This window comes from Nannospalax galili, unplaced genomic scaffold, assembly GCF_000622305.1.
Source record: "Nannospalax galili isolate Female #2095 unplaced genomic scaffold, S.galili_v1.0 scaffold1055, whole genome shotgun sequence".
Classification (NCBI taxonomy): domain Eukaryota; kingdom Metazoa; phylum Chordata; class Mammalia; order Rodentia; family Spalacidae; genus Nannospalax; species Nannospalax galili.
The window spans coordinates 1,092,445-1,233,750 of NW_008337140.1; the positions used below are offsets into that span (position 1 = coordinate 1,092,445).

Below are 141,306 nucleotides of genomic sequence, written 5' to 3' on the forward strand. Positions count from 1 at the left end.
TCTTTAGGTCTTTGATGAGAACTTGAGGAAACCTTTTATGGAGTCCTTGCCAATTTATATGAGTGAGGTTATGTAACCCCTGAGCTTCCTCCAGGCCTGATAACATGACCTGGGTGGAAGCCATCTTGTCTGCCTCCACATTGCCTTGGGATAAGAGCCCAGGCAATCCCTGGTGTCCCCTAAGATGCTGTAAAAAGATAGGGGCTTCTCTCTCTTTAAGGAGTGTACGAGGAGTCTGGCTCAGTAAGGGAGTAATGGGGTTCCCGTCCAACCAGATATGGGAACCTAATAGCCCTGGCAGAAGGTTGACTACATACAGACTGTCAGAAAACAAATTCATGGGCTCACTTATCTTTGTTAATGCTAAAGCAATGGCCATGAGTTCCTTGAATTGAGCTGAGCCATCACAAGTGTGGACATATATTTTTGGTTTTTCACCTGCCCCTGGGTATACTATCACTGCAGCTCCAAATCTGCCCCAGTCAGTGAAAACATTGTAGGCTTTCACTAGGGGCTCCCTTGGCCCGGGGATGGGATTTGGCGAGTGCTGCTGCTGGCAAGGCTGTAACACTCGGGGACCAGTGGATCCCCGGCCCATAACGGAATGGATGGGACAGGCCCCCCCGACCAAGCCACCTTCCCCGGCCAGGCTTGCCCAGCCGTCCCAGAGCTGATCGTGGCGCACCGCCAATAGTGGTTTGTTTTTTTTTTTTTTTCTTTTTAAATGCGCCCGGCTTTCGCTGGGCCCCTGATTCCCACACGCGTTAGTTCAAGGAGGGTCAGGTGGGCGGCTTTCGCCACTGACCCCGTGCGCTCCGCTCTGCCCCACCTTTCTGAAAAAGGCACCCATAGGTCCTGTTTCCATGGGTCCCAGGAGGCCCTGAAGCTGGCCAGGGCACGCCTGAGGTGCTGCTTGTTACTTCGGCTGCTTTTAGTTTCGGTTCTGTTGCATTTCCACAATCTTCCTCAAACTCTTCCCATGACTCCCATGTATCCCCAGTAAAAACATCAGCCCCAAGAAGCCAGGGAGCCAAATGAACAGCCTCTGCCCAAACCTTTTGAGCTGCTGGATCTGACAGATCCAATCCCCTGCTTTTAAGCATATCTCTCAGAGCTTTAAGCGCCAGGTCCTCAGGCTTATTAATTGCACTACCCATCTCTTGGGGGGGGTCTCACCTACCTCGATACTCACCCAGTTAGACCCGGCGACTGGCTCACATGCCCTTTACGGGTTCGAGCCCTCCTTCAAGCCCCATGTTGGGCGCCAGATGTCAGGGGCTCTGTCAGGTCCCTACCCTCTCCCTGGCTGGGAGATGGGGGAAGGAGCCCACACACCCCAACACGGGAGCCAGGGATAGGTAGGAGCGCTGCCCGCCTGGTTCCTCAGCCCTTCATCCAAAAGACAGTCAGACGTTGCAGGGAGTTTAGTCAAGCAGGAACTCGTTTATTGCAGGTGTCACAGAGCTTATGAAGACAAAAACCACAAAGGGAAAGCCCCTTCACAAGAAAGCGTCCAATCGTGTTAAAGGTCAGCTTGTTAATGCAGCCCTTTCTTCATAGCATAGCATGATGTTCACGAAGTGGTCACGTACCACCCAGGTGCACAGAAGCGGCAAGAGCCAATCACAGATTTTTCAAAACAAGTTGGGCCTCTCCTCTCCCCCCTTGCTTCCTCCCAGCGCCATCTTTTTCAAGGCTCCCCACACTCTGGTAAGTGTTGTCTGGCTTCATTACAACACAGCAGACAGGTGTCACGGATGAAACAAACTTGAGAGGGAAAGAGCAGTCACAGGGTGAGACAGGAGCAAAGTGAATTCAGAGACCACACTTACTCTTTTTTCTTTTTTTTTTTTTGGTCTTTTTGAGACAGGGTCTCCCTGTAGCCACAGCTGTCCTGGATTCACCATGGAGATCAGGCTGGCCTTGAACTCACAGAGATCAGCCTGATTCTGCCTCCTGAGTATACCACCATGCCCAGCCCACACTTATTCTTTTTATAATAACTCTTTTATTTTGAGATGAGGTCTCTAATCCAGGATGGTCTCCAGCTTGATATGTAGCTAAGGATGGCCTTGAAATCCTGTTTCTCCAGCCTCCACATTCCAGTTTTGGGATTGCAGGTGTGTGCCACCATACATGGTTTATGCAGTGCTGGGGATGGAACCGAGCTACATCTCAGTCCCTATAACAACTACTCTTGCAGGAGCTAACTGGGGTCCCTCAAGAACTACATTAGGGCTGGGCATGGTGGCACATGCTTTTAATCCCAGCACTCAGGAGGCAGAGGCAGACCGATCTCTCAAGGTCAGTGTGGTCTATATAGCGAGTTCCAGGCCAGTCAAGGCTGCATAGTGAGACCATGTCACAAAACAGAACAGAACACAACAGAACAGAACAGAATTACATTAATCCTTTCTGAGCGTGGTACCCCCCATGACCTAGCCATCCCCTACAGACTCCTCTTCATAAAGATTCCTTGTTTCAACACTAGCTACCACACTCAAGCCACATCCAAACCACAGCGGGAGTAAATAAAATGTGCCAGTAAGGAGTTGGTCCCCTGTTCATCTCAAGGGAGATGACTGAGGTTCAGGCTCCAGATTTTGATGCAGAAGGCAGTGGGGGAAGGGACCTGCAGAGAGATGATCTGCTTTGCAGAGACCAGCACTATGGAGTTAGATTGGAGAGGAGTCAGTAATGTTTCCTTCACTGCTATCCCAAAGGGCAGCTTCCTTTGGGAACTTCCCTACAGCACAGGTGGAAAGAGTGGTGAGAAGGGGTTCGTGTCCCATCCTGTTTTTTTTTTAATATTTTATTTATTATTTTTATTTTCTGTGTATGAGTGTATTGCCTGCATGTAGGTAAGTGCACCCATGTCGTACAATACCCATGGAGGTCAGAAGAGGCTGTTGGATCCCCTGGAACTGGAGTTACAGACAGTTGTTAGCTGCCATGTGGGTTTGTGGAATCTGGGCACCCAAACTCATGTTCTCACATTTGTCAGTCAGTGCTCATAACCACTGAGCCATCTCTCCAGTCCAACACTGGGCAATTTTATAAAATTTTTTTTGGTCTTTTTTTTTTTTTTTGAGACAAGGTCTCCCTGTAGTACCAACTGGCCTGGAACTCACTATGTAGACCAGGCTGGCCTTGAACTCACAGAGATCCTCCTTCCTCTGGAGCCTGCTGAGTGCTGGGATTAAAAGTGTGCACCACCACACCAGGGCCACAACTTTATAATTTTTAAAAAAATTTAGCCGGGTGTGGTGGCACATGCCTTTAATCCCAGCACTCGGGAGGCAGAGGCAGGGGGGTCTCTGTGAGGTTAAAGCCAGCCTGGGCTACATAAGGAGGTCCAGGTCAGCTGGGGCTATAGAAAGACCCTGTCTCAAAAAGACAAAAAAAATTTTATTTATTATTTTTATGTGTATGCGTGTATTGCTTGCATGTAGGTAAGTGCACCCATGTCGTGCAATGCCCTCGGAGGACAGAAGAGGCTGTCAGATCCCCTGGAACTGTAGTTACAAACAGTTGTTAGCTGTCATGTGGTTGCTGGGATTCGAACCCTGGTCTTCTGCAAGAACAACCAGTGTTCTTAACTGTTGAGCCATCTCTCCAGCCTAACTTTATAATTTTTAAATAACAAAAATTGTATTTTGTATGTCTTTTTACATTTCACTTTTTATTTTGTTTTGTTGAGACAGGGTCTTACTATGAAGCACTGGCTGGCCTGGAACTTACTATGTAAACAAGGCTGACCACAAACTCACAAAGATCCTCTGACTGCCTCCTAAGTGCTGGGATTAAAGGTGTGCACCACCATGCTGGGTCCTCACGTTTTTTGTGTGTATGTGAGGCTGGTTCTCATGTAATCCAGGCTAGCCTCAAACTTGCTATGAGGCTGAGGATAACCTTGAACTCTGGCTTCCCTTTTCCAAGTGCTGCAACTACATATGTGTGCCACCATACTCAGATTTTTATTTGGTGCTAGAGATTGAATTCAGTGCCTTGTGCATGCATACAAGGGCAGGTACTCTACCAAGTGAGCTATATCTCCTGCCTAAATTTCACTTTCCTATGTGTTTATTACATTTTATAAAAGACAGTCTGTGATGAATTGGATTTTTTTTCCCTTTGGTGACAGGGTCTTATATAACCTAGGCTAACTTCAAATTAGATATCTAGCCAAGGATGGCTGAACTTCTTTTTTAAAAAATATTTTATTTATGCCAGGCATGGTGGCGCACGCCTTTAATCCCAGCACTTGAGAGGCAGGTGGATCTTTGTGAGTTCGAGGCCAGCTTGGTCTACATAGTGAGTTCCAAAACAGCTGCAGCTACAGGGAGACCCTGTCTCAAAAAGATAAAAAAAAATATTATTTTTATTTTGTGTGTGTGTGTGTGTGTGTGTGTGTGTGTATTGCCTGGATGTAGGTAAGTGCAACAGTGTCATGCAACGCAATGCACGAGGAGGACAGAAGAGGCTGTCAGATCCCCTGGAACTGGAGTCACGGATAGTCGTTAGCTGCCATGTGGGGGCTGGGATTCAAACCTGGGTCTTCTGCAAGAACAACCAGTGTTCTTAACCAGTGAGCCATCTCTCCAGCCCCTAAAATAAATATTTTAGGAAAGGAGAAAGAAAAGGAAAGAAAAGAAAGGAAAAGAAAGGAAAAGAAACAACAGTGGCTGCTCTTACAGAGGACCGAGGTTGTTTCCCAGAACCCACATGGTGGCTAACAATCATCTGTAACTCGAGTTCCAGGGGATCTGAAACCCTCTTCTGACCTCTGTGGGCATTGCATGACACATGTGCAGTTACGTGCATGTAGACAATACATTCATACATAAAATAAAAGTAATTAAAATAGCCGGGCGTGGTAGTGCACGCCTTTAGTCCCAGCACTCCAGAGGCAGAGGCAGGCGGATCTCTGTGAGTTTGAGGCCAGCCTGGTCTCCATAGTGAGTTTCAGGCCAGCTGGGGCTGTAGGCAGACCCTGTTTCAAAAAAAGTAATTACAATAATTTTTTAAAAGTAAAGAAGGAAAATTGGGGCTGGAGAGATGGCTCAGCAGTTAAGGGCATTTGCTTCTCAATCATGAGGATCAGAGTCTAGATCCCAGCACCCGTGTTGGGCTGATCACAAACTCCTGTTAACTCTAGCTCCAAGTGGTCTGGTGCCCTCTTCTGACACGCTTATATATCCACACAAGCAATGGAGAGATGGCTCAGCAGTTAAGAACACTGGTTGTTCTTACAGAAGACCTGGGTTCGAATCCCAGCACCCACGTGGCAGGTAACAACTGTCCATAACTCCAGTCTAAGGGGATCCAACAGCCTCTTCTGACCTTGCATGACATGGATGCGCTTACCTACACGCAGGCAATACACGCATACACATAAAATAAAAATAATAAAATTTTTTTAAAAGTTAAAAAAAATACAAAAACTTAACCTGAACCCTCAAATAAACTCATTTATTTTCATGGCACTGAAAATCCAGATTAATTTCAAGTATTTGAGACTTGGCCAAACCTAAGGGGCTCAACCGATATAGTAAATATCTTTCTCAACTCATGGTTCTGTTTTCCAACTGTTAGTTTCTCTCTCTGGAAGCCTCTTCCTCCTCCCTCCCTCCTCCTTCTTCCCTCCTCCCCCCCCCCCGCTGCCTCTTTTTCTAAGGCAAGGTCTCAAGAAGCCCAGGCTGGGCTTGAGTTCAATTTGTAGCTGATGATGACCTTGGATTTCTGATCTGTCTCCACGTCCACAGTGCTGGGATTACAGGCATGTGTCACCATACCTGATTTCTGTGGTGCTGGTTATGGAACTCTGGACTTTGTGTATGCTATGTAAACACTCTACCACCTAATCCAAAGATTCTCTTCAAATATTTTCGAAGATAACTACTGGTCCAGGTCAATGCTCTTCCAGTTTAGCAATTCTAGAAAACTGTTAGGGCCCTTCCCTTTCTCGTGGTTCTAGCCAAGGTCTCCTGTCTATGCTCATCCTTTCTGTTCTCCTGGTTGGAGCTACCTGTCAGTTATTATAGACAAGGGAATAAAAGTGCTGATTAGGCATGAGTCATGTGCTCATCAATGGGGAGGGGTAGCTTCTCAGAGGATTACTACCAGGAAAAGAGGAACAGAAGGATGCTAAATAGCAAAGCAGATGACAACTCTATTTACTCCCAGTTCAGGAGCGCTGTGTAGAAATCACAGTGTAAGGCAGAACCAGGTGATGCAGAGCCAAAATTGTGATAATCCTGAAGGAGGAAGACCCTGAACTGACAAGATAGGCCTTTGATAAGTGGGTCTGCTGAAGAGGAAGAACAATGGATATTGGCAATGGATAGCCTTTGAAGGTAAAGGTGGAGGTACTGACAGGCCTTGTAGGGCCCACAGAGACTACATTGATGGTTTATTTAACCCTGAGGGTACTGGTGCTAGGGGAGGACATGATCAGAATTGCACATAAGAAGCAAGGCTCTGCTGGGTGTGGTGGCGCACGCCTTTAATCCCAGCACTTGGGAGGCAGAAGCAGGCAGATCCTCTGTGAGTTCAAGGCCAGCCTGGTCTATAGAGCTGGAGCTACAGAGAGACCCTGTCTCAAAAAGACCAAAAAAAAAAAAAAAAAAAAGCAGCAGCAAGGCTCTACCTCCTGGAGGAGGGTCTGGGTGGCAGGAGGCGAGGGGGCTGTGGACAAGGTCTTATCTGAGCCAACACTTTGTGCTTCTTACTCTGGCCAAGGCATTATTCTAAGTAATTTGTATGTCTTATGACACGTGAAGGCCTGAAACAGGGACATAGGTGATTTAGCAGATGTTCTTGGGGAAGAATGCATTGTACTTTGATACAAGAAGGTAGAAGAGATGGCAAGAGTATTCCTTTGAGATGAACCTGGTGGAGCAAGACAGAAGAACTAACAGAAGCTGGGAAGGAACATCTAAGAAAAGTCCATACACATTTACTGTTGTCAGTCTCTGCTTAACCCATTGCTGAGATCTGGGATTCTTCCTTTCTAGAAGCTGGCTCTCTGTAGGAGACACAGGCATATGATAGGCAGTTTCAATACATATGATGAGTGAGAATCAGTGGAATCTGGCTTCTTATAGTCTCACCAGCTTCCCTGTGCTTTATTTCCCATTCTTCTCCAGAGCTGATGTGGGGCCTGGCAATATTCAGGATGTGCTAATGTATGTGTGTTCCTTCTGTTTGGAATGTTCTTCCCTATTTTTTTTTCTTTTTTGCTTGCTTAGAGACAAGGTCTTTCCATGTATCCCTGGATAGCCTGGAAATCACTATGTAGACCAGGCTTGTCTCAAACTTGTCTTGATCCTCCTACCTCAGCTTCTTGTATATATAGGAGTATATTATCATGCCCAGGGCTTTTGAGACAGGGTCTTGCTATGTAGCCCTCTTGCCTGGCCTGGTCTGGTACTATGTAGCTCAGGGTAGCCTTGAACTCATTCTCTGCCTCAGCCTCCTGAGCACTGAGAGTAAAAGTGTGCACCAGCACACTTTTCCTAATTCCTGGCCTGGTTAATCACATGTCCTATGAGTTCTGTAAACTTTCTGTAAGATCAAGACCAGCCTGGTCTACATAGCAAGTTCCAGGTCACTTTGGGCTACAGAGAAAAAAAAAACAGATTTATTTTTAATTATGGGTATGTGTCTATTTCGGTGTGTGCATGTGAATGTGAATACCTGTGGAAGCCAAAGAAGGCATCATATTACCTGGAAGTAGAGTTACAGGTGACTGTGAGCTGAAGTGGGTGCTGGGAACTGAACCCCAGTCCTCTGGAAGAGCAGCAAGTACTATTAACCACTCTGCCATCTCTCCAGTCCCAGACTTTGAATGTCATATTTTTCACACGCCATATTTAAAATACATGAATAGATTGCTTCTCTTTTTTTAAAGATTTGTTTGTTTTTGATCTTTTTAAGATAGGGTCTCCCTGTAGCCCCAGCTGGCCTGGAACTTACTGTGTAGACAGGTCTGGCCTTGAACTCAGAGATCTGCCTGCCTCTGCCTCCCGAGTGCCGGTATTAAAGGCATTCGCCACCACGCCAGCTTGTTTATTTATTATTTATGCACACGTGTCTGTGTATGTCCTGTGTGTGTGTGCCATCAGCAGCCAGAAACGGGTGCTGGAGTTGTAGTGGGCTATATGGGTGTTAGGAACAAAATTAAAGTCCTCTGGAAGAGCTGTTAAGGGTTCTTAACTGCTGAGTCATCTCTACAGTCCTGAAACTTTTTTAAAAAAAAATTTGAGCCAGGTGTGTGGCACTCACCTTTAATCCCAGCAGTCTAGTGGCAGAGTCAATGGATCTGTGTGAGTTTGAGATCAGCCTGGTTTATATAATGATTTCCAGACCAGCTAGGAATACATATCGAGGTTATGCTGAGGTCAGAGGACAACTAATGGGAGTTAGTTCTCTCCTGGGGATTGAGCTCAGGTTGCAGACTTGGCAGCAAGCTCCTTTATATACTAAGCCATCTTACCAGGCCCAAAATATTTTTTCTTTTTCACATTTATGGGTGGTGGCATAGGTGTATGGGTGTGTGCATGTATGTATGTATGTATGTAGGTATGTGAGTGTATGTGGGCACATGTGTTCCTGCAGGTGCACTCGTACATGTGTTCATGTATGAGGAAATCTGAGCATCTTCCTTAATCACTCTCTACCTTATTTTTAAAATTACACTTTATTGATTTATTGTGTGCCATAGTGTACATGTGGAGGTCAAGGACTACTGGCAGGAGTCAGTTCTCTTCCTCAATCATGTGGGTTCTGGTGATCAAGCTCAGCTCATCAGACTTGACAAATGCCTTTTCCTCATCTAAGCACACACTACCTTATTTATTGAGGCAGTGTCTCAACTGTACCCAGAGCTTGAAGTAAGGGTAGTCTGGCTAGCCACGTTGTTTCAGGGCTCCGTATTGGAATTACAGACATGCTGCCACATCCACCTGGCATTTAGGTGGTTTCTGGGGATTTAAACTCCAGTCCTCATGTTTGGGTGGCTAATGTTTTTTAACTAGCCTGCCTTGAAATTTTTCATTGAGTCTTCATCTACTTAAAATGTTCAGGTCCTAGTACCCACATCTGGTTGCTCATAACTACCTGCAGCTCCTGCTTCAGGGAGTACAAGGCATCTGGCCTCTGCGGGTACCTGTACTCATGTACACATACATATTGACCCACACATATATATACTTTAAAAAAAATTTAATAAGCCAGGCGTGGTGGCGCATGTGTTTAGTCCCAGCACTTGGGAATCAGAGGCAGGCGGATTTCTGTGAGTTCAAGGCCAGCCTGGTCTACATAGTGAGTTCTAGGCCAGCTGGGGCTACTGGGAGACCCTGTCTCAAAAAAAGACCAAAAAAAAAAAAAGAAAAAAAAATAAACCTCTCATCTGTGTTCCTGCCAGGTGTGGGGGAACACACCTTTCATTCCAGCACTTGGGAGGCAGAGGCAACGGATTTCTATGAGATCCAGGCCAGCCTAGTCTACATAGTGAGTTCCAGGCCAGCTGTGCTGCAGGCAGACCCTGTCTCAAAAAGACAAAACAAAAATAAAAATAAAATAAACAAAACAACCAGAAAAAAAATCTGTGTTCTTTTTTTTTTGGTATTTTTTTGGGGGACAGGGTCTCCCCATAGCTCTACCTGGCTTGAACTTGCTTTGTAGACCAGGCTGGCCTTGAACTCAGCGAGCCTCTGCAGTACTGGGATTAAAGGCCTGGGCCACCACACCCAATATAATCCGTGTTCTCAAAAGAGCTCACAGTCACAAGCCATGTCAATTATGGTCTAGGTACAATACCCGACAGAGATGGGGAGGAGTTAGAAAAGGTTAGGATGACATTTTAACTGCCTTCCATGTGAGGTGTTCACTAGGGCAGCAACTGCGGAGGAAGCCAGCCTGTTGTAAAACCCCTTTCAATTCTGAAGGTGTTTAAGAATCATCTGAGTTTGGTGGTTCGTACCTTGTAATCCCAGCACACAAGCAGCTGAGGCAGGAAGACTGCCTGGATTCAAGGTCAGGCTGGGCTACATAAGGAGTTCCAGGACAGTTTGGGATTAGGAGATTCTGTCCTAAAAACAAGGTGTTTTTTTTTTGTTTTTTTTTAAAGTAATCATCCAAGCACAGGGTTTCACTTCTCAGGAAACTTGTGATCCAACAGGCACGTAACACCCATTTTAACAAACTTCCTAGACCCACACTCATAAAACCTTTCTGGGCACATTGTCATGTGCTGGGTGGGAGGTGGTGGTTGGAGAGGGCACTGTCCATTCCGGCTGAAGGGTCCCTCGAGGTGATACTACCACTATAATTATACTTCCTCTCCATTTTGCGTTACTTTTGGTATACCGGACCCTCGTTAAGTGCCTTCCTATGTCGGAGCCACCTAACATCTCTGTGAGGCACAAATTATGAACCTCACTTTATAGAAGAAAGGGGGGGTACAGAAAAGAGAGACGACTGGCTCAAGGTCACAAACTGGAAAGGACAGAGTAGAGCGCGGACGCCGAGCTGCCCGATTCCCACGGGGAAGATTTTCCAACCACACAGGCAGCCGGGGAATAGGTGGGGCTCAGGCCCTCCCTCAGCCTCCGTAGAGGCCGGCTCCAAAATGGTAGGGGCAGTGTTGTCAGCAACACCTCCGCCCCTTCCGTCCGTCTCTCTCACCACACACGCGGCGCCGACTGGGGAGTGGAGGTGGGAGGGGGTGAGGAGGTGGTACGCGACGCAGCAACTCACGTGACCTCCGACCAGCCTGCGCGTGACGCAAACCGGCGAGCCCCACACTCGCCTTGCTTTGTGGGAAATAGAGTTCCAGAGATCTCTCGGTGGGCGAGAAGAGAAAGGACTAGGACTACATTTCCCAGGAGTCAGCGGGCTGACGCAAACGCCGCCGTCGTCTGAGAGCGGGGACACTGGGCGCGCTGTCGGGCGGGGGCGAGGTTCGGGCCGGTTGTGCCGTTGCGAGACTGCAGCTGTGGTCGCTTTGGCGGGCCCAGGTGAGTGAGCGCCGCTGATGGGAGTTAGGACAGCGCAACGGGCCCCTGTCGTCCGGGGTTTTCATCTTTTCTCTGTGGCGGCTGGGACTGGTGTGGGGAAGGCCTAGCGCGCCGCGACTCCCCCGCGCTCCTCCACAGCCTGCTTAGAGCAGGCCTTACCGCGGCTCCTCCCCCACCCCGCCCTTCAGGGCTTCCCTCCGCTAGGCCTAGCTCCAGAGGCCCTGGCCGCCTTCTCTCCCGAGCAATTCGCTCGCTTCTCTTTTCTCTTTGCACCCCGGCGGCGGGTAGACCCCGGTTAACTCCGCCTTCTCCCTCTTTCGGTCCGACGAATCTCATTATTTGCAATCTTTTTCGCGAACTCTTAAAACGCCCTTCCCCCACCTAGTCCCCAGTGGCTTGGTTCTGTCTTCTTGGACGCATGTGGCTGATGCTCAGTAAATGTTAAATGTTAGTTTGTCTTCCGTTTTTTAAAAAAAATTTCTTTTGCCTTGTGGCCAAAATAAGCAATCCAAATTTATCTTCCACCGGAAAAATAGTGTTTCCACTTTTTTCTGGAGTTGGAAGTGAGGCCGACTTGGCATTCTAAGAGTAATTGGCGTGTGTCCGACTTCTAAGAAGCAGTTGTGTCCCAGCACCTAAGCAACTTGTATCTGCTATTTTCTTTGCACTTATGAATCTTAGCGGGAGGAGCGTGGCTGCCGAAGTTGGCAGACCACACTGGTGGCCCAGAAGTTGGAAGCCATCAGTAGGAGGTGGTTAATTGGAAAGCTACTCAGAACATGGTAAGGTCCTAGTAGGGAGCCAGTAAACTCGGTTTTACTAGCTTGATGATAACTGAAGACCACCTAGCTTTTGCATTGAATTTTTGATTGTGGCTCCAGAGTGAAAGGCATATATCATGCTATTATTTTTCGGTTGACCTTCCCTTTTTGTGTTTCTGGAAATACTGTTCTTTTATTTATCTTGACCTGTTAATATAGACTTTTTATTTAGAGATGTGTTAGTGTTAGTGGCAACAAAGACAAGTTGTGTTGTAGTCCAACCATTTAGGCTTTATTGTGTCTTTGTTTGCTTTTGCCTGAGACTAGGTCTTAAGTAGTTCAGGCAGGCCTCAAAAACTTTGTATGTGACTGAGGCCAGCCTTGAATTCTAGATCCTCTGCTGCCTGAGTTAGGGCTTACAGGCTTGTGCCTAGCTTGATTGCATGTTGTAAAAGAACTGTTTGAAGAAACTTATATCCAGGCCTGGTGTTGGTTAACGCCTTTAATCCCATCAGTTGGGAGGCAGAGGTAAGCAGATCTCTCTGAGTTCAAGGCCAGGTTGGTCCTACATCAAGAGTTCCAGGCCAGCCAGGACTACTTTTCCCCCCGCAAAAAAAAATTCTTTAGAAAGAAAGGAACTTCTTTTAACTTCCATTTGTTTTTCAATCCTTTGGGTAGCACTGAAAGAGCTCCAGTTTTGGAGATAAGATAGACGGATAGGCTACTTGATTGATTTAGAGAACAGGTCTGGGATTAGTCTACGGAGGCCTTCAATGGGAGATCTGGCCTGTGTTCAGAGTTTTTTGTGATTTCTGGGGTGAAGTACCATTGGTAAGATTGGTGGTTTAGTCTGCACTCCTAGGTGCAGTTCAACTTTAGTCTGGTGGTTATAATAGTTCTTCATTGCATTTTGTTGATATGTCAAGTACAGGAACTTTTGAATTGGTTTTGCCAGTGAAATTAGGAATTATAGTGCTGGGTTGTAGTTCAGTGGTAGAATGCTTCCTTATGCTACTGGTAAAGTCCTGGTTCTCTCCTCAGCAACACAGAAGTAAAATTAGGACCTACAAAAGGAGGGATCTGGTTTGTATTGATCAATTGGAGGGTGGAAGCTTGGAGTATGTCCAGGAGTAGATTAGCACAGAGATGAGGGATTAGGCTGTTTGGGAGAGCACACAGACATACAATTTATTTAATTTTTTTTTTTTTTTTTTTGTCTTTTTGAGACAGGTCTCCCTGTACCCCCGGTTGGATGTGTAGACCAGGTTGGCTTTGAACTCACAGAGATCCGATTGCCTCTGCCTTTGGAGTGCTGGGATTAAAGGTGTGTGCTTACCATGCCAGGCTTTTTTTTTTTTTTTTTTTGGTTACAGGGTCTTTGTAGCCTTGGCTGGCCCTGATGTTATTTCAGAGATAAAGCCACCATGCCTAACAGTTATTTTAGAGTGAATAGACTCTTAGGGTAGTATCCTGTTTCTTTTGGGAATTGTGGCATCCTGAAATGAAGGAAATGTGGTTAATTTAGTTATTTTGTCAAATACTAGATTTTGGTGGATTGATTCACATCTGTATACATCAAAGCTCTGAACTACTTGACAATGAGTTGGGGGGAGGGGTCATTCCACAAATAGTGCCTGGCAGGGTACTGTTTATTTACCAGCCTGTGTGCTAGGCCCTGTGAGTACAGTTGGGGTACAGGAGGCTAAGGCAGTCAGATCACTAGTTGAAGACCTACCTAGACAACTGGGGGAATTTACAGGATAGTAGAAGATACAAAAAGTAAGTGGGTGAATTACAAATTGAGAAAGTTGCATAGGGGTATCAAGCAGAGGATTCCTATAGACATTAAAGACTTAACAGTGAGCGGAGTTCTCTTTAGGGAGAGTGAGGAACCAATTTTGTAGGAAGGAATAGCAGGTGCCCAAACAGGAATGGGCAGATTTTTTTTTTTTTTTTAATCTCCCAAGAAGACCAAGGATAGCTGATGCCCAATGAGGGGAGTGTTTAACATGAGTTAGAGTGGTATGATAGGTTGGGGAAGGTTTTTCTTTAATACCAACAGATGGAGAGAGGATTTTTGACGGGTTGGGGTAGTGATCCATATGTCGGGTCATACTTTTTTTTTTTTGCAGAGAGTGGAAATTATATTGTGGGTGATGTATTAAGACATTACTACACTGCCCTGCTATGGTGGCCGGTGCCTTAGTCCTAGCACTTGGGAGGCAGAGGCAAAGCAGATCTCTGTGAGTTCCAGGACAGTTAGGACTGTGTAGTGAGACTATCTCAAAACAAACAAAAAAGACTATTGTACTAGTCCTAGGCTCTGAAGATGGTACTTGCCTGATGTGGAGTGGAATAAAGGTACAGCTGTGGGAAGAAGCATAGAGTTTGGAGATTAGATTTAATGTTCTCCAGAGGAGAACAGTAGTAATGTATGGTCCATGAAATTTAACAGGGTTGTGATCGCTGTGTAATTCTTGTAAGAGGGTACATTTTTTTTTAAAAAGGGGGAGTCTTGGCTGGGCGTGGTGGCGCACGCCTTTAATCCCAGCAGAGGCAGGCAGAGATCTCTGTCAGTTCAAGGACAGCTGAGGCTACAGGGAGACCGTGTCTCAAAAACACCAAAAAAAATAAATTTAAAAAAGGGGGAGTCTTTGTCATATTCATATGAGTAGCAAAAAGTTTAGTTACATGGGAGGCTAAGGCAGTAGGACCAGTAGTTCAAGCTGTGTCTGGGCAACTTTGTGGAAGACCCTGTCTAAAAGGGGGGAAAAAAATAGATCTCGAGGCCAGGCATGGTGATAATACACCTTTGCTCCCAGGCCATAAGCAGGTGGATCCCCGTGAGCACCAGGTCAGCCTGTTCTACATAGTGAGACCCCCTCTGAAAAAAAAAAGTGGCAGGGTCTAGGACTATAGCTTAGTGCCAGAGTGCTGGCCCATCATATATAAGGCCCTGGGTTCAATCCCAGTACCACAAAAAGTAATTTAAGAACCACTGCTCTGGGTCTGAAGAGACGGTTCAATGGTCAGAGCACTGGCTGCTCTTACAGAGTACCCAGGTTCCTTTCCCAGCACCCACATGGGGACTAACAACCACCTATAACTCCAGTTCCAGGGGATCTGACACCCTCTTCTGAACTCTGCAGGCATTGCTTGACATAGGTGCAATTACATATATGCAGGCAATACATTCATACACATAAAATAAAAATAATAGGGGCTGGAGAGATGGCGCAGCGGTTAAGAGCTGACTGCTCGCTCTTGCAGAGGACTCGGGTTCGATTCCCAGCACCCACATGGTGGCTATGAACTATCCTTAACTCCAGTTCCAGGGGAATCCGACGCCCTGTTCTGACCTCTGCAACATTGCACGACAGGGGTGCACTTACATACATGCAGGCAATGTTAAAAAAAAAAAATAACTCGGGAGACAGAGGCAGGCAGATCTCTGAGTTCAAGGCCATCCTGGTCTATATAGTGAGTTCCAGGACAGCTGGGGCTACAGGGAGACGCTGTCTCAAAAAAAAAACAAAACAAAAACTTGTAGTTGCCCAAGGTCTGACAGGGTAGTAAGAAACATGGACACTGGACACCCCTTCTGAAAGATGAACTTTTTTGATTGATTTATTGATTGATTTTTTTTTTTTTTAAGCAGCATGGGGGAGTTATTCTTAGAAAAGTGGGCACACACACACACACACACCCATTTACAGCTGCACTGGAAAGTCCACACTCAAATATAGATCCTGTGACTTCCTGACAGCAATCAAGAGGTTTGCCTCTTGGCATTCTCAGCTTATATATCCTAAGGCTCTCCCCCAACCCGTCCCCAGCATGCAACTAAGGTTGGCTGATTAGGTGGGAAGGGTAATCTTTTTTTTTATTATTATTATTATTTTTATTTTATGTGTATGCAATGTATTGCCTGCATGTACGTAAGTGCACCCATGTTGTACAGAGGTCAGAAGAGGCTGTCGGACCCCCTGGGACTGGAGTTACGGACAGTTGTTAGCTGCCATGTGGGTGTGGGATTTGAACTTGAGTCTTCTGTAAGAACAACTAGTGTTCTTAACTGCTGAGCCATTTCTCCAGCCCCAGGTAATCTTTTTAATTTTTTTATGTATGTGAGTGTTATGCCTGCATGTGTGTAAGTGCACCCATGTTGTGCAATGCCTGCAGAACACAGAAGAGGGCATCATCAGATCCTCTGGAACTGGAGTTAATGGGTGGTACCGTGTAGGTGCTGAGATTCTAACCTGGGTCTTCTGCAAGAACAGCCAGTGTTCTTAACTGCTGCCATCTCTGTAGCCCCAAGATTAACTTTCTTAGTCTTCCAAAGAAACTCATTTATTTTTCTTTTATGGATGAGAAACAATTTTTTTAAAAGGAGAAATAACAAATTTAAATGATGTGCCATAGAAGTTGTCATTTAGTTTCCTTTTATCTAGAAGATATGAAAAAAATTTAGTTTCACAAAAATCTCTTTCCTTGTGTTTCCTCCATTGAGCCCTTAGAGACTACACTGTTACTGAACCTGCCCTGTAGCTGAGGGTGGCTTTGAATTTCTGGTACTTCTGCCTGTACCTTCCTGAGTGTTGGGGTCCCAGGCAAGTGCCACGGTGTGTGGCTCCATTGTATTCTGCTTACAGATCTTATTTTAGTGCAGAAATGATGGAACCTCTTCCTTCCTGTACAAAGAGGTTTCAGATTATACATTAACATCTTTTAGTGTGTTTTACTGGAAGCAGAGGATATAGTTTCTGCCTCAGAGTTACAGTTCTGCCACTGGAACAACTATTTTTGTATTTCTGTATTTTTCTTTTTATGGTGGAGGTTGAAAATTGAAGTCTGGACTAAATCCAATCTACAGATGTGCTTTGTTTGGCTCACACAGTTTTACAAATTTGAATTAGTTGTTAACATTTGAAAAAAAAAAAAAAAAAAACAGATTCCATATATAAATGTATACTTGGCCTGCTCTTGAAATTCAATTCCGGCAGCTGTGGGTCTGTTTTTGCTTTGCAGCATCCATCTTTGTGGTTAAGACATGTCCTCTCCAGTTTGACAGACCTTACCACAGCCTAATGGTTATCCCTGACAGGGAGCAGAGTGTCCATTGATGATTTTTATTTTATATCTTTGTACTATTTGTCTACTACTTGACTTTTAATTTGCTTTCACTTCTGTATATATGATACAGGTCTCTAATGCCCCTGGGTGTGGTAGGGCTGGCCTATAATCTGAGCACTTGGGAGTTGGAAGCACCAGCAGCATCTGGAATTCAGGGAGCCTGGGCTACTAGAGACTTTGTTTGTTGGTGGGGTTTTTTTGTTTTTTTTGGTCTTTTTGAGACAGGGTCTCCCTGTTGCCCCAGCTATCCTGGAACTTACTATGTAGACCAGGCTGTCCTCAACTCACAGAGATACACCTCCCTCTGCCTCCCAAGTGCTGGGCTAAAGGCATGATACCCTGCAGACCTTGTTTTAAAATAAAAACAGTGATTTTGCTGACTTGACCATTATCACTTTTTTTTTTTTTTTTTTTTTTTTTTTTACCTGTAGAGACAGGGTCTTACCTATGTAGCCCTGACACTCATAGAGATTTGTCTGCCTGTTCCTCAAGCATGCTGGTGTTAAAGGTGCATGTGTTACCAGGCAGGGCTAACAAACTTAAAAAAAATTTCTGGTTTCTTACTTCCTTGGCTGCTTCTTTTAAAAAGGAGATCTCTTGCCAGACATGGTGGTATATGCCATTAATTCTAGCACTGAGAAGCAGAGGCAGGCCAATCTGAAAGCTAGACCAGCCTGGTCCTCATAGTTCCAGGCTACAGGGGGACCCTTTATCAATTTTTTTTTTCTTTTTCTTTTTTTTTTTTTTTTTTAGGTCTTGACGGAAGGGGGGAGGGGGCACTAAAACAAATCTTTTGTTTCCATACTGAAGCCCAAGGATTGTTAGGAGGCAGTACCTTTATTGATTAAAGACTCTCACCTTTTTAGCTGGGATATGCATTGTTTTCTTTTTTGTTCTACCTGGTTTGCTTGGTAGCATCTAGAATGTTGTAATTGTATAGTGTGGTTTGCCTCATCCCAGAAGGCCAAGCAAAGGTAAGTTGCAGAATGTCTTAATTCAAGACTTTTGACTAGTTGTCTGAGATAGGAAATCTACCAGAGTTTTGCCAGGTATAGTAGGATATACCTGTAATTCCGGCAGTTGCTGAGGCTGAGGCTGAAGGATTGAATTTTGAAGGGCTACGTAGCAGGTTTGAAGTACTGAAAACACAGCAGGACAGTCTCAAAGATGAAGGGCAGGATGTGGCAGTGCGTTATCTATTAAAGTGCCTCCCTGTACTCTGGAGCAGAGGCAGGCATATCTTCTTAAGATCAAAACTAGCCTGGTTTACATAGAGAGTTTCAGGCTAGCTGGGGCTTCAGGGAAACCCTGTCTGAAAAAGACCAAAAGAAAAAAAAAAAACACCTCAGAAGATGAGGGAATTCTGGGGATGTAACTTAAATAGTAGTAGGCTGCTTGCACACTGAGGCACTAAGTTCAGTTCCCAATACTGCCCCCCCCCAAAGAAAAAAACAATGGAATTTATTTATTTAAACCCATACTTGGTTTTTTTTTTTTTTTTTTTTTTGCAGTATTTGTTATTAAACCCCTTAAGTATGCTAGACAGTTTACCATGGAACTGTATCATCAACCAGAATTTTTATATTTCTTATTTTAAAGCTTAGGAATAATTTTATTAGAATTTAAGGGGAAAACAACAGGGTAGGCAACCTGAAAAATCTTGGCAACTGCCCACAGGAAGAGGATGAAGAGAAAAAGAGAAAACCATGTCATTTGTAAGCAGTCGCATGGCCAAAGATAGAGGTTAGCTTCAGAGAAAGAGTGAGAAAGCCCAGTGTTGGCCAAAACTTGTGTAGGCTTTGGAAAAAAGCTAGAAAGAAAAAAAAATTACGCTTTTCTGAATAAAGCCAGCAGGCTTAGCAGAGTGACATGGCAGTGACTCTGTGACTGCTCAGAAGTTTTATTTTTAAAAATAACACAGTCTGGGGCAGGAGAGGTGGCTCAGCGGTTAAGAGCACTGATTGTTCTTGCAGAAGACCCAGGTTCTAATCCAAGTACCCACATGGCAGCTAACAGCCGTCCGTAACTCCAGTCCCAGAGGATCCGACAGCCTCTTCTGACCTCCGCGGGCTTTGCACGATACGGGTGCATTTACCTACATACAGGCAATACACACATACACATAAAATAAAACCTGTGAAATCCATTTCTTTGCTTTCAGAAATTTTTTTAGGTTAAAAACTTTTCATCTATTTTAGTAAAAATGGTGAGATTAATACAGAATTGATGGACTCATTCACTAAAGTGGGACTGTTTTCTAAAGTTACCCAGGAAGTTTTGTTGCTTGAGGGCCCCTTCATTATAACAGTGCCTTCCAGAAGATGGTCCCAGTTTATCGAAATTATGTGTCCTAGGTTAGACATGTAGCTCTAAGGCAGAGTGTTGTTACCATGCCTTGGGTTTGTTCCTCAGCACTAGGGATAATAAAACTGTAGTATCATGGAGTCTTACCATGCCTTGGGTTTGTTCCTCAGCACTAGGGATAATAAAACTGTAGTATCATGGAGTCTTGACTAATGCCTCTGACTTCCAAACTGTTGGGGAATCAGAAAAACAAAAACCTTGTAAGGATCTGGCAAGATGGTTTACTGGTATTTACTGCCAAACCTGAAGACTAAAGTGTGACCTCCATATCCCACATGCTAGAAGGAGAGAACAGACTCCTGCAAGCTGTCCTTTGACTTATATATACACACAATAAGTAAAAATTTTAAAACTTGCCATTGTTTGGCACATACCTTTAGTCCCAGCATTCGGGAGGCAGAGGCAGGCTAGATCTTTGTGAGTTCCAGTCTAACTAGGGATACTTAGACTCTGTCTCAAAACAAATTTAATTTGTTTTTTTTGAGACAGGGTCTCCCTGTAGCCCCAACTGGACTGGGACTCACTGTGTAGACCAGGCTGGCCTTGAACTCAAAGAGATCTGCCTGCCTCTGCCTCCCAAGTGCTGGTACTGCAGGTGTGCGCTACCCTGCCTGGCTTTAAGAGCTAATTTTTTTTTGTCTTTTTTTTTTTTGTCTTTTTGAGATGGTCTCCCTGTAGCCCCAGCTGGCCTGGAACACTCACTATGTAGACCACGCTGGCTTTGAATTCACAGAGCTCTACCTGCCTCTGCCTCCCAAGTGCTGGGACTAAAGGCGTGAAAAATGTTTTGTCATCAGTTTTCATTTCTTTGTTTTGGTGATAGGGTCTCTGTAGCCGAGGTTAGCCTGGAGTGACCGCCTCCCTCAACCTCCCAGAAGATTATAGATGTGTGTTACCATGTCTGACTTTTTTTTTTAAACTTTATCAGAGAGGGAAGCTTAATGAAAAAATTTTAACGTGGTTAACTCAGAATACAAGCTTTTTGGTAATAATACTGACCATTAATGTGTTGATAATCTGCCTTCATGAACCATGAATGCAAATGAAGTATAAATTAATTTTGAAGTTGCCATCTAAATTACTGCTCTGATTATAAGGAAACTAAGGTTTTATGTGAAAACATGTTTCACAGGCTGTAACTTTTTAAAATATTTTTATTTTTTTGGTCTTACTGAGACAGGGTCTCCTAGTACTGGAACTCACTATGTAGACCAGGCTGGCCTGGAACTCACAGAGATCCACCTGCCTCTGCCTGGGATTAATGGCATATGCCATGCCCAGGCTTTATTATTTTTATGTGTAGTGTGTATGAATGTATTGTTTGCATGTAGGTAGGTGCTCCCCTGTAGGTACAGTGCCTGAGGGGGTCAGAAGAGGGCATCATTAAGATGGTTGTTAGCCCACCATGTGGGTGCTGGGAATCGAACCGTGTTCTCTGCAAGAGCAGCCAATGCTCTTAACTGCTGAGCTGTCTCTTCAGTCCCTGGCTGTAAATTTTTGTACAGTATGTTACTTGGATTGATACTGTGACCTTGCCATTCTGACCTGACATGTTACTGAGCTGTGAATGGAAAATTGGAGGTGCTTTCCAAGGAGGAAAGCTCTTTGGTTTCCTTGTTAGGTATTAAATATCACTGTAAAGCTATAAGAATACAGGTTCCAAACTGTTCTTACCTTCACTTCTCTTAGCATTTAGGAAACTAATGTTTACATCTAGATTGTAAGGCCTAGGGTTACTTGCTTGTTACTTGACTCTGGAATTAAAGCATTGTGTGTAAATCTGGGCTTTCTCATAGAAACTTGACTAATCCGGGTACTGTTGAGAATACTCAATTTAAATTATTTTTGTGGCTATGTGTCTTATTAAAATTTATATAGAAATACCATAGTGTAAAAACTTGCCTGAGTACTCATCTGAACTGGATTTAATGTGGAGTTGGGTAAAATCCTGGAGATTTAAACTATTCTCTGCTTACATTTGAGCCACTGTGAGGGCATGCCTTTAGTCCTAGCACTGGGGAGGCAAAGGCAGGCAGATCTCTGTGAGTTCAAGGCCAGCCTGGTCTACATAGTGAGTTCAAGGCCAGCTGAGGCTACAGGTGACCCTTCCTCAAAAAGAACCCCTTCCCCCCAAAAAAATTTCTTTTTACAAAGACATGGCACAAGTCTAAATTCCTGGATTAAGTCCTTTGGAGGAAAGCTCTGTAATAATTTTGACAGTGACACAGTAAGTACTCTTAATAGTAACACTTGCAGTTTTATGATTTATTCTTATTTTATGTGTATGATTTTTGCCTACACACATAAAGTGTACCTGTGAATGCAGTGCCCGAAGAGGACTTTGGATCCCCTAGAACTGGAATTATTGCCATATGGGTGCTAGGAAGTGAGCCCAGGTCCTCTGCCAGTGTGTTGTTTTTTTTTTTTTTTTTTTTTTTTTTTAATATGTATATTTTTTATGTGTATGTGTGTATTGCCTGCATGTAGGTAAGTGTACCTGTGTTGTGCAGTGCCCGAGGAGGACAGAAGAGGTTGTTGGATCTCCTGGAACTGGAGTTAACAGACAGTTCTTAGCTGCCATGTAGGTGCTGGGATTTGAACCCTGGTCTTCTGCAAGACCAACCAGTGTTCTTAACCACTGAGCCATCTCTCCAGCCCCCTTATTTTTAATATTTTATCTTTCATTTTTCAAATATTTTTATTTAATATTTTTATTATTGTATGTGTATGAGTGTATTGCCTGCATGTATGTGAGTGCACCCATGTCGTGCAGTGCCGCCGAGGTCAGAAGAGGGCTTCAGATTCCCCTGGAACTGGATGAGGATGGTTCATAGCCACCATGTGGGTGCTGGGATGATCTTTACTTTTTTTTTTTTTTTTTTTAAGTCTTTTTGAGACAGGGTCTCCCTGTAGCCCCAGCTGTCCTGGAACTCACTATGTAGACCAGGCTGGCCTTGAACTCACAGAGATCCGCCTGCCTCTGCCTCCTGAGTGCTGGAATTAAAGGCGTGCGCTACCACACGCAGCGATCTTTACATTTTTATTTATTTGTCTTTTTGAAGCAGGGTCTTCCTGTAGCCCCAAGCTGTCCTGAAACTCACTGTGTAGACTAGGCTGGCCTTGAACTCACAGAGATCCACCTGCCTCTGCCTCCCAAGTGCTGGGACTACAGGCGTGCGCCACTACGCCCGGCTATCTTTACATTTTTAAAGACAGTTTTATTTGTAACCCAAGCTGCCCTGGAATTTGTAACTATTCTCCTGCTTCAATGCTGGGATTACAGGAGTGAGCCACTGTGCCTAGCTCTGTTTGCTCTTACTTGTCTGCATAACCTTGTTATGGGTAACACTGCGCTTTGATATCAAAAGATTGCCCTCTTCTTTGTGTCCTCAAGGAGTTTGCCTGCCTACTGGGCAGTTAGCATTTTATATTTCTTTGTATCTGATTTGTATTTAATTTTATGATTTATTTCTACTGTTTTAGTTAGCTTTTATATAATAATTGGTTTCACTGTGGCATTTTCATACGTGTATATAATTTAATATATTCACTTCCCCCATTTATCTTCCCTCATGTTTTTTTTTTTTTTTTTTTTTTTTTTTTTTTAAAGATAGGGTCTCCCTGTAGCTCCAGCTGACCTGGAACTCATTATGTAGACCAGGCTGGCCTCAAACTCACTAGTCTCTGCCTCTCAAGTGCTGGGATTAAAGGCGTGCACCACCACCCCTGGCCCTCTCTTAAAATATTTATTTTTAATTATGTGTATGTATGTTTGTCGGTTTGTGCATGTGAGTACAGGTGCCAGATGAAACCAGAGATGTCAGATCCCTCTGTAGATAGAGTTATAGGCAGTTGTGAACTGCTGGATTTGGGTACCAGAAACCAAACTGGGGTCCTCTGCAAGAGCAGTCCGTGCTTTTAACCACCGAGTTACCTCTCTAGCTCCCCATTGCTCTCACACCCACCTCTTGCCCTTTTTGAGACAGCTTCTCAAGTAACCTAGGCTGGGCTCAAACTTGCTGTGTAGCTGAGTGTGATCTTTAACTTTCTGTCTTCTGCCTCCACTTCCCAAGAGCTGGGATTACAGGCATGTGCCACCACATGTAATTTTATTTGGTGCTGGGATCCAACCAAGGGCTTTATGCATAGCAGGAAAGCACTCTGCCAATTGAGCTCCATCCCCAGCCCTAAAGAGTCCAGTATAATGTTCTCAGTGAGTTCTTATGTAGATTTTGCTACACATAATACTTGTTTCCTTATATGTGGGACTTCACTAGATTTATACTTTTCTCTAGTGCTGTACTTGCCCAGGTGTTTAATAGATTTATCATTCAGCAGGCCAGTTGAAATCTGCCAGGTACCAGGAATTATCACTACGGTATTGAAGTAGAAGATAAAGACATAAAAGTAATGCCAGCAGTTGAAGTATGTTTTAACTATCATTTTTGCATTGGCCTGATTAGTAGTATTTATCCAGGATTTATTTTGTAATAACTACTACTTCAAGAACATTGCACATATATTCTGTTTCAACAACCATGTGAAGTAGGAGCAGTTTTAGAGATGAGGAAGAGATAATGAGATTTAATTAACTTACCCAAAGTCTCCTAACTGAGTTGATTTGGGAATCAAACCTAGGCAGTCTGGCTTTGGAGCATATGCTTCTAATTGTAGGATGACTACTGTGGAAATTGTTTTATGGCTAATTGGTTGCTGTTTACTTTTCTTCCTCTTAAATTGTTTTAATTACTGGGCTGAAGAGATTGGGACTGGAGAGATGGCTCAGTGATTAAGAGCACTTGACTGTTCTAGCAGAGGACCTGGGATTGGGTCCCAGAACCTACAGGGTGGCTCAGTTCCCAGAACCCACATAGTGGTTCAGTTGCCCTCTTCTGACTTCCTTGGGCACTGCACACACGCTGATAACACAAACATAGAGGCAAAACACACATGAAACAAAAATAAGTCTTTAAAAAATTTTTAAAGAATGACTGCTCATTTACTTATTTTTGAGACAGGGTCTTACTGTAGACCAGGCTGGCCTGGATCTCACAGAAATCTGCCTGCCTCTGCCTTTGCCTCCCAAATGCTGGGATTAAAGACATGTGCCACCTTGCTCAACTGTTAGTCATTTTGAGAGGAGGTTTTTGTTTTGAGACAAAGTCTCACTGTGTAGTTCAGGCAGGCAGGTGGGCCAAGAGTAGGTTTGTGTAGCAAGATGGGGGCTCCTGTATCCTAGGCAGATCTAGAATTCTGTGTAGCTGAGGATGACTTTGAACTCCTTATCACTTGTGCCTCTACCTCTCAAGTGCTGTGTTTATAAGCATGGACCACCACACATGGTTTCTGTGGTGTTAGGAATTGAACCTAGGGCCTGGTATATGTTAGGTAAACATTTTGCCAGTTGAACTATATCGCCAGTCCTGGATGTTTATAATGTTTATTATCTGGTTATCATTGGTATAGACTTGAGTTCATTACTAGAATATTCGTTTACTCAAACACTGTTAAATGTATAGAGTTTACAGCCTGAGGGAATTGACATGTTAACAGATAATGAGATATGAGTGTAACTCAGACGGGAGTAAGGCCTAGGAGAGCCACGAGTAGGTTTACTAGAGGAAGAGATGCTCGGGAGTACATTTGGTAAAGGGGAGTAGTGGGCATTCTGCCTGAGGATTCTACATGTTCAAGTAGTTGAGAACCATAACTTAAGGAAATATTTGTCCTTCTTGGCTAAATAGGCCAGGATTCAGCTATGGGTAAACCAGAGTTTAGAGAAAATTAAGGTTGGCAGCCTCCCAATCTTGAGTGAATGCCAAGCAAGAACAAAACTACATCTTCAGATTATTTAAATCTCATGTGTTTTCTAACTTCATAGCGCTATGAATGAACAATAATAACATCAATAAACTAGGAGTGGTAATACTACTTAGCTTGTTGGTCTTAGAGGTTTTCACCACAATTTTTAGATAACAGACACTAGCTTTACTATGATACTTAACAGATATGGAAATATTTAGAAAGCTGAGGCAGGAGTGTTCTCATGTCTTGAGAGATAGAGTTTTTTTTTTAATGTGTTTATGAAATGTAGTTAAACATTTTTTTCTTTTTCAAATGTAATTGTTGTCAAGTTCTTCAGGTTGAATTATGGATCTTGTGACCTAGTCTTGCATAAAGCAGCCCCTTAGCACCTGAAGTGGAAGGCTTTAGCTTTTCATGCTGTGAGAAGTTGGATGAATGAAAATATGTCAGACCTACAGACAATCAGAACAGCAGACTTTGGAAGAGATGCATCTGTTTATTTATAATGAAGTTGAGTGCAAATTAATCTGTCCATCCCCCGTTTTATACATTGTACAGTGTGTGTGTGCTTGTGAAGGCCATGCCATCTAGACTGGGTGGCCAGTGAGCTCCTGGGATCTGCCAGTCTCTGTCTTCCCAACACTGGGGTTAAGGGCACAACACAGCCTTGCCCAGATTTTATGTGGGTGTGCTGGAGATTTGAACTCAGGTCCTCATGCTTACACAGCATGTACTCTTACCAAAAGAGCCATCTTTTTAGGTCCTAAAGTAGAGTTTTTGCTGTGGATTTCAAGCAACAATAGAATCTTCAAGGTGTGTGAATAGCCATTTTATCATTTACTTCTTCTCATTCCAGAATTACATGCTGACTTTGTAAACTGGAGAAGCCAGTGGTGCTGTTGCTGTTCTTAGGAGGCAGTGTCTAGGTCCAGTGCAAGTTGAATCATTATTCCACTAAGGTAAATGTGCGGTGGTAAAAGGAACTAACTTCACTGATTTTTGTTGTTATTGGTTTTGTTTTGTTTTGTTTTTGTTTTTTGGTCTTTTTGAGACAGGGTCTTCCTGTAGCCCCAGCTGGTGTGGAACTTATTATGTAGACCAGGCTGGCCTTGAACTCACAGAAATCTGCCTGCCTCTGCCTCCCAAATGCTGAGACTAAATAAAGGTGTGTGCTACCATGCCCGGCCTATCCAGAGGCTTTCTAAATGGAGTCTGTGTTGGTGTTTGTAAGTGTGTGCATGAGTGTGTGGTTTGTACTAGCCTGTGTACATGCAGAAGCCATAAGAAGGCATTGGATATCCTCTGTCACTCTGCCTCTTCCCTTGAGCTTATGACAAGGTCTGTGAACCTGGGGCTTGTGTTTTTCCAGCTAGTCTGGAACCAACAAACTCCAGTGCCTTTTTCCCCCCCCCCCCCTTGCCCTATGCCACCCCTCTCCCCAGTTGGGAAGCTCAACTTGTTATCTGGGTGCTGGCATCTGAATTCTGGGCCTCCTGATTAAACAACAAGCTCTCAACTGATCCCTGCAGCCCCCGTCTTTTTCTTTTGTTTTTGAGACAGGATCCTACTGTATGAAGTTCTGGCTTTCCTGGAACCCACTATGTAGACCTGGCTGGCCTCAAACTCACAGAGATCCTTCTGCCTCTTGTGTCAGGATTAAAGGCATGCACAACCATACCCAGCCCAGGTTTTACATTCTTGAGAAGCTGTATTTGTTTGAAAAAAGTATTATTTGTTCATATTCTTGGTGTAATCTTTTATACATGTTACTTGTATATGTTATATACTTAATTAAACTTGAATTTGTTGGGCTAGCTAAATAGCTTAGAGGATAAAGGTGCTTACTGCCAAACCCTTGACCTGTTTCATCCAAGGACCCACATGGTGGAAGGTGGGAACTTATTCCCGAAAGTTGTACTCTACCTCTGTGTTGGCATTCTCACACACACTGCATTTTTTAAAGTTGGGTTTAATTGGGTATGGTGGCACAAGCCTTTAATCCCAGCACCCAGGAAGCAGAGGCAGGTGGATCTCTATGTATTCAAGGCTAGCCTGGTTTCAGGCCAGACGGGGATGCACTGTGAGACCATGATTTTTTTTTTTTAAATTGGGGTTTGTGTGGTGCTGCATACCTGCAATAATCCTAGCCTTTGGGAGACGGAGGCAAGAGGCTTAGGAGTTAAGTGTCATCTTCAGTTACATAGTGAGTTCCAGAGCAGCCTGAGCTAGAAACTCTGCTTAAAAGTGTATATTAAAGCTAGGAGTGGTGTCTTATATTAAAGTACTCAGGAGTCTGAGGGTGATGGCAAATTCTTCAGTTTGGACTATACGGGGTATCATTTTGTATGTGCACACATAGCTTTTTTAAAAGGCAGGGGCTGGGTGAGGTGGTACACACCTTTAATCCCAGCACTTGTGAGGGAGAGGCAGATGGATCTCTGAATTTGAGGCCAGCCTGGTCTACCTAGTGTGTTCCACAGCAGGGACTACAGGGAGACCCTGTCTCAAAATAGACCCCAGCCCCCCCAAAAAGGCAGGGGCAGGAGAGATGATTCAGTGGCTAGAGCATGACATGAACCCAGGTATGGTTCCCAGACGACTTTGTCCCAGTGTTCTGAATTTTCATAATGATATTCTTGGTGTAGCTGTTTTCTCGGTGTATGCTACCTACCTGGGCCTAACACTTGCAACCTTTAATTATGGAATCTTCTGGCATTACATCTTTCTTTCCTTTTTTTTTTTTTTTTTTTTTTTTTTTTTTTTTTTTGGTCTTTTTGGGTTTTCCTGTGGCCACAGCTGGCCTGGGATTCATGTGTAGACCAGGCTGGCCTTGAACTCACAGAAATCCACCTGTCTCTGCCTCCTGAGTGAACTGATAACTTGCTTTCTCTTAAATTTGAGAGGAAAATCAATTTTAGGCTGGGAGTTAGAACTCATTGGTTGAGTGCAGGAAGCCCTGGCTTTGATCCACTGAGTTGAGGTTTGAAAAAACAAAGGAAAAGCCAGGCTGACCTGAGTTTGATCCTCAGGACCCATGTGGTAGAAGGAGAGACTCAACTCCAGCAAGTTGTCCTCTGACTTCTACTCACCCTTGTGTGGGCCTGGCATAATTTTCCTTTTTAGAAACCAAATAAAAGATGTTCTGGGCTTGGAGAGATGGTTCAACGGTTAAGAGCACAGGCTCTTCTTGAAGAAGTCCCAGGTTTGAAACCTGGCACCCACATGGCAGCTAACAACTGTCCATAGTTCCAGGGGATGTGATACCCTCTGTCTTCGTGGGGATTGCACAACTTGGGTGCACTTAACACACATGCAGGCAATACACATATACACATAAATACACATAAAAATAAATAAATTTGCCGGGCATGGTGGTGCACGCCTTTAATTCCAGCACTCAGGAGGCAGAGGCAGTGGATCTCTGTGAGTTCAAGGCCAGCCTGGTCCACATAGTTCCAGGAGAGCTGGGGCTACAGGGAGACCCTGTCTCAAAAAGACCAAAATAAATAAAATAAATAAATAAATTTATTTTAAACAAAGATGTTCTGAAAAGACACATTTCAGTAGGGTGTTCATATATTTACCTAAAGGAGATTTCAGGGACCTTTATTGATCATATGTATCTGAACTAAGTTCTAGTTGAGAAATCTAAGTAGGTAGAACACTGATGTGGTCTCCAAATTTAAATAATTTTAATTAATGCCTTACTTAATTTTAAATGGAAGCAGTGGGTTTGATTTTCTTTGATTTCTTTGTAGACTTGGGTGTTTGAGAAGATCTATAATGGTAGCTGATCTTGAAAGGCTTTTTTGCCCTGAAGTAGAATTGTATTTGTGTTTAACCTTCCACCCCCAACCCTGCCCCAACTTTGTTGAAGTGCTGATGGAAGGAAAGGCACCAGGTTGTTATCACAATAGGAAAGTCTTAGTGGAAGCTAGAAACTGCAGAAATGACTTAAAAGTGATGAGTAATGCTGGATTGGATTCAAAACTTGAATATTTGAAAAAGACATAACCGTTGTCCTGTAGAGCAGTCCTAATCAATAGAAATTAAATGTAAGTTACACGTAGTTTAAGTTTTATTTTAAAAACATATTTAATTTTTTTTAATTTATTATTTTTATTTTATGTGTATGTGTGTATTGCCTGCATGTATGTAAGTGCACCCATGTTGTGCAGTGGCCACAGAGGTCAGAAGAGGCTGTCAGATCCCCTGGAATTGGAGTTACAGACAGTTGTTAGCTGCCGTGTGGGTGCTGGGATTCGAACCTGGGACTTCTGTAAGAACAACCAGTTCTTACAGTTCTTAACCCCTGAGCCATCTCTCTGGCCCTTAAAAATATATTTTATTCGTATGAATATTACCTGCATGTATGTAAATGCACCCTGGGTCATTTAATGCTGGAGAAGGTTAGAAGAAGGCTTCGGATCCTGGAACTGTAGTTAGGGATGGGTATTAGCCACCATGTGGGTGCTGGGAACCAAACCCCGGCCCTCTGCAAGAGCAGCCTGTGTTCTAAACTGCTGAGCCATCACTAGCCCTAATAGTTCAAAATTTATTTTTATTTTACTTTTTTGAGGGAGGGCCTCATTAACTCTCTGTCTTTTATTTTGTTTTGTTTTGTTTTGTTTTGAGACAGGATCTTCTGTAGTCCCAACTGGACTGGAACTGGCTGTGTGGACCAGGTTGGCCTACTGCTGGGACCAAAGTCATGTGCCACCATTCCTGGCTTCTACCTTGTTTGAGACAGTCTTGTACTGACCCTGGAACTCAATGATTTGATTTGACTAGACTGGAAGTCCTAGGAATTCCCCTGTCTTGGCCTCCCCAAGTTCTGGGATTATAGGCATGACTTTTGGATTCCAACTCAGGTCCTCATGCTTGTGCAGCAAGCAGTTTACCAATTCTTTATATAAAGAGCCATCTTTCCAGTCCTCACTTTTTTTTTTTTTTGAATTGGTCTTTTTGAGACAGGGGCTCCTTACAGCCCTGTAGCCCCAGTTGTCCTACAGCCTAGAGCTCACTATGTAGACCAGGCTGCATTCTGTTCTTTTAAACGAGTCTTTATATCCTGTTTCTTTTATACTTAGAACTCGTCTTGGTTTCTGACATTTTGAAACATGAGTATTTTATATATATTGTGTATGTTTGTGCTGTGCACCATGGTGTGTGTGTGGAAGTCAGGGGAAACTTGTAGGAATGTGGGCCCTAGGTCTAAGACTCGGGTTATCAGATTTGGCAGCAAGTACCTCTACCCACTGATCTATCTTGCTGGCCCTTGTTTTGACATTTTGAAGGCTCAGTAGGTAAATGCTCACACTGCTGGAACTCAGCCTATAGCTCAGTGGTAGAGTGCCTACTATATACAAGTCCATCATCCCCAGGGCATTGCTAACAGTGCTTACTCCTGAAGGAACAGATAAACTAGTAGGATTAAACTTTTGCAAACAATATATAAAGTGGTGATAAATTATTATGACAAAATAAATTCAAGCCAAATATGGTAGCACATGCCTGTTAATCTCAGCATTTGGGAGATGGGATTAGGGTCAGATCAGGCTTTCAAGGCTAACTTCAGCTGCGTAGTTAGATCAAGGCCAGCCTGAGCTACATAAGACCTTATGTCAAAACAAAAAGAAAAATAAATAAGTGTATATATTTTTCTTCTTCTAAACTTCAGTAGACTTTTTGGGGAAGAGAAATTGGTCTTTTAAAAGGATCAGTGTTGCTGGGCATGGTGGTGCACGCCTTTATCCCAGCACTCGGGAGGCAGAGGCAGGTGGATCTCTGTGAGTTCAAGGACAGCCTGGTCTACATAGGGGTTCCAGGACAGCTGGGGCTACAGGGAGACCCTGTCTCAAAAAGACAAAAAAAAAAAAAAAGGATCAGTGTTGTAGCCAGGTGTGCTGGTACTAGCCTGTAATTCCAGCACCCTGGAGACGCCAGCCTGGGGTAAGATCTCATTCAGAAAACAAAACACCAATGCGTAGGGGAAAAAAAGTGAAAAAAAAAAAAACAACCCAACTTTTTCCTAATACAATTGTAAATACACCTTACATAATGGATGTCTGTGTATCAGTAGTCGGGGGGGGGGCGATTATGTGTTATAAATACAGTGAATATCCATGATCCATTGGTTCTGAGTCCATATCTATATCCATATATCTTAAAAATTGGGTCTCAGGGCTGGAGAGATGGCTCAGCAGTTAAGAACATTGACTGTTCTTGCAGAAGACCTGGGTTTGAATCCCAGCACCCACATAGCAGCTAACAACTGTCTGTAACTCCAGTTCCAGGGGATCTGACACCCTCTTCTGACTTCCTCAGGCATTGCATGACACAGGTGCACTTACATACATGCAGGCAATACATACACATAAAATAAAAAGGATAAATAAAATGATTTTTTACTTTCTTCTTTTTAAAACAGGGTCTCCCTGTAGCCTCGGCTGTCTGTCCTGGAACTCACTATGTAGACCAGGCTGGCCTCAAACTCAAAAAGATGATCTTCCTGCCTCTGCCTCCTAAGTGCTGGGATTAAAGGCATGCACCACCACGCCTGGCGATAAGTTTTTTGTTTTTTTTTTTTTTTTTTTAAACATTTTAAAAGGGCTCACTGTGTAGCCCTGGCTGGCTTGGAACTCACTGTTTGGATCAACTCAGATCTACGTGCCTCCTGAGAGCTGGGATTAAAGGCATGTGCCACCTTAACTATATAATTTTAAACTCATCAAACATTTTTTGATTACTATATCCTCAGTGTATATATACAGCTGTACTTTTAATGGACAGATTTTCAAAGCTTTGTGGTGATTATAGTATGTACTACTGCTCAGTGTAAGAAACTTCGATAATTCTTTTCTGTTCTCTTTTCTCCTTCCTTTTTACTTTCCTTTTCCCATCTTAACCTTGAACAGAAGTTAACTTTCCCACTTCAGCCTCCCCAGTAGCCAGGACTTTGGGTTTACATCACTGGCTCTAGTAATCATTTTATTTAATTAAATAGGTAAGGGGCTGGAGAGATGGCTCAGTGGTTAAGATCTCTTGTTGCTCTTGTAGAGGACCTGAGTTTGGTTCCCAGTACTCATTAGGTGGCTTATAGCTGTTTGTAAGTCCATCTCCAAGAGATCTAGCACTACCTTCTGGCATCTGGGCAACATAGACACATACAAAAGAAAGAAAATATGTAAATGTTGCAATTGGCTGCTTAGTTTAGTGTAAAGAGCTGCTGGTGGGAAGCCATAAGTCATTAGTTAACATAGCTTATAGAAGTTTTATTAAGTTAGAAAAGTTCAGTGTTTTCTAAGAAATGAGAAGAAAATATTCTCAGTGGTAATACATACTCATTTAAAATGAGAACTGAAATTGCTGTCATTGTCTCAGAGGGACATAGGAGACAAACCTCTGGGGTGAGTCAAAAGATTCTTTAAACTGCCAGCTATGTTGTTCATTCTGTTTCCCTTCTGATGAAACATTAATTGTATAGATGATCGTCATCTTAATAGACTCCACTGAATAAATTCTCAGGAGAAAATGTCCTAAGTTGTTTACACTGAGGATATAGTAGTAAAAAAAGTTGAAATCAATGGCCTTCAAAACTTGCTGTTAATTTTTTTTTGATGGGAATCAAATTAGGTAGTCTACAAGAGCAGTCAGTGCTCTTAACCTCTGAGCAAGAACAATCAGTGCCCTTAACCTTTTGTTTGTTTTCTAAGACAGGGTTTGGCTGGCCTTGAACTCAGAGATCTACTTGCCTCTGTCTTTGAAGTGTTAGAATTAAGGTATGCACCATCACAGTTTTTAAAGATTTATTTATTTATTTTAGATTTGTTTTATTTTATGTGTATTCCTGTATTGCCTGCATGTGTAGGTAAGAGCACCCCTGTGGTGCAATGCCCTTGGAGGTCAGAAGAAGCTGGAACTGGAGTATGGACAGTTGTTAGTTGCCATGTGGGTGCTGGGATTCGAACCCAGGTCTTCTGCAAGAACAACCAGTGTTAACTGCTGAGCCATCTCTCCAGCCCTAAAGATTTATTTTAAGCTGGTCATGGTGGCCTTTAATCCCAGCACTTGGGAGGCAGAGTCAGGCTGATCTTTGTGAGTTCAAGGCCAGCCTGGTCCACAAAGGGAGTTCCAGACAGCTGGGGTTACAGGGAGACCTTGTCTCAAAAAAAAGACAAAAAAAAAAAGATTTATTTTTAATTGTATGTCTCTCTGTATCTCTGTGGGTATGTGCACATGAGTGTGGGCCCTTAGGACTGGAGTTATAGGTTTTGTTTTGTTTTGGGGGGGTCTGTTTTGAAACAGGGTCTCCTAGTAGCCCCAGCTGGCCTGGAACTCACTGTAGACCAGGCTGGCCTTGAACTCACAGAGATACGCCTGCCTTTGCCTCCCGAGTGCTGGGATTAAAGGCATGTGCCACCATGTCCAGCTATAGGTGGTTTTAAGACACCTGACATGGGGACTGGGAACCAAACCTGAGTCCTATAAGAGCAGTATACTCTCTTAATGGCCACACCATCTCTGTAGCCTCTAGTTTAGTTTTTTGAGGTAGTCTTTCCATGTAGCCCAAGCTGACCTCTAACTTGTTAGCCTCTTGCCTTGGACTTCATGAGTACTGAGATTACAGGCATTTGCCCCCATGCCTGGCATTATTCTACACTATATTGTACTATACTTATTTTTGATAGTACTGGGTATTGAACCTAAGGCTTCCCTTGTGATAGGCAAGCACGCTGTGGCAAAGTTATATCCCCTGTCTTTATGTGTCTAAGTGCATCACGTGTGTGAGTGCCCTGGGAGGCCAAAAGAGGCTGTAGGATATTCTGGAACTGGAGTTACAGACAGTTGTTAGCTGTTATTTTAATTTCTAAGTAATTTTTATTGATTTGAAGGAATGAATAAAGGTAATTATTGTTAGCAAAGGTTTGTCATTGTATTAGTTACTTGTCTCATTGCCACAACAGAGTAACTGACAAAAGCAACTCAAGGAAGGAGAAGGATTTATTAGATTTATAGTTGCAAGTTACAGGCGATGTACTCTTACGGCATGGTAGGAGCAAGAGGCTCTAGACCCTCTGTAGCCATAATCCATATACAGAATAATGACTGCTTGTGTTCAGCTCACTTTTCACTTTTCATTCAGTCTGAGACCCCAGCCTGTGGAATGGTACTACCACGTTTAGGATGGGGCTTCCCACCTCATTTAATTTAATGTGGATAATCCCTTATAGACATGCCCAGGGATTTTTTTCCTATGGTGATTATAAGTTGAAAAGATTAACTATCACAGTCATTATGCTCTTAAATTGTTTAGTGTTTTCATTAGTGTAAAGAAAATTTAAAAAGCTTTACATGCTGGGTGTGGTGGCACATGACCTTGCCTCCTTCTCTCTCTGGCCCCAGAGAGGTGGAGAAGAGCGGGTGCTTGAGAAAGAAGAGGAAGAGGAGGATGATGAAGATGATGAGGACGATGTATCAGAGGGCTCAGAAGTGCCTGAGAGTGACCGCCCCGCAGGTGCTCAGCACCACCAGCTTAATGGCAAGCGGAGTTCTCAGAGTACGAAGGAAAGGGTCAAGGATCCCAGCACTCGGGAGGCAGAGGCAGGCAGATCTCTGTGGGTTCAAGGCCAGCCTGGTCTACATAGTGAGTTCCAGGACAGCTGGGGCTAACAGGGAGACCTTGTCTCAAAAAGACCAAAAAAAAAAAAAAAAAAAAAAAAGCTGCTTTACAAGCCCCAGATTCCTGTTTGGAAATCAGCCTGGAAAAATTTATTGCTTTTCTGCCCTACTGTATTGTGTGCTCCATGGAAATAACATATCACGAATTTTTTCCTGCCTTTGGAAGTTACTGGCAAGTAATGGGGCCCTCTTCTTTTAGAAGGTAAACAATGAAGAGTTGTTTGCCATGTGATAGGCCCAGAAACTTATTCATATACTCTAGAGCAGGAAGGAAATGTGACCTCTTGCTTGCTGGCTGTGCTGGAAAGAAGTCCCTTACCTGATGGGACTGTGTAGCTTTTGGCACTTCACTTTTCCCAAGTGAAGTTGGTGTGCTGCCTAAATTGTTTCAGGTAGATCACCTCACATGATTTTGGTACAGTCTGAAGGTGAGTGGCAAGGGTGGTTAGTATCAGTATTTTCGGGTAGCCTGGTTAGGTTTTAAAAGAGAGTGGGATATGATGTGAATCTGAAATTATTTCTTCCACTTTAAATTTCAGTATTGGTGGGATGGAGGCCAGATGGGGGATTCTCTTTAAAAAGCAAAAGGCTTAGCTGTTACCACTTAATTCTGGTTGTTCTGTACAGACTTGAAACTTTCTTGTTGGTAATAAAGAACTGATCATTTTATTTATTCTTTTTTGTTGTTGTTGTTAGAACTGATCATTTTATTTATCCAAAAGTAAAAACATATGTTCCACAAAGTAAACATTTTGGCTTACTTCAGAGTATAAGATTAGTTTCTATAAATTGCTCTCATTTACAGAACCTGGATGCCTGGATCTTTGTTTTTGGTGCTGGTTATGAATTTCAGCATAAGAGAAATCATTCTGCTGGGTGTGGTGGCACAGGCCTTTAATCCCAGCACTTAGGAGGCAGAGGCAGGCTGATCTTGTGAGTTCAAGGACAGCTGGTGCTACGGGGAGACCCTGTCTCAAAAAAAAAAACAAAGATCATTCTACCTTAGTCCTAGGGGTGTTGAAAAAAGAAGAGAAAAAAGGAAGGAAAGCATTTTTGCATTAGCCAAGCAGGAGGCCAAAGTAACATCTGTTATTAGTTGATGACTCTTGGCTTGGAAGGAGGTAAGGGATAGGATGGACTCTCCCTTCCTGCTCTTCTCTCATTCCCCACCCACTCAGAGTACAGGCCATCTGGTAGCTTTTGGAGATGGAGCTCTGTTAGTTTCAGAGTTGGGGCCCAGAATGACTAGCCATAGTGAGTCACAGTTCTATTGGAAAGGAATTAGCCCGTTCTGAAATCTGAGATGACAGATTTTTTGTTAGGGCGTTTAGTGTGAATTTTTTGAGATAGGGAACTTGGTGCAACAGTGTGTCACTAGAAAAGGAAGACTAGATTGACTTTGGAGGACTTGGAATTGAGCCACCATAGTAACTGGCTGAGTATTTTCCCCATTAACAAATACCGACCGACTTGTCATTCCTTAATTGCTGTGCTTTGTTCATTTTAATTATTCAATTGTTTTAGTGTTTGAGAGAAAAGGTCTAATTCTATAACCCACCCTAGCTTGGAACTTGCTGTGTACTGGCTTTAAACTTCAACTTCCAAGTGTGAGATTGTAGGCAGATACCACTATATCTGACAGTTTTCTTTGTGTGGAAATAACTTTTTCTTTTTTAAATATTTTATTTTATGCGTATGTGTGTATTGCCTGCATGTAGGTACGTGCACCCATGTCATGCAGTGCCCACGGAGGACAGAAAAGGCTGTCAGAGCCCCTGGAACTGGAGTCAGGGACAATTGTTAGTTTCCATGTGGGTGCTGGGAACCAAACTCAGGTCTTCTGCAAGTGCTCTTTACTACTGAGCCATCTCCATAGCCCCATAACTTTTTCTTTTGAGACAGGATCTTTGTCTGCATCCCAGGTTGGTCTGGAACTCCAGTCATCCTGCCTTAGCCTCCTGGGTGCTAGAAATTGCAAGTAGATTTTTCAAAAAAATATTTTTTGAGCCAGGTGTGGTGGCTCATGCCTGTAGCCCCAGCACTTGGGAGACAGAATTGGTGGATCTCTGTGTGTTCAAAGACAGCCTGGTCTGTGTAATGAGTTCCAGGCCAGCTGGGGCTACAGGGAGACCCCCATCTCAGAAAGACATAAAAATATTTTTTGATTTGTTTTTATTTTATATGTATGAGTATTTTGCTTGCATGCATCTAAGCGCACCATGTGCATGCAATGCCTACTAAGGCCAGAAGAGGGCATCGAATCCCCTAGAACTGGATTTGTAGTTAAGCTAGTTAAACTTGATGTATATGGGTGCTGGGAACCTAACCTGGGCCCTCTGCAAAAGCAGCCAGTGCTTTTAAACACTGAGCCATCTCTCCAGCTCCACAAATAGATTTTTTAAAAATGTCAGAACAAGGTAGATACTTGATATCATATTAAAATGAAAGAATTGTCAAGTATATCTGTAGTCTCAATTACTTAGTAAGCAGAAACAGGAAGATTGTTTGAGGTCAGAACTTCAGGGCCAGCCCAGACAACATAAAAATAAGTAAATAAAAGAATCAGTACTATTAATTTGTGATGTGCCATTTTTTTTTTTTTAATTAAAGTCAGTCAGGCATGGTGCCACATGCCTTTAATCCTAGCACTCAGAGACAGAGGCAGGCGGCAGGCAGATGTCTGAGTTCGAGGCCAGCGAGTACCAGGCCAGCTGGGGCTACAGGAAGACCCTGTCTCAAAAAGACCAAAAAAACCTTCAAATTAAAGGAAATTACTTATAAAATCATTGGCTACAAAAATTCTGTGAAGTGGGCCGGGCATGGTGGCTCACATCTTTTAATTCCATCACTTAGGAGACAGAGGCAGATGGATCTCTGCAATCAAGGTATACTTAGCTAGTTCCAGGTCACAGGGAGACAAAACCAAAACAAACAGTTCTGAAGTAAGAAATGCTCTCATCTGTCTGCCTTTGCCTATCCCTTTCCAGATCATCTGTCATCTGATTCTATAGAGGTAATGTTATCCCTGTTACCTGTTGGATATTTTCTTCTGTAGGTTTTTTTGTGGGTTTTTGTTTTGTTTTTGTTTTGTTTTTTAAATGTGTGTGTGTGTGTTTGAGATTAGGTCTTGCTGTATAACTCGGGTTCTCAGACTGGCCATAAACTCAGAATCCTCCTGCCTTAGCCTCCCAAGTGCTGAAATTACAGGCGTTCACCCACCATGCCCTGTACTAGATTATTTAAAATGTTTAGATATAGTTGATCTTTCTGAGATAGGGTCTCCATGTGGCCCCTGCTGGGCTGGAACTTATTATGTAGGCCAGGCTGGCCTCGAACTTGCAGAGATCCAAGTGCTGGGATTGCCACAACGCCTGGCCTAAATGTTTATATCTGTATCTGTAGGTTATTTTTAAAGCAAATTCTACTCACTTCTGTAGAATTAAATATTTAATAAAATTTAGGAATTTCAGTACTTAGCTCCTGAGCAAGTTTGATTTTATAGCATGTGAAGAATTTTTTTTTTTTTTAAGATCTTTAAGCATGAGTGCATGCATGGCTAGTCCGTCCGTCCTTCCTTCCTTCCTTCCTTCCTTCCTTCTTTCTTTTTTTCTTGTCTTTTTGAGACAGGGTCTCTCAGTAACTCCAGCTGGCCTGGAACTCATGGAGATCCGCCTGCCACTGCTTCCCAAGTGCTGAGAGTAAGACATGAGCCGGGCGTGGTGGCACATTGTCTGTAGTCCCAGCACTTGGGAGGCAGAGGCAGGTGGGTCTCATATTTCTGTGAGTTCAAGGCCAGCCTGCACACATGAGCTGTTTGATAGCAGAGTGTATGTCAGAGAGGCCTGTGATTATTTCTTCAGGAGTTACTGGTGGGATGCGAGTCTTGGAAAGTGTTACCCTAGAGATAGAGACCTCAGCTGCTTCTGCTGCTGTTTCTCTTTCCCTCTTCCTTTTACTGAGGAGGGGAAGGAGGTCCCAGGAGGAAAAGAATAAAATAGTAAACATGTTTAAAATTTCACCTGAGCTCTGCTTTTCTACCCAAACTATCCTGAGGCAAACAGAACAAAAAGGGAATGCTGTTTTAACTTTAGGACTGGTAGATTTTGTTTTACTTTTTAGATACTGGAACATATCATATAGTGGAGGATGACCTTAGACTTCTGATCTTGCCTTACCTCCTCAGTGCTAGGATTTATATATATGCATCACCATGACACATTTATTTTGGTTGGAAATTTGTCCTTTGAGGTTTAAATAAAGCCATAGAAAACTTGTATAAATACAAGATGGAGTCAAAAGACATTGCAACTAAAGGATTGTTTATGAAAAAAGGACTTTCAGGCTTAGTTGACTATGAGCTCACCCCACAGCAATGTGTGTTGTGGCTTCCAGGAAGAGAAACCATATAGATACATTAGTAGTGCGAGTTCGGTGCATACACACACATACAATCAGTTGGTGTTATTGTCCAGAGGACTTGGAATCCTCATTAATATAATGCTTTGGTGGGGTTTATTTCATTTTTTGTTACTGGCTTTTTTTTTTTTTTTTTTTTTTTTTTTTTTTGAGGCAGGGTCTCCTTATAGCTCCAGCTAGCCTAGAACTTACCATATAGGTCAGACTGGCCTCCATCTCACAGAGATCCACATGCTTCTGCCTTGTACTGGGATTAAGGGCACATGTCCCACCATGTCTGGCCTAATATGATACTTTGGAGTACAGCTACATTTTTGTTTGGAGGTTTAATACATGACTAGATATTTTATAATGCTTTGGACTTTAGGTTACCTGCAGTTTTTTGTGATTTCAAAATGATGTACCAGGACTAGAGAGATGGCTCAGTGGTAAAGAGTACTGACTGCTCTTGTAGCAGACCTGGGTTCAAATCCTAACACCCACAAGGCAGCTAACAACTGTCTGTAACTCCAGTTCCATGGGGATCTGACACCCTCTTCTGTCCTCAGGCACTGCAGGACACAGGACAGGTGCATTTACAGAAATGCAGGCAATACACTCATAATTTTTTTTTTTAAGGGTGTACCAGTGTGTATTTTGTAGACTCTAAAGAAGCACTGCTTTATTTAGGAAAAATTCTGAAGATGAAAATACATTGTAAAGGCAGTATTGATAATTTTAAATAACTCAAGGCGTGGTGGCGCATGCCTTTTATCTCAGCACTTGGGAGGCAGAGGCAGTCGGATCTCTGTGAGTTCAAGGCCACCCTGGTCTACATAGTGAGTTCTAGGACAGCTGGGGCTATCAAAAAACAAAAATTTTAATAACTCAAGACAAATGGGTTACCATCTGTCTGTATTCCCAACACTTGGCAGACTGAAGCAGGAGTGCCAGGAATGTGTTAAATAGCCAGGGCAATATAAAAAACCTTGTTTTAAAAAACAAAGCCAGGCATGGTGGCACATACCTTTAATCCCAGTACTCCAGAGACAGAGGCAGGCACTTCTCTGTGAGATTGAGCCTACCCCAGTCTACATATAGAATTCCAGGGCAGTATTTGCTACAGGGAGACCCTGTCTCAAAAAAATCAAAAAATAAAACAAAACAAAAAGAAAAACAAGGGCTGAAGGGATGGCTCAGCAGTTAAGAGCTCTAGTTGTTCTTGCAGTGGACCAGTGATCAGTTCCCAACATCCGTATGGTAGCTAACAGTGGTTTGTAACTCCCAGTACCAAGGGATCAGACACCTTTTTCTGACCTCAGTGGGTATTGCATACATGTAATAACATGTGATACACTTACATGCACACAAAACACTCATCCATAAAATTTTAAAAATTAAATGTTCTACATCTTTTTTTTTTTTTTTTTGGTCTTTTTGAGATAGGGTCTCCCTGTAGCTCCAGCTGTCCTGGAACTCACTATGTGGACCAGGCTGGCCTTGAACTCACAGAGATCCTCCTGCCTCTGCCTGCCGAGTGCTGGGATTAAAGGCATGCGCCACCACACCCGGGTTCGTTTTTTTTTTTAATATTTCATTTATTATTTTTATTTTATGTGTTTGCCTGTATTGCCTACATATAGGTAAGTGCACCTGTGTCGTGCAATACCTGAGGACGACAGAGGAGGCTGTTGGATCCCCAGAACTGGAGTTACAGACTGTTGTTAGCTGTCAATGTGGGTGCAGAGATTCGAATCCAGGTCTTCTGCAAGAACAGTCGGTGTTCTTAACCGTTGAGCCATCTCTCCAGTCCTCTAAATGTTCTACTTCTAAAAAGCAAGACTGGGTGCAGTGGCATGTGCCTGTAATCCCAGATATAAGAGAATTGCTGCACGTTCAGACCCAGGCTGGTCTGTGTAGTGAATTTCAGGCAAACTAGCACCCTATTCTCCTAAAACAAACAGTTGGACTTGGTTACATACATCTTTAATCCCAGTCCTGGGAAGCAGAGGCAGGCCTCCTCCTCTGAGTTTAAAGTCAGCCTGGTCTACATAGTGAGTTCCAGGCCAGCCAGAGCTGCAGATAATTATTTGGAAAAGATGGCTTATGTCATTAGTAAAGTATCTTTATGTTATGTTATATGGATGAAATGGGCACTTTATTAAATTAGAAAATTAGTGACCATTATTTACAGATAGACAAATACTTATTTTTCCAAGATGTGGAAGTAAGTAAGTAGAGAGTTTATTAGAACTTTGAGTATTAAAATTTGAACGTATACCCAAAATCTATAGAGGGACTATCTCCTTGCATGCAGCCCTGTGTTGTGTGGTCTTCATAGTGTCACAGTGTGTTAATAGCTTAATTAAAAAGCACTAGGAATCAAACCTTGGGCTTTACACATACTGGGCAAGTGCTTTGCTACTGAGTTTCATCCCTAGCCTAGGACAGTGACTTCTGTTAACACTGTTTCTGTTATATTCTGTTGTTTATGGATGATGTACACTGGTAAAAGTCAATTGACTAAAATATATAATGAAAAAAGTCACTGTATCTTTCCATTAAAAAATTTTTCTGGCCCAGTGTGGTGGTGCATGCCTTTAATCCCAGCACTTGGAAGGCAGAAGCAGGTGGATCTCCCTGAGTTCAAAGTCAACATGGTCTTTTTTGAGACAGAGTCTCCCTGTAGCCCCAGCTGGCCTGGAACTCTATGTAGACCAGGCTGGCCTTGAACTCACAGAGATCTGCCTGCCTCTGCCTCCCGAGTACTGGGATTAAAGGCAGGTGCCACCATGCCCGGCTAAATTTTTTTTTTTAATGCCCAGAGAAGTTCAGATTTGCTGAAGGATTCATACATTTGTTTGAATGTATTTTCTTTAGGTATAATTGAAAAGTGACCTTCTCTTCAGAAATGTCAAAAACAAACAAATCCAAGTCTGGATCTCGTTCTTCTCGCTCAAGATCTGCATCCAGATCTCGGTCTCGTTCATTTTCGAAGTCTCGATCCCGAAGCCGATCTGTCTCTCGTTCAAGGAAGCGAAGGCTGAGGTAAGGGGGTATGGTTTATATATTGAGATAATCATTGTGTTGGTGTGGGTTTTGAAGGACTTTGGTCAAACTTTCTGTGCCTGTCATGTTAGAATGGACTTGAGGTATAGTAAGATACTCCAGGCCTCTTCAACTCAAAGCTAACCCTGGTTGCCAGGTTGCTTAGTTCCTCTTCTTCAGCACATATTTCCCACTCACTTTAGAAGAAAGCATTATTTGATTAATCAACAAAAAAGTAACCAAGAGGATTAATAGTATTAAACAACATTGCATTGAGGAGAAACCATAATCCACTAAAATCATTAAATTTGAGATTTACCAGAGGTCATTTGTATATATCTGTTGTGCTAGTCTTCGACAAGGTGCATTTAACAGACACATCTTAATAAAACTTAACTATGTAAAAGTGCTGTAAACACCATCAGTTTTATTTTGCTAAATATGAAAATGATTTTTTTAGTTTATCATGAATACTCTTTTTTTCTTTTAATGTGTTTGAGTGTATTGCCTGCATGTATGTGAGTGCACCCGTGTTGTGCAATGCCGCGGAGGGCAGAAGAGGGCTTCAGATTCCCCTGAAACTGGAGTTAAGGACGATTTGTAGCTGCCAGGTGGGTGCTGGGAATCGAACTCGGGTCCTCTGCAAAAGCAGTCAGCCCTCTTAAACGCTAAGCCATCTCTCCAGCCCCCATGAATACTCTTAAAATTTCAGTTTTCATACCTTCAGTAGAAGTCCAATACACTGTCCATTGTGCCACAGAGCCACATTTTTGTACCTTTGGTAAACATCTCCATTTCAGTTATGTTTTAAACAGATGTCAATCCCAGTATCATCATCATTTTTTTGTTTTTTTGAGACAGGGTCTCCCTGTAGCCCTAGCCTGCCTGGAACTTTATGTGGTTCAGGCTGGCCTTGATCTCACAGAGATCTACCTGCCTCTGCCTCCTGAGTGTTGAACTTACTTGATTTGTTAAGTCAGGTTTCTCATTAATTGACAGCAGGTTGTGCCATCTCTCCTAACTCTCCAACATTGAATTTGAGATTCTTATGTCTCAAGCTCCTAAATGCTGGGATTTAAGTTAAAATATTTCGGTTTTCTTTTGTGGATTGATAAAAACCTTTTAATGCATAGAATTTCATATGTGAGTTTGGGAAATACTGGTATAATACTCAAGCGGGGGATCTTTGCAGTTTCTTTTCTTTTTCTCCCCCCCCAACGCCTTTTGTGTGTGTGTGTGTGTGTGTGTGCGCGCGCGCTGGTAAGGAAATAATTTTGTTTATCCTCTTGGAAACTGCTGTTTACTTCAGATAAGTAGAGTCATTTTCTTGGGAGAATTTATCATGAAGTTAAAAGTTAGATGAATCTGTTACTAAAGTTTTATTCTGGACGGCTTCTGTAGTTCTGCATTACTTCTAAACATTATTAAATGTGTGTTTGGTAATGTTTGTTTTCCCTTTCCAACAAAAGTACATTAATTCTTGAATGGAATCTGGGAGAAGCCAGCCTCAAAATTAATCTCAGACCAAAAGGTATGCATAAGTGCTGAAGAGGAAAGCTGAGAGCTACTGAATGTTTATGTAAGGCCATGGGGTGGAACAGAGATTTCTCATGAACCCTGCCTTGCATCCAGCCTTGATTTAGGTGGCTTAAATCTTATTTTCAGCTTATTTGGTTCTGAAAGGTACCACTTTAAAATTTAATCCAGTGAATGGAAGCTAAATAATTGATTCAAAGCCAAGCATGATTGTACAGCCAAAGCTAAACAACAAAATTGAACCGATCAAATTGAAAAGTGTTAACCAACTCTGAAGCAACTGGAATTCTGGGCAGATCTTTTCTCCTGATTCTACAGATTTGGTGTGGCCATTAACTTGAGAAATGAAGAAACAGTATCTTAAACAGGCAATTTTCTGGGTAGGTCTTAGAGCCAATTTATGTACTGTCTTGTACTAGAAGAGTGTTACTTCAGGAGAATTTTTTTTCCTCAAAAACATGCTTTTATATTTGACTCTATTCTGATCTCTGTTTTTAAGAAACAGATGAGTTTGCCATTGTATGCTCAATTTTTCTTTCTAGTTTTATCTGTTCCATGTTTTTCCTCCCTTTTTGTTTTCCCCTCTCCTACAAGGAAAGTATCTATCCTGAGAGTTTGAGAAACCATGCCTTTACATTAACTAACTTCTGAGTTCTACAGAATTGGAGAAGGTTGACTCTCCCCCTCCCCCCCTTCATTTCACAGACTGTATCCTTTCCAGTGACTCCTTAAATAACTTCATTTGCAATCTGCAGGGCCTCATGTTCATACATCCGCAGTGACTGCAGGGTGCCACAGGGCCCTCCCTCACTAGTAATTGGTAACAGAAGCAGCAGTAGCCCTAAGGATGGGAACATGAATTACACCCTCCTTAGTGCTGGTGGTGGATCAAGCATAGCCCTTCAATGGGGTCATCTTCACTTTCATAGCCTGCATCTGCCTCTCCTTTCTTTTCTTATATTGTTACTGTTTCCAAATGAAAAGTATAGAAGGTAAGTTTTGTTTCTGTTTTTTAAGTTGTACTTAAATAGCAACCATTAACAATCAGCAATTTGATGCATCTTTGCTGGTTGCTCATCTTCATAATATGGATAAATCTAAGAACAGTAGGTAATTAATGCTGGAAAACCGGACTATTTTATATTCGTATTAAATGGATTATGTTTCTCCTTAAAAGTACTGTTTTATTTAGTTATCAAATTATTAAAGTAACAGCAACAAAACTTGGCACATTTGCTAAATGGAGATAGAGCAGTGGCTCCTCCTTATCATAGGGGTTGTGGTCCTAAGATCCTGTATGTCTTAGACTACAGATAGTCCTGATCTCTGTACATAGTGCTGTGTTTCTTCCTGTACGGAGCTTATTATAAAATTATAAAGGTTAATAATAAAAAAGCCACAGAAAGAGATTGACAGTAATAATAAAGTAGAGCATTTATAGCAGTATATCATAATAAAAGTTTACTAAAAACTAAAGAATTGGGCTGGCAAGATGGCTCAGAAGATAAAGGAGCTTGCCGCCAAATCTGATGACACAAATTTGATCCCTGGGACCCACTGCACACCTCGTGGAAGGAGAGAACTCTTGGAAAGTTGCCCTCTGACCTTCTTATGGGCACTGTGGCATGCATGTATCCACACATACAAAACACACAAAGCCAGGCGTGGTGGCACATGCCTTTAATCTCACAGTGATTCCAGGCCTGCTGGAGCTATAGGATGACCCTGTCTCAAAAAGACCAAAAACAAAACAAAAAAACAAAAACATCAACCAACAACAACAAAACCCACCACAAATACAAACAAAACAAAAAACTTTTAAAAAGTTTGTGTATGAATATACCTTTGCTGCATTAGAGTTCTATATTTTTTTTAAATTTATTTTTTAATTAAAAGAAGCATTTCATTACAACAGCATTAACCTATTCAATAACATTTTTCTGAGCTAGGGTACATCTCTTTCAAAATTGGCTGTACATTTCTAGGTTTACAGATGAAGTATTACACTTATATAATCTTTTACTCATTATAAACTCTATAAGACATAAAAGATCAGTTAGTGGGGCTAGCAGGATGACTCAGCAGTAAAGATACCTGCTACCATGCCTGATGACCTGAGTTCTATCCCCAGGACCCATGTGGTAGAAGAAGAGAATCAGCTCTCACAAGTTGTCCTCTAACTCCACACGTGGGCCATGACACGGGCACATACACATACACACACAGAGCCTCCATACTCTGCTATCCCTGCCACTGTCCACTGTGCTATCAGCACCCCCATCCATTCCCCCTATCTGCCCTTCTGGTAAATCTAGTCAGCCAGAGGTCGAGAGTTCTATATTTTAAAATAAACACACCACTTGTCTTCAGGATGTGTATGCTATGGGTGATAACTTCTGTATTTGGATGCCCTCTTGTGGCTCTTCAGTGAGATCACACATGCATAAAAATCTTTTTAGGAACAGTGAATAGGATCAAAGTGTGCTATATAGTTATAAATGTATGAAAATGCCATAATGGAATCTGTTACTGTATACAATTAAAATATGCTAATAAAGAATATAGCCAGGTATAGTAGTACACACCTATAATTCTAGCATTTGTGAGGTAAAGGCAGAGGGATCACTTTCTACTACATAGCAAGTTCAAGGCTAGTCTGGTTCATGAGACACTATCTTAAAAAAAAAAAAAAGACCCCATCTCAAAATAAATTTAAAAGGGGCCTAGGGTTATAGCTCACTGGTAGAGTACTTGCCTATAAGACCCTCGGTTTAACACCAGTATGGGAAGGGAGAGCACTTGAGTTAAAAAGCATGTCCTTTTCATTTCATACATTTTCCTAAAGCTTTTTTAGTTTTTAAGTTGCTAATGATCAAATCCAGTACCTTAACACATGCTGAATGCTCTCCCAAGGGGCTACAGTGAGCTATGTGTCTTTTAAATTGATAGTTCCTGCGGTTGGCTAAATAGCTCAGCAGGTAAAGGTGCCTGTCGCCAGACCTACTCACTCAAGAGTTCAATCCCTGGGACCCCCCCATGACAGAGAACTGACTCCTGAAATTGTCCTCTGATCTCAAGACATGCACCCTGGCATAAACACCCCCCAACCTCACCCTAATCCCAAATCATCCCTAATCTAGGGTCTTGCTTTTCAGAGTTTCTTACAGCCAATCAAAACCAGGAATAATAAGTGGCAAATTCCAGAAAAACAATTCCTTTAGGGAAAACCCCCCCACATTTAATTCTTTGTATGCTTTATTCGTGTGTATGTTGGTTTGTTTGTTTGTTTGTTTTGTTTTTTGGTCTTTTTGAGACAGGGTATCTCTGTAGTCTCAGCTGGCATGGAGTTCCCTATATAGACCAGGCTGGCCTTGAACTCACCAAGAGAGCCGCCTCTGTCTGCCTCCTGAGTGCTGGGATTGAAGGTATGTGCCACCACACCTGGTTGGTTGTTTTGAGATTAGGCCTCACTGTGTACCCTTGGCTGGCCTGGAATTCACAGGCATCTGCCTGCCTCAGCCTCTTTTAAGTGCTAGGGTTAATGTACCACAGTGCCTGGCTATATTTTGTGAAAATTGTTTTGCAGTGTTTACTAGTAATATTAGCAATTTATGTTACAATTGACAGATTAATGGCATTCAAGGACTTAAGTGAATTTTTGCATCAGCAAATATAGTTTTAGGGGACCTCTTTTTTTGGTCTTTTTTGAGACAGAGTCTCCCAGTAGCCCCAGCTGGCTTGGAACTCAGTATGTAAACTAGGTTGGCCTCGAACTCAGAGATCTGCCTGCCTCTACCTCCGAAGTGGTGGGATTAAAGGTGTGTGCCACTACCCCTAACTCAGTCCCCCCTCCTCCCTTTAAAATCTTACTGAATCTAATTAGTGTTGCCTTCATGCACATGGATGTGGTTTTGGGACTTTAAAAATTATTTCTTAAAAATTATTACATTATAGCCGGGCGTGGTGGTGCATGCCTCTAATCCCAATACTCGGGAGGCAGAGGCAGGCAGATCTCTGTGAGTTCAAGGCCAGCCTGGTCTCCATGGTGAATCCAGGACAGCTGCAGCTACAGAGAGACCCTGTTTCAAAAAGACCAAAAAAAAAAAAACACCTTTATTACATTAATTGTATATATGTACATGCATGCCACAACACATGTACAGAGATCAGAGGATATCTTTGGAGAGTCAGTTCTCTCCTTCTACCATATGATCTTGGGGATCAAACTCAGTGATAGAACTCAAGTTGTCAGACTAGGCAGTGAGCCATCTGACCAGCTGTGAGTTCTGGCTTGCTGGTCCTGGCTTTGTTTTTTGATAGAAATAAGGCTTCAGCCACAGAAATAAGGCTCTCAGCCACAGAAATTTGACCTCAATAGATTATTTCCAGTCTCCAATACAAAATTAGTGTTTTTATGCTTTGCAGATTATAAACTTTTTAACAGCTGCATATTCTCTCTTGTTTGGTGTTGACTGTTACAATTGTGTTTTTACAATCTCAGGTCTTAGTGGAATCTAAGAAATTCATCCTGTACTAAGAAGGGGAATAGGATGGAAACCTTAAGAGGCAGAGATCCTGAATAGTAATCTGTATATCAGAGCTCTTACTTTTTGTTCCTTTCAGTGGCCTGTACCTATGAAACTAAAGCCACTGTAGTAAAATAGTCTTTATTTAGTTTCCACCTTTGCTTTGAAAACAACTGAAAAAAATTGCTGTGTAAAAAAAGTTCAAATATTTTCCCCATTCCCTTCCTCTGCAGTTCTAGGTCTCGTTCCAGATCGTACTCTCCAGCTCATAACAGAGAAAGGAATCACCCCAGAGTGTATCAGAATCGAGATTTCCGAGGTCACAACAGAGGCTACAGGAGACCCTATTATTTCCGTGGGCGAAATCGAGGCTTTTATCCATGGGGCCAGTATAACCGAGGTGGCTATGGAAACTACCGTTCTAATTGGCAGAACTACCGACAAGCATACAGTCCTCGTCGGGGCCGTTCCCGATCCCGGTCCCCAAAGAGAAGGTCCCCTTCACCAAGGTCCAGGAGCCATTCTAGGAACTCTGATAAGTCATCTTCTGATAGGTCAAGACGTTCCTCATCCTCTCGTTCATCCTCCAACCACAGCCGAGTTGAATCTTCTAAGCGCAAGTCTGCAAAAGAGAAAAAGTCCTCATCCAAGGATAGCCGGCCGTCTCAGGCGACTGGTGACAACCAGGGAGATGAGGCTAAGGAGCAGGCTTTTTCTGGAGGTACCTCTCAAGACACCAAAGGGTCTGAGAGCTCAAAGCCATGGCCAGATGCCACCACCTATAGCACTGGTTCTGCATCACGGGCTTCGGTTTCTGACCTGAGTCCCCGGGAACGAAGCCCAGCTCTCAAAAGCCCCCTTCAGTCTGTGGTGGTGAGGCGGCGGTCACCCCGTCCTAGCCCAGTGCCAAAACCTAGTCCACCACTTTCTAACACATCCCAGATGGGTTCATCTCTGCCAAGTGGTGCTGGATATCAGTCTGGGACACACCAAGGTCAGTTCGATCATGGCTCTGGGTCTTTAAGTCCATCCAAAAAGAGCCCCGTGGGTAAGAGTCCACCAGCCACTGGCTCCACATATGGCTCATCTCAGAAGGAGGAGAACGCTGCTGCTTCAGGAGGAGCAGCCTATACAAAGAGGCAAGTATCTCATTGTTCCTTCCCCTTATCACACTAGCTGTAATGTTAGTTACATTACAACTTAGTCGTAATGTTACCTAAGGTAGAGCTCTGATCAGTGGTAGTAAGGTAATCCCAATTTCCTCAGTTTTTCATTAGCTAATGTCATTAAAGGTACCACCCAAGGAAACCTTTAGGTTTCCACCCAAGAAAACTCTTTAACTTTCTTGCCTTCTTGAATTCGTATTGCAGCATAAAGTTTCTTTAGACTACTTTGTAATAATGTTTTCATATTTTTAAAAGTTGCCTTGGATTCTACCAGTATAAGCCAGAAAACGGTAGAGATTTGTGTGTCAGCTACCAAAAAAGAAAAAGCATTCTTTGCCAAAACGAATGGCCATTGGAATTGTTAGACCTCTAGGATCTACCATATGCTATGTTTGATGTGCATTAGTCCATCACAGAAAACTCTGTTTGAGGAGACTGGGCAAAATGGGAAAGTCAAGGCTTAGTCCAGAAAGGTCTTTTTTTAAAGCCACAAGGTGGATGGATGTGTGTCCTAACAGAAGTGTGCCAGGCTTGGAGTTAGGAGAGGATGTGGCGAAGCCTTTGGTCTTGCTACCTCTGGGTGGCACAGTGAGTTTGATAAGAATTTTTGGATGTGTTTGGATGGATTGGGGTGGCAGGGAGGGTTATAATGGAATCTGCCTGGGACCATGTTTTGATCAAGAGACACTTAACCTGCAAGAGATTCCTCTTTATTCTTTCTTATTTAGCACATTCTCTGATTCCTGCAGTCCCTTGGTTTGTTGCCATGTTAATGTAACTAATTTGATTTAGCTTTGTTCATTAACTGTATACATAAAGATTCAGAGCCCATACTTTGCTGGCTTTTAGAAAGTCTGCTGTACAGTGTAAGTTTTGTTCCTTGCCAGGACTGAATTTAGAAGACTTGAGTCTGATTTCTGCTTTTCCGTAAGGAGAATAATGATTGTTGCCACCTCCATACTTTTCCCCTATTAACGAATATTTTGTTTTTATGTGTTCACAGTATATTTCATACGTAGATCTTCTAGGTGACTTGAAGCAAATTTGAAGTCTCTTTTTGAGACTTGTTTTCCCAAATATGAGTTGTATAAAATCAAAACAGTACAAGGTTGAACATTCTATGTTAACTTTGCTGAAAGCAGATTTTAAATGAATGAGTGAAAGTTGGGGTGAGACCTTAGTTTTTTTCCCCGTAGAGCAACATTACAGGTAAGTTTGTTTTTTGTTTTTTTGCCAATATCCTAAGTAATTTTGCTATTCTTGTTTTTGGTCATTTTGGTGAGACACAGTTCCAACAACTCTTTTTTTTTTTTTTTTAAATCTGTGAATCAAACACCAGAGCAGGAACAGGTGCTGTCCTAGAATAGGTTGCTCAGGAGGCCTTTTGTATGTCTCCCTTGTGTCTTTATAACTAGGTATCTGGAAGAGCAGAAGACAGAGAATGGGAAAGATAAGGAGCAGAAACAGACAAATACTGAGAAAGAGAAAGTGAAAGATAAAGGGAGCTTCTCTGATGCAGATGCAAAAATGAAATCTGACCCATTTGCTCCCAAGACTGACACTGAGAAGCCATTTCGAGGTAGCCAGTCACCCAAAAGGTATAAGCTTCGTGATGAGTTTGAGAAGAAGATGGCTGACTTCCACAAGGAGGAGATGGATGATCAAGATAAGGACAAAAGTAAGGGAAGAAAGGAATCTGAATTTGATGATGAGCCCAAATTTATATCTAAAGTCATAGCTGGTGCAAGCAAAAACCAAGAAGAAGAGAAGTCAGGCAAGTGGGAGAGCCTCGTGTATACAGGAAAGGAAAAGCAGAGGAAAGCAGAGGAGCTGGAGGAGGAGACTTTCACAGAGAGATCCAAAAAGGAGGAGCGAAAGAGGAGTGAAAGTGGGCACAGGGGCTTTGTGCCAGAAAAGAATTTCCGAGTAACTGCATACAAGGCAGTTCAAGAGAAAAGTTCATCACCTCCCCTGAGGAAGACCTCCGAGAGCCGTGACAAGCTGGGAGCCAAAGGAGACTTTTCCTCAGGGAAGTCTTCCTTTTCTATTACTAGGGAGGCCCAGGTCAATGTCAGGATGGACTCTTTTGATGAAGATCTTGCACGGTGAGAAGTGCTTCTTGTTGATTATCAGGGTTCTTAATGGGCTAAAAGGTCTTTCCTTAACCCCTTCTCCCCCTTCTTCCTGAGGACAGGCTGTCTGTCTGTCAGTGCTGATAGCCTTGTGCTCACCTGTCACTGGAGTAGAGAGAGTATTTATCACTGAGTGATTATGGCTCGTAGCATTACTGGGATAGTCTCTTTAGCCTGTAGTGGCTGGTTTTTTTTGGTTTCTGAGGACCCTGAGCTGCTTTTTTGCTGTCTCATCTCCAAGCCATCTCCCATCCACATCTTGTTTCTTTTTTAACTGAAGCCATTTAAGAATCATGTCTACATTTTACTTTGGTCACCAGAGTCTATTATTGCTCCCACCATTTAAAATACAGTGGTTTTCCAATTGAAGGAGGCAACAGTCTTCCTGCTGTTTGAGTGGCATTCTAGCCACATTCCACTCTTGCTGCATCTGCTTTTAAAAAAACAACAAAAAGCTGGGTGTGGTAGCACTCACCTTTAATCCCAGCACTCAGGAGGCAGAGGCAGGCAGATCTCTGTGAGTTTGAGGCCAGCCTGGTCTCCATAGCGAATCCAGGCCAGCTGGGGCTACAGGGAGACCCTGTCTCAAAAAGACCAAAAAAAAAATTTGAACAGGTAGCTCTGGCTGGTCTCGAATTCACAGAGATCCATCTCCTTTCCAAGAGCTGGGTTTAAAGGCTGTCACCATGCCTGGCATTTAAAAAAAAAAATTAATGTGTATTTTGTGTGCGCATGTATGAGGAGAAGGGGGAGCACAAGTGCCATAGCATGCATATGGAGGTCAGAAGACAAATTGAAGGAATTCTGTCCTTCTACCACATGGGTCCTGGGGATTAAACTGGTTGACAGATGCCTTTACCTGCTGAGCTATCATACTAGCCCACTCTTTGCTTTCAGCTATGTCACTGAGTAGCCTTGCCTAACCAAACTGATTGATCTTTTAAAATATCTGTGTGTCCGTCTGTCTTTTTGAGACAGGGTCTCCCTGTAGCCCCAACTGGCTTGGCACTTACTATGTAAAATATCTGTTTATTGTGTATGTTAAAACAAGCAACAGTGCAAAATACAATCACTGGGGTTTAGCACTTCACCCCACTTGAAGATTCTTAGTGGTTAAAAAAAGGATTTTTAGACACATTTTTCCTCTAGTTATAATGTGTTAAGATTGCTTAGACCTTTGCTAGAAAACAAAAGGAACATTGAGGTTAGATTTAAAACTCCCTGGAGGAACTGGAAAGATGACTCAGTGGTTAAGAGCCTGCTGTTCTTCCAAAGGACCCAGGTTCAGTTCCCAGCACCCACATGACAGCTTACAACTGTCTAACTCCAATTCTAGGGCATTCAGAGCCTTTTTCTGTTTCCTTGAGCATCAAGAACACACATAGTACACATACAGGCATGCCGGCATAACACACATACACATAAAAGTAAATTTTTAAAAGGGAAGGAGGGCCTGGTGAGATGGCTTAGTAGGTAAAGATATCTTCTGCCAAACCTGATGATTTAAGTTTAGTCTCCAGGACCCACATGGTCGAAGAAGAAAATTGACTCTCATAAGTTCTCTTGAGTTCTACTTGCCAGTGGAACATTTATGTATACACAAAAATTAAATAAGAAAGCCATAGGCTCGATCTTAGAGGTGATGCCTACCTAGTAGGCACAAGGCCCTGGATTTGGTCTCCTACATTATTCTTTCTTGTGCCATCCATCCACCTCTACCCTAATAAAGTGTTAGCGCATGCCTATAGTCCCAGCACTCAGGAGGCTGAGGGAAGGAGTATCACAAGTTCAAGGCCAGCCTGAGTTACATAGCAAAAACCCTATCTTGGAAACCAAAAACCTTGGAAGCAAAAATATGTTTTTATAAAGAGTTCTGTCTATATTGTTACACTAAATCTCTTTATATTTGTTTTTTAGACCCAGTGGCTTATTGGCTCAGGAACGAAAGCTTTGTCGGGATCTAGTCCATAGCAACAAAAAGGAACAGGAATTTCGTTCCATTTTCCAACACATACAGTCAGCTCAGTCTCAGCGTAGCCCCTCAGAATTGTTTGCCCAGCACATAGTGACGATTGTTCATCATGTTAAAGGTGAGTCTAGACCATTGCCACACATTTAACTTTCTCCAGCATAAGCAGGATGAGTGGTGAATGAGGGAGCCTCTGGGGTCCTTAATCTCATCGAAAGGGCATTTGAAACTAGAGGCTAGCTTGAAGGAATGTTTAGGAGGAAATACCTAAGTTTTAATTACAAAGATGAATATTTTGACATGCTAACAATCTGTGATCATGAGACTAAGTGAAATCTTCCCCATGAAGTGTACAAGTCACTTTACCGGTACATCTCTTTTCTTGTGTAGCAGTCACTTACAGAAGTGAATTTCTTCCCCAAATTATTTTCTCATCCCCTGGGCAAATAGAGGTGGGCAGGGTGGGAAATGCTAAGAGAAGTGATTTCGAAGCTGAGCTGGGCTATAGGTTTCACCTGGAGTTTAAAGTCAAGCAGTAGTTGGTCCTGTGCCCCAAAGGGAGGTGAGAACTAGGTTCTTTGTCCTTGTGTCATGTCCTTAAGACAAAGGAACGATACTAGAAACCCAAGCCCAACATGGGGTCGTGTTCCTGAACCAGTTACTTTCCCTTCCTCTCTTCCTTTTTCACTATGGTGAATGAGTTTATGTACTTGAGTAATAGCTCTGTAGCTACAGGTTCGTGCAAGAGTTAAACATTTGTCTACCCTTGGTAACATAACATGTGTTTCTTTGGATCTTAACAGAGCATCACTTTGGATCTTCTGGAATGACGTTGCATGAGCGCTTTACTAAATACTTAAAGAGAGGAACTGAACAAGAAGCAGCTAAAAATAAGAAAAGCCCAGAGATACACAGGTGAGGTCCTCAGCCTTACGCTTACGGGGTGCCACAGAAGACTTCTCATCTGATACTAGCTCTACCTTGTTGAGTTCTACTGCTAATCTACCTTTTTTCCCATCTTTTTAAGACAGTCTCCTTGCAGCCCCAGCCGATCTGGAACTGCTAATGTACCTTTAACTCAAAATTTAGGGTAACATCCTCTAGGCTCTGGGGTAGTGGGGAGCATTTGTGCTTGAGAATGGAAAGGACACTTTTTGTTTTGTTTTTTTTTGTCTTTTTGAGCCAGGGTCTCCCTGTAGCTCCAGCTGTCCTGGAACTCACTATGTAGACCAGGCTAGCCTTGAACTCACAGAGATCTGCCTGACTCTGCCTCCCAAGTCAGGGAGAGCCTGGGATTACAGGCGTGCACCACCATGCCTGGCAGTAAACTTAATTTTTAAAACTGAATTTAAATTGAAAATTGGAGTATGGTGATACCTGACTAATTCCACCAGTCAAGAGGTAGAAGCAGGAAAACTAGAAATTAGTCTGCATTGGCCACATAGTGAACTTAAGGCTAGCCTGAGATATACAACATCCTTTCTTCAAAAAACACACAGAAGCTGGGTGTGGTGGTACACACCTTTAATCCCAGCACTTGGAAGGGAAAGGCAGGTGGATCTCTGTGAGTTCCAGGCCAGCTGGGGTGTTACAGGTAGACCCTGTCTCAAACAAAAGCACATTGGGTTGAGGCTAAGATTTGGTTCATTGGTAGAGCATATGCTAGGCTCTCTTAAATCCTAATACCCAAAACCAGGAGGGGGATATAACTATCAACAGATAAGCTCTGAAAAATAATAGAAGCAAATGTCCATAAACCTAATTGCGCACTTTAGAATCTAGACTACTAACCAGTATTATATTAACCATATGTATATGGAATAGTATACAACTTTTGTGTTTTTAATTTTAGGAGGATAGACATTTCTCCCAGTACATTCAGAAAACATGGTTTGGCTCATGAGGAAATGAAAAGTCCCCGGGAACCTGGCTATAAGGTGAACTGTTGCTTTGATCAGTAATTTCAACAAAATGAGTGCGTTGGGCATGAACTTGACAGAAATGTGTTTGTTTAAATTATTCTCTACTTAAGTTTGTGTTTTTCTTTTAAGGATGGGCATAATTCTAAAAATGAACTACAAAGGGTTAATTTTTATTAAATGTATCAACAACCTTTGTGAAGTGGTTAGAATATGGTAAATGACCCCAGAGTCTATTGAGGTGAGCTTGAGAAAAAAAAGAGAGGCGTTTTGGAACAAGTGCCCATGATGAGAGAAGAAACTTTTTGTGATATTTTTCTGCTTGTAAGTATTATCAAATCAACTGTCTACATGCACTATTTCCAACCATGATTTCAGAAAGACATGCATGTCAAAGGAGAGTGAAATATTCATATCTTAACTTAGTAGACTGTTTTCAACAGCTGGTGCGGTTTTTTTTTTGTTTTGTTTTTTTTCCTAACATTGTACCATATCATCTGTCGATTAATGTGACTTTAAATAAGTGAAATGGCCCAACTACATTTGCAATGATGTGCACATAATGCTGTTACTGAGAGGTTAAAACTTATATGCAATCTTTTACTGTGAAATAACTAGATGGAGTTTTTTAAATCTTAGTATTTATTGACCTTCATTCATATATACAGTTGAAATTTAATATGAGACATAGCTGAAACCTTTTTAAAAACACTTAAAATTTTCCAACAAATTTGTCTTTTTGATTGAATGTGTTGAGAGACACTCTTGTGCAATCTCTCTTCTCTCCATTCCTCTCTTCCTCCACGAACCAGTCAGCTAGGCACTAAGTGAAACATCTGAAGAGCTCTCCTGCTCCCGGTCTCAAACAGCTTAGAGATGCTGACCAGCTACCTGAGAAGCACTGGCTGTGCTTGTCTTTGTCTTCTTTTCTTTTTCTTTTTTGTCTTTGGAGAATGTAGAGGTCCCAGTCCCTCTTTCAGAAACAAAGCTATAAAATAATAAACCCCCCTATCATTCCAGCTGTTAATTTAAATAAAATATTATTGAGTCAGCAAGTTTATAGTTCATGTAAGTAAAGTGTTAATCCAGAGTGACCTGCTTCCCATTAAAAGGACTTGTTTCAGGGCCCTTGAAACCATCCTGTATGTCTGCCCTCACCATATCCCCCCAGAATTGTTGAGAGCCATTGCAGAGATGAACTGGGCTAGTGTTCCTTTTTTGTCTTTCTTTATTCTTTGTACTTTGAGATAATTCCACACAGCAGTGGGTGTTTGCTTTAGAATAAGCAGGGAGAAGTGAACTTTTCTCTAAGCCTAATAAGCCACCTTCCAGAGCTGATTTTGGCCATCACAGCATGTAGACCAGCCAGTCATTACTAGGACAAAGAGAAAACAAAGTGAGATTCACATACAACATTTTCAAAAGACAGTGCTCGATTGTTCTTTCAAACTGGCTTGGGTGAGGTTCCTTACATTCCCCATGCTTCCATTGATAGAAACGTGAGGGTGATTGAGTTATTCCTGAATCCTAAAAACCTTAATTTTGACATCTCTTTTTGCAGGCTGAGGGAAAATACAAAGATGATCCTGTTGATCTTCGCCTTGATATAGAGCGTCGTAAAAAACATAAGGAGAGAGATCTTAAACGAGGTAAATCCAGAGAATCAGTGGATTCCCGAGACTCTAGTCACTCAAGAGAAAGATCAACTGAGAAAACAGAGAAAGCTCATAAAGGATCAAAGAAGCAGAAGTACGTGAAGCCCCTGCCTGTTACCCTAGATTCCTGAGTAGTCTTTCCTTCTCCCACTTCAGGCTGTGTTTTTTGTTGAGTATTTTTACTATAGAATCTGATTCCTGAAACCCTGGCTGACCTGGATTTACTGTGTACTGCATCCAGGCTCTTCAGACTTTCTTGCCCCTGAGTTCTAGGATTCCAGGCTTATACTACACTTGCCTTTTAGGCTTGTGAAACACCAGGCCTTCTAATCCAGAGAACTTTGGACTTAGGAAGTAAAGCAGTATCTGTAATTTCTTCCTTGATGTTGTAATCAAAGAAGATCCCTAACTTTAAATAGAACTTCAATATCTATGGAATGTTAATTTTGTCCAAAGAAGGCTTTGTAGGCGGAATTGACTACAAGGGAGAGTCGTTGGGGAGTTTGACTGTTGTTCTAGACATGTTCTTTCTCACTGAACGTTTTCTTAGTGTGGTTATAGTTTAAAAGTGGTTTGAAGTCATTGTCAAAAATACAGGTTAGGGGCAGGAGAGATGGCTTGGTTGTTAAGAGCACTGCCTACTCTTGCAAACCTGAGTTTGGTTGCTACCACTCACACACATCTAACAACCATCTATAGTTCCAGGGGATCCATTTGGCCTCTGCAGCTGACCTGGAACTCACTATGTAGATTAGGCTGGCCTTGATCTCAACAGTTACCTTCTGCCTCCTGAGTACTGGGAGTAAAGGGGTGCACCATCATGCCCTGCAAAAATAAATAAATAAATAATAAATAAATAAATAAATAAATAACTTTAAAAAAAGAATTGGGGTGGAACTAGATAGGGCAGGATTGTTGATGTCTTTTAAGTTGGTTTCACAGACAGTTCTAGAGAGGTGTTCCAAATATTTCCTTAACAAAGTGGGCATTGTTGAGTTTGTGGGACAGCATACATGTCAAATGCCCTGACGTTTCTGTTTGCTTTTTTTGGTGGTACTAGAGGTTGAACCCTGGGCCTTGCACATGATAGGCAAGTGCATTCCATCTGAACTACACCCCTAGTCCTATTACATTCTTGAAAGTTCTGTGATTTCAGTTATGGTTCATTAAAAGGAGCGGAGTTGCAACATTTGTTTTCCACTGTCCTGAATTTGAACAGGCAAACTTTAATTACTGTTATTTATTTATTTATTTATTTATTTATTTATTTATTTATTTATGCTGGCCTGGAACTCGCTATGTAGACCAGGCTGGCCTTGAACTCACGGTGATCCACCTCTGCCTCCCAAGTGCTGGGACTAAGGGCATATGCCACCATGGCTTGCTATTTTGAGACAGGGTCTCATGTAGTTGTGTCTGACTTTGAACTTACTATGTAGCTAAGGATGACCTTGATCCTCTTGCCTCTGCCTTCCAAGTGTTGGGTTTAGAGGTATGCACCACATGCCACTGGTGGAAAGGGGGGTAGAGTATACAAGCATTTCAGAGTTGAGTCTAGAGAAGTAATTCTTAACTATTCTTGGTGAGATACATGGTTATCTTCTGCTTGCAGTGTGACTTTGAAGAAGTTTCCTACAGCCATAATATTTTGTGACTTGGGACAAGAGGAAAAAGTTTGTTTACATCACTGCTCACATTACTAATGCCTTACACAGCTAATAATAAAGTAGTAGGACTCAAATTGGGGCCTTTGAAAAGTTTCTTATGAAAATGTCTTAATATCACTGAGTTTTAGAGAACGGTCAAATTTTTACATCCAAGATATGATTTGTATGACAGTGGATTTCTCCTTTTTTGTGAGTAGACGCCAAAACGAGTGGGGGCCAGAGGAGAGCAGGAGGGCAAGGTGCCTTTTGTAATGGAGAAATGAGGGACTGGAGGACCAGGAGGTCCTGGGAGCTTGGTAGGGCTGGCACCGACCTCAAGTATATAGACAGTGACTCATTGTATTAATCTAATTTGTCCTGGTCTGTAATTTCCCACAGATGAAGGGAAAGGAAGAGAAATGACTCCAGGAAGAATTGCTACAGATCTAAGCTTAACAGCACAACCTGTTTGAGCTCAGTGGGAGGTGGTTATATGGAATTTGTGGGATAATTAGAGATGGGTTTGAATCCAGGCTTTGCTCAGCTCTTTCACTTTATAAAATGTGAGTAGCGTGGAATACTCATAATCCCTTTATTGAATGCTTGCTATATCAATAAGGTATTTAGGTACATAGTTTATTCCATCCTTAGAGCCATCGCTGTGAGAACTGGAAGTGGCAGAGCGCTAACAGATGGTAATATAAAAGGGCTTCAGTGTGGTACCAGAGCCACTGTGACTCACATAGGATTACTTTCCTTCTCTGACTTAATGTATCTCTTAAACTGAGATACTAGAAGCCATTGCTGTGTTTTATTCCTTCTGTGTTACATATTTATCAGAGGCTTGGACATAAATGTGTCACTGAATATGATTGACAGAACTGGGAGGAAGCCCCAGGTCTGCTGGATGGGTAGGGGCCAGCAGGTTGCAAGTGATCTGGTTCTTTCAAGCTACTGTCTTTTCTTTGCTACAGATTCCTTCTTGTTGCCTGGTACTTGCCATCGGTGAGGCTACCAGGACCAGAGTCTTGATTTCCTGCCTCTTCTCTGTGTAGGAAGCACCGGAGAGCAAGAGATCGGTCCAGGTCCTCGTCTTCCTCTTCCCAGTCTTCTCACTCCTACAAAGCAGAAGAGTACCCTGAGGAAGCAGAGGAAAGAGAAGAGAGCACCACGGGTTTTGACAAATCCAGACTGGGGACCAAAGACTTCGTGGGTCCAAATGAAAGAGGAGGTGGCAGAGCTCGGGGAACCTTTGTAAGCCCTTTCCCCATTCCCTGAACACCTGGCTCCCACTAGCTCTGAGGAAATCTCATTAGAATACCATTTGTTGGCTCTGGTGTAAGCAAACCAGTTGTAGGCTCAGATTCCTTGGTTCTCTAGGCTTTCCATTTTCCACTGTTTTTCTGTTCATCACTTCCAGAGGCTTTTAGAGCTTGGTATCGCAGAACTTCCTCCATTTTACCTTAAATCTTTGGCTTCTTGGGAGGCCCGCAGGCCACAGTTACCCTCTGGGGGTGACTACTTAGGATGAGCAGAAAAGGAATGGCCAGAAACCAGTTAAACCACTTGTGTCTGGAGGACAGCTTTCTATTCCCTGCCAGGAAAGTGCTTGAACATTTTTAATGCAGGGAATTTTTCTGCTGCTGATATGGACCTTTGTTCCTTTTCCATTTATTGCCACAGCAATTTCGAGCCAGAGGGAGAGGTTGGGGCAGAGGAAACTACTCTGGCAACAATAACAACAACAGCAACAATGATTTTCAAAAGAGAAACCGGGAAGAGGAATGGGATCCAGAATACACACCCAAAAGCAAGAAGTATTACTTGGTACGTGTCTGGGGCTAAACAAGAAGGGCCAGGGAGCCTTTGGTACACACAGTAGCTGATTTCAAGATATTAATTGGCCTCCCAAACCTTGTATATAAATTTGTGTACAAGCATAGTACACTGGTGATGTGTTTGTGTTAGTGTAGTGTTTAACTAGGTGGCTGTTCTTTGGAAAGATAAGTTAACCCTGGCTCCAATGTAGTTTATCTTCTAAGATGTTTATGAAATCCAGAATAAGCAAAAAAATGTTTTTTTGTCTGTGAACATTGCACACTCACACACACACACACCCATCAGCTTCAAGGAAAAACAGCCCCAGACTTCTTTGAGGAAAAGTATTCATTGCTGTAATGAAATGCCACTGAGGCTACTCATCTAAGTTGTGGGTCATTCCCATGCTTTTCTGGTCCTCTTCCAGGTTAGGGTCTTTCTAGGCTGAGTTACCTGGTCAGTGAGCTCTCTTGGCCTTGCTATGTCACAGCAGGCCTATTCCAAGCCTTTGTGACTTGGCTGTGCCCAGATTGCTGGGAGCCAACATGAAGCTTATCTAGAGGGCCCAGATAAGTGTTGGAGTGGGACTGCTGTATAAAGCAAGGCTCTATGAAGCCCCTCCTCTGCTTCTATTTTCCTCCTGAAGGAGCACTGCCAGCCCAAATTGTTCAGTATAGTGCTCAAAACTTTGGACAGAAGCACCTGAGCACTCAGCTAAGCAGAGACCTCCTTCAGGAGTCTTAAGGCCCTGGCTTCTATGAATGCATGGTTAAACTCTGAAGTGATGAGATAGACAGTATAAGGTAGAGGATTTTCTTCCTCTGCCACCCTGCCTCCACAACTAAAGAGGGGAGCTTACCTGAAAATGGGCTAGGGAGGGTTAGAAACTACTGAGCCCCAGCTGTGTCTTCTGTGTGCTGTTCCTTTAGCTGCCTAATGGCCTGCTTCAGACAGTTCGTATTTTCGTATGATTGGCTTTCTCAGATTCATCCTTTGAGAGATTGTAGTCTGAGAGTTAAGATTCTAACCTTGTTTCATTTACATAGTAGAGGGACCGATATTAACAAAGTAGATAGGGTTACACAAGATAATACTGTGAAGGTTTTTTATCATCGCTGTAATGCTCAAGCTATTTTGCCTTAGAATTAAGGTACCCTCCTGATACTCTTGTTAGATCTGAGCAAGTGGCAGTTTTGAAAGGGGGGACATGGAGAAAGGCAGAAAAGGGGGCAAACTAGGTTAGGGCATGGGTTCTTTGGCACATTGGAGAAGAGCTAGCTCTGATGGCGTGTTTTGTTTTGTTTTGTTTTTTCTCTCTCTCTCAGCATGATGACCGGGAAGGTGAAGGCAGTGACAAGTGGGTGAGCCGAGGCCGGGGCCGAGGAGCCTTCCCCCGGGGTCGGGGCCGGTTCATGTTTAGGAAATCCAGTACAAGTCCCAAATGGGCCCATGACAAGTTCAGTGGGGAAGAAGGAGAGATTGAAGATGATGAGAGCGGAGCAGAGAATCGGGAGGAGAAGGACAGTTTACAGCCTTCAACTGAGTAGGGGGTGGGGGGGCCACTCTTTCCCAGGGGACAAAGGAGATGCTGGTGAGGAGCTAAACAGAGGAGCCTCAAGAAGATCTGAAAATCTCATCCCACCCCCACCAGCCACACAGAATCCTACGACAGCAGAGTGTATCCCTGGTGCTGTCCCAGTGGACAGAGGATGCTGGCCACACAGAGCCTGTGGTCAGGCCCAGGTTTTGAGCAAAATATACAAACAAATTGGGCTCCAGCTGATTCTCTTTTTTCGGTGTGTGGGGTGGGGGCAGGGTAGGGAGAGTGCTGCTGATGCTTGGATTTTGGTTTGTTTCCCTATAGAAACCAAGTTTTCTTAATTTCATTTTATCTGGAGCTAAGAGGACTAATTGATTTTCAGTCTCTTCCCCTGTCCTGATTTTAAAAGCCCTTATATTTTTTCTTTTTCTTTTTTGGGATATGTAGTAATACTAGCAGAAAGATTTAATTTGGGCAACTTTGATTAAGAGAAAACAAAGCATGTGAATAAACATTGACATGTTCACCTCAGTTTGGGACCAAACTGCTTGGATCTTTGTAAAAACCGGTTTTGTATGCCAAGGAGGAGTTTAAGGCCTTTCTGACCACCTCGTGTTCCCCTTTCTACACAGCCATGTATTCATGGAGTTGCCCCCAAACCACCCCATACACCCTGCTCCTGTCTTTCTGATTTCTTCCAGGCTGGGCTTCCCGTTCTCCACCAGCAGCTCCAGTATCCCAAACTTTCTAGTTCTGCTGGTCCTCAGCAACAGGGGTGGAAACTGGAGGCAGTTTCTGGTCTGTTTTCTAAGAAACTTCTGAATTCTATTATCTTTACAAATATAAGATGAGAAAATAATTTTTTCAATATTTTTTATTAATCTTTTTATAAAATGAAAAGAAACTCCTACAATCGATAAAGGAAGGTGGTTATGGCTGGGTGGTTTGTGGGGTTGTGTGTTTTTGGTGGGGTTTTTTTTTTTTTTCCCTCCCCGTTTTTTTTTTTTCTTTTTAACCTTAAGTTTTAAGTTGAAACATTTTCACATGTATATGGGGGGGACATCTTACAGTGGGTTCTTGAGCTTGCCTTCTGGAGAGGTGGTCCTGAGCAGGTGAATCACAGCATTTGTGCATCTGTCTGTGCCCACTGCACCCTCTTCCCCCCAGTCTTCGCTCTTGGGTTGTTGTGCGACTTTCCCCTTACTTTGCTAATTTCCTATAATAGTTAAGTTGGTTTTACTTGAATGATTCATGTTTAGGGGAAAAAGAAAAAATACCCTTTAATTTTTGTTTCAACTCCTCCTGCAAATAAAAACAATAAATGAAGTGGCAGATGTAAATTGGCTGTGTTTATTATCCTTTGAAAGTCCTGGGGGGAGGCACCTCCCATCTCCCACAGAAGTTTCCGCAAACCTGCATGTGTCCATGCCCCATACTCTTCCTTTCCTGGAAAGTGCCCTTTGTTTCACTGGATTCGATGCATTCTGTGATTTGAATGACACCCCCCACCCTCACTCCAGCCCACCTAGAACCAAACCCTACTAAGGGTGCCATGAGTTAGGACTTTGGCATCCTTGGTGAGGCAGGGGTCAAGGGCTGAGGTTAACTGCCTTGTATAGTCACCCAGCTGGAAGATGACCTGAACGAGCCCAATAGGAGCTAGTTGGTGGATCTGCCCTAACCTTCAGACTCTGGCCAGCTCTGGGCTTGTCTTTGTATTTCCTACCTTTCTCAAAGAAAAATATGGAATAATTTTCAGAAACTTAACCAGGTCCGCAAATCAGACTTTTCAAAATTTTATGTAAAGGGTGGAGGTTTAAAATTTGAAATATCAGGCATAGCTTTTTCAGGCAGGAGCCACACTTTCTCATCTAGGGCCTAGTTTAGGTGCGGTCTCCCTCCTGCGGGTGGGGGGGCACCCGGGTATGTACCTCTCCCCACCTTCCCCTACAGCTAAAAGCTTGCCTGCCAGAAAAGTGGGTGGGTCAGGAAAGGACTGGTAGAAATCTCCTGCCCAAATTAGGAGGCTAAAGAAGAATCCAGGTGGGTGCGAAGGAGCGCGTGTGGGAGCTCTAACCCCAGCCAGCCCAGTGCGGAGACCCTGGAGTTCTTGTCTTTGAACTGGGATCCAACCTGTCCAACCAGGCCGCCCACTCCCAGCACCTAGAGCCTGACCTATGAATCGCGTCTCCGCCTCCTGGTGTGTGTGGGGGCGGGGGCTGCCGTCTGGCCCGCCCTCCCCACACCCAGTACTCTGGCCTCCAGTCCGAGGAGCAGACTGGAGGGCGCCCCGGAAGCCATGGGTATGTGTACACGGTGGCTCCTCAGCACCCCACTCTCTGTCCTCTGCTTGGACCCCGGGCTTCGTGGAGATGCTCCCCCTGCCTTTCTCAGCCCACCCTTCGCCCGCAGAGGTCCTGGTTCTAGCCAGATACCGTGCCCAGACAGAGGATGAGCTGAGTCTGGCGCCTGGGGACGTGGTCCGGCAGGTGCACGCAGGGCCGGCTCGGGGCTGGCTGCGCGGAGAGCTGGGGGACCGCAGCGGCCTCTTCCCCAAGCACCTGGTGCAGGTGAGGTCCGGTGCAGCAGAGGCCGGGTGCGGGCAGGCCTGGGGTCTAACCGCCAGCTGAGCGCCGCTCCCCCTCCGCGCTCTTCCCAGGAGATCCCGGAGGCCCTGCGGGGTGTCTCAACACCAAGACCACGATGCGCGCGCAGTAAGTTGGGTGCTTGGCCTGCGGTGAAGGCACACTGCCCACGTGGAGAGTGACGGCTCTGGGAGGGGCCGCGAGGACATTTTGCGACCCGTGATTGGTTTCGAGTACAATGCTGTGCTCAGGGGCGGGGCCTGAAGCTACTGAAGGACGTGCTGGGGATCTATCTTCCCTAGCTCTGCGACCACAGGGGGCACCACTCCAGCTGCTCCCTCCTCATCCGACCTAGGTCATCCCGCCAAGTCTCGGGGTCCCCAAAGGTGGTGCAAAGTGAACTTCGACTACAGTCCAAAGCAGACCGACGAGCTGACACTTCAAACTGGGGAGATTATGGAAGTGATAAAGGAGGTGAGGGGGTGCAATGATAGGACTTTTTTGGGAGGTAATGGAGCGCTTCACACGGGGAAGAATTGAGTGAAGTGAGGGTGGGGGCAATGAGAAGGGAGAGGGGCGCTGAGATGGGGAAATGAGGCTGCAAGGGAGGAGGGAGGCCGAGTGGGAATTTTTTCAATGACCCTTGGGCAGAACCAGAAACTCCTGCGTCCTTCCCCCTCCCCAGATTGAGGACGGCTGGTGGCTGGGGCAGAAGAACGGGCATTTGGGAGCCTTCCCGTCCAACTTTGTGGAATTGCTGGACAGTGGGCCCCCAAGTGAGACCGTGACCCTGTGATCCCCTGGGACCAGACTGCAATCTTGAGTGATCTTCCCAGTGACCTTTCTGACCCTGTGACACCTTTGAATCCCTTCTATGACCCATCTAAATTAGTATCTCCTGGGGGCTGGAGAGATGGCCCAGTGGTTAAGAGCACTTGGTGCTCTTCCAGAGGACCCGAGTTCTGTTCCCAGTACCCATGTCAGCTCACAACTAACCTGTAACTCCAGCTCTAAGTGTTCGGACCCTTGTTCTGGCCTCCACTGGCACCAGTACATATGTGGTATACTATACACTCACACATAAAATATTTTTTAAAATAAATAGTACCTTCCTAACCTCATGATCACCCTCCAGGCCTTGGAAACACCGACATGCCTTCAACTAGCCCTGATTCTCAGAGGCTTTCTAAGGTAAATAGGGTCAGAGAGGGGATTGAGTTCTTCAGGTGGTGTGAGGCCCTACTTCTTCCTTACTCTGCCCCTACTAGCTGAGCAACCTGACCTATGACAGCCCTCCAGACTACCTGCAGACTGGTGAGCAACTAGCCAGAGTCTACCCCACTGTTCCAGGTTACTCTGTCTGTCTTGCGGGGAGGGGAACCAGCTAGGTTGATGGAGGAGGGAGCCACGGGCTGATGGGGGAGGCTACAGTGGACTGACCTTCTCCCAGTCTCCTGCCCAGAGACCTGCAGGGTCCTGTTTGACTACCAGCCTGAGGCGCCGGATGAGTTGGCACTGCATAAGGGGGACCTTGTGAAAGTTCTAAGGAAGGTGTGAGAGGAAAGGGCTTGGGGGGTGGTAAGGAGTGGGACCCTAGGAAGAATTGTTTCAGGGATACTCACCTTCCCTCTGACTTGCTTCTCAACTAGACCACAGAGGATAAGGGCTGGTGGGAAGGAGAGTGCCAAGGCAGAAGAGGAGTTTTTCCAGACAACTTCGTGCTGCCACCGCCCCCAGTAAGTATGCAGCCAGACAGAACAGAGGAAAGACTATTTCAGACAAACTGGGGGTCATGGCATTTACTAGACATAGAGAAAGGGATAAAGGCTCCCTAAAAATAGCTAAGGGTGGGCTGGGGAAATGACTCTAAAGTCAAAGCACTTGTTCAGATCCCAGAACCCCGATAAATGGCTGGTGGGCGTGGCAGTGCCTCTATTATTTCAGCCTTAGAAGGTGGAGGCAGAGCAAGCTGGCTATCCTGACTAGCCATATGGCAAGCTCTGAGTTTGACTGAGACCCTATCTCAAAGAATAAGGTGACAGCACTCAGAAGGCAGAGACAGGCGAATCTCTAGGAGTTAGAGTCCAACCTGGTCTATGTTATAAGTTCCAGGTCAGCCAAGGTTATGCAAAGAGACCCTGACTCAAAAACCAAACAGGCTGGAGAGATGGCTCAGCAGTTAAGAACATTTGCTATTCTTCCAGAGGACCTGGGTTTAATTCCCAGCACCCACATGGCAGCCAACAACCATCCATAACTCCAGTTCCAGGGGATCTGACAGCCTCTTCTGCCTTCCTCAGGCATTGCACGACATGGGCACACTTACCTACATGCAGGCAATACACACATACATACACATAAAATAAAAATAGTAAAATATTTTAAAAATAGACAAAAAAAAAAAAAAAAGGTAGAGCAATCAAGAAAGACTCCAGATCAACCTCAGGGCTTTGCATACATGAGCATCACTTACACATACACATACACAAAGAAGAAAGAAAAAAACAGGTTTATGGAACTCCTTGGACCTAACTGGAGGGTCACCCCTAAATGAGGGTGGATCCAGACATGTCAGGACTCCTCCTTAGACTTTGGCACTTCTTTTTTGTCTAGGTCAGGAAGCTAGTCCCACGGAAAATTCTATCTCGGGAATCAGGTGGGTGCCTGGGGAGCCTGGGATTGGGGGTGGGGTCTCTGGGAGATCCACCAGTCTTTAGTTGCCCATAAACACTTGTGCTTCCCCACTGGTCCAGCACACCATAGCAGCTCCCTCCCCTGGAGGTCCTTGTAGGAATGCGTATGAAGCATGTGTGGTTCAGGTTGTAAGTGTTCATATGCTCATGTTTCACTACAGGTCTTGAGAATGTGATTATCACATTCTTTTTATGTAGATCTTTGTTGTTTGTGACATTAAGGATCAAGCCCAGAGCATTGTACATGCTAGGCAAGCCACTCTACCACTGAGCTACATTCCCAGCCATGGATCTATTTGTCTGAGTCCATAAGTTATGTATATATTCATGTGTTTTAAGTGTGTTAGGAAGTAGTTTAATGTATGTGTCTATGTGTCTTTGAATGTAACATTTAAAATATCCTACAATTTTTTTTTTTTTTTTTTTTTGCCTTTTTGTCTCCCTGTAGCCCTAGCTGGCCTGGAACTCACTATGTAGACCAGGCTGGCCTTGAACTCACAGAGATCTGCCTGCCTTTGCCTCCCAAGTGCTGGGACTAAAGGCGTGCGCCATCATACCCAGCTAAAACATCCTACAATTTTATATGTAACATTATAAAAATAGTGTACCCATGGTCCATCCAAACTTCAGAACTGAAACATTGCCAATAGTCTGTACATTAAGTTCTGGGCTGGATAGATGGCTTATGAGTAAAGTGCCATAGAAGTGTGAGGATCTGAGTTTGAATCCCAGACTCCAGTTAAAGCCAAGCATGGAAGCACATATCTATAATCCCAGCATTCCTACAGCAAGACGGGAGACTTCCCAGAAGCTCTCAGAGCAGCTAGCTTGTTGTACAGGTGGCAAACAACAAATAACAAACTGAAACAAGGTGAAATTCAAGGACTGACGTCTTAGGTTGTCCTCTGACCTCCGCACAAACTCTGTGGTGTGGCCCATATACACAGGACTGCTCCTGAATGCACTTGCACACAGATAGATAATTTTCATGTTACTTCATTTCCATTCTGCCACTCCTTTCACTCCAAAGGTACCACTATCTTGAATTTCATGATCAGAATTCTCTTGAATTTTCAAGTTATATGTGTATCTTAACAATGTATCAGAAAATTAATTTTTGTCTTTGAGCTCTATAAATAAAAGTAATAGCTTAGGGATTAGAGAGATGGCTTAGCAGTTAAGAGCACTTAACAGCTCTTGCAGAGGACCCAGGTTTGGTTCCCAGCACCCACATGGGTGGTTCATAACTGTCTGTCATGCCAGGGATCTGACATGCTCTTCTGGCCTCTGTGGGTACCAGACATACACGTGGTGCACATACATACATGCAGACAAAAGCATTCGTACACATTAAAAAAAAAAAAAAACTTTTAATCTGAAGGGGGAAAAAAGCAGCTGTTGGGTGTTGGTGGTGCATGCCTTTAATCCCAGCACTCTGGAGGCAGAGGTAGGTAGATTTCTACACATAGCGAGTTTCAGGCCAGCTGGGGCTACAGTTGTTAATTGGGTCTCCCTGTAGCCCCAGCTGGCCTGGAACTCACGATGTAGACCAGGCTGTCATCAAACTCACAAAGATCTGCCTACCTTTGCCTCCTAAGTGCTAGGATTAAAAGCATGCACCCACACCCAGTTCCTTTTATTTCATTTTTATGTGTATTCTGTACCTGCTTAATTGTATGTGCATCCACATGTGTGGTAGGTGTCCAAGGAGTCCAGAAAAGGGTGTCCCATCTCCTAGAACTGGAGTTACAAATTGTTGTGAGCTGCCCAATGTGGGTCCTGGGAATTGAACCTGGGTCCTCTGGAAGAGCAGTCAGTGCTCCTAACCTTTAATTAATTAATTAATTAATTTATTTATTTATTTATTGGTCTTTTTGAGACAGGGTCTCCCTGCAGCTCCAGCTGGCCTGGAACTCACTATGTAGACCAGGCTGGCCTTGAACTCACAGAGATCTGCCTGCCTCTGCCTCCCAAGTGCTGGGACTACAGGCGTGTACCACCACACCTGCCTTAATTTCATTCTTTTAATTTTTGTGTATTTCATATATAAAATCATATGAATGTAAGGATTTTTTTTAATTCTGTGAGGTATATCATGGGGATTTTGATTGGGATTGCATTGAATCTATATATTGCTTTTGATAGGATGGTCATTTTCATAATATTAATGCTTTCAATCCATAAGCATGGGAGGTCCTTCCATCCTTTCCCCTTTGGCACCTTCAAATAGCCCCCCAATCCCTCGCTGGAGTTCATACATTCTGTCATTTGTGTTAAGGCCTATCATGTTAGTTAGTGTCTCCAGATGTCCCTTGGTGCAAGTTCATCCACTGGGAGTTAGTCAGCCTATCTAGAGTCCTTCCCTTTAAGAAGATCTGCTCAGGGTCGGAGAGATGGCTCAGCAGTTAAGAACACTGATCTTGCAGAAGACCTAGGTTCGAATCCCAGCACCCACATGGCAGCTAACAACTGTCCATAACTCCAGTTCCAGGGGATCCAATAGCCTCTTCTGTCCTCCATGGGCATTGCACGGCATGGGTGCATTTGCTTACATGCAGGCATAACATTCATGCACATAAAATAAAAATAATAGCTGGGCATGCACGCCTTTAGTCCCAGCACTCGGGAGGCAGAGGCAGGCGAACCTCTGTGACTTCAAGGACAGCCTGGCCTACATAGTTCCAGGACAGCTGGGGCTACAGGGAGACCCTGTCACAAAAAGACCAAAATAAATAAATAAATAAATTAATTAATTAATTAAAAATAAAAAGTAAAAAAAAAAGATCTGCTCTTCTTCACCCAGCAGTAATCAGCTGCCAATAATTTTTCAACTACGATTGGGGTCTGCTGTGCATTTCCACAGTTCTGTGCTGGGTTTTTGACTGCTTGAGTTTGCATGGGTCTTGTGCATGCTGACACCATTGCTGTAGGTTTGTGTGAGAAGGGTCCCAGGCACCTGTAGATCTGTTTCTGTATGGTCCTACACTTCCTCCCTGGCTCTTACAATCTTTCCACCTCCTCTTCTGCAATGGTCCCTGAGCCCTGGGTAGGTGGATTTTAATACAGGAGTCCTGTCCAAGGACCCACACTCTGCAGACTCTTATTTTCTGCGTTTTGGCCATTTGTGACCTTTTGTGTTCCTGGCCCTCTGTTGCATGAAGGAGCTTCATTGATGAGAGTTGAAAGATGCATTAGTGTTCTCTTCATCGCTTGTTTTATGTTCCATGAGCCTTAGAGGTTGCATCCTAGATGTGCCACTTAAACTTGGGCAGGTCACTGACAATCTGTGTGTGTGGCCAGGTATGGAACTCTGTAATTATCGCTGTCCCTTGAAAACGAAGCTTCCTTGATTGGTGATGACTGGGATACTTTTTTATTTTTTTATTTTTTATGTGTCTGTGTGTATTGCCTGCATGTAGGTAAGTGCACCTGTGTCGTGCAATGTCTGTGGAGGTCAGAAGAGGCTGTTGGATCCCCTGGAACTGGCCTTAACAGACAGCTGTTAGCTGCCACATGGGTGCTGGGATTTGAACCCAGGTCTTCTGCAAGAACAGTCAGTGTTCTTAACCCTTGGACACCTAACCCAGCCCAGGGATACTTGTTTATAAGGATTTGGTGCTAGGATCCACAAATGAGGGAGAACATACATCTTTTATTTTTCTGAGTTTGTGTTACTTCAATTAGTATAAGTTTCTAGATCCATCCACTTATCTGCAAATCTCATTATTTCATCTTTCTTTACTGCTGAGTAGAACTCCATTGTGTAAATGTACCACAATTTTGTTAACCACTCATCCATTGAGGGGCACTTAGGTTGCTTCCATCTCTTAGCTATTGTGAAAAGAGCAGCAACAAACATGGTTGTACAAGTATCTCTGCAATAGAATTAATCCTTTGGGTATATGCCAAGGAGTGGTATATACCGGGTCATATAGTAGGTTCATTTTTAGTTTTTTAAGGGTTCTCCACACTACTTTCCATAGGGGTTGCACAAATTTGCAATCCCACCAGCAGTGGATGAGCATTCCTCTTTCTCCACATCCTCACCAGCATTTGGTTATCATTTGTTCTCTTGATCTTAGCTAGTCTGGGGTAAGATGAAATCTAAAGGCAGTTTTAATTTGCGTTTCCCTAATTACTAACAATGTTGAACACTTTTTAAGATGTTTCTTAGCCATCTTTATTTCTTCTTTTGAGAACTCTCTGTTTAGATCCTTAGCCCATCTTTTCATTGGGTCATTTGTTTTCTTGATTCTTTGTTTTTTGAGTTCTTTTTTTTCCTTTCTTTCTTTTTTTTTTTTTTTTTTTTTTCGGTCTTTTTGAGACAGGGTCTCCCTGTAGCCTCAGCTGTCCTGGAACTCACTATGTAGACCAGGCTGGCCTTGAACTCACCGATATCCGCCTGCCTCTGCCTCCCGAGTGCTGGGATCAAAGGCATGCGCCACCATGCCCGGCATGAGTTCTTTATATATTCTGGATGTTAAAGCTCTGTGAGCTTTGTCACTGGTGAAGCTTTTTTCCCACTCTGTGGGTTTTCTGTTCACTTTCTTGTTTCTTTTGCTGTACAGAACTTTTTAGTTTAATGAAGTCCCACTTGTTGATTGTTGACCTTAATTCCTGGTGTCTGATTTAGAAAGTCCTTTCCTACACCTGTATCTTGTAGGGTACTGCCAATACTTTCTTCTAACAGTTTGAGAGGTTCCAGTTTCACATTGAGGTCTTTGATCCATTTGGAGTTCATTTTGTGCACAGTGAAAGATAAGGATCTAGTTTCATTCTTCTACAGGTGTAGATCCAGTTTTGCCAGCACCATTTGTTGAAGATGCTGTCTATCCTCCATTGTGTGTTCTTGGCACCTTTGTCAAATATCAGTGGCTGAAACTGTGTGTACTCAGGTTTAGGTCTTCAATGATGTTCCATTGATCTCGGTGTCTGTTTTGACTATAGCTCTGTAGTATACTTTGAGATCTGGTACAGTAATCCCACCAGTGTTGCTTTGGCTCTCCAGGGTCTTTTGTGCTTCAATATGAATGTAAAGATGGTTTTTCTAATTCTGTGAAGTATGTCATGGGTATTTTGAATGGGACTGCATTGAATCTATATCTTTTGATAGCATGGTCATTTTCACAATATTAACTCTTCCAATCCATGAGCATGGGAGGTCCTTCCGTTTTCTGGTGTCTTCCTCAATTTCTTTCTTTAAAGATTTAAAATTTTCATTGTAGAGATCTTTGATGTCTTTGGTCAGGTTTATTACAAGATATTTTAATTTTTTGCAGCTATTATGAAGGGGGAGTGTTTCCATGTGCTCTTTCTCTAATTGCTTGTTATTGGCATATGGAAAGGCACTTTTGTAGCCTGCCACTTTACTGAAAGTGTTGATCAGTTCTAGGATCAGTTTTCTGGTGGGTTTTTTTTGGCTCTCTTAGGTATAGTATCATATCGTCTGCAAAAAAAAAAAAAAAAGAATAATTTGACCTCTTCTTTTCCAATTAGTACTCCTTTAATTTCCTTCTTTTGTCTTACTGCTCTAGGAAGAGTTTCAAGCACCATATTGAAAAGGAGTGGAGATAGTGGACATCCTTGCCTGGTTCCTGATTTTAATGGGAATGCTTTCACTAAAGTTTTTTTTTTTTTTTCCATTTAGAATAATGTTGGCTGTGGGTTTGTTACATATAGCTTTAATTAGGTTGAGGTATGTTCCCTCCAGTTCATTTCCCTTTAGGACTTTTAGGATGAATCCATGTTGAATTTTGTCAAAAGCCTTTTCCGCAGCTATTGAGATGACAATGTGATTTTTGTCTTTGAGTCCGTTTATATGATTTATAAGGTTTATGGACTTGCATATACTGAACCATGCCTGTATCTCTGGAGTAAAGCAGATTTGATCATGGTGAATGATCTTTTTGATGTGCGTCTGTATACAGTTTGTGAGTATTTTGTTGAGAATTTTTTGCATTGATGTTCATTAAGGATATGGGTCTACAGTTTTCTCTTTTTGGTTGTGTCTTTACTGGTTGTGGTATTAGAGTGATGCTGACTTCATAAAAGGAATTTGGGAGTTCTCCCTCTGTTTCTAGCTTTTTGAATAATTTAAGTAGTATTAGTTGTAGTATCTCTTTGAATATCTCATAGAATTCTGCGTTGGATCCATCTGGACCTGGGCTTCTTTTAGTCCTGACTCACTATGTAGACTAGGCTGGCCTTGAACTCACAGAGATCCGCCTGCCTCTGCCTCCCGAGTACTGGGATTAAAGGCGTGCACCACCATGCCTGGCTGGGTCTGGGCTTTTTTTAGTTGGGTGGTTTTGAATTAGTTTCAGTTTCCTTGTATGTTATGGGTCTGCTTAAACTGTTGATCTCTTCTTGGTTTAGCTTTTGTGGGTCCCATGATTTTAGATATCCATCCATTTCTTTTAAAAGTATTCCCTTATAATGTTCTGGATCTTTTGTGTGTCTGTTGTGATGTTTCCCCTTTCATCTCTGATTTTGTTTAGCTTTTCAAAGAACAGCTCTTAGATTCATTGATTCTTTGTATTGTTTTCTTTGTTTCTATTTCATTAATTTCTGCTCTAATTTTTCTTATTTCTTCTATTCTGCTGGGTTTGGGTTTCATTTGTTCTTACATTTCCAGAGTCTTGAGTTGCAATGCTAAGTCTTATATTTGTGCTGTTTCTGATTTTTTGATGTAGACACTTAGAGCTATAAACTTCCCTCTTAGGACTGCTTTTTTTTTTTTTGAGACAGGGTCTCTCTGTAGCTCCAGTTGCCTGGAACTTACTCTGTAGACCAGGCGGCCCTCGAACTCACAGAGGCTCCCCCTGCCTCTGCCTCCGAGTGCTGGGATTAAAGGGCGCCACTACGTCCAGCAGGACTGCTTTTAAAGTGTCCCAGAGGTTTTGTTGTGTTGTATTGTCCTTTTTGGTTTAATCTCAGGAATACTTTTATTTCTTTCTTAGTTTCTCCTTTGACCCACTCATCATTTAGGAGTGTGTTGTTTAATCTCCATGAGTTCCTGTAGTAACTAGGGCTTCTTCGGGTGTTGATTTTAAACTTTATTGCATTGTGGTCTGATAGAATGCATGGAATTATTTCAATTTTTTGGTATTTGTTGAGGTTTGTTTTCTGTTCCAGTATGTGGTCAATTTTTGACAAAGTTCCATGGGGTGCTAAATAGAAAGTGTATTCTTTTGGTGCTTGGGTGGAATATTCAGTAGTTGTCTGTTAAGTCCATTTGATGTATGGTATCATTTAATTCAGATGTCTCTGTTTATTCTTGGTCCAGTTGACCTGTCTAATGGAGAAAGTGGGGTATTGAAGTCCCCTACTTTTACTGAGTTGGGGTTAATCTGTGTCTTAAATTCCTTCTAATGTCTAGACCCCTACTAGTGGATACTCACGGCACAATTTGGGAAGTTTGCTAAGCAGAGGCCCTACTTTGGCACTCTTTGGCTGTCTCCTAAGGTCATTGCCCCTACCCTATTGCAGGGCAGAGAGGTCTAGGCCTGGCAAAGTGGGAGGGGCCTCAGTAATCCCAATGCAGAGGGTTGCACAGCACAATTTGGGGATGTTCACCTCCAGGCACCCTCAGGCAGTCTCCCATTAATTTCTTTATTAGAACCATCCTAGTGGCCATGAAGGTATCTGGTTTTGATTTGCTTTTCTCTGATGGCTTAATGGTGCTGAGCATCTTTTCATGTGTTTACTGGCTCTTTGGATACTATCTATAGAAATATTTGTTTCAATCCTTTGTTCATTTTCTAGTTGGATTGTCTCTGAAAAAAAAAAAAAAAAAGCCGGGCGTGGTGGTGCATCCCTTTAATCCTAGCACTTGGGAGGCGGAGGCAGGTGGATCTCTTAGAGATGAAGGCCAGCCTGGTCTATATAGTGAGTTCCAGGCCAGCTGGGGCTACAGGGAGACCTTGTCTCAAAAAGATGAAGAAAACAGAACTCAAGGTTAGCATATGCTGAGTTCTATCTGCCAAACAGCTCAGCACATGTATGTTAAGTCACTTGTCTCACCACAGTCGTACAAGGTGCAAACTGTTTTCCATGCCTCATAGATGAGGTCACAACAGGGCACAGAGGAGCTACCTGCCTATGTTCTTCCATGACTAGCAAAGAGTAGAGCTTGAACTCAAAGCCTGGGGTCTAGACTGTAAAATCCCTGCCTCTACTTACTACAGTATGCTGTCCGTAGACACGTGTGTGTGTCTGTGTGATGTTGTCTGTACATGTCGGCATGTATGTACATGCCACAGTGGCCATGTGGCTGCCTTCAGGGGTCTACTCCAGTGTCACCTTAAAGTGGCCTCTCTGACCATTTTGCTTGGGGATTTTTATATTTTATTTATTTGAGACAGGGTCTCACATTCTAGCTCTGACTAACCTGAAGCTCCCATGTGGCCCAGACTGGCCTTGAATTCAGCGTTCCCCCTGCTGCCGTCTTTGATTATTTTGTTGTTGTTGTCTTAGGGTTTTTGTTTTTTTTTTGAGACAGGGTTTCCCTGTAGCCCCAACTGGCCTACATCTCAATATGTAGACCAGGCTGGCCTCCATCTCAGAGATCTACCTGCCTCTACCACCAGAGTGCTGGGATTAAAGGCGTGCACCACCGTCCCCTGCCAGTAGATGCTGGAAGAGGCTATTAGATACTTAGAACTAGAGTTAACAAAAGGTTATAAACACCACATGGGTGCTGGGAACTGAAACTGTGTCCTCTGTGGGAGCAGCCAGTTGCTTCTTTTTTTATTTTTAAATATTATATTTATTTTTATTTTTATGTGTATGACTGTATTGCCTGCATATATGTAAGTGCCATGCCATGTCTGTGGAGGTCAGAAGAGGAACTGGAGTTATGGATGGTTGTTAGCCTCTATGTGGGTACTGAGAATTGAACCTGGGTCCTCTGCAAAAACAACCAGTGTTCTTAACCTCTGAGCCATCTCTCTAGCCCTAAGCCAGTTGCTTCTTAACACTTAACTGCTGAGCTGTGTCTCCAGGCCCAGGAATTTTTTTTTTTTTTTTGAGATAGCATTTCTGTGTGGCTCAATCAGCCTTTGAACTACTGGCCTTGCCTTCTGACTCAGCCTTCTGAGTGGTGAAATGTCAGACAGGCATTGCCATGCCTGGCTTTTGGGGGCAGAGAGTGGATATTGAGAGGGCAACTGAATATGAATGGGGGCTTTATAGAGGAAACTGGACAGATGAAAATTTGAGTCATCAGTTTATTGATAATTAAAACCCTAAGACTGTGTGGGATCTTTTAAAGATGTGAGAGAGAGAAAGGAAAGAAGTTGAAGGTAAGATTGGAAAGTTGTTTCTGTGGTCCACAGAAGAGATGATGTCTGAACCACGGAAGTCACTATGGGCACTAAGCAGGAGGCAGGTCTTCCAAGAGTGGATGAAACTCTGGCAAAATAGTGCTGTCTCCTGTTCACAGCCTTCCCTGATGGCTGTTTGCTAGGTGTCCTTTTAGAGTGTTGCACAGTTCCCTAAGGCCAGGGTGCTCTGCTTCCCAGAGTCAGATGGGATTCATCTTCTGTGCACAGCCAGTGATTTGGGCAGAGGGATGAGTGAATAAACAAATCCTTTACTTTGTCTCCTCCCAGTTCTTAGTAAGGAACCAAAAAAGCTGGTACCCAAAACATCCTTACCCACTGTCAAGAAGCTGGCAACAGCTGCCTCTATGCCTAGCAAAGCCAAGTAAGGAACACAGGGTATTGGCGTGAGGAGGGGGGTACAGAGGAGATGCCCCTCCCTGCCTCTACCCCATGTGCTGCTGATGGAGATATGTTTCAGGACATCTTCCAGCCCAAGTTGGGATGGTCAGACACGCCGAGAGTCAGGTAAGGGCTTCCTTCCTCCCGCAATAGGGATAGGGTGGTTGTGCCGAGAGACAGAGATAAGCAGTGGTGGGGTTTATACTGAGCTCGGGTCCCTGAGGCTATGCTTTCATAGGGTGCAATGGCCTCAATGGAGGTCTCAGGCAACCTGAGAGAAAACAATCCAGAATCCAGGCTTCCCGGCGCTCTATGTCCCGTCAGGTGAGAAGCTAGAGTAATGTGGGAGAAGGGCTACCCAGAGGAGGCTGGTTCCCACAGGTGTGGTATACAAGGGTGAAGGATCCCAGGTAAGGGAAACCAGGACCTTTTAAAGTGTCCAGCCTCCAACTGAGACCTCATCCCCCACCATCACCACAGAAGGAAGAACAGAGCAGCCTGGCAAAGGCCCCCTCCAGGAATAAGACCTCCACCCCAGAGAAGACCCTGCTTCCAGATAAGGGCCCAGAGAAGATGCCCAGTCCTGACAGAGTCTCCACCCCAGGGAAAATGCCAAATCTGGAGGAGGAGGGCCCCACCCCAGAGAAGGCCTTGGATTCTGTTAGAATTCCCACTGCAGAGAATAGTACTATGAATGAGGCCCCTGCCCTAGAAGCCCCACCTATGGATGAAGCTAAGGCTCTCACCCTGATCTCTACTCCAGAGCAGATGCTTTCTGAAGAGGTTCCTCCCAGAGACAACACTCAGTGCCAGCACTCGTCTCAAGCGGAAACCCTGCAGGGGTCCGAGTCCTCTGTAGATACCAGGGCTCAAACCCCAAAGGATATCCACATGCCAGGGGAGTCCCCCCAACTGCCTAACACCTCAGAGAGGTGCTGCTGTAAGGTAAAACAAAGGGACAGCTCCCTACCCCAGTCCAAGGCAGTGTGTGGGTCCCTCGGGAAGGAGCCTACAACCCTCCTGAAAGGGGAACCTGCAAAAGATGAGACTATTCTTCAAGAGGAGGCACCCTCCAAAGAGGAGACACTTCTGAAAGAGGTGCCCCCCAAAGAACTGCCTTCCAAAGGGGTGGCTCGCAAAAAGCAGGTGCCCCCTAAAGAGGCAGCCCCCACTCCCCAAGTCGCACATAGTACCCAGCAGATGGCAGACCCTCAAGAGACTCCCACAGTTCAGCCTTCTGTCCCCACAAACTCTTCTCAAAACGAGAATGATGGCATGGATGTAACATCCCTAAGGGAGGAGGTGGAGACACTAAAGAGCGCGATAGAGCATCTGGGGCTGCAGCTGGAGTAAGTGGGCTGTGGCCATGGGTCAGGTCGGGGGTGGCAGGGATGAAGAGGAGGGTCCAGCCCCCTCACCTGCGCCGGGTGTCTGCAGAAAGAAGATAAGCGACATCTGGGAGGAGCTGAAGACCGAGAGGGAGAAGCGCCAGTTGCTGGAGGTGGGTGGAGTGCGTACTCAGGAGGGAGGGCGGTACCTGGCAGCCCGGTCACTGACGCCCTCTCCCGACTAGGTTCAGATGATGCAAAGGACCCAGAAGTCCAAACAAACATAGACGCAATGAGGACGGGCCAGGAGGGCTCTCTGGCGGACCTGGAGGGACATCCGGCTTGGGCCACCTCAGTCCTTGAATAGGACTTTGAAAAACTCCAAGAAAGTAAACTCTGGACGCTCCAAAAGGCCTGGCTAGGGGCGGTGCCGACCAGTGCACCGCCCTCTGCATTCCTAGCGGTCTCTCCAGGGCACATCTGGCCAACATGTGGCTCCCATTACCATTCTCAAGGCCTGTGCAAGGCTATTTTTATCCACCGGATGGGGGGGGCGGAGGTTGTCTCTCTCCGATGCCAACCCCACCAGCCCCATGCTAGAGGCGGTGGAGGCAGGAGGGGCCCAGGCCCGGAACCCAGCTGTGCGCTGGAGAAGGGTGGAGCCAGCCTTCTCCCTGCCCAGCTCCTCCCAGTTAAGCCGCTGTCCACCCAAAGGGACTCCAGGCCACTAGTTTGCAATGACCCTCGGCCCAGATGCAACTCCACCACCCTGCTCAAGCACACACGGTTACAGTGTTTAATAGAACCTTAGCGTCAAGGTCGGAGCCCCAGGCCTCATTGAGTGATGGCAATGACGTCCTAGCCCGGCGCACAGTAAGAACTAGGAGCTGTTTCCCCAGGCTTCGGTACGGAAAGTATTTGTAAGGGACACACAAGATACCTGCCTTGTGTGGGGGGTGGGGGGCGGGGTGGTGGTATCTCAGTCTGTTCCTAATCTGTGACGTGAGAATGAGCATGTAGTGGGTGGGCACCCGGAGGTGGCGCAACCCGGAAAAGAAGTCATGAGGGTCTCAGTTGTGGGCCCCCTGCATGGCTGCTGGAGCCTGAGGGCCTGCTGAAAGCAATGGTAACTGAGGGAGAGAACTGAGTTACTCAAACTAGCTTTCATTGGTTATTCATCATTACCAGGGGAAGAAGGAGGGGGTCTGATATCCTCTTCCCACCCACGCTTGCCCTGGGAAGAGGGCTTCTCAGAAGATCCATGCCCAATAGCACCAGGGGAGCGCCAAGGCAGAGGCAAGTCCTGAGGCAGCTCTGGGTCCAGTTCCATGTTCAGCACTCAGCCCCTTGCAGAGGAGCTGGGCGTTAGTAATAGTGCATGCGGCCCAACGTGCCCGTGGCTGTGGGGCCGGGTCCCAGTGTGCCAGTGCCCAGCAGGTCTGGCTGCCCGGTGCGCCAGATCTCACGCAGAATGCGTTCACGCTCCTCCAGCCGCTGTGCCCTCTCCAGCTCCTCTGCCGATGTGAAGACGTTGACGCTGAGGGGCCCGTCGGGCTCTGTGGACAGCTCCTGGCCTGGCAACGTGTCGTCAGGGCCCAGCCTCGTCACTGTGTCCTCTTCTTCGTCCTCGTCCTCGTCCTCAGGCTCTAGGGTGCTGCTGCGAGGGTCCCGGCGTGGAGCAGGACCTCGGGGCCGCGAGCGGGGCGCACAGGAGATGCTGATGACCAGCAGGCACAGGGTCAGCAGCAGGCCGAAGCAGACACCCAGCACGAAGTACAGGCCGAAGCTCTCGGGGTTGGCTGGGGGGAGAGGGTCAGAAGTCATGGGGGGACCCTGGCAGGTCGGGAACTACTCCATCTAGGAGAGACCTCTGACTCTAGGTTTGGGGCAAAGAGCTGAAGGAACCCTCGGGAAGGGCAGCCGGGGAGAGGCATCGGCAGGGAGACAGGGCGGGGCACTGGGAGGGGTGACTGTCTAGGAAAGTGTTCTCAGGCTGGGGAGGGGTCTGTGCTCCCCTGGCCTGGCCCTCACCGCGGATGTGTGCGTAGGCCGCTAGGCTGTTACTGAGAAGCTCCATGTCCCTTCGCGGGGCATCCATGCTGCTGGGGCGCAGCTTTCCCCCCTGCGAGGTCAGCCAGGTCAGGTCCCGCCGGCCCTGGCGCGCTCGCTCCTCCCGCAGCTCCAGCTCCTGGAGGAGCGGCCTCGGCTTCCACCCTGGAGAGAGCGGTTCTCACTTGGCTGCAAATCTGGACCCTGTTAAGGGTAGTCCTTGCTCCCGTCGCCGACACCCCTGAATCCCCGCGAGCAGCCGAACGGGCCGCAGAGGCTCCGCCCCCTTGTGGGGTCCGGAGGTGAAGTCCAGGCTCGGAAGAGGGGCGAGGCGCCGTGTCTCCCCGCTTCCCCGCCTCCCTCCTGCATCCCACCCGCCCGCAGGCCCCCAGAGGCCCGGCTGACTCACCGTCAGCGCCCAGCTGCCCGGCCCCGGCGGGTCGGTCTCGGCGGCCGCATACACCCGGGACCCGACCGCTCCCGCCCCGTCCGATCCCGGCCAGCCTGTCCGCCCAGCTCGGTTTGCGGCGGAGGCGCGGCGGGACACGGGCCGATGGACCAGCGGGCGGAAAGTTTCCTCGGAGGAAAGAGGAGGGACGGGGCGGGGCGGGGAGGCGGGAGGAAGAGCGCCTGGAGGAAGGGGAGAGGGGGGCGGCCCCGGCTCCCCCACAGGAAGCCGCTGGGGAGGCCGCTCGCTGGGGCCGCCCCTGCCACTACTAACAACAACAACACCATTGGTTATTAACCATCCCTACCTCCTAACAGTGGGCTGCCTCCCGGACGTGTCTTTTCGTGTCATCTTAATAACCTTAGGACCGGGCTATTATTGAATGTCCATTTCGCAGATGAAGTAAACTGAGTCATGAAGATCTTGGGGGAATGTTAGGAGTTGAACCTGCAGCTTTCTGACTCTAGAGCGCAGTCTCCAAATCTCACTTCCGTGTGTCTGGCGCCTCCAGTCAGGGAGCTCTAAATTGCTACATCCAGAGAAGGCTGCCCCTTCACCCTCCAGCACTTCCTAGACTTAGAGGTGGCCAGCACCCCTACACATCCTCCTCTGTCCTCAGTCCTCCGAGAGAGAGAATGTCAGGGCCCAGGCTGAGTGTGTCCAACTGGCCAGCTCTGCTGTGGTCACCCAAGGTTAATGATTGTTGGACTCCTAAGCCAGGCCTTGGTAAGGCTGCAGACCCCGACAGGGGCCTCTGTCTCCGTGACTGCAAGGAATGTCCTGGCTGCTTTGCTTGCTGGACCTGCCCAGACTCACACGTGCACTTCCACCTGGGCTCAGGGCTTGTGCAGCAGTGTGATGAGGGATCTGCAGCTGGCCTCCCTGCCCCAGGCTTCCCCTCCCTTGTTCTGGAGCTGGGGTGAGGGGGAGGCCTTCTTGGCGGGAACCTTGGGGAGGAGGAGGGAAGGAAGAGGGAGAGGAAATTGCAGACATAGCTGTAGGCTCGGCCTGAGGGCCAGTGACCACCCCCCTTCCCTGCCCAGGCTGCAGAACCCCACTCCCCCAGGCCAGCCTGGGTTCAAGTAGGGGGCAAGAGATGATGGAAAAGGACTAGGCTGACTCCCACCTGGATGTGTTTGTAACTGTTTAGTCTGCTTTGTGAGCATATGGAGGCCTCTCTGCCCACATCTGTGTAGTCGATTTGCATAGAAACTCCTCTAGTATTTGTGTGGGGTGAGCACAGCCTCCAGGCAGCAGATGCCCTTCCTAAGAATGGAAATTCAGAACAAGGATACAAACCCTGACCCTCAGGAGGCTGTGGGGTCATAGAGTTCATGAATGTGATAGGGAATATCTGGGGGCCTGCTCTTCACAGGGACACTCCATGATCCAGGGGCTAGGAGGCAGAGCAAGAGCAAGGGGTACACCTGGCTTTTGGGGACAGAGAGCCAGCATGGGTGATGCATAGGAGTAGGAGAGAGCAATTGGTGGGTGATCATGCAGGGGCTTGTGCCTACTGCTAAGCAGCTTGGATCTGAGTGTTAATGTTGGTGAAGAACCTTTAAGGTCTTCTTTTTGGTTTTTTTTGAGACAGGGTCTCCCTATAGCCCCAGCCTGGAACTTGGAACTTGCTATGTAGACCAGGCTGGCCTTGAACTCACAGAGATCCATCTGCCTCTGCTTCCCAAGTGCTGGGATTAAAGGCATGTGCTACCAGACCAGGCTGGCCTCAATCTCACAGATAGCCACCTACTTCTGCCTCCCGTAGAGCCCTTTAAGTTTTTTTTTTTTTTTCATTTTTGTTTTATGTGTATGAGTGTTATACATGCGTGTAGGTAAGTGCACCCATGTTGTGCAATGCCTGTGAGGACAGAAGAGGCTGTCGGATCCCCTGGAAATGGAGCTACAGACAGTTGTTAGCTGCCATGTGGGTGCTGGGATTTGAACCCAGGTCTTGCAAGAACAGTCAGTGTTCTTAACCGCTGAGCCATCTCTCCAGCCCAGAAGGCAGCACTCTTAATACCATGCATTCCTCTGCAGGGACCACAATCCTCCCAACACTCACCTTGTATTCAGCATGGCCACCTGCTTCCCCAGGGCTGAGTTACATCTAACACAGACATAGACATACATTTGACAGATCTGCCAGGCACAGTGATGCAGACAGTTTGGCAGAAACATATCCCAAACTTCACCCCACTTGCACGAAGATCCTCACAAATTAAGGCACAAACCCCTCAACATAAACGGTTGTGCAAGCTCAGCATACATCAATAGTCATGTAGGTGGTGGGGCATCATACATCAACACATTCCCAGCAAGCCACACACATGCCTTGGAGAGAAAAGGACAGAGCCCATGGTCACTTGCTGACATCATTGACCAGTGTTGAATTGTTGCCCAAACCAGGGTCTGGATTGCAGCCTAGTCTTTACCTCTTAGCATGATATAACCCAAATGGTCATATCCTTGCTCCTGCTGAATTTCCTGCCACCTCACTGGTCTCTTGTTGACGACTCTTCCAGGATATCCCTTAATGTCAGTGTCTAGGACCCAAGCTTTAGACAGACCCCTTGTCTCCCTATTCTCTTGCCCTGGCTGACCATCTACTCTCAGGATGCCTAACTCATCTGTTTCCTGTCTAGAACTAGTATTTGGGGGCTGGGACTCTATTTGCCGCTCCAACACCTCCGCCCAGTATCTAGTGCACACCATGAATCTGACATCTAAAAAGCATCTCTTGGGTCCCCCAAAACCTGCCACCACAGAGACTTTCCCTGGGGGTACAGGCCCAAGATCAAGGCTAAATTCCCCTTTTCCTTGTGGCCACCTCCACACAGGAACTCCTTTCAGAACACTACCTGCCTTCTCCCCCCCCACACACTGCTTTCCTGGATCTCTCTGCTCTATTCTTGCCCTATCATGGCCCATCCTACTCTGAGTCACGTCAGGGGTCTTTCCAAAGCTTGGAGTGGGGCATGACATTCCCTTACTTGAAGCTTAAAGTTCAGGGGAGCCGACAGTCTCTTCTGTCCTTCCGGGCATTGCACAACATGGGTGCACTTACCCAACATACAGGCAATACACGCATACACATAAAATAAAAATAATAAAATATTAAAAAAAAATATGCTACCTTCTTCAGCCAGCTCATCATCCTAGGCCAAGCAGGAGAAGCAGCAGCATGACTCTGAGGACTCTAAGAAGCAGAGTTGTTCTTAGAGCTCTGGGGATGGTCCCTGAAGCCTTGGATTGAGATGGCAGTCCACAGGATCCCCCTGCCCTCATGGCTACCTGCTTGCCTCTTCCAGCCTGCCAGGCTGTTCATAGATCTGCCCAGCCACCTGTTTCTGTCCTGTGGCTAGGTTCTCTCTCTGTGTCTGTCACCTGCCCATCTGGCTTACATTCTGCCTATCCACCTGCATATCTCTCTGCCCGTCTGACCGGGACTCTGCTGCTGCCTGATCACCTGACCTCTGGCTGGCCTGTCTCTGTCCTCCCATCTGCCAGAGAGACCAGGGATTTGTCACCCAGAGTATGCCTAGAAGAGGAAACAGGAAAGGCAGGTCTTGGCAGGAGGTCAGGAGGCTGAGAAGTTGAGCCTGGGAGGGGCTTGTGGGGGGACTGGCTTATACAGCAGGAATCTACTCCCTCCCCTGCAGCCCATGGGAGTGGCCCTGGCTGCTCTGCTGTGGCCTCCCCTGTCACAGGAGCAAGGTCTTGGATGGATGGGCTTGTCAGGTTTCTAGGTGTCCCCACATGCTCATCACCCAGCCCAGTGGCTAAAAAGTGGTTCCTGAAAAAAGTTTGCTGAGTGAGAGGTAATAGTAATGGATATGAAGTGTCCTGTGTCCCTTCACCATTTGTAGCATGATTCCTATTTGACAGGAGAGGAAAATGAGGCTCAGCTGCTATGCTACATGTGGGGTCATATAGGTCCAACTTAAGAGCTTGTGTTGGGAGAGTCCCATTGAGGAGTTCCTGGTCATGGTGAGACCCAAAGCTGTCTTTCCCCAGGCTTCTGGAAATGAAATATGGCCCATGCACCAACTGTCAAATCTAATTAAAAATGTACCATTTCTGTCCTATGAAATAAATAAAAAGTAGTGCTGGGCAAGTGACTGTGGGTGGAACTGATGCTGGAAGAGTGTGGTGGGGGTGACGTCATGCATGCCATGATTGGTAAAGCTCTCAATAATGGGCTTATGAGCCCTCACCTCTAGCTGAGGAACTATTGACAATTGATGGGGAAGGAGGAATCAGTTTTTGAGGTATAGTCCCTGGAGAGTTGACCATACTCTAGTCTATGGCCCCTCAGTTGTGTGTGATCAGCACAATTGGACTCAGTGGGTTATTAAGAAACAAACAAATGGGGGTAGGGAGGCTGGAGAGATGACTCAGCAGTTAAGACCACTGCACTTGCAGAGAACATTAGTTCCCAGCACCCAATAGCTAGTGGCTAACGACTGTCAATAACTCCACTTGCAGGGGATTCAACGTCCTTTTCTGGCCTCTGCAGGCATTGCATGCACAGATGCACATACATACATACATGCAGGCAAAACACTCATATACATAAAATAAATAAATAAATTTTTTAGACATGAAGTTTGAACTGGGATTTGAATATGATCAAAATGCATGTATGAAATTCTTTTTTTTCTTTTTTTTTTTGGTATTTTTGAGACAGGGTCTCCCTGTAGCCCCAGCTGGCCTGGAACTCGCTCTGTAGACCAGGCTGGCCTCGAACTCACAGAGATCCGCCTGCTTCTGCCTCCCAAGTGCTAGGACTAAAGGCATGAGCCACCACACCCAGCACATGTATGAAATAAGGGGCTGGAGAGATGGCTCAGCGGTTAAGAGCACTGACTGCTCTTGTAGAGGACCCGGGTTTAATTCCTAGCACCCACATGACAGCTGTGAACCGTCCTTAACTCCGGTTCCAGGGGAATCCGAAGCCCTCTTCTGACCTCTGCGGCATTGCACAAACGGGAGCACTCACATACATGCAAGCAATACACTCATACACATAAAATAAAAATAATAAATAAGCCGGGCGTGGTGGCACACGCCTGGAGTCCCAGCACTTGGGAGGCAGAGGCAGGCGGATCTCTGTGAGTTCAAGGCCAGCCTGGTCTACATAATGAGTTCCAGGCGAGCTGGGGCTACAGGGAGACCCTGTTTCAAAAATACAAAAAGCAAAACAAAAAAACCCCACAAAAAACCCCCCCACACACAAAATTTTTTTAAAAAGAATTAATAAAAGTATTTTTAAAAGGTTATAATAAGCCGGGCATGGTAGCGCACACCTTTAATCCCGGCACTTGGGAGGCAGAGGCAGGTGGATCTCTGTGAGTTCGAGGCCAGCCTGGTCTACATAGTGAGTTCCAGGACAGCTGGGGCTACAGGGAGACCCTGTCTCAAAAAGACCAAAATAAATAAATAAATAAACAAACAAACAAACAAATAGGTTATAAATAGCTGGGCATGATAGCACATGCCTTTAAACTCAGAAGCAGGCAGAAACAGGCAGATCTCTGTGAGTCAAGACCAGCTTGATCTACACAGAGATTTCCAGGCCAACCAGAGCTATATGGTGAGACTCTGTCTCCAAAGGCAAATGAAAACTGAACAAACAAAACAACATAAAGTACAAATCCCTTTCACTTTACACAGCAGTTAGATTGCCAGAAAAGTCAACATATACTGCAGACCCAAACTCCTAGTGTTTCTGTATGAACTGGAGTCAGATTCTGGGCTATGATACATGCATTTCTCACTTATGTTGTGCAGGATGTAGAATCCGGCTTCCCCTGGCCCCTACTCTAAATAGTAATCACAACCCCCAGTTAAGGTGACCAGCACCTTCCACTCCCACAGTGGACATAACAGATTCTGATGCTCACTCATGGGCCTCAACATTTGAGTAAGGAAGACATGATAACTAACTAAACACGTGTGTCTATGAAGAGCAAAATGACAGGGAAAAGAGTTCCAGAAGAGCAGGTGACACGGGAGCCAAGACTCTGAGGAGGGGACACTCTGAGTAAAGGCCTCACTGACATCAGGGTGGGAACCAAATACCTCTTCCAGAAAGAGTAGCCAGTGGCCAGGCCAACGGGTCAAAGCGTGTTTGGCTTGCTGAGGATTCAGAGGCTGCACTGGTGCAGAGTAAGGGTGAAAGGGTGAGGTTAGGGAAGGTGTGGGAGGGGGCCTCATGCCATGCTGAGCCTCATGCCAGATGCTTCCATGGGTCACCTTGGATTAATGGAAGCTGTCTAGGGTTGTGAGCAGGGAAAGGACACCACACTTGAGTTTTGCTTTATTTATTTTTGTTGTACTGCAGATGGACCCTAGGGCCTTTCTTATGATAGAAAAGCATTCTACTACTGAATATAGCCATAGACCACTTTCTACTTTAATTTTTTTTTAAAATTTGGGGCTGGAGAGATGGCTCAGCAGTTAAGCACACTGACTGTTCTTGCAGAAGACCCAGTTCGAATCCCAGCACCTACATGGCGGCTAACAACTGTCCATAACTTCAGTCCCAGGGGATCTGACAGTCTCTTTTGTCCTCCGTGGGCATTGAATGACATGGGTGTACTTACCTACATGCAGGCATAACACTCATACACATAAAATAAAAATAATTTAAAAAAATTTTAAGAATCAGTGTATTCTTAAAAAAATTTTTTAAATTTATTTTTATATGAGTGTTTGCCTGCATGTAAGTGCGCCTGTGTCATGCAATGCCCACAGAGGCCAGAAGAGGGCATCGGATCCTCTGGAATTGGAGTTATGGACTGTTGTTAGCCGCCACGTGGGTGCTGGGATTCGAACCGGGTCTTCTGCAAGAGCAGCCAGTGGTCTTAACAGCTGAGCCATCTCTCCAGTACCCACTACTTAAAATTTTTTTAAATTTATTTTTATTTTATTAGTGTTTGCCTGTGTATATATAAGTGCACCCAGGTTGTGCAATGCCCACAGAGGCCAGAAGAGGGCATCAGATCCCCTGGAACTGGAATTGCTTATTTGAAGCTATTTGATGTAGGAAGGTCCATCCCACTGTGGGCAGTGCCATCCCTAGGCAAGTGGGTCTAGGGAGGGTAGTTGAGCGAGCCAGGGGAAGCAAGCCAGTAAGCAGCATGCCTCTATGGTCTCCGCTTCAATGCCTACCTCCAAGTTCCTGCCTTGGCTTCCCTTAATGACAGGCTACAACCTGTAACCCTTTCCTCCCCAACTTGCTTTTGGTCAGTGCTTAATCACAGTAATGCCCAGGCTGGCCTTGAACTTACTCTGCAGCCAGGGTCTAGCCTTCAATTTGAGATCCTTTGGCCTCAGCATCCTTGGTAGCTGGGATTTCAAGCCTATGCCACTAGGCCTGGAAGTTGTTCTATTTATTTATTTTATTTATGTATGTGTATATATGTGTAGAGGTCAGAGGACTTGAAGACATTGGTTCTCTCCTTCCACCATGTGGGTCTGGCAACCACCTATTACCCTTGAGCCACTTGTCTGGCCCTGTTTTATTTTTGAAAGTCTCATTAATATAGCCCAGGCTGTTATAGAGCCAGCTCTGTAGACAAGACTAGCCTTGAGCTTGTGACAATCCTCCTGCCTCATGCTCTCCATATTATGGGATTACAGTTGTGTGTCACTATGTGTGGCCCTATCCCTGAGGGTTTTTCTGGATCTTTTTATTTGTTTGATAGTCTTATTATGCAACTCTGGATGGCTATAACTTGCTAGATCAGCTTGCCTCTGCCTTCTGAATGCTAGGATTAAAGGCATGAGCCACTAGGCCCAGCTTTTTTTAGTGTGTATGAGAGTGTGTCTGGGTATATGTATGCTGTGTGTGTGTGTTGGGGGGGGTGCCCCTGGAGGCCAGAAAAGGGTGTTGGATCCCCTGGAGCTGGAATTATAGGCAGCTAACAACTATCCATAACTCTGGTTCCAGGGGATCCGACGCCCTCTTCTGACCTCCGTGGGCATTGTACAACACAGGTGCACTTACACACATGCAGGCAATACACTTATATACATAAAATAAAAATTTTTAATATTTTTAAGCTGGGCATGGTGGCTCATGCCTGTAATCCCAGCACTTGAGGGGGAGGCAGAGGCAGGCGGATCTCTGTGAATTCCAGGCCACTCTGGTGTACAAAGTGAGTTCCAGGCCAGCTGGGGCTACAGGGAGCCCCGTCTCAAAAAGACATATATATAATTTTTAAAAATATTTTTATTTTATGTGTATGAGTGTTTTGCCTCTATGTATGTATGTGTACCAAGTGTATACCTGGTGCCCACAGAGGCCAGAAGAGGGTGTCAGGTCCTCTGGAACTGGAATTACAGATCGTTGTGAACCATTATGTGGGTGCTGGGAATGAAACCCAGGTCCTCTGCAAGAGCAGCCAGCGATCTTAACTGCTGAGCCACAGCTCCAGCTCTCCCTCCTTTAAAATAAACAAGGGCCGGTGTGAATGAGGCCAGCCTGGTCTACATAGTGATTTTCAGGCCAGGTGGGGCTACAGGGAGACCCTGTCTCAAAAAGACAAAAGCAAACCAACAGATCAGTTCTCACTGTGTAACTATGGTTGGCTTGAACTCACGGAAATGGGAGTGCTGGGGGTACAGACAAATGCCACCACATCTGGCTATACTGAAATGCTCCCTCAGGTCCCCTGCACCTGGACTGTCCAGGGCAGGGAGTGGAAGGAAGGGGGTTGTGGGGAAGGGGGCAAGAGTGCTGACACTGGTGATTGCAGTGGGGTTGAGATGTGGTCAGATTCAAGGCAGAGCTGGAGGGTTACAGGGAAGAGCATGAGAGACAGAGACGAAGCAGCCTTGGCTTTGGGGCCTGGATAAGTCAGCCAGCAGGACTCTGTCTCCACTTCCTTTCCCACTTCAGAGCCATCTGGTTTCTCTCCCTGAGGACACTGGAGACCAGGGGTGGCTAAACTTATCAGCTCTTGATATCTTAGAAGCCTGTTTATCATAATGATTCACCCACTTTCTAGTACTTTGCTTCCTTCCTTTGCATCCTGTGCTTCCAATAAAAACTTGTGAGGGCCAGTGAGATGGCTCAGTGGGTAGAAGTGCTTGCCACCAAGCCCGATGAGCAGGGTTCAATCCCCAGGACCCACAAAACTAATTCCTGTCGGTTGCTATCTGATTTCCACATGTGTACTATGGTGCTCATGTACACATGAACACACACACACACACACACACACACACACACACACACACACACGGAAAAGGAAAGGGCAAGGACAAGGTATGAGATTGCACATGACTGCAATCTCAGCACTTGGTAGGCTGAGGCAGAAGACGAGTTCAAAGCTAGTCTGGACTATGTAGCAAGTGTCTCAAAGGGAAAAACTAAACTGGAAATCATAAAGGAGGCACAGTCCCAGTGCAGATCAGCAAACCAGGCAGTTGAGTGCCAGTTGGGCAGACACAAGGGTGGGCCAAACAGCTCTTGCTGCCTGTGCTATACTGAATGCCAGGCTGCCCTGTGTAGGTGTATTCAGAGCAGAGGATGATCCAGTGAAGGGAAGAAAGGCTGTAAATGGACACCAGGGGCAGCGGCTGGCAGTGGTATGCTCAATGCAAGGACACCTTTTTACAGAGCATCTGGGACAGAAGGGTAGGGGTGAACGTGTGTAGAATGTGTGGGCTGTGGGGTATGGGTAGGAGAGCAGTGATGGATCAGGCCCCTTGCCTGGGTTAGAAGCTTCATTTGCTAAGACATCTATTCCTTCCTTGCCTGGCTGGGAGAGGGCCAGGGGACCACCTCACTTCTGGAGAAGCTCATTGTTTCACTTCACTGAGAGGTACAATCTGCAGTCTAAACTTAGGTGAAGGAAGGAAGGGAGGAAAGAAGGGAGGGAGGGAGGGAGGGAAGGAAGGAAGGAAGGAAGGAAGGAAGGAAGGAAGGAAGGTAGGAAGGCAGGCAGGCAGGCAGGCACCCTTGGGTTTCCCATGGAGGGGAGGGCAATACAGGAAAGGCCTGGCCTGGCCAGCTCCTTACCCAGCTCCCCAGGCAGGCATTTGGGTACATAGCACTTTGTCTCAGTAGGTAGGTTCTCTACCTCCCACATGGGACTTTGTAAAGAGGGGACCAGCTCTCCAGCTGCAGGGGCTCTGCCACCCTCCATGCACAGCAGAGGCAGTCAACCCAAGCACAGAACTAACTTCCACTGGGGCACTTGGTGGGAGGCAGGGCATTCTGGGAGACTCATCATTCTGGGGCCCCTACCTCTTCAGACAGTAAGGCTGAACTGCTTGCTGGCTGGGGGTTGAGGTGCACCTGCTGGCAGGGCCCAGAGGCACAGGATCTGGCTGGCTGTGACGGGAGAGATGGCAAGGCTGTGGTCAGAGATGGAGGGCTAAAGAACAGACACTGCAGACCATGGTGGCTCCAGATCAGGAAATTTTATTGCTGACATGCAGGAAGAGTCCCCATGTAGTACAAAAATACGTCTTTATACAAACTTTTTTGTGACTTTTTCCATTTTGTTTTCTCTTTACAATAGGACTTCTCTCAGTGTGTGACACCAGTGAGGGCAGACGCAACCTCCTCCTATCTGTGTCGCTAGAAACACCATCAGACCCAGGCTTGACCTTGAAAGGAACCAGGCTCTCTGATGGGGCTCTGCAGACCTGAGGGTATTGCTTTGAAAAGGAGGGGAAAGACCGCACATGGATGTAGGCCAGAGGGGCTGGGCAGGTCTCTACCCAGGAGGGCTCTGGCCAGACCTCATAGCCTTACCGGAGGGCAGTCTCAGGCTGGGAGCCCAGGCTGTCTGCATTTCTGCTCCCTTGGGAGACTTTTATCAAATAAATATAGAAAAGAGCCCTCCCCCACAGCACCATACCCCGGCTCTCAGCAGCTAGATGGCTGGAGGCAGAGCTGGGTGCTAGGGAGTAAGTGCCGGGCTCAGGTTCCCACAGACCCAGCGAGACAGAGGCACAAGGCGCCCAGTGCTGGTTAGGGGGAATGGGAAGGAAGGGGCATGGGCAGCCCTGCTACTGCTGGCAAGAGGTGGCCCCATTTTTTCCAGATGGGGAAACTGAGGCACAAGGAGGTTTGGGAACTTGCCCAAGGTCACTCACAGTGAGTCAGCTTTTCGGGGTTGGGGGGAGCAGCTCACACTCTGAAAAACACGTTGGCTTCCCCATTAGGGAGCAAGAAGAGGCAGGAAGGGCCAAGGGCTGCCTGGAGGGAGATTTGGCCTCTCTGAGGGGTGCATGGGTCGTAGGCCACCAGAGCTGGGTCTTTGCTTAGTACTGGGTAGGGAAAGTCCAGCGGGTGAAGGGGCATTCTGATGAGAACAGCATTTCTGGCAAGACAGGCATCCACTTCAAAATTTCGGCTCAAAAAGGGTAGCAGGCATGTTCTCAAACCAGACAGGTAGGACCCCGGCCCCTACACACCTCCCCATAAGCCTACCACTCCCATGTAGGCATCTGTCCAGGGTCTGCTGGGGGAGACATGACATCTGTTCTGAGGCAGGATGAAAGGGTCTCTGAGCACAAGAATATAGGGGAGAAAAAAAGCAGGCAAGTGGCCCGTCTGCAGCAGGCCCAGAGCATCCTCCAGAGCTGGCTACCAGTCCCTTCACATTGTGTCCATGTTACCTGGATACCACGTGAAGGATGGAGGAGGAAGCAGGGCTAGTGTGCATGTACAGCACCTCAGAGAAGCTACTGAGACAGAGAAAGAGCCAAGTCTAGAAAGGTCTCCTATTACCAGAAACAGAGGGCCTGGTGGGCTGAGGGCTGAGAGCTGAGAGGGGCTGACAAGGGGGCTCCTAGGTGCCCAGGGGAGAGAAGGGAGCCCACATGCAGGTATCGACCCTGTTGTCCAGCCAGGCTGGGGGTCAGGGAGTGGCCATGGGCTGAGCCTAGAGATGTGAGAGAAGTTGGTTTCAGTAAAAAAATAAATATATTTGGATTGGGCGGAAGATGAGGTGAAAGTGTTCCAAAGCTTAGACTGAGGGCAAGGCCAGGAGAGGGGGGAGGGGGTGCTCATTGAGGGCCAGCAGCTAGCTGCATGGTCAGCTTATTTGGACTGTGGGGAGCAATGGTCTGGGCCAGATGGTGGTTGTACCAGGGCCTGGGCAGTGAGCAGGCAGGCTTCCCTCTCCTCCTCCAGGCACTCAGTCCAGAGACAGCATGGTTAAAGAGACAGAGGTAGATTAAAATGTCATGATTAAAAGCAGATTAGGTATCTAGGCGTCTCAGATTAACAAAAACCAAACAATCAAGCAATCATCCCAAAAGGTAGCTTCGGGGTACCTTTGTTGACCCCAGCTGTGACCTGGGCTGTCCCTGTCCCTTGCCTTGTCCCCATTGCTTAGGAGAGTTAGTCTAGCACTACGGAGCCCAGGCCCGATGGCTAGGCCTCTCGTTGGGGGGAGAAGTGTGCTGGGGCTGGTGCCCTTGGCTGAGGGCACTATTTCCGCAGGTAGCGCTGTGCCAGGATGGCCGTGTCCAAAGAGGTCATGGGCTGCGCATCATGGCCCAGCCTTCGCACTGGTGGCACGCTGCCGAATTGCCGCTTGGGTACCCAGCCCCGGGCCTCGTGGATGGAGCTCTTCTCTTCAGCTAGCAGCAGTTGCTGCCGCATGTAGTTCTCAAACTCGTACTGAGAGCATTCCTCTGTTACCTTTGCCTGTGAGCCAGAGAGACCAAGATGAAAACAGAGCAGTACAGAGGATGGCGGGCAGCCTGGCTGCAGAGGTCACACTTCCCAAGCACCACTGTCTAAGCTCTATCTTACTGGAGGCTGAGCAAGAGTCCTCCAGCTAACTGGCCCTCACTTTGCTGGCCGCTGTGTGTGGCTGCAGTAGGCGCCACCTAGCGTGCAATCCTCGCAAACCCTGTGTTCAGATGGAGACTCTCCCATCCTTACTCTGATCTTGAGAGAGGTCACATTAGCATCCTCACCTGTCCCCCCTCAGAAAAGTTTTCTGAGCTCTGAGGGTCCAGTGCATGCCAAGGAATAAAAGCAGAGCCGCCCCGACCCCAAAGCCCCAGGCTGTGCACCCTCCTTCACAGGCAGCGGCAGGCCCCTGACTAGAGGAAGGCAAAGACTTGGAATCAGAGGGTTTGGGCTCAAGGCTCGGCTTCCCTACTCCTAACTTTGGGGACAGCTCACCTCCCTGATCCTCAAGTTCTTCCTTTGTAAATGGGATAAAAAATGGTCCCAGAGGCCCCAGCAGGGAGGGCTGAATGAGATGAAGGCAATGATTATCTGAGCTGAGGAGCAGCCCACGGAAGGATGAGTGCTGGGGTAGGGCTGGAACTCTCTTAAGGGCCACAAGGTTTGCCCTACCTGGTCCTACCTGCTTACTGCTTGCTAGGGAGCTTCTAGAGGGTTCTTGCAACAGCTCAGGCCCAGCTTCCCTCCAGGGGGCGCCCTAAGACCACCTACCACTCAAGTCTGTCCCCACCCCTAGCCCAGCACTTTCTCCAGTGCAGGGAATTTTGGGAAGGAGAGAAAACAGGGATAAATGAATCATCTGAAAAATGAAAAGCAGGAAGGGTGAGAAAACCCAGTGAGTCAGAGAAGCAGAGAAATGTGACTTGGGCAGGAAGAGGAAGCCAGCAGAGGGTCAAATGGCCTCCTGGCACTGGGGCGTCCCAAGAGCTGACCCCCCCTTCCCCCCCACCTCCTGGCCCACACACCTCAGAGGTCTCTTCCCATACTGGGAACCCCAGATGAGTAGGACATGAGGAGGCAGGCCAAAGACAGCTTTCCACTGCAAGAGGCGGGGTGGAAGTCCGGGGGAAGCCTTGCACCTGCCTACAAGCAGCTGCCACCAGTGTACCCACACTCACCTCCTGGGAGCTGTCTGCACTGCTCATTTGGTCATCGATGTCAGGAACCACTTGCAAGGGTCCGCTCAGGGAGGACAGTGACTGCCTGCAGGGGCAGTAGACAGGTCAGATTGGGCAGGTCCCCACTGCTCCTGACTGGGCTAGAGTCAGTTCAGCTTGGGGCCTAGCTAGAACTCGCCTAGCATGGCTGACTGCTCTGGGTCTCTGTCTTCTTGTCTAATAAAAGGGAACATTTTATGCCCTAAAGGCTGTGGCAAGAACTTGATGAGGCACTGTCCACTTCACAGTTGGCAGACCTGCACTCGGCCTACACCCTCCCAACCCTGCCTTTGGGAGGAGCTGCAGCTGATAGTGAGGCAGAGAACTAGGCTGCTCTGCTGCGCATGGGGGCAGAGCACCTGAGTATCCAGCCTTGCGCAGGCCCACTTACCATGATGCAATGATGGCACTGAGGGCCTCCAGGACATCGCCAGCAGCCAGGCGTTGCTGGGGGTCAAGGACTAGCAGTTTTCGGATGAGACACACTGTGTTCTCAGAGACCCGCCCATCTCTGGACAAGGAAGAAGGCGGCTCAGGCAGGGTGGCATGGGGCTCCCAGGGATGCTCTTCACCGAGAGCCCAGAGCTGGTCCTTCCCGCCCCTCCCAGGAAGGCAGGACTCACTCAGGGATGGTGTACTCAGCAGCCTTGATCTTGCGGAAGAGCTCCTGTGGGATGCTGTCATAGAAGGGGAACTGGCCATACAGCATGGTGAAGAGCACCACACCCAGGGCCCACATGTCGCTTGGCTTGCCCCGGTATGGCCGGCCTGGGGGCAGAGGACATCCATACTCAGCGGGAAGGACTGCATCTGGGCAGCTCTGAGCCCTAAATCCCACCTTCACTTCAGGCCTTCTTAACTCTCTTCCTCCCAGAGCAAGCACAGTCCTTTGAACTTCTGTGCAATCGCTCTTCGCCAGGATGATGCCTAGCTGTGTGCAGCCCACCCACCTGTCCTGCTCTGTGGTGCCGCTTGCCTCATGAGCCTGGGAGACCCTGGGAGCTGGGCCTGGGTCTGTTGCTCCTATACCCAGGAGAGCAGTTCATACAGCGGGTGGTCAGTAATATCTGTGGACAAACAGCTGGCTCTGCACAGACAGCCACTTGCACCCCATCACTCTCCCTGATCCTGCCTGGTTCCTTTACAGCACTTGTCACCATCTGCCAAGGTCTCCTCCTTTATCACTACCACTCACTCCCCAGCTGCTCTACTAGACTGGGACTTCTCTAGTGCAAACGCTGTCTCTGCTGTGCTCAGCAGGAACTTGCTCATTTGCTTCACTCTGTGGTATGGTTTGACTGTCACTGTCACAAGGAGAGGGGACCAGGAACAAGAGATGGTAACGGGATGTATGTGATGTGAAAGCAGAAGGGACTGTCTGGGGGAGGAGGGAGGCCAGAAGAGGAAGAAAGAAATAGGGGAGGGGGATGAGGGCCAATAACAACAAAGTATAGTGATATATATGCATAAAAATGACAATGTCAGTAAAACCTACTACTCTGTAAGCTAATTAAAAAAAAATGCAAGTCAAAGAAAAAGAGAGTCATCTCTTCGCCCTGATTTCCTTAGCTGTGGAAAGAGGGCATGTGAAACTGCCCTCACAGTGTGGTGACACAGTTTTTAGTTTTTCAGTTGTTTTTTTTTTTTTTTTTTGAGGTGGGAGGTGTTGAGATAGGGTCTTGTGTCCCTAGGCTGGCCTAGAACCCAAGATCCCTCCTGCCTCTGCCTCCTGAGTGATGAGGTTACAGATATGCACCATCATGCTCACCCAGTTGAGTTTCCAGTCCTTAAAATTGCAGCTTAAATGCCAAGGCCTGAGAAGGACCTCCACAGTGCCTTTCCATGCTCTCCTGTAACTCCCATCCCCTTTCTCTCCTAGCTCTAATCTGATGCATGCATGTAACCAGTCTGTCTGTCTTTCTCTTCCACTAGACCAAAGATTATGTACAGGGTAGGTCAGGACTGTTTGGGCCACAGCAAAGCCCCAGCAGCTAGTCCAAGGCCTGCTCACAGGTTACCATCTGTTTAAGGTTTGTACTGCCACAGAGCCTGGTTGTATGTAGTCTAGGGACCCAAACATACCACTGAGCACATCAGGACTAATGTAGGCCGGGCTCCCCCTCTGGTCCTTCAGCAGGTCCCCCTCACTCACAAGATGCTTTCCAAGACAGAAGTTGGTGATAGTTATCCTATGGGTCCTGAGAATGGGAGGCAGAGAGTGAACACTGTTGAAGGCACCCTGCTGGGTCAGGCCCCTATTCTAAACCAAAGGACCCGGGCTTCTCTTCAAGGGAAAAGCAGCTGCCTCCCCTGAACCTGCTGCTGGCTGAGGCTCGGGGGGTACAGCTTAAGAGCTCAGAATAACTCCCAGAGATTTTCCCAAAATGGCTGCACAATGTTCGAGATTGTGAGTGACCCAGAATTTCAGTTTGATCATTCACACACGCTGAAAAGGAAGTTCAGGAGCAGGGAACAACCTTAACTCTCCCTGCACTGTGTAGTAACCAGTGGGCACATCCTGAGCCTCCATCCCACAGTCACTACAGCGGATGAAACAACCTTGTGCATCCTCTTCGGAGGAAGCCCACACCAGGGCTGGGTCTCATGGGGATTCTGGTAGCATGGGAAGTTTCCACGTGCCCTAGTATAGTGTGGAAGTTGGTCTTATCGGCACATATGTGCGTGTTGCATGTGTTTACCAGTTCCTGTGGAGCCCAGAGGTCCATGCTGGAGCTGGCTGAAAGCAGCAAGGATCCTCCTGTCTCTGCCTTGGCAGGGCTTGGATTACAGGCACACCCCCTGTCCCCAGGTTTTTTTTTTTTGGTCTTTTTGAGACAGGATCTCCCTGTAGCCCCAGCTGTCCTGGATTCACCATGGAAACCAGGCTGGCCTTGGAACTCACAGAGATCCGCCTGCCTCTGCCTCCCAAGTGCTGGGATTAAAGGCGTGTGCCACCACACCCGGCTACCTCCAGCTTTTTATTCTGGGGATCTGGGCTCAAATCTTTATGCTTCAAGCAAGCACTTGACCAACTGAAGCATCTCTCCAGTCCCTCAGTCCATCCTTTCTGGGGGTTCCAGGTCTCTTCAAGGAGCCCAGGCCTAGTATCCAATCAGGTGAGACTGTGTTATCCCATCACTTCCCAGTCCCCATTTCTTGGAGCTAACTGTGGGAGCCAAGGGTGGCAGCACAGTCATCACGGAACATCACCGAGCAATAGCACACCTCAATTTAAACCACCCTGTCTTCCTAAGACCCCACTGTAGGCCACGGCTGCCTGGGAGACTTGGCATTAGACGGAGGGGGGAACTTTTCTGGCACTTCCAGGACAGCGTTACTTCCATGGACAGTTGGAACCAAGGACACAAGGACACAAGGAGGACACAAGAGTCTTTGCTCTGAGGAGCAAATAGAACCTTGGTCTTCCCTCTTGGTGGCAGAGGGTACACACACTGGTGCTAATGCAGGGTAGCTGGATGGCCATGAGCCCAGTGTCTAGGAGACAGCCAACAATGCAGACATGGGTCTTCACTGGTCCTAGGCCTCCAAGACTGGGGCTAGAGTCTACTGAGAAGAGCAGTTTACTCCAGAGGAGGCCACTGTGAACTGGTGAGGCCATAAGGCCAGCTCTGTCATGTTGAAGTTCCCCTGCCTAACAGCTTTGAGCAGCAGCCTTTCTTCTCTTCAGAAAAGTGCTGGTGTCTGTTGTAGGGCCTTGTAGAGAGGTTCAGCAGGCAGGACCAACACTGTCTGGTGGGTGAGGCACTGACCCAAGATACAGCAGGTCACCACAGGCTGCATAAAGACTTAGATAGCACACTGTGCCATCACCATGAGACAATGTGGGGTCTATTCCCAACAACTTTTGTGGCTATTTTGCTTCCTGCAGTGATAGGGGTCAAACCCAGGGCCTTGTGCATATGGAGCAAGTGTTCTTTCTTTTTAAAATATTTTATTTTTATGTGTATGAGTGTATTACCCACATGTATGTAAGTGAACCCGTGTCATGCAATGCCTGCAAAGGACAGACAGATCCCCTGGAACTGAAGTTAAGGACAGTTGTTAGCCACCAGGGTGTGTGCTGGAAATCAAACCTGGGTCATCTGCAAGAGTACCCAGTGCTCTTAACAACCACTGAGCCATCTCTCCAGCCCTAGCAATTGCTCTTTCATTAAGCTTTATCCTTAGCCCTATTCCCAACTATTTTAAATATTTTATTATTTATTTTATTTTATGTGTATGTGTATATTGCCTGCATGTATGTGAGTGCACCCGTGTCGTGCAATGCCTGCGGAAGACAGAAGAGGCTGTTGGATCCCCTGGAACTGGAGTTATGGACAGTCGTTAGCTGCCACAAGGGTGATGGGATTCGAACCTGGGTCTTCTGCAAGAACAGTCAGTGTTCTTAACCACTGAGCCATCTCTCCAGCCCCATCCCAACTATTTTAAACCTCAGCAGTGTTGCTGGACACAGTATGACTTCTTGATATTCTTCACTTGGGGCAGCTGAGCCTGCTGGGGGGTAATGCTGACATCATGTAAGGAATGTGGTTCCCAAAGGACAGGTATGTGTGTGGGGGTCATTTAGTAAGCTAGGGCTAGACTCCCAGGAGACTCCTTGGCATAAGAAGGGGAACTCAGGCAGGGAGGCACTGTTCAATGGGGCTCAGAGATTCTATATATATAGCACTAAGTCCAGAATCTACCCTTGAGTAGCACTTCTGTCCCCTTTGTCAGTTTTCTTTGTATTTATTAAGGACTCAAGTGGACTGCTGTCATTTATTCCCACAACAGCCTATGATGGAGACTCTCACTGCCCCATTTCAGATGGTACCACTAAGGTGCAGAAGTGAAGGGGAACTGTCCAAGGGAGCATTAGAGAATAGGTCCAAGCCTAGTCTTTCAGACCCTAGAGCCCACACTCAGGGCTGACAGCTGTCCAGACGTGCCCTGGGAAGTGCCCAGCCCCCAACTGACTTTTCCTTCTTTTCCATTCCAGCTAATTCACCCCTTGTCTTAGATCTCAGATTCTGCCTTGGTCTGGAAAAAGACTCCTTTCTCTAAGAGTCATCAGGCAGGAGGCCTGGAACCTTTCTAGGAAGCTCATGATGTGGTCTTCTGAGGGGACCCTTACACTACAGCTAGAGGTGAAAGGGAAGGTGACCCTTAAGAGGTCTTTGGGGGGTACCAGTGAGGACGGGTGCCTCTTTCCCAGCTGCAGTGGTCTGTGCCTATTGTCTGGGCATGGCAGCTAGAGATGGTGGTGACAGAAACTCCAGGATGGGCCTTAGGCACTTCTTGCTAGAACAGTCTATAGAGTAGGAAAAGAGTGGACTCAGAGGAGCAGGGTGTGAGGCTGTGGGTGGATTTCCCCAAGAGTTGCATCCAAGAAGATCCGAGAGCTCTTCAGCTATCCTGGGATAGCTGCTGGCAAAGGGCTTGGAGCAAACAAAAGCCAGTCTGTTCTCCACATTCCCAGCACAAATGTGGGCTCCAGGTCTCACCCAAGCCATCCTGCAGAAGCCCTCCTGGGGGCCTGCACGCTAAAGCTGAAGAATGCATGCAAAGGTCTCAAGAGTCATCCTCACTTAAGACTCCAGCTCTGAGCCTCCTATGTCACTGTTTGGGACATGGGACTGCTCCAGCCTCTAGTCTGGAAGGCTCCTACAGAACAGTACTGTGTGTTTTCTGCCCTTGCCACTATAGCCACAAATGTATCCTGTGGTCTCTGAGGCTTGAGATGCTGGCAGGATAGCTCAAGGGAGGGACAGTGGGCCTGAGACTCAGAGTCCTAGGGCCTGGTCTCAGCTCTGCCATTTCCCTGCTGTATGAAGCTCCTGATATACTTAAATTTCCTCCTCTGTGAAAGGGAAAATAGCAGAGCCTGACTCTTGGGATTAGGCTGGATCTGCCTGGGTAAGAAGATGGTCCACAAGGACACTGAGCTCAGGGCTTGCCAGAGAAAGCTGCCAATATCTTCTCATTCTCTGCTAGCATGAGCCTGGCAAAACCCAGGAAAGTCATGTCTCTGAGGTGGGTGACAACAGACCCTGGAGCACATGCACTTGTATGGCTTTAAGTCCTGCTGGCAGGACTTCCGCCTCTCTGCCTGTGGTGGCTGCTCTGCCACCAAGGTACCTAGAGTCTCTCCTTCAGGAAAGGATAGAGTCAGCACAGTGACTTCCTGAAGCTTGGCAATGCTTGCCTGCCTGCCACCACCACCCACGCTGGCAGGGTGGCACACAACTCCCCAGGAGTCCCAGGCCCCCCAGCTGGTCCTGACAGGAGGGCAAGGGCAATGAGGGGTGGTGGGGGCGATGTGCGTCAGTAGGGGCTGCTCTGCGTGAGTCACGCTTCAGCTATGGCCCCTGGGCGACCACAGTGTTCTGCTTTTCTAGGAACTGGTATGCAACTTGCCTACCCAAAAGGAAGGAGGAAGGAGAAGGAACCCACAGCCGGCCTCACATAACCCCAAGGCGCACTTCAGATTCCAGCCTCTCCTCTCACCCAAGGCTGACACTTCTCTCCATGCCCTTCCCTGCTTCTCTCCATGCCCTTCCCTGCGGGCTCTCGGCCCCAGCTTGTCTGCCTTCCGCAGCTAGCATGGGGGCCTGGCAGGATGAGTGAGAACTCCAGAGGATCTTCTACTGAAGAAGGGTGAAAGTGAGGCCCTAGAGGGGCAGATGTACCAAGGATGAACTTTCCAAGCTGCACCTCCCTGCACCCTTCCAGAGAGTCTGGGCACTCAAGTGAAAGGCGACTGGACCCTCTGTCTGCTCTGAGTAAGGTATGGTGTTCTGCAACGTGTCGGTCACATGGACACCTGCTGCAGCTAGGCTGAGGGCTCCAGAGGTGCAGTCCTGGGAGTTGGGAGAAGGGAGAGTGGAAGCAAATCCACCAGCAGGGGGAAAAGAGGTCATGCATGCTGGTGTTTCCATGACTGCGTGTTTCCATGACAGCCTTCGGGATGCTCACTTAGACCCATCAAACCAACTGCTATAGGAGCCTGAGCTCTCTAGTCCAGCTGGTGGGGACAAGGGTTCTGCAGTGTCCCACAGAAGGCCTGGGACAAGCAGGACCCACGTTTCCTTCTTCATTTTTTTAAAGACACGGTTCTTGTTTATGTAGCTCAGTCTGACCTCGGATGTGTGATGCCCTTGCTTCAGGCTTACCAATGCTAGGATACCAGGCATAAGCCACCAAGTTCAGCTGCCAAGTCATCCTCTCTAAGACAATACCCTTTCCACAACTCAGGGCTGAGGTGGTTAGTGCCCTCCAGTCCCTGGCCTCCTCTTCTGAGTCTGAGCCAAGGCTGGGGGAAGTGCTGGGCTCTCACCATGGATATCATCAGTCAGCCATACACAGCAGGACCCATCTGAAGGAAGGGAGCTCATGGGTCCTTTCTCCTGTCTCTCTACCCATAGGAGCCGCAGGCCCTGCTAGAATTGACACTGAGAGTGTGCTTAGGAAGAGCCAACCCTCACTCAGCAATGTTACATCTATTTGTATCTTACGCTGATCTTTCCAAGAAAGTAAAATCACCTCCACTTCTACAGATGAGAAACAAGTTCAAAAGTGCTGGCACCCCAACATATGAATGAACTCACTTAGCATGTAAATAAACCAAGAAAACAGCACAGTCTCCAAATTAAGTAAGAGACAGCCCAGGGCCAGCTCCCAGTCAGTTTCGACCCCCACATCCTGCTCCTTCATCTTTCCTCACTCCTCACTCAGCCAGATGGGGTTCAAGCAGTCCTGGAATTTCCTGTTTCCTTCCCTCCCCTCTGTAGAATATGACACTGAAGTTTTCGACCCTTCCCTTTCTGAGGCTGGCAGTCTTGGCTCATCCTTCCTAACAACCCAGCCAGCAGGTTTGCTGCCAGCTCTCTACATACTGTCCTCCATGTGTGAAGTGATCTCTGTTTTCTGGTCAGCATCCCAGCCACAGGGGAGATGAGATGGCAGAGGCTGGGGCAGCTTAGCTCCCTCTGCAAAGCATTTCCCAATGGTTATCAGGCTAGAGCTTCACAGCCTAGGCCCTTACCCCTTCCTAGAGGCCCACCTCCCTGCAGCTTCTTTTCCTGTGACCACTGAGGCTTTGGAAAGGAACTGTACAAGGACAGTGGGCCCGGGGCCCCTCCTGGCTGGGCTGACCACCATGGGACAAATCACCAGCATGACACTTGTGCTGTTTCCCTGCTGTTGCCATCTGTCTTCTAACCCGCTGGAAGGGAGATGGGAGGGGAGCAAGACTTGAGCAAGTGAGGCCTCTTGCTAGGGCTGTCTTTTTAGGGTTGCAGTAGCCCACAGAGAGGCCCTTCCTCCTGTTGGTTCTCAAACCCTTAGCTGGTGTCCCTCCATTACAGTCCCAATCACTGCTAAAGAGGCCTGCACTCAAGACAGCGAATCTGTCTCTGCTGCTGGTCCCCAAGGAGGCTGGGATGCATGTCCCAGATCTCTGAGACTCAGGTACTGTGCCTGACACTGGGAGAGCCGAGTGCTCACCCCTTTCTGTTCTAAAGGTCCAGTTTCAGCAAGCACTGCACTCACAACCCCCAGCCCTGGGATTTGAGGATGCTGGGCTGTTTAGAGCCAGAATCCCCACAGGGACACTGCAGAGCACTGGGTAGTTGCAGCACACAGCCTGTCCCAACTCCAAGCTCACAGCAAAGGAAGAAAAGGACGCTTACCTTTTATTGAGCACCATGTTTCCAAGCTTCAGGTCTCTATGAACAATGTTTTTCTGAAAACCAATGGGCAAATGGTTCGCATCAGAAAGTAAAAGGTGAGGTGGAGTCCACCCTGGAAGATGGGGAATCTCCAGGGTCTGAGAAGGCAGGAACACGCTAGGATATGTCTCTAAGGCCTCATCAAGACTGCATCTGAAGTGGATAAGAAGTGGCCCAGCAGTTTCCGCAGAGCAGCAGCTAATGGGGAAACTCTTCCTCCTTCTTTCCATTAACCAGCCCATGGGGTAAGTCCCATGTGTGTGTGGGGGCGGGCAGAGAACAAATGCTTCAATTCTGTAACTAAGTACTCCAGCCTTGGCCCATAGAACTATGTATCTGGACAGGGCTCAAGTTTTTTTGTCCCTCACCTGGGGTGCCTGAACCCAAAGCTCCGGTGGCCTGTGGTTGCCGGGTGGGTATCTTACAGTTATCTCTGAGCTAGGAGGCTACAGTTTAGCCTCTGGACTGACTGTAAATTACTGTGTAGAGCTCTGCTGGGTTGCTCCATCTGTCAGCCCTCTTGGAGAACATGGCTGTGGCCTGCAGTACTTGGCTTCACCCAGGACACCTGTCATTTAGCCACTTCCTTCTGGATACTCCTAGCTGCAAAATATCCTAGTGAGGTCAGGACGGAGCAGCTTGCTTTTTCTGTGGCACAGGGGTTCCTGTGTGTGTGGTATGTTTGGGGAGAGCAGGGGCTCACCTGGTGTAGGGCTTCCACCACTCGGACCACGTCATAAAAGATGACCACAGTCTCTCGCTCGCTGAGCCTCTTCTCCTTGATGACGTAGTGCTGCAGATTGATCAGGTCAGCGGTCTTGTCGCTGAAGTCATGTGCACAGAGGCAGTCCAGGACAAGGCAGATGCGCTTCTTCATCTTTTTAACCATCCGGCTGGACTCTGTGTCCTCAACCACTTCACAGGTACGATCCTGCGAGGCAAGGGAGGACCAGGGCTTGGCCTCAGACCCCACAGGCCAAGGCCTCAGGCTTCCACCTGCCTGCACTGTAGGCTACTCAAGCCAACAAGAGAACCTAGAACAAACCTACAGTGTAGGCAGGTGGGAGACTGAGACCCAGGCAGTCTGACTGGGGTAGTCCTCAACATTTGCTCAGCTTCCTACATGCCAAGCACAAAGCCCAGAGGGCTCACGATCAACATCTCAGGTGGAGGCTTCATACTCTGATCATAGTGCAAAGGACTATACGTAGTCAGCACTGGGCATTCAAAGCTAACTGGCCCTTGCAGCCCAGTGTAGTGGCAGTGAAACTGGGCCCTGGGGCATCCTCCTTCTACCACCCCCCAGATTCCAGCTAAAACCAATGTCACTTCCATCCATGTCCAAGATGAAGTATAAGAGAGGTCACTCCTAGAAGGCTTCAAGGGTCACACAGTATTCTGTGTGTCCCAGACAATGGCTTTCCTCACGACGACAGGACTGCAAGGCAGTCACATAATTGTGGCAGGGAATATAATGCTGGCCTCCGATGCCTCCACTTCATGAGTCTAAGTCCTCATGTATAAGAGAGCTAGCAGTCCCTTCTTCCCTGGCTGGCACAGTTTAAATAGGCTAACTGTAGTCAGTGCTTAGGGCCTGCCACAGTCAGGGCTCAGCGGGTGATACTGCTAAACACTGGTGTGTACCCTTGGACCACTCTCCTTACTGCAACACAGTCCAAGTATGACAGAAGTGGTTGCTATGCCTGCTGACTAGAGGAGGCCACAGTTATCCTCAGCAGACTAGCAGATGTCTTCTGGGGAACTTCTGGAAGACCAAATAGCCACATTTCTCCTTAATAGCAGGATTAGATCTAGGATTTACTTCCTACAGGGGCCTGGGTCCACTGTCTAGCATTTAGATGTAAAGCTCAAAACACTTTTTTTTTTTTTGGTCTTTTTGAGGCAGGGTCTCCCTGTAGCCCCAGCTGACCTGGAACTCACTATATAGACCAGGCTGGCCTTGAACTCACAGAGATCCACCTGCCTCTGCCTCCCGAATGCTGGGATTAAAGGCGTGCGCCACCACACCAGGCCCTCAAAACACCTTTTTAAAAAGAGGCAATGCAGGGCCAGATACAGTTGAGCCTTTTTTTTTTAGCATTTTCCATTTGCTTTCTGTGAGGAATGAAGTTGACAGAGAGTTCTGATTGCTCAAAACAGCAGAGATGATGAGCAAGGGCCAGAGCAGTCTGTGCGGTGTGCTCTCATTCACCTGCCCACCTGCCTGAGGTAAGCAGCCAACCCAGCCCTCCTCATTCTTTTGTTCTTTTCTTTTTTTTTAAGACAGGGTCTCCCTGTAGGCCAAGCTGGCTAGAGCCAGCTGTGTAGACCAGACTGGCCTTGATCTCACAGAGATTCACCTCCTCTACCTCCTGAGTGCTGAAATTAAAGGTGTGCACTGCCATGCCCGGCCCTCCTCATTCTTTATAGGAAGGTTCTGGGGCTCAGAGACTTAAAATGACTGACCTGACTGAGGTCATATAACAGGACAAGGACATTTGCAGAACCTGAAATGCCTGAGCAGACAGGACTGTGGACAAACATAGCTGTGGAGATCCATCTACAGGTGAACCCAAACAGAGATTCTTCTCAGTGGCTCCTTCCACCCCAGCCTGGCCAATTTCAGACAGCACAGTTGGAAAGAGCCTGGGGACATTAAACATCCTGCTCTCCTCTTCTTCCTTAGAAAAGCAGCTCCAAAAAGAAATTCTAGTTGCTATAAGATGCCAACTGTGAACATTCCTGCTAGGTTAAGATCGCTGCCACAGGGGCATTGTAGCAGCCAACATGGTCCCAGCCTGAACGCAGCTTACCTTGTCCAGGTCCAGACAGCCCACACAGCAGTGACACCAGGGATTAAATGTTGGGATGTTGGGAGCTGCTCACAAGGTAGATAGATGTGACTCCAACAGGAGCCAAGCAAGGCACATGGTATATGGGCCAGGCCACTCACCTGGAAGAGGCCATGGTGGTGGACCACGCCATCCTGTGTGTGCAGCAGGGAAAGCAGAGAGTACTCGGTGTGCAGCAGCATCTTGCCCTGCCTCTCCTCTTGGCTCTCTAGTCCTTGCTCGCCCCTCTCCTCAAGGGTAAGGATCTTTAGGGAAGCACAAAAAGAGAAAGACCAAACGCCTTCCTTTACCCACGAGAACAGCCAGAACAGGGGAAGTGAGTTCACTTCTACCGTGTGATGCCTGTGTCCAACCTCACAAACTGCAGAGTGAGGCTGCTTTTCTTAATGTGATGGCCATGTAATTTATGTACAGATAAAGCTCTTTAAATCATGAACTGTTCTGAGTGAGACTGTGTGAACCTGACTATTTCTCAGGAGAAACAGCGCTACTCTTGCTTACGGGTGATGCAGGTGTGATGGTGAATAGGAGGGAGGAGTGGGTGTTACTGGGACAGCATCTGAAGGGCTCTGCCCTTTATTGTGCTTACCTTCAGCTGATAGAAGTCATCTGTGCCATCTTTCCTCGCCAAACACTGCACAATGCTCGGTACTGGTGAGTTGCCCAGACGGGGACCTACAGCACACAGGGCCCCAGGCTTACTTTCCAGAGTGTCACCCCATGGCCTCCTGCCTAGAGTTTCTCTTTACACCCACTGGGTTATCACTGTAAACTGTGTACATCTGCCAAAGATGTACCTGGCTTTTGCTGGTACAGTCCTCAAAAAGAAGGGTTTCTAGTGACTGGTATGGTGCACGCCAGTAATCCAAGTAACTCAGGAAGCTCGTGTAGGAAGAGAGTCAGATGGAGGACAGCCTGGGCTACACAGTGAGACCCCCTTCTCAAAAAAACAAAAAGCAAGGCTGGGTATGATGGCATATGCTTTAATCTCAGCACTCCAGATGCTGAGGCAGGTCAATCTCTGTGAGTTCAAGGCCAGCCTGGTCTACAGATTGAGTTCCAGGCCAATCAGGACTACATAGTGAGACTGTCTAAAAAATAAATAAGTAAAATAAATAAATAAATAAAATAAAATAAAAACCAAAAGGCAATAGAAAAATATTTCAACTTTGGGCATGTACTGAAATTTTTGTAAAGAGATTTATAAAGAGATCCCAGGCTGCCACCAGACTGTTGCCACTCCAGCACGAGTATCCTGGAGGCTCCAGGATACCACCATTATTTACAGGCTCCCCTGGTGATTCTGACAAATGGCTGGCCATTGTCCAGGCACTCACTCTTGAGACCTTCCAGCACTTCTGAAGGCAGGCACACAGTGCTTGCTGTCCAGGATAACACCTGCCTGAGCTTTCAGAACAAAACTCAGAACCACAGTACAGTGCTGCTGCTCACGGCAGATAACTCCACCTGACCCCACTCCTTCCCTTGGCATCAAGCCTTGGAGGCCTGTTCCTGCTCACTGTGTAGCACTGGCTGGCCTAGAACTATGAAGACCAGGGTGGCCTTGAACTTACCAAGATCCACCTGCCTCTGTGTCCTGAGGGCTGGGATTAAAGGCATGTACTATGGTGCCTGACAGATCTTTAAAAGATATATTTTCTTAATATTTAATTACCAAAGTTTTTTATTTATCTATTTTTATTTTAGTGTATGAGGTTTTTCTCCTGCATGTACTTAAGTGTACCACATGTGAGCAATATCTGGGGAGGCCAGAAGGAGGTGTTAGATCCCCTGGAAATGACGTTATGAACAGCTGTTAATCATCATGTGGGTGCTGGGAATTGAATCCAGGTCCTTTCCAAGAGCAGCAAGCGCTCCTAAACACTGAGCTATCTTTGAGTCCCTTCTAAGATTTATTTTGTGTGTGTGTGTGTGTTTGTGTGTGTATGCACATGTATATATATATGCTACTTATGTGTAGGTACCCACAGAGACCAGAAGAGGGTGTGAGATCCCTTGGAGCTGAAGTTATATTTGGTTGTAAACCACCTGATATGGGTGATGGAAACTGAATTTGGATCCTTTAGAAAAGCAGCAAGTGCATTTAAATGCTGAGCCATCTCTCTAGCACTTTAAGATTTTATTTTAAATTTTAGTTAAGTGTGTGTCTTTGTGTGTGTTTATATACCTGAGTACACCGTCCAGAAGAGGGTGTTAGATGCCCTGCAGCTGGAGTTATAAGTGGTTATGAGCTGCCCAATGTGAGTGGCTGTGAACCAAACTCAGGTCCTCTGGAAAGGCAGCAAGTGCTCTTACCGACTAAGCCTTTTCTCCAACCCTTGTATCCACCTTTTTTTTTTTTTTTTTCTTGAACTCACAGAGATCCACCTGCCTCTGTGTCCCAAGTACTGGGATTAAAGGTGTGTGTCACCATGTCTGGCCAAATAGAATGCTTTCCCCATCAGAGTATCCAAACCTGGTCTCCCGTGTGATAGGCAGGGATACTCACCACTATACTAATGAGGAAATGACTTTTTCTTAATTAAAAAATTTTTTTTTATGTGTATGAGTGTTATGCCTGTATGTGTGTAAGTGCAATCATGTCCTGCAATGCCCGAGGAGGACAGAAGAGGGTGTCTGGTCCCCTGGAACTAGAGTTATCGGTGGTTGTTAGCCACCATGGGGGTGCTGAGATTCAAACACAGTACTTCTGCAAGAACAGACAACGCTCTTAACCACTGAGCCATCTCTCCATACCCCTGCCCACGTTTCTAAGGGGCCAGTTCCATCCCATCCCCTGCCACACCATTGTGGGCTCTCACTTCCCATCACAGTGAGCCCAACCCTGTACTTCTGTCCTGGTAGCTCAGGCTTGCTGGTCCTCCTCCTCTCCCCATGGCTGCTCATTCTCACGCTCAGGTGTCAGTTCAAATGTCACTTCCTTAAAGAGGCCTTTCTTGGCTACACTACTTATAGGCCATCTTGTTTATCTCCTTCAGAGAACTTAGCCAAAGTCTTTTCTTTCCCAAACAAAAATGCTAAGTTTCATGAGGGCAGTTCATCTGTCTTCATCACTATTACATCCCTGCAAATAGCATGGGTCTGGCTGGTATTAGGCACCACCAGAAGCTATTTGCTGGGTGTCTGATGCTGGAACTAGCCTGTGCCTGTAAGTCCAAAAGGCTGCCTCAAAGCAAAAGTCATACCCAGTGTCTGCTGCTAGAGAGCCTATACCACCTGCAGCCCTGGCCATAAGCAATCTGGACTTTCTGGGCCTTAGGCACCACACAGAGTGCCCTGCTGCTCCGCAGCCTCCTGTGAACACCCATCTAGAGGATTCCATGCTGATTTTATAAGAAGTGTAGGGAGTGATGTACAAAACCACTGAAGTGAATGAAATTAGAGAATGTCAAATAGTGCCTTAGATGAAAAGTCTTGGGTTCTAATGCTGCTATGTACTTCCTGTCAAGTTGACATTCTCAGTGGGGGAAGAGAAAGTTTGGCTCTCAGCTTAGACCGACTAAAGCTAGTATAGGGACAAAAAAACTTGACAACTTTCACTAGAGTAACCACAGGCCTGGGTCTTCCACTGACAGATCAGGGCTTCACCCCAGCTGTGGCAGGCACCTCACTCTGCTGCCTACACATTGGCACCTTGCCCACCCCACCTCCCAGCAGTCAGAGACTTACCCAGGATGAACGGTCCTGCTCTCTTTGCGTTATTTCCAGAAATGCCACTCCCTAGAGCCTTGGCCCTGGCTGACGTTTCCCCAGCTCCTCTGTCAGATGCTCTCCGCTTCATTCTCAGCTCTGGACAAGACAGAAAAGACCCCTTCTACTGAGTAAACCAGTGACTTTCCTTATACCAACCAGCCAGCAGTCTGATCTGGGTATGCATCACACAGCTGCTGCTGCTGTGCCACCACCACCGACACCTCCTTCTCACCAGGTGGTACATCTGAGGTTCCCAGGGACAAAGAACCACGACTTCTTTACTTGAGCTTCTTTAGGCACCAGAGTGGATGTATTGAAGGTAGCAGCAGCTACGGGCCACAGAGGTGGGAGGGATGCAGAGGGCTTTGTGCAGATGCTAAAGCCAATCCTGTCCAAGGACAGGGAGGAGAGAACAGGCCTAGCCAAGAGAGCCCTAGCCCCTAAGCATCTGCTCCTAAAGTGGGGACCTCCCCTCCAAAGAGCCTGTGGTACCTTCTCCTGGGTTACTTCTAAGGATCAGTGGGCCATGGGACCCAGGGAAATGGCACCTTATACATGGTGCTTGGGGCATCTTGTCCATGAAATTTGAGGATTACTGCCCTGAAGAGTCCCTCTTCCAACTCTCTTGCTCTTAGATGAAACAACATCTTGAAGTAGCCAATGGGGGGTTTACTTTCTTTTCCCTTCTCTCTCTTTTTTAAAATACTTTATTTAATTTTTATTTTATGTATATGAGTGTATTACATGTATGTAACTGTACCTGTGTTGTGCAGTGCCTGTGGAGGTCAGAAAAAGGTGTTAGATTCCCTGTAACTGGAGTTATGGGCAGTTGTCAGCTGCCATATGGGTGCTTGGAATTGAACCCGGGTCCTCAGCAAACAGCCAATGCCTTAACTACTAAGCCATCTCTCCAGCACCCCGTTCTCTTTTTTTTTTTGAGAGAGGGTCTCCCTGTAGCCACAGATGGCCTGGAACTCTGTGACCAGGCTGGCCTTGAACTCACAGGGAGATTAATCTGCCTGCCTCTGCCTCCTACTGGGATAAAAGGTGTGCGCTACCATGCCCAGCCCTCTTCTGCTCTTTGAAGACATGGTCTTACTCTGTAGTACTCTTTCTATATAAACCAGATTGGCCTTGACCTGCAGTGAGCCACTGCCTCCCAAGGGCTAGGATTATAGGTTCATGTAACCACACCAGCCTTCAACTTTCTTTTTTTTTCCCTTTCTTTAAGATTTATTTTATTTCAGGAGCTGGAGAGACAGCTGAGTGGTTAAGAACACTGGTTGCTCTTGCAGAGGACCTGGGTTTGGTTCCCAGCACTCACATGGCAGCTAACAACTGTCCATAACTCCAGTTCCAGGGGATCCAACACCCTTTTCTGGCCTCTAAGGGCACTGCACATCATGGCTGCACTTATATACATGTAAGCAAAACACTCATACACATAAAATAAAAATAAATTAAATAAAATTTAAAAATTTATTTCAGATGGGTGTGTTGGAGCATGCCTTTAATCCCAACACCTGGGAAGCAGAGGCAGGTAGATTTCTATGAGTTTGAAGCCAACCTGGTCACATAGGAAGTTCCAGGTCAGCCAGGGTGACAAAGTGAGACCCTTGTCAAAAACCAAAATAGGCGTTGGAGAGGTGGCTCAGCAGTTAACACTGGCGGTTCTAGGAGAGGGCCTGGATTTGATTCCCAGCACCCACATGTAACTGCAGTTCCAGGGAAATCTGATGCCCTCTTTTGACTTCTGCAAGCGTTGCATGACACAGGTGCAATGCAGGCAATACACACACACACACACACACACACACACACAAACAAAATGGAATGTTTTAAAAACCAAAATAAATAGATAAATTTTAGTTGCGTGTATATGTGTTGGTGTCAGTGTGGGGATGTGTACATACGTGCAATGTACAAGAGGTAGAGTTACAGGAAGTTGTGATGTGGGTGCTGGAAACTGGACTCAGGTCCTCTGCTAGAGCAGCAAGCATTCTTTACCACTGAGTCATCTCTCCAGCCCCTCTTTACTTTTATTTTTGAGACAGGCATCTCAAAATAACCTGGAGCTTGCTTATTTCTTTTCTTTCCTCTTTCATTTTTTTATTTTTATTTTTATTTTTATTAGCACAGCAAACAGATTCAGTAAGAAAAACTAAGAGAGAACTCCAGAGATTGGGAGGAGCTCCAAGGGAGGAACATGAAAGACCCTGAACTTCTGATCCTGCTGCCTGCACCTCCTGAGCTTTGGAATGGTAGCTCTGTGCTACCATTCCTGTTTCAATGTGGTGCTGAGGACTGAACTCAGGACTTTGTGCATCCTAGGCAATAACTTTGCCATCTGAGCTGCATCTCTAGTCCCCTTTGCTGTTCTTTTCAGATAAAGTCTTGCCCTGCCTGTTGCTCAGGCTGGTCACATACCCCTGAGTTCAAGTGACCCTCCTGCCTTCACCTTCTAAGTGCTGGAATTACAGGTGTGAGTCATCATACCTTGTTGGGGGGGGGGGGGGGAAAGAGAGAAAGTGAGAAAGAGAGAGAGAGAGAGAGAGAGAGAGAGAGAGAGAGAGCGCTACTAGCTCTGTTCCCAATCTGGTTTTAATTACTTTAAAGGAAATAAAATATATTGAGGCAGGAAGATGGGGAGTTTGAGGCTAGTCTGGGCTACAAGGTGAGAACTTGTCTCAAAACACCAAATCACAACAAAATATTGTGCACATAAGAGTGAAAAATACCCCTGGGGGGGGGGGGAACGGGACACTGGACTAGAATCTCCGAACCTGGAAAGTGGAGGGCAGAGGATAAGAAGTTCAAGGTCATCCTCAGCTGCACAGTGAGTTCAAGGTCAGCCTACATGAGATCTTGTCTCAAAAAATAAAAAAAATAGTAATTTTTAAAAAAGAAAAGGGCTGGGCATGCTGGCACATTCTTTTAATCCCAGAACTTGGGAGGCAGAGGCAGATGGATCTCTGTGAGTTCAAGGCCAGCCTGGTCTACATAGTGAATTCCAGGACAACTGGGGCTACAGGGAGACCCTGTCTCAAAAAGACCAAAAATATAAATGAATAAATAAATAAATAAATGAATAAATAAATAAATAAATAAATAAATAAATAAATAAGAAAAAAAGAACAGCACTGGGCTACAGTCACAGCACTCAGGAGGGTAAGGGTGAGAATGGAAAATCTCTTGAGTCCAGGGGTTTGAGACCAGCCTAGGCAATACAGTGACTCTCTTTTTGTTTGTTTTCATTTTTTCTTTTCTTTTTTGAAACAGAGTCCCTCCCTGTAATGCCAGCTAGCCTATAACTCACTATGTAGACCAGGCTGGCTTCCATCTCACAGAGATCCGCCTGCCTCTGCCTCCCAAGTGTTTGTGATTAAAGGCTAGGTATGAATGACCATACAGGAGAGGTCTCTCTCTTTTTTTGAAACAGGGTCTCCCTATAGCCTCAACTGGCCTAGAACTCACTATGTAGACCAGGCTGGCCTTGAACTCACAGAGATCCATCTGCCTCTGCCTCCCAAGTGCTGGGACTACAGGTGTGCACCACCACATCCGGCCTTTCTCTCTCTCTCCCTTTAAAAACAAAACAAAACAAAACAAAACAAAAAAACAACCAGTTAGGGGGCAGACCTAGCTTTGGTAGGATAAGGCTGAGATCTCAGTAGACAGCCTGAGAGGGTGGGTTCTGACCTCCATCTGTATAGCGGCTGGGATCTCCGCAGATTGCCAGAGAGTGCCTGTTCCCACTTCCATCTGGCATAGGGGCTGAGAACTCAGGGGACTGCCTGAGAGCGAGCACCCGGATCCTGCCTCCACCTGGTGAAGCCTTTGAAAGGGAACTGATACCGATTCTAACCACTCCAACAGCTATCAAAATGCCTGAAAGCAAATCCTGAATCTATCACCGACAAGAGAAAAATGAGGAAGAACCCAACAGAGGGATGCTTTTGGAAGCTTTCATCAAGAAATTCCAATGGACTCTCATATGAACATTTGAAATCTGCCCTGTTCTTTTTTCTAGGTCCCTGTCTAGAACTTGTAATGCTAATTACTCTTGCCTTTACTTCTCCTTCACGTCTCCTATTCACCAGTCAAGGACTTTCTTTTCCCCCTACAGATAAGTTATGCAATTTGGGAGTCTTTTAAATAGACCCACTGAAGGGGTACTCCAATTGCCTTATCCTGCATTCCTGTTCAGCATGGAAGAAGCCAGAGTGGTCTGCGTCCAATTCCCTGTCTGCAAGCTGGGTAATCTCTTCAGAGGATGCTGTGATAAGAACAGGAGGCAGGAAGGACTGGAGAGATGGCTCAGCGGTTAAGAGCACTGACTGCTCTTGCAGAAGACCCGGGGTTCGATTCCCAGCAACCACATGGCGGCTACGAACCTTCCTTAACTCCTGTTCCAGGGGAATCTGAAGCCCTCTTCTGACCTCCGAGGCATTGCATGACATGGGTGCACTCACATACAAGCAGGCAATACACTCATACACATAAAATAAAAATAATAAATATTTTTTTAAAAAAAGGAAGAAGAATAGGACTGGGCAGTTAGTGTAAAAAGTAGCCAGTTTCTTGGCTAAAAGTCAAAATATCCTTGGGCCTCTTAGCAACATACTCTGTTCCAAAGGCCAAAAATGTCAAAAGAACTTGGGAGCTTGTATCTAAGCCTTAAAAGATTTTAGGGTTACCTCTTGGGGGGGGAATGTTAGAGTAGCCAAAAGCCCCATAAAAAAATAATAAAAGAAAGAGTACCTGAAGTTATCAGAAAAAAGAGATGGCAGAATCCAAGGCACATTTCTAGGCAACACATAGAAATTGTGATTGAAGTCCAAGGCATAGATAAATTGATCACACTAAGAAAGATACAGTCTGTTTAAAAATAATAATAATAATTAAAAAAAAACCTCTGAGCTTCACACCACCAGCCAATGCTACATAGTGAGACCCTGTCTTAAACAAACAAACAAACACCAGAAGGGAGGGATGAAGGGCTAATCAATGGGCATTGTGACTTTCCTGATAACCCCTCCTCCCAGGACTTCAACGTGAGGTGAACACAGGAGCCAGATTCTGAAAGATATTACTTCTTGACATGGATACAAAAACAAAATGAAACAAAACAAAACAACTAAAAAACAAGGAGTTGGGGCTGGAGAGATGGCTCAGCAGTTAAGAGTACTGACTGCTCTTGCAGAGGACCCAGGTTCGATTCCCAGCACCCACATGGCGGCTATAAACTGTCCTTAACTCCAGTTCCAGGAGAATCCAAAGCCCTCCTCTGACCTCTGCGGCATCACACGACAAGGGTACACTCACATATATGCAGGCAATACACTCATACACATAAAAAATAAAAATAAATAAAATATTTAAAAAATAAAAAAATAAAAATAAAAAACAAGGAGTTGATTCTTGTAGTTCTCCAAAGTCAAAACTCTTGGGAAAGCAGAGTTCAGGCAGAGCAGGGAAACAGATGCTCAGGGGAAGGCAGAGGGCACAGAAGCACCCAGTGCAGGCAGAGATGGGGGTGGGCTGGGAAAGCAGAAAAGCAGTCCAGGGGGAGGGGCAAGCAAACGCAGAGGCCAAAAATGACCCATAAACAACAAGCTCCCAGAAGTCTGTCGTCAGAGGGACCGGTGTGAGGCAGGGAGTGGTGAAGGAACCCAGGAGGAAGGTATGACAGTCACATTAGGGGTGCAAAAGTAAAGGACTCAGAGAAACAGAAACTTCTCTTGTAATTTCTTTTTCCGTACAAAAGTAATTGGCCTTTCCTGCACAAACATTAAAAACAGACAGGCAGAAAAGAAAGACCTAGGAACCATAATCTCATTGGCCAGATGTAAGTGCTGCTCTGCAGACAGACTTCTATGTCTCCTGACTTTTCATTATTACACAAAATAATACAAATTATTGTAAAACTTGGACCACACTGATGCCACTTTGGAATTTTCCCTTTCTCCCTTTTATAGGAGAACTTTATAGTATGTGAGATATATCCTATAAAAGCTGTGAAAAAAAAAATACATACGCAAAGCAAGGCAAGGGATGTGATCAGTGGTAGAGTACATGCCTAGTAAGTCCCAGGCCTTAGGCTCCATCTTCATTAGCACAAAAAATAAAACAGATTTGTATATCATTAAAAAAAAACAAAACATGGGGCCGGAGAGATGGCTCAGCAGTTAAGAACACTGGCTGTTCTTACAGAAGACCCAGGTTCGAATCCCAGCACCCACATAGCAGCTAACAATTGTCTGTAACTCCAGTTCCAGGAGATGGCCTCTTCTGTCCTCCGTTGGCATTGCACGACATGGGTGCACTTACCTACATGCAGGCAATACATGCATACACATAAAGTAAAAATAATAAATACAATATTTTTAAAAATTAAAAAAAACAAAGCCAGGCATGGTGGTGTACACCTTTAATCCCACCACTCAGAGGCAGAAGCAGGCAGATCTCTGTGAGTTCAAGGCCAGCCTGGTCTACATAGTGAGTTCCTGGGGCTACAGGGAGACCCTGTCTCAAAAAGACAAAACAAAACAAAACAAAATAAAACACCAGGGTTTGAGACATGGTTCAGAAGTTAAGAGCTTTTGCAGACGACCCAGGTTCAATTCCTGGCACCCACATGGCATCTAACGACCATCTGTAACTCAGTTCCAGGGGCTCTTACACCCTCTTCTAACCTCCATGGGCACTGCATGACATGGATGCACTTACATACATGCAGGCAACACACTCAAACACATAAAATAAAAATAATATATTTTAAATAAACAAAACAACAGCCACAAGAAAACAAAACCATTAACATCCCTGTTAATACTTTTTGCAGCATCATGTGGTATCTGTTGCAGACACATCATGATTTACCAGCCCTCTCTCCCATTTATAGGCATCCATATTCTTTCCATTTTAGAGAAAGAGTACGTAAGTCCCAAAGTTCTAGAAAAAACATAGATTCTGGGCAGCATCAGAAAGACAAAAAAGAATCAACTCAGGAGGGTGGACACCCGGCTGCCTCTAGTAGGCTGCCTCTCTCAATATTCTTGTCCCTCTCTCTCAGGAGAAATTCCAAGAAGCAAGATTACAGTGCCAAATAGGATAAAGGTTTTTTTAAAAATATTTTATTATTTTATGTGTATGAGTGTATTGCCTGCATATATGTGAGTGCACCCATGTCGTGCAATGCCACAGAGGTCAGAAGAGGGCTTCATATTTCCCTGGAACTGGAGTTAAGGACAGTTTGTAGCCACCATGTGGGTGCTGGGAATTGAACCTGGGTCCTCTACAAGAGCAGTCAGTGCTCTTAACTGCTGAGCCATCTCTCCGGCCCCAGGATAAAGGTTTTTATTTTTGTTTTAAAAATATTTATCTTCAAATAATCTCACCCTAGCTCATGATGACCTGGTGCTCACTATGTAGCCCAGGCTAGCCTCAAACTTATAGTGATTCACCTGTCTTAGCCTCCCAAAGTGCGAGCCACCATGCCTGGCAGGGTGGGGTAAACTAAATTTTTTTTTTTTTTGGTCTTTTTTTTGAGACAGGGTCTCCCTATAGTCCCAGCTGGCCTGGAACTCACTATGTAGACCAGACTGGCCTTGAACCCACAGAGATTCATCTGCCTCTGTCTCCCGAGTACTGGGATTAAAGGCGTGTGCCACCATGCCTGGCTGGGTAAACTAAATTTTTTTTCGGTATTTTTGAGACAGGGTCTCCCTGTAGCCCCAGCTGTCCTTGTACTATGTAGATCAGGCTGGCCTCAGACTCACAGAGATCCACCTGCCCCTGCCTCCCAAGTGCTGTGACTACAGACATGTGCAACCACGCCCGGCTGGGTAAGCTGTTTTTTAAGGGGGGTTTGACACATACTGCCAAGCTGTTCCCAGGAAGGTGATGGCAATTTCCAATCCCATCAGCAGAGAGGGGAGTCACAGATCTGGCACAGATCTGTGGGCTGTTTCTTTACTCACAGGTAACAAAAGATAAGTGAACAAAAGGTACTTTAAAAGATTCATGTTTCTTTATTTCTGAGATTGAAATTGTTTCACATGTTTATTAGTTGCTTGAATTATTTCTTTTTAAATTTCCTTTATTTCAACCAGGCATGGTGGTATACACCTTTAATCCTAGCACTTGGAATGCAAAGGCAGGCAGATCAAGGCCGGTGTGGTCTACATAGTAAGTTCCAGGGCAGCTAAGGCTATGGAGAGACCCTGTCTCAAAAAAAAAACAAAAACAAACAAACAAAAAATCCTCGATTTTGTTCTCCATTTAAGAAAAAATATTTTATTATTATTTTTTTATGTGTATGAGTGTATTGCCTGCATGTATGAGAGTGTATTGTCTGCATGTATGTAATGTGCAATGCCGTAGAGGTCAGAAAAGGGCGTCAGATTCCCCTGGAACTGGAGTTAAGGACGGTTCATAGCCACCATGTGGGTGCTGGGAATCAAAGCCCAGTCCTCTGCAAGAGCAGGCAGTGCTCTTAACTGCTGAGCCATCTCTCCAGCCCCCATTCTCCATTTTTTAATTGCTATGTTTATGTTAACTATTTAAACTGGTGAAATATTTCTGTCTGTTCCTTTAGTTTTTGCCAGTATCCTAGAAAACTTCCTTATTCTGAGGATTACAATTCTTGTCATTGGGAGCTTCTGCTAACATCCAACAGTCCTCAGACAGAGAGGGAGTCATGGTTAGGCTAGGCTGTGACTGCCCAAGAAGTACACTCAAAAGCAGAGAAAAATCAGGTGGTTTTAGAAGCACCCTGAAAAGCCAGGCTCTGCTTGCCTAGCTCCTAGACACCCCCCGAGAGGCCTGGCTTGAGCGCTCCTAGCCAATGGCGCCTACTATCTCACACTCATGGTGTCCTGCCATTTCCTCCAGGCACTTCCCACACTTTATAATGATGGTGGCACCTTGGTGCCTGGTCCAGCAGATAATTCACAATGAACAAGATGCCTTCCCTCCAGTTGGTGATAGTCTTACCAGAGCCAGCAGCCTCTAGTGATGGTATCACTACAGTCTGATCCTGTTCCTCTCTGGGGTGCTGGGCCTCCTCTTTCTTTCCCAGTTCCCTGGAGAGCACCAGGCAAGCATCTCACATCTGTGTAGACTCTGCCTACACACAGTCTAGACACCAGTTTGCTGGGAGCAGCTGCAGCCTAGACAATGAGTGGGCTCAGCCTGACCCCACCCATCCCACTCAGGATTCAACTCAAGTGAATGGCACGGGAATGGCTCCAAGACGCTGGCAGACAGAAGGCTGGGAGCAGATGGGCAGGGAGAGGAAAAGATGCTGGCAGGGAAGAGGTAGCCAGGCTGCCTTCCTTCTTCAACATTCCAAATGACAGAAGCAAAAGAAGTGTGAAGAGGTAGGTCTAGAAAACTGGACATGGTGTTGAGGCTCACTAATGAAGAGATCAGACTAAGCTTCTAGAAACAGACCTCTCCACCCTGCCCTCAAACTATCTTGACAAGCATCCCTCCAAGAATACCTACAAATAGTCCATAAAAATGCCTACTTTAGGAATCCTGACTTCATTCACAGTGAGATCCGATGGCACAGTTCTGGCTGCTCAGGAGGACTTGGGCATGGCCCTTCAACAGACAGCTGGTCCTCAGCCTGGGGTGAAGGGCCCTGGCCCTACCTAGCTCAGGTGCAGTTATGTGCCTAAGGCTTCCCAGGCTGAAGTCTCAGCAGCCAAGGAACTTAACAGTCCTAGCTTAGACATTTGTAGAGCTTTAGCTTTGTCAATTTTTCCATGTTTTATCTTTGCAAGGCAGTGTCATGCCCCCTAGAGCATCAAAAGAACACTTGATGAGGTAAAAATGATGATGGGGTGCCTAGGAGAGAGACACTAAAAAAGAACCCAGCCCAGCAGCCCTGCCTACTGCAGGTTATGGCTGGGATGGGCAATTCTGAAAGCAGAGGGTTCTGTGGGCTTTGCTGGGCCCTGGAAATGAGTGGTGGGCCTCAGCACAAGAGGGCATCAGCTCTGAGTCAGCTACCAGCATATCTGTATAGGGGATGCCTGGTGCTGTAGAGTCAACTTGAGGCAAAGGTTACCTCACCCAAAAGCCACTGGCAATATGAAATGCCCAGCTAGAGAGGCTCAGAGTCCAGTGGTGTAGGTACACAGGGCAGGGCACAGGAGAGATGGTCAGGTACATCCAGGTCAGGTACTGAAGACAGCATAGGGTTCAGCTTTGCGGACACGTGGACACACCTCCACATCTCCAAAGAGAGACAGGCTGTAAAGAAAGATGGTACTGAACAAAGAACACAGTTACTGAGTCACTGTTGCCTCTCTCCCCAGCTTGGTCTGGCCTCAGATCCACATCACTACAAGGTGCTAAAAGTCTGGCAGAGGTGTGGAGGGCGAGTCCTGCCACTCACACAGAAGCATTAACAACATAAGCATATATGATGCACAGGCAGAGGGAGTCCCCTGTCCCAGTAAGAGTGAGGGGCAGCCCAGGGCTATATATGGGCAGAAGATGCCATGCTCAACCTCATTGTCATCTTTTCCTTTCCTTGTTTTGGTCTTTTTGAGACAGGGTCTCCCTGTAGCCCCAGCTGTCCTGGAACTCACTATGTAGACCAGGCTGGCCTTGAACTCACAGAGACTCACCTGCCTCTGCCTCTCTGCTGCTGTAACGAAAGGCATTCGCTACCACCTCTGGCTTGAAGGACTTTCTATTGTAGCTATTGACCTACATCTGGGTGCATGCATTTGTCAAAACAGCTAAACAGTTAAAAGATCTGTGAAATTCACTGTGTGCAAATACACCTCAAATGAAGAAATGTCGCATTGGACGCAAAAGGTCAAAGTTATTTTTACTAACAATGGAACCAAATTGACATCTGATATGGTACACCTAACAAAGATGTATTCCTTACTTATGCTTTTCTTTGAAAAAAATGTACAAAATGAATATAATTATGACAACTTGAGTTGAAATGTCTTTTTAAAAAATATTTTGTTTTAGGGCTGGAGAGATGGCTCAGCGGTTAAGAACACTGACTGCTCTTGCAGAAGACCTGGGTTCCAATCCCAGCACCCACATGGCAGCTAACAACTGTCCGTAACTCCAGTTCCAGGGGATCGAACAACCTCTTCTGTCTTCCGTGGGCACTGCATGACACGAGTGCATTTACCTACATGCAGGCAATATACACATACACATAAAATAAAAATAATAAATTTTAAAAATTTTATTTTTTAATTTTATATGTATGAGTGTTTTGCCTACATGTATGTAAGCCTATCATGTGTATGCCTGGTGCCCACATCTCCTGGAACTGCAGTTAAAGACAAGTGTTAGCTGCCATGTGGTACTGGGAACCAAACCTGGGTCCTCTGCAAGAGCAGCCAGTGCTCTTAACTGCTGAGCCATTGCTCCTAAATTGAAATACTTTCAACAAAATGGGCTTATATGCTTTCAGTTAAAGAAAAGCTGATGTCGGGTGTGGTGATGCACAACTGTAATCACGGCACTCAGGAGATAGAAGGCAGGAGATCAGTAGTTCAAGATCAGAAGTTCTGCCACTTAAGTTCAAAGCCAGACTGGGATTCATGAGACTGCATGGGTGCATGTGTGTGTGCGTGTGGAGAGAGAGAGCGAGAGAGCAAGAGCCTAGAAACCAAACTTGGATACTCTGAAACACCAGCAAAGCACTCTTAACTGCTATCTTCAGCCCCAGTTACATTTCCTGAATTTGAAATTCTCATATGGTTACATAATAAAATGTCATTCTTACATGATACATACTCAAGTGTTTAGTTTAGGGGTGCATAAGAGCCATGATGCCTGGAACTTATGCTCAGGTTCTCAGAGGCACAGGACAAAGTCCAACCTGTTGAAATAGCTCCCAAGACTTGATTCACAAGTTCAAAAGGGCCTGTCTGTCCTTGGGTACACAGTCACAGTGGAAGAAGCTAGAACCTCATTTTGCTGGGCAGAGTCAGCCTGGCATGAATGGGGGTGGGGTGGGGTGTTTTAGTTTTATATGGCCACAGGATAAGGGAAAAAGTAGGGGCTGCAATCTCCAGGTCCACCACCTGGCAGAGCCTTTCTGCAGCTCATCTTCAAAGGATAGGACAGTGGGTCACTACTCTCCTTCAGGTTGATAAGAGAGGATGCAGGGACCACTCTGCCAGAAGAGAAACCACCTCTGCTACCTGAGTAATGGGCTGGACAGACAGAGGCCAGCAGGTTGCAGCACCTCCACCTATCTGTGGTGGTCTTCCACTATTCCCATGCTTTTCAGGAAGCAACCCAAGCTCTTCAGAAAGCCTGCCCTCACTGCCCTTTTATGCATACTTACGTAGCCCACGACACATGGGGCCCTGTGTGTGCCATGAACACCCCTGCCCTGCACTTCTCCCTGGCTGGCTTGTCCTTTCAGTCCTGTCTGAAGTGTCACCTACAGGAGATATTCATGGAAGACCACTTACCAGACTTGGCTGCTCTTCCTCCAGTACCCAGAACACCTGACAATGTCTCTGTCCCCTCCCACGTGGCTGTGATTATTGGTTTGTCTCTCTGACTCTCCCATCCCAGACTATGGGCTCCTAAAAGAGCAAGCCCAGTTCATTTCTTCTTGTTTGCACCCAGTCCAGTACCTGACAAAAGCCCAGAGAGAAAATGGACTGTCTGCTAAACATTTATAAGGCACTGAGGCCAACATTTGGGTAGGAAAAGAGACATCTGGAAAAGATGCACAGTGTGATTCACAGGCAAATTCTGTCCTATGCCAGGCAAGGGTTTGGTATGGGAGCAGAAGAAAACAGAGCAGCACAGACTAGGTGGGGTCTACCAGCTCAAGGCAAGAGACAGAGTGTCACAACTGCACACAGGGGCCATACAGGTTTTGGGCTGTTTGACCAGGAAAAATCCCATGGCAAACTGGGTGCTGGGGCACATGCCTATAATCCCAGAACTCAGGAGGTGGAATCAGGAAGATAGAGTTCAAGGCCAGGCTGGACTACAGAGGGAGGCCCTGTCAAAAGAAAGGAAGGAAGGAAAAAGATCCAATCCAAAGCAAAAGACAAAAGTACCCCAGTGCTCAAGAGGCTAAGGCAAGAGGATTATTTTGAGTTCAAAGCTAGCCTGAGCTAACAAGTTCTGTGTCAGAAATGCATGGGGCAGGACAAAGTCTAAACTGGCTGATCCCCCAGGGTTGTTTAGACAGTGGAGAGATATCTCTAACTGTGGAACAAACCCATTCATGTGTAAAATCCTTTTCTGAGGAAGGGAAGGGACAGACCAACACTTGATGTAAGAACACTCTTAAAATCCACGTGGGAGGCCTACACTCTCACATTAATGACCTTAATTTTTGCTTACAGCTTTATAGTTTACAAAGCACTTGCAAATACATAATTACAACTGATCCTCTCCAACCCACACAAAACTCCAATATTCTCTAGAAAAAGAAATTGAGATTCAGAGATAGTAAGACCTGCCTTAAGTCACATAGGTAACTAGAAAAGCTGAGACATGAACACAAGTTTTCTGATGTTAAATCTGCATGGCCACATTATTTCCTTAACTGTCTCTACTCTACCTGAGGCAACCAACTTCCTACAAACCTGTTCTCCACCCATAGTCAACTCAAGAAAGCAAGAGGAATTCAGAGCTCTCAGACCAAAGGTTTCAAACTAGTTGGGAGAACAAGACCAATATGGGGTAATGCAAAACTCGGTTTAAGTCTCAGCTTTCATCACTCACTTGCTTTGTGACCCTAAACGAGTCACCTACATTCCCTCCTTCACAGGATGCCCAAAGAATCCGATGTTATCCTCATGCTGGTGGTATCTTTGTAGTAGAAAGACAAGTGTCTGCTGCATGCACAGGTGACCTCCCCTGCTGAAAATCTCTTCAGGCACATGCTTTTTATTTTTTGTTTTTGGTCTTTTTGAGACAGGGTCTCCTCTCCCTGTAGCCCCAGCTGTCCTGGAACTCGCTATGTAGACCAGGCTGGCCTTGAACTCACAGAGATCCACCTGCCTCTGCCTCCCAAGTGCTAGGATTAAAGGCATGTGCTAGCTAGCATGCCCAGCAATGCTTTAATTGTATTTGAAGGGTACCTCCCAGTTGCCAGGACCCATTCTCAGGGTTTCCTCTTTTTTTTGAGGCAGGGTCTCACTATGTATCCCTGGCTGACCTGGAACTTGCTACATATAAATCAGGCTGGCCTTGAACTTGTGGTTCTCTTCCTGCTGCCTCTGCCTTCTATGTTCTGGGATACAAGCCTGTACCACCATGCCCGGCCTATATTCCTTTTAATTCTTACGTAACTTTCTTCCTGGGGACTGGAGAGCCCGCTCAGCAGTTGAGAGCACTGGCTGCTCTTCCAGAGGACTCGGGTTCAATTCCCAGCACCCGCATGGCAGCTAATAACCATCCGTAACTCCAGTTTCAGAGGAGTCAAAGTTCTCTTTTGACTTCCACAGGCATTGCATGACATGGATGCACTTGCAGGCAATACACTCATACACATAAAATAAACATGAATTAAAAAAAGAAAAATAAAACTTTCTCCCTGACTGCATTGCTGGGGATTGAACCCAGGGCCTCGTGCAGTCAGCAAGTGCTCTACCACTGAGCTACACCTGCAGCATCATTTTCTCTTTTTCTTTTTCTCTTTCTTTTTCTTTCTTTCTTTCTTTCTTTCTTTCTTTCTTTCTTTCTTTCTTTCTTTCTCTCTCTCTCTCTCTCTCTCTCTCCCTCCCTCCTTTCTTCTTTCTTTCTTTCTTTCTTTTTTTTGTCTTTTGAGACAGGGTCTCCCTGTAGCCCCAGCTGTCCTGGAACTCACTATGTAGACCAGGCTAGCCTTGATCCGCCTGCCTCTGCCTCCTGAGTGCTGGGACTAAAGGCATGCACCATCATGCCCAGAACCCACTTTCTTTTTTTTAAAAACAATATATTTTATTTATTATTTTTATGTGTATGAGTGTATTTATTGCCTGCCTGTATGTAAGGGCACCCAGCCATACAACGCCTGCAGAGATCAGAAGAGGGTGTCGGATCCCATGAAATTGGAGTTATGTATGGCTAACCACCATGTGGGTTCTGGGAACCAAACCCAGGTCCTCTGCAAGAGTAGTCAGTGCTCTTAACTGCTGAGCCATCTCTTCAGTCCCAACATTCCCTTTTCACTACTGAGAAACCAAAGCCTGGTGGTCAGCAGCTCCCTGAGACCTGTTCTCTACTCCCATTCAGGCTGGGAAGCAGGTGAGGCTGTTTCAGAGGATTCTCTCTTTGAGTCTGAATGTCAGCTACCACTGAAGGAGGCATGAATCCTCTCCTGGGAGCTCAAAGGAACCAATGGAAACCAAGTGCTTTGTGCTCAGGATGGATGCTGGGGGGATGGGGAGGCAGATTAGTAATCCTTTGACTCCAGCCAGGACTCCCTGATGACAAAGATTCATGCATGTGCTGTCATCTTTACTGTTCCGAAACAGTGATGAGTCTGTTCATTTTTTAAATGCAGGAGGATAGCATAGCTCTACTTTGTCAAGAATACATAACATCACACCATTCTTTAAACACTGCACTTTACTGCCTGGGGGTTACTAGTGAGAGGGCAGTTCGGCTCAGGGTGAGCCCCACCCACTGCAGGCCTCTGCTCCCTTGCCTGTGGGAGAATACCTGCAGCAGCCAGAGAGGAAGTGACTCAGCCAGGGGGAAGTGGGAGGGGTGCTCACAGAGGGCCCTGAGCTGCTCCCCCCAGTACATCCGCTGCCATCCTCCGCAGCAGCCCTTCCACAGCAGCACTCCAACAAGCTGACAGGCTGAGCACTGCTGGCTGAGACCAGAAGGAACCTGTAAAGCCCCAATTTGCAGCTTGGGGACCCAGTTCTATCTGATTTCCTTTGGGAGGCAGGCTTTACAGATCAGTCCCCAAAAAGAGAAGACTGTGTCATCACCCCAGTACCCTGAGGAAGTCCCCACTGGGCTCCACTAAAGATGCCTTGGCCAGGAAGGTCATCCCAGAGCAATTCTAGAAGAAAAGCCATGAGGTTGTGTGCTAGAGGCAGACAGGCACTTTCTATGTGATTCCTCTGGGGAAAAGACGGTGAGACACCAGTCCCTGTGGATTGCTGAAGTAGGCTGCTGCTCCTGGGGGCAAATCGTTTCACCAATAGTCACTCTTGGAAGCCACCTGAATGGGATGGATTCAGGGCAGTGTTGCCAGCCCTGCCGCCAGCTCCCCCTCCTCCCAGGCCCCCGGAAGCAGCTGATGTGACAACAAATAATCTGTCGCTGTGTGTGGGTGTCAGAGGAGGAAGGGACAGACTTTAAGAGCTTTCTCAGGCTGGTATCCCCATCCAGAAAAGCAGCCAAGCACACTGACTTGGGAAGACATTTGTGGTAGACCTTGGCTCTGCAGGGGGCCTTCTGCCATGTGCAAGTGACACTGGAGTGAGAGTCACTGACAGCATTCCGTCACCCTGGCCTGCTCTGCCTCCCCAGCTAGAAAAGAAGCTTACAGCAAGGGAGATCCTGGCATGTGACTCAGGGGCCCCTCAGCTCAAAATACTGGTTATTGCTTTGTGTGGTGACTCAGCGGGTCGCATATGGAGTTCAAATATTGACACCCACAATAACCCAGATCAGGCAAGAAGAAAGCAGCAAGAGATCAAAGAAGGGTTGGCTAAATCTGAGAGACATTTCTGTCCACAGTGTGACCTCACTTGAAGAGAGGAGAGGGATGGAGCTGCCCCCAGAAGGGTGCGTTGCTGAAGATTGCCAGAGCTAGCATGCAATAGGCAGCAGGCAAATGTCTATGCCCAATTTCCAGAGTGACAGAGTCCAGGCTGGGCCTACTTGCATGCAATTCTCTCCTTATACTGTCTCCTACAGGAAAAACTCCCCACCATCACCCTGTGAGAAAGGCAATTTGGATTAGAGCCAATAAACTACCTTTCTTTAACTGCCTCTATAAAAAGTTAAATTTCACAACTCTGGGCTGGGGATGTAGCTCAGTTGGTAGAGCACTTGCATGGGGCCCTGGGTGGATCCCCAGTCCCACTTAAACTGGACATGGTGGTACATGCCTATAATCACTCAGGAGACTGACTGAGGAGGATCAGAGGTTCAAGGTCATCCTTGGTGAGTTCCAGGCCAGACTGAGCTATATAAGACCCTGTCTCAAAAATATAAAATAAAATAGGGACTGGAGAGATGGCTCAGTGGTTTAAGAGCACTGGCTGCTCTTCCAGAGGACCTGGGTTCGATTCCCAGCATTCACATGGTAGCCAACAACTTCATACCTCCAGTTCCAGAGACTGTAATACCTTCTTCTGGTCTGTGGGTACTGCATGACATAGGTGTACTTACATATATGCAGGTAACATACTCATACACATAAAATAAAAATAAAGAAATCAAAATTGATGGGTAGATGGACAGTAGGTCTTGTCATCACACTGCCCCTCCAGTTGGCCGTTCAGGTAGATGAGCCCACATGCTATGAGACACCAAGAGGCCAGAGCAAGCCTATCTCAGGGACCATGAGTCACCACCCAGACACTAATTAGAGCACATGCATTCCATGTCTTGCTTGAGTATATGTCTTATTTAAGGGGTCTTCACCTCAGGACCTGCTCAATGCCCAAACCCAGCAGTTATGCAGGAAACTACATACTGCGCATGAAACCTGAAAAAGAAAATGCACATGGTTTGGGCTGAGCAATTCCAGCAGTTCTGGGGATTTGTTCTCTAGATATCACCACACAAATTCACAAAGACAAATGGGTTCAATGTGGGTCCCCTGTGTTGTAAAAAAGAAAAAGGAAAAAAAAACAAGCCAACCATACATATACACAAATCAAAATACCTACATAGCCCAGATGGGAAATGATCTAAACTCCCACCAAGAAAAGACTGGTTAACTAATTATGTTCCATCCAGACAGTAGAATATGCAGCCTTTAAGACTGAATCTACACTAGAGGAGAAAGATGTCTATGATCCTCCTAAAACCAAACTGCAGCACTATAAGTACATATGATCCTATTTTGATTAAAAAATTGCACACATCCTTGAATATGCATAGGAAATTTTTAGAATTTAACAGCGACTACTCTCCAAGCAATAAGCTAGAGATCCAATGAGGGGAAGGAGTTTTATTTCATATTCTTCTGCATAATTTGACCATTTTCCCATAATTATCATAATGATACTTTTTAGGATTCAAAAGGTTTTCTGAATCTATTAGAATTGTTAAATGCAGTGATGGATTCAAGGAGGCTGGATCTTTAAGAAGGCAGTGTTGGGAGGCTGTGGCATGCTAACAGGTAGAAGCTGAGTGAGTGCCCTAGGTGTGGGCCTGTATGTTAAGGCAAGGGGATCCCAGAAGGCCAAAGATGGAAAAGTCAAGGCCAGCATTTCTAGGAAGCACCAGCTCCTTCCTGGCACTTGCAAACAGGCCTATAAAAACTTCCTGCTTGCCACCTGGTGTTTAATCCTCATCTCCACCTTAGTGCAGGAATAGCTCTGCCCATTGTCACAGGAGAGGAGACTGCGGTTAGAAAGACCTGTTCAAGGTCACTTGACTGGCCTGTGGCAGAGCCGGATTCTGAAGCCAGGTCTGATTTGATCTCAACTGCTGGGTGACATGGTTTAAAATGTCCCTATGCACTATCCATATGGAGGATGGAGGAGAACTTGTCTCCAGACAGTGGCAGTAACATCCTTCTGGCAAAGGGACTGAGACAGTCTTGCCAAGGTCCTTTCCAGCTCTACAGCTCTGTGACTCCAAGATTCCATGTGGACTGAGCTCCCTGGCACCAGAGCCTGGCCAGAATGGAGGGATGAATGGGTGGCATGGGCTCCAGAGTCAGACAAAGCTGGACTGAAAGTCTGGACTCTGCCCTCTAGCTGTATGACATAGGACAGGTTCCTTAATCTCTCTGATCCTGGGTGGGCTACTCCATAAAGCAGAGACAAGCCTTATTCCTCAGAGGCCATACAGTGTCACAGGGTATTCAACAAGGGACCTCTGGGCAGCAGGGAATCCCCTCTCCCTGTCCAGCTTTCTTTCCTATTTCTTCAATGGGGACCACTTTAGGGAGTCAGGAAAAGCCACACTCCCAGCCTGTGAAATGCATCCCTAGCCCAGGAATGCTGGGAGCACCAAACTGACTACAAAAGTAGAGGATTCTTCTGGCCAGACCTGGCACAGGTGCTAGCCATGGGGTTTAAAGCTCCATGGAATGTTGGACTATGCCAGTCCCAAGGTCTCCTAAGGGTCAAATGAGCCACTCCCTAGAAGCACCACTATGCCCCAACACACCTCATAGCAACTGTGCCCAAACCTAAAAACAAATAGCAGCTGAGTCCTGCTCTTGCCAATCATACTGCAATGGCAGCCCACTCTCTTCCTTCTGGATCCTTGGGTGGCAAACATCTTAAAGGATAAAGCGATCTCTCTCTCTCTCTCTCTCTATCTCTCTCTCTCTCTCTCTCCCTCCCTCCCTCCCTCCCTCCCTCTCTCCCTCCTTCTCTCTTGCAGGATAGGCAGCAGTCTGTAGGCATATTTAAAGGAAACACCATATCAGTTTTACTACCTTTCCTGTTTACCAACTGGAATGTCTTCTAAATCATCAGACTTGTAGAGCTAAGCCCTAGGAGCCGTGTGCATATAGTCACACACCCCCCATATAGTCACCACAGCCAAGAGAGATGGGCTGCTCAATCTGTTCTCTTAGTAGAGTGTTTGTTGAGGTAAAGGAAGAATGTTCCAGCTTGTTAAAAGAGGGCTGGGTACTCAGAAGGGTGAGATAGGAGAGTGGTGAGCTCAAGACCAGCCTGGACTACATGGCATGACACTACCTCAAAAACAAAAAACAAACAAACAAACAAAACCCCAAAACAAAAAAAAACGCCAAAAAAACTCTGCAACCTTTCTAGGAATTTATCCTCCACATAATTAAGGTGGACTAAATCATATGCATGAAAAAATTATTCCAGCTAAAGCTTCCTCCATCAATTACACTCAAGATGGGACATAATGCATCCCCAAATGACACAGACAGAATGTGTATACATCGAAGTGGAACTATCTCTAAAATAACATATTAAACAGAAGCAAGCAGAACTAACCTTTCCCCCCTTGGCTCTTGATTATGTAGCCTGGGAAGATGTGTAGGATATGCTGGGGCTAGACCCTCACCTGAGCACGTAGAGGAGGAAGAAATGCTTATTTCAGGTTACTTTCTCACATACCTCCTCCTCATTTGTTTTTTTAATTTTTAGAATTATTTTTATTTTATTTTATGTGTACGAGTGTGTTGTGTGCATGAGTATATAAGTGCACCTGCGTTGTGCAATGCCCACAGAGGTCAGAAGAGGGTACCCGATTCCCCTGGAACTAGAGTTATGGAGGGTTGTTAGCTGCCATGTGGGTGCTGGGAATCAAACTCTGGTCCTCTGCAAGAACAGCCAGTGCTCTTAACCACTGATCATCTCTCTAACCGCCCCCCACCCCCACCTTTTAAAGATAGCGTCTCGGTTGGGCATGGCAGCACGTGCTTTTAATCCCAGCAGAGGCAGGCAGATCTCTGTGAATTCAAGGCCAGCCTGGGCTACACAGTGAGTTCCAGGCCAGCTGGGGCTACAGGGAAACCCTGTCTCAAAAAGACCAAAAAAAAAGGATAGGGTCTCATGTATCCCAGGCAGATTTCAAACTTGCTCTGTAGTCAAGGTCTCCAAATTCTGAGCCTCCTTTCTCCTCCTTCCCAGAATTACAGGTATGCACCAGTAATCCAGTTTTTATGCACTGCTGGGTAGTGAACCCAGAGTTTCATACATCAGGCAAGCACTCTACCAACAGAGCTACAATCCCAAGCTTTTTATTTCTTTGAGACTATGTCTTGATTGTAGCCCAAGTTGGCCTCAAACTCATGGCAACTCTCCCCTCTCTGCTTTCTAGAGTGCTGGGATAGCCATCATACCCATCTTCATTATACATTCCCTATACCGCACACCCAAGTCAAATCCTGTGAAAACCTCCCAGCTTCCGGAGGACCTGTTTGAAGCTCAGCCCAGCAGCACATCTGTCTCCACAGCCCATTCAGATTCAGGAGCAGCTCCAGGTTCTCTCAGAACTCGGGGGACAATGGCAGCTTCCTCTCACTTCCCTGAAGTTCTGAGTTCTGAGTGGAAGTTTTTCCTTCCTGACAACTTGGCCTTGACTTTTGGCTAACGCCAGACAGTAAATCTAAGCTCAAGGTCTTCCTAGGTAGGATCTCTCCCCAGGGTCTGTGGCTGTTCAGGGCCCCTTTGACTATAGCTTGTACATTCAGGCTGGCTATGGGCAGATGGATGGGCTACACTGGAGTTTCTGAAATCTGACAAAGCTCATTTCTGGGGTCAAATGTGGGCAGAAGAAAGGTGAAGGTGGGCAGGCTGCCCTTCTCCCAGGTGCAGATGCAGGCAAAACCAGCAGGAGGCCTGCCCCAAAGCTGGACAGGGCTCCACAGGGCTGTGCAATGGAAACTCTCCCTTGAGAGTGAACGCAGGGCTTACTGAATGGGGTTGGAGGATTCCACTGGTTATCTTCTCCCTGAGCCACATTATCTCTATCATCCAAACCTAGAGCTGAGGGGGTCAACCTTCCATTATTTCTCCTTCAACCATCACTTCGATAAACACTCCCAAAGTCTGGCAGATTTTCCCACAAACATTGACCTCTGCCCTCCTTCCCCATCCTCACCACCTCTGCCCTGCTCCAAGCCCCCACTGGCACTCCTTGTGCTTACTCAGCACTCACTCTCTCCCCAGTCCATCCTTCACCACAGCCAGAAGTGTGGAAGATGCAGGTTTAACGGTATGTTTCCTGACATCAGACATCTATCATCAACAGAATCTAAAGCTTAAGTATCTTTGCTTAGGTGCCTGCCTACCTCTCCAGCACGTCTTGCAGCCAAGCGGGCCCTGTGCTAGAACCCCTGTGGTACCTAAACCACCACACACACAAGTACATATCCATACCTGTGCCATACTGTTCTCTGTCTAGAGTGCTTCACAGACCCCTAGAAAACTTTTTACTCAGGATCCAGCTTAAGTTCTAAGGGCTCTCCTCAATATCTTCATCCCAAGGCAAGTCACTCTATTTCCTTGGTTCACACCACTAGCTGCAGACTTCTGGGAAAGCGCCCCCCAACATCTGTGTAAGTCAGGTGCCTGCCTTTGTCATCCTGACCCATATATTCCTCCAGGGCAGGGTCTGCCCCTTATTTTCTTTCTTGACCTAGTACCTGGCTAGCACATGCCAATCACATATGGGAGCTCACAGGTGTTCAGTTGAGATTCTGTATTTTGAACCACCACACACATAAATGAGTTGTAATGCTTCCTGGTGACATTAACTCAAGTACCAAACTAGGCTCATTGGTAGTGACTCCCAGAGAACCTGATGTATATTTTCTCTCATGTGTGCTTTAAAACACTATTTCTTATCAGCTGGGCATGGTGGCACATGTCTATAATCCCAGCACTAGGGAGGCAGAGGCAGGTGGATCTCTGTGGGATGGAAGCCAGCCTGGTCTACATGGTGAGTTCCAGGTCAGCTGGAGCTGAGACCCTGTCTCAAAAACAAACAAAAGGTTTTATGAATGAGCTGAGATGAATGAATAACCTGAACTGTTCTTATCCAGACTGCTAAACTCCCCATAGATTTCCTTTTCAGAAGGAATACAATAAAATTTAGAGAGCTCATGATCCCTCTGACAGCTCATTGGAACACAGTTCTACTCCCTATGAATTGCTTCAAGGAGTCCCTGGAAGATCTTTCCTGCAGCCTGTAATGAAAACTGCCATACTCAGTGAGTGCTGAGTACTAAACCTGCAATATCTTACTTAATCCTTGCCAACTGCTCTACAGAGGACAGTTTACTGTTAGCATTCAGAGATGAGAAATCTGGGCATAAAGAGAACAAATAACCCTTGGTGACTAGCAGGGCTGGGATCAGAACCGAGATCTGTCTGAAAGCAGAGCCAAATAAGCTCTTAACCACTGTAGTCTGCCACTTTATCCATGAAAGGCACAACAGAGCAAATGTGACAGACACCCTTTACAACTGGCCTTCTGGGAGGGCAGCCCCACCCCCACAGCTGCTTAGGTGACCTGAAAGTCCAGGAAGAGACGGCCACATGTGCCAGGCACTTCTTTCCCAGGCCATGCAAGGGGCCGGCCACCCAGTACTGGATACATATGGTGCCTTCTCAGCAGAGATCCACAAGGCTAGTACCAGCTCTCCTCTCAGAAGAATGTGGTGGTCTCTGAGGAGATCTCTAGTCCTTTCATCTCCCTCAGCAGTTCCTTCCCTCTTACCCAGAGAGATCCAGTCATTCACTCCTCAGCTTATAAGCTTTTCACTGGCTTCCTAGTACACTGGGCATAAAATTCCAAATCATTAATGTGGCATTCCCTAGTCAACTTTCTGTGCTTCACTTTGCACCAACTTCCATACCACTGTACTGAACAAGCAGAGGTTTCTGTCATAAAGTGAGTTTTTCTGCCTCTATCAGACTCTTGGGAATTCTCTTCCAGTAGAGCATCTTCCTCTTTATTCTCACTTGGCTAAGTCTCTCATTCCTCTCCTTCTAGACTGGATTCAATCGTCACTATTAAGTCTCTTCCCAGAATACTTTACCCCGTGCCTACAAGTTCCAGACAGCACTCACTTCCTGCAGCTACTAGCCTTTTTTTCTTCTTCTTCTTCTCCTTCTCCTCCTCCTCTTCTTCTTCCTCTTCTTCTTCTTCTCTTGAGACAGGGTCTCCTTATAGCCCCAGCTGGCCTGGAACTGACTACGTAGAACAGGCTGGTCTTGATCTCAGAGATCCATCCACCTGCCTCTGCCTCCCAAGTGTTGGGATTAAAGGAGGGGACCCACCACTCCCAGCTCCAGACTAGCTGTTTAGATCATATTTCAACTATCTGTTTACAGGTCAGTTTCCCCTAACTTGATAGTGACTCCATCACATAGGAACAGGTAGAATTTACAGATCTCTTTATTACATGGTGCATGTGGTTCTTTGTGTTAATGCTCCATAACAACTCTATATTACCACCACTGTTTTCCAAATGAGGACACAGTGACAAACTGTCCAAGGTCACAGAAAGCTTCTGAGCCAGAATTTGAACTGAGGGAGTCTGGCTCCAAAGCCCACTCTTAACCACTTACACTACAGAGCACTTTCTTCTCCAGGCAAAGGCCCTGATTGATTGAGTGAGTGAATGAATGAATGAATGAATGAATGAGTAAGGACTATCTCCGGACTGTTTAGGTCTAATCCACAAATTGGCACCAAAGGGCCATTAAGCAGAGCCAGGGGAACTCACAAGCACTGTTTACAAACAAGGACTCTCTGGGCCCTGCAATTTTGCTTTTCCTTATCTAAGGCAAAACTCCTCACTCAAGCCAAGAGGGAAAGGTGCCCAGCGCAGCGTGACTACCCTCCTCTTACCCGATGATTCTCAAAACCAAGCACAGTCAACCGGTTTCCTCCAGTGACTTAAAACAGAGCAAAGTCTCTCCTGCCACAGAAGACAGGCTGTCATCTCTTCCTTCCGCCAACAACCTGGGGGTTGGGGGTGGGCATCCGAAGGCTCCACTTACAGGCTGAAAGGTGGGGCCAAGCAGCGTAGGAATGGGCGGGCCTGACCAGCAAGGCAGGTGTAACACTGACCACAGCAAACTATCCCGTGGGGAAGACCGGCCCAACGTGGATCTGGCAAGCAGGTAGCTGTGACTTGCACCTGAACACCGCCCAGGATGTGAAAATTCCCCAGCAGTGATGATGCTGGTGCCAACGGGTGAGGGCACCAGGAGGAAAACCTCGGCTGGCCCTCCCTGGGGACTCGTCCTAACTTTCAAGTCACTCTCGGGATCAGAAGCATGGAGAGGCGGAGGGCGTCTCTTTGGGGAAAACCTAGCTAGGGTCAAACGCCCGCCGCTCACTGACTGGCTGAGAGGCTCGGGCAAGGCTGGCAGTGCCCACTTCCAGGGCTGCGGCAAGGACTGAAGCTCCCCGCGGCGGCCGCCCCCGTCGCTGGGGAAGGACAGACCCGGGCGCAGGAGGGGGCATTCGTTTTGCCATTTATGTCTCGCCAGGATAGCCTCGGGCTGTCACCCGGGTCCCACCGCCACGGCCGGCGAGGCCCGCCCCGCGAGCATTCAGCCCCGTACCCGGCTTCGCGTCCCGGGACCCCGGCCTCACCTTTCCCGAGGGGTCAGCACTGCTATCCCATAGTCCGCAGCCCGGAGCCGGGGCTGCTCGGCGCTCCGTCCCGGGGGGCCGCGGCCGGGCCGGGGGCGTGGGAGCCGCTCACCGCCGCCTCCCAGCGCAGCAACCCGAGCCACCGCCGCCGCCTCCCTCCATGGCTGCGGCGCCGCCACCTGACAACGGAAGTGACGCACCACCCCGCGGTCCCGCCCCGGCCCCGTCCCTTCGCCTGAGCTCGGGGACCTGGAGTTGGGCGCCATTTTGACGACGGGCGGAAGCCTTCAAGTGGGAGGCCCAGATCAGATCGATGATTGGTTCAGGGTGGAGTCGGGGTGAAAATTTGTAAGACGATTGGAGACGGAGAACCCGGGGGGCGGCCCTTACCGCAAATCTACGTCTGCAGTGAAGCACAGCCGGGGGCACTGCCCCGCATTGACTCCGCCGACCCTCGCTTCCCCGCCAGGGGAGAAGTCTCTAGAGGCTGATACCACCTCCCAACCGTATAGTATTTATCAGAAAGGTGATCTTCCTTGACTCTCATTTCTAGGCATCTGGAACTCTGCGGGAAGCGCTGCAGTTAAAGCTCACGAGAAGACAGGAATTGCTGTCGCTACGCTCACAATTTATTTCATTTTAGGCCCTTTAGAAACCCCAAGGCTGGCCTGATTCAGCCTTGACATCCTTGGAGTCTTGACCAGGGAGGTTTACAGTGAACGATTCCTATTAACAATTCCGGCAGGCTGTGTCTACTTTCAGTCCCTCCTGCCACAGTTTCAGTCCCTTTCTCCTCCTCCAGCAACCACGCCCTCCGTGAATCAGCTCCTTGCACCAGCAGATGAGCCCTTTAAAGGGATTGCATCAGGCTGGTGACTCACTGGGGCCCTCAGAAAGCCTGCCTTCCCTCCCCTGCTGTGCAGAAACAACCAGAAGGGCTTGCTGGCCGCAATACCAGAGGCTATCAGCCCCAACTCCTTTGTTTGGGAGAGGTGAGCAGAGGTGCTTGAAGCTTTGACGCCCCCACACACACACTGTACCCATGTGTAGGCACGCGTGGCCACGCCTGTGCACTTCTAGAGTGTATATATGCATTTGTCATTTTGTCATCTCTACACAAGGTAGTGCAGGGAGATGACAGCTTGTCTGAATGAGGTCTAGCTGCCCCAGCCTGCTTCCCTACCCTCACCACCCCCATTGGGGGTAGCCACAGAGATGCACATAAGGCTGAATAACAATAGTAATCAGAGCAATTTCCAAGGCTGTGTTTCCAGCAAAGTTAAGCACTTTGGAAACCTGAGTCTCAGGCATTTATTTACAGAAGCTAGCTGGGAGAGAGGAAGTAACCTGTGCAAAGACACTCAGCTAATAATGGCAGGGCTATGGTATGAAGCCAGTCTGGTGAATTCCAAAAGGCTAGGGTTTGACTTTGTTTCTGCCACCTGCAAGCTGGGTAACTAAGTGCAAATCCTGGCTGTCCAAATGGAGATAACATGCACAAGATCTGGATGAGGACTCGGTGAGTTTTGGACACAGCTTCTCCATACACCCAATCAATGCCCACTGATAAGAGTCAGGGAGCCTCTGTGAGATGCATACCTAAAAGCAGGCATAAAGAAGCCAGGCCCGCTGCACTCCTCTCTGTGACAAAGGGGAAAGCCTAGGGATTCCGGAAGCCCTGACTCTGACAAGAATGAGTTTTGGGTTTTCCAAATCTCTCATTATCAGCAAGATGAATCACTGGGCGCTGACACCATCATCCCAACTCCCTGGAGACTCTCAGCTGACTCAAAATACAGGATTTTTAACAAAGCAGAGGAGGAGAAAGTGAAAGAGGGTAAGGAATAGAAACCAAAGGTGCCAGCCAGAGATGAAAAACTGTCATCAAGACACCAACTCGAGGGATCTCCGGGACACACATGCATGGTGACAGTCTCCTGCTGGCTCTCCAGCTCTGGCTCATTGGCAGATGGTGCTGCCATAACAAAGTGACAGATGTCACAACAGCACAAGATGGCTGCTTGACAAGGTATAGGCAGATTGGCCTATCACCGAAGGAGGGGAGGAGACCTCACCCCTAGGGGTTCTTCAGGCTTCAGAACCCCCAAACCCCAACCCTCCTTAGCTCTTTTTAGCCTCTTTTTGTAGCCAAGTCTCAAGGCCTGGGTATGGCAAGGTTTGGTTTTTGTGTTGGAGTTTTGTTTTTTGTTTTTTGTACTAGGAATTAAACCTACCACCTCTCACAAGCTAGGCAAACACTCTACCACTAAGTTATATCCCCAGCCCTTTTTTCCTTTCTTTTTCTTTTGAGACAGGGTCTCCCTGTAGCCACAGCTGGCCTGGAATGCCCTATGTAGACCAGGTTGGCCTTGATCTCACAGAGATTTACCTGCCTCTGCCTCCTGAGTGCAGGGATTAAAAGTGTAAGCCACCAAGCTCGGTGATTTTTTTTTTAAAGACAAGGTCTTACAATGTTATAGCTCCAGCTAGCCTTGAACTTGAAGAGATCACGAGTGCAGAGATTAAAACTATACACCATCACACCCTGAGGTTTTTAGTTTTTTTGTGTGTGGCAGGGATTGAACCTATGATCTCTCACTTGTTAGGCAAGCATTTGTGACTAAACTATATCCCCAACCCTTTTTTTTTTCCTGTTTTTGAGATGGGATCTCACTAAGTTGCTCAAATTAGCTTCAACTCAGTTGGAAGCATTAACAGGCCCTGAACTTGCAATCCTCCTGCCTCAACTTCCCTAGCAGTCCAGATTACAGTTTGTACCACCAGGCCCAGCAGTATGGCAAGTTTCTGTGTCAGACCCACATTGTAGAAGAGCAAAACAATGCCATGTGGCCTGGGGATATAGCTCATTGGTAGAATACTGGCTTAGCATGCACAAAGCTATGGGTTCAATTACTTGACACAATTCTATCACTTGGAAGGTGGAGGCAGGCAGATAGAAATTCAGTCATCCTTGGGTTCAAAATAACAAACACAAAGTAGACTAGTATCATGGTTAAGATCATGGAATTTGGTGCTAGACAAACCTGATTTCAAATCCCCACCTTGAACACATCACTTTTCTCATCTGTAAAATGGGGTTATTAATACACAGGGTTGTGATGATGATTTGATAAAATTACTTTCATTCCTCAAAGACTGATGGAGTCCTGCAGTACCATACTGAAGCTCTGCCCTGTAGAGCTCACCAACCTCCCAAAACAGAGCATAGTACAACCACCATTATGTTGCCCATTGTGGCATTCTGCCTTTAACCTAAACTGGGGAAGAGTCCCTTCCCCCTCTGGGCCTCAGTTTCTTCAACAGTGATGTGATGGAGTGGGACTGGGTCAGTGGTTCCCAGCCTTTCCACCTTTAAAGATTTTTTTTAAAAAAGTGTGTGCATATGTATATGTGCACGTGAGTGTGGGTGCCTGAGGAGGCCAGAAGACAATGTCAGATTCCCTGGAGCAGGAGTTAGAGGGGTTGTGAGCTGCCTGATGTGTTAGGAACCAAACTCCAGTACTCTGCAAGAGCAGGAAGCACCTCTAACAATTGAGCCATTTACTGTTTCTCCTCCACACAAATCTGACCTTTGGTCCTTTTAGTCTGTTGTACAACTCTGTAGCAAGTCATTTCTTCCTTTTCATTGATGACAGCCTTGTGTTACAGCCACTAAGCTTGTGACCAGGACTAGCTGGCCAACATGACTATTTTGCTGTTGGTCTAATTCCAACCCCTAGTAGAGCTTAAGCTAGTTTCCTTACATTCATCAGCTGTATCTCTGGGTCCTTCTGTAATTAATGAGAATTCAAAGGGCCCCTACTACCCTGGGAGGCCCATCAGCCATGGATGCCAGACTAGAACTCACTGGACTGGATTAAGTCCTCCCTGCTTGGCCCAGCTGAGCTGGACATGCCAGTGTCCCATATATGTCCCTGGGGAAAGTTACATGCCCATCCAGTCTTCTGAGCCTCAGTGGTTCCCTCCCCACAAACAAGAGACATGCCCCCAACTCCTATCCCTAGGATTGGGAGGGAAAGGTGGGGACACAGCAGCTTGAACACTCAAGAATTCTTGGGGGTTCTGCTATCGATGGGACCCCCACTTTGGCCAGAGCTGCAGGAAGGGTGGACATGTAAGTTTGAACAAAGGCAATGGCAATCTAGAATCCAAGAGAACACCACCATCTTGAAAAATATTGCCATCTTTTCCTTGGTGTCTTTCACAGGTTATTCTGCATGTGTTACCTCTGGGAATAAAGGACACAACAGAAGGCAGAGACCATTTTTAGCTTCTGAATTCCAAAAGCCCAGCCTTCAAGGAGGAACGGAAAGAATTTCTACAGAAACTAATTTAGAAACCCATGAAGAGGTGGATGTGGGAGCCTAAGACTGGTGGAGAGAGGGTCCCTGACAACAGAAGATTCTCTGCTGAGTGCCAGCTCAGGCTCAGGGACTGCCTGGAGACAAGAACTGGCTCTTTTTCTGCATGGTGAACCAGGGAAGTTAATAAAATCCTCTAGAAAGATGTAGTTCTGGAGCTGTGGGCTATATTTGGCCTACCTGGACATTTGGACATGTCTGTGTCCTTTATATGTCCCTGGGGAAAGTTACATGCCCATCCAGTCTTCTGAGCGTCAGTGGGCTAAAGTAACCCAAGACCCAAGAATTTCTTGAGCCTAACAACCTGAGATAAACAGAAAAAAAAAAAAATCTAACACTTGAGCTGGGGGCATAGTGGTACACACTTGCAATACCAGCATTTGGGAGGGGAAGGCAGGACTATCAACAGTTCAGGGCCAGCCTGGGCTACATGAGACTGGGTCTCAAAAACAAAGAAACCAAAAAAATCTAACACACGAGAGGGTTGGGGGTGACAGGTATTCTGGACAGAGAACAGGGACTCTTTAGCAGTTTTTGAGGGCTGATGACAAAAGACCAAACCAAAGAAGGACATCTCAGTAGATGTCAACATGACTGGATGGATGCCAAATGAGACTACCCTCCCTTTCCTTAACAGGAAAGGCCCTAGAATTCAAATATCATTTCAAGGAAAACACAAGGATTTTGTTGGCAGCAATTAAGTTTCTCACACTCTGAGTGGGGTAAAAGAGGAGGTATGGTGAATTAAAGAAAATTTAAGTTCTAGTTCTTGCACAACAGAAATTGGAACCAGAGCCTGGGGTGTAGCTCAGCTGGCAGGCTTTGTGTTTAGCACAGGCCCCGGGTTCAATCCCCAGCAAGGCTTCCCCCCAAAAGAAACTATAAGCAGCTACACTCCTTGCACATAGCCTCATATTATTTGCCCCATGTCCCACTGCTTGCCCTGACTGCCCCCCCACCCCTTGCCCTATCAGTAAGAACAATATTTATCCCAAACCAAGCTTTCCCACCTCAAGATCTCCTCACTGGTAGTTTTCTCTGCCTTTCTGTGGCTCTTTGTTTTACTTCTTCAGACCTTTTTTTTTCTTTCTTCCTCCCTTCATGTGTGTAGTGTGCATGTTCTGCATGCATGGTTTTGCATATACATATGTGGGTGCCATGTGTATGTGGAGGCCTGAGGTTGATGTCTGGAATTATCCTCAATCACTCTTCTACCTTATTCACTGAGGCAAGGTGTCTCAATTAAAACGAGAGCTTGCCAATATAGATAGTCTTGCTAGCTAGCTTGCTCTAGATATCCCTGTCTCTGCCTTCCAAGACTAGAATTACAAGTGGGGTATCATGTGTACTCGGTATTTGCCTGGGTTCTGGGGATCCAAACTCCAGTCCTCAGGCTTGTGCAGCAAGCACTTTAACCAGTGAACCATCTCCCCAGTCTCTCTTCCTCTCTCTCTCACTCTCGTTTCTATTTTTTGAGTCTCACTCTTAGCTCAGGCTGTCTTAGAACCTGCAGCAATCCTCCTGCCCTTAGCCTCCTGAGTGCCAGGATTATAT

At 46.1% G+C, this 141,306-nt stretch overlaps 4 protein-coding genes across 12 annotated transcripts; 2 read left to right on the forward strand and 2 right to left on the reverse strand.

The window, feature by feature from the left end:
- The first annotated feature begins 10,905 nt into the window (after positions 1–10,905).
- Positions 10,906–63,455, forward strand: Thrap3 (thyroid hormone receptor associated protein 3). 2 transcript variants are annotated; one of them, XM_008832140.2, is made up of 12 exons: positions 10,918–11,021; positions 25,941–26,043; positions 42,041–42,208; positions 48,504–49,409; positions 50,852–51,541; positions 53,486–53,658; positions 54,341–54,452; positions 55,390–55,474; positions 57,018–57,205; positions 59,813–60,011; positions 60,441–60,584; positions 61,901–63,455. In XM_008832140.2, exons 3-12 carry the CDS (start codon positions 42,072–42,074, stop codon positions 62,120–62,122), a joined length of 2,856 nt encoding a protein of 951 aa, XP_008830362.1. In that variant the 5' UTR covers positions 10,918–11,021; positions 25,941–26,043; positions 42,041–42,071; the 3' UTR covers positions 62,123–63,455. The 2 variants fall into 2 exon arrangements, with proteins under 2 accessions (XP_008830363.1, XP_008830362.1); XM_008832141.3 differs by lacking the exon at positions 25,941–26,043 and having other exon boundaries at positions 10,906–11,021.
- A 739-nt stretch (positions 63,456–64,194) lies between these two features.
- Sh3d21 (SH3 domain containing 21) lies at positions 64,195–79,448 on the forward strand. Of its 8 annotated transcripts, none has more exons than XM_029563138.1 (15): positions 64,197–64,685; positions 64,775–64,829; positions 65,056–65,174; positions 65,386–65,476; positions 65,836–65,891; positions 65,969–66,014; positions 66,151–66,251; positions 66,350–66,436; positions 67,314–67,356; positions 77,005–77,098; positions 77,195–77,241; positions 77,354–77,439; positions 77,596–78,464; positions 78,553–78,616; positions 78,689–79,448. In XM_029563138.1, the coding sequence occupies exons 1-15, from the start codon at positions 64,293–64,295 to the stop codon at positions 78,728–78,730; spliced, it is 2,193 nt and encodes a 730-aa protein (XP_029418998.1). In that variant the 5' UTR covers positions 64,197–64,292; the 3' UTR covers positions 78,731–79,448. The 8 variants fall into 8 exon arrangements, with proteins under 8 accessions (XP_029418996.1, XP_029419000.1, XP_029418997.1 ...); XM_029563139.1 differs by having other exon boundaries at positions 64,392–64,418; positions 64,528–64,685; positions 78,553–79,448; XM_029563136.1 differs by having other exon boundaries at positions 64,195–64,685; positions 64,778–64,829; positions 78,553–79,448.
- Positions 79,449–79,591: 143 nt separating this feature from the next.
- On the reverse strand, positions 79,592–81,098 carry Eva1b (eva-1 homolog B). The gene is made up of 3 exons (XM_008832143.3): positions 80,902–81,098; positions 80,475–80,657; positions 79,592–80,242 (listed from the first exon to the last, which is right to left on the reverse strand). The coding sequence occupies exons 2-3, from the start codon at positions 80,539–80,541 to the stop codon at positions 79,809–79,811; spliced, it is 501 nt and encodes a 166-aa protein (XP_008830365.1). The 5' UTR covers positions 80,542–80,657; positions 80,902–81,098; the 3' UTR covers positions 79,592–79,808.
- A 10,259-nt stretch (positions 81,099–91,357) lies between these two features.
- On the reverse strand, positions 91,358–135,561 carry Stk40 (serine/threonine kinase 40). The gene is made up of 11 exons (XM_008832144.3): positions 135,371–135,561; positions 110,099–110,218; positions 106,998–107,083; positions 106,510–106,653; positions 104,260–104,487; positions 103,518–103,570; positions 96,910–97,025; positions 95,451–95,595; positions 95,219–95,338; positions 94,789–94,873; positions 91,358–93,619 (listed from the first exon to the last, which is right to left on the reverse strand). The coding sequence occupies exons 2-11, from the start codon at positions 110,208–110,210 to the stop codon at positions 93,401–93,403; spliced, it is 1,308 nt and encodes a 435-aa protein (XP_008830366.1). The 5' UTR covers positions 110,211–110,218; positions 135,371–135,561; the 3' UTR covers positions 91,358–93,400.
- Between the last annotated feature and the right edge of the window lie 5,745 nt (positions 135,562–141,306).

Bases quoted from the DNA above. Each gene is read 5' to 3' on its own strand.
- Thrap3 (XM_008832141.3), top strand. From the start codon at position 42,072: ATGTCAAAAACAAACAAATCCAAGTCTGGATCTCGTTCTTCTCGCTCA. The intron at 55,475-57,017 runs GTGAACTGTTGC...CTCTTTTTGCAG, and splicing joins CCCGGGAACCTGGCTATAAG to GCTGAGGGAAAATACAAAGA. The intron at 60,585-61,900 runs GTACGTGTCTGG...TCTCTCTCTCAG, and splicing joins AAAGCAAGAAGTATTACTTG to CATGATGACCGGGAAGGTGA.
- Sh3d21 (XM_029563135.1), top strand. From the start codon at position 64,293: ATGAATCGCGTCTCCGCCTCCTGGTGTGTGTGGGGGCGGGGGCTGCCG. The intron at 65,477-65,835 runs GTGAGACCGTGA...ATCACCCTCCAG, and splicing joins GCTGGACAGTGGGCCCCCAA to GCCTTGGAAACACCGACATG. The intron at 66,015-66,150 runs GTGAGCAACTAG...ACCTTCTCCCAG, and splicing joins TCCAGACTACCTGCAGACTG to TCTCCTGCCCAGAGACCTGC.
- Eva1b (XM_008832143.3), bottom strand. From the start codon at position 80,541: ATGGATGCCCCGCGAAGGGACATGGAGCTTCTCAGTAACAGCCTAGCG. The intron at 80,243-80,474 runs GTGAGGGCCAGG...CTCTCCCCCCAG, and splicing joins GGCCTACGCACACATCCGCG to CCAACCCCGAGAGCTTCGGC.
- Stk40 (XM_008832144.3), bottom strand. From the start codon at position 110,210: ATGAAGCGGAGAGCATCTGACAGAGGAGCTGGGGAAACGTCAGCCAGG. The intron at 104,488-106,509 runs GTGAGTGGCCTG...CTTGCCTCGCAG, and splicing joins ACCACCATGGCCTCTTCCAG to GATCGTACCTGTGAAGTGGT. The intron at 95,596-96,909 runs GTATGTTTGGGT...CTCTGCCCCCAG, and splicing joins TAGTCCTGATGTGCTCAGTG to GCCGGCCATACCGGGGCAAG.